Genomic DNA, 142985 nt, shown 5'->3' on the forward strand with positions numbered 1-142985 from the left:
GGTCTAGTGTGACATAAGTAAATAAGTCTGCCCACAAGTCTTTGATACATTTCCTTGTCCACGGCAATATCCTCCTCCGCACTTCCCAACTTTATATTTGGGTCAACTGGGTACTTGCTGGTCTGCAGGCTGTCTTACCTGTTTCTTTAAGCAAGTCTGTAATATACTTTTGTTGAGATATGAAGATTCCTTTCTTGGAATGAGCCACTTCAATTCCCAAAAAATATTTAAGTCTCCCTAATGTCTTGATCTCAAATTCCTTGGCAAGGCATTCACTTAACACTTGCTGCTCCTTTTTGTCATCCCCACTTACTATAATATCATCTACATACACCAATAAAATTGTTACCCCCCCTGAAACTAAATGTTTGATAAATAATGTATGATCCCCTTGGCTCTGTTTGTAGCCCAGACCTGTCATAACTTTGGTGAACCTTCCAAACCACGCTCTTGGGGATTGTTTCAGCCCATATAGAGCCTTTCTTAACTTACAAACAGTTCCAGCAACCACCTGTCCATTGTAACCAGGGGGCAACTCCATGTATATTTCTTCTTCAAGGTCTCCATGTAAAAAAGCATTCTTCACATCAAACTGCTGCAGGTCCCAATCATGATTTGCTGCTAATGACAATATTACTCTGACCGTGTTCATCTTAGCAACCGGGGAAAAAGTCTCCAAGTAATCAATTCCATAGGTTTGAGTGAAGCCTTTGGCCACTAATCTTGCCTTGTAACGTTCAATGGTCCCATCAGCCCTGTACTTTACTGTATATACCCACTTGCATCCTACTGGTTTTTTTCCAGTGGGTAGGGTGACAAGTTCCCAGGTCCTATTCTTGCTTAACGCCTCCATTTCCACATCCATGGCTTGTTTCCATTTCCTGTCGGATAATGCTTCAGATACAGAGGAAGGTGTGTGTGTGGAGTTGAGGTTTGTGAGGAAGGTTTTATGGGTAGGTGAGAATTTATCAAAGGATAAGAAATTTGATAGTGGGTAAAGTGGTTGTTGGGTGCATGTTCTAGTTCCCTTTCTAAGGGCAATGGGTAGGTCTAGATTTTGGTCCACCTGCGCTTCTAAATTATCAAAATTTTCAGAAACAAACTCATTAGAATCATTGAAGTTTATAGGATTCAAAAGTGTTACCTCATGCAGTGATGATGGGCTGGACTCTTGGACATTGCCAGATTCTAGAATGGCCTTTTCTCTCCTTGAATATACCAGATTTTTCCCAAATTTCCCACCATTAGGTGCAGGTTCAGGTGTAGGTTCTGGTGCAGGTCTTGCTGTTGGTTCTACTGTTGTTTCAAGTGCAGGTCCTGCTGTTGATTCAAGTGCAGGTCCGGCTGTTGGTTCAATTTCAGGGACAGCAGTGCCATTTGTCTCAATTTCTGGACCAAATGCCATATTTGGAAGCATGAGAGTCTCATCTTCCTCTCTTCCATTCTCCCCCTAAAGATGAGGCTGCTTGAAGTAGCTCTCTCGTTCGTTGAAGGTAACATCTCTTGACACATAGAATTTTTTTGATTGGGGTTGAAAACATTTGTATCCCTTTTGTGTGGTAGAGTACCCTAAGAACACACATTTGACAGCCCTGGGGTCCAATTTTCTCCTTTCATTACTATGAACATGTACAAAGGATACACACCCAAATATTCTAGGTTTGAGTTTATTAGTGGGATCCAAGTGTGGGTAGAATGAGGTTAGGACTTCCATGGGACTTTTTGAGTCTAAGATTTTAGTGGGTAACCTATTGATTAGATAGGTGGTAGTAAGAAGGGCTTCCCCCCAAAATCTCTTAGGGACATGGTTTTGAAAAAGTAGAGCTCTAGTTTGATCTAATAGGTGCCCATTTTTTCTTTCTGGAATCCCATTCTGTTGGGGTGTGTTCACACATGAGGACTCATGGATTATCCCTTCCTTTTGGCAAAAGGAATTTAGTTCAAGGTTAAAATAATCCTTGGCATTATCAGACCTAATTCTTTTGATACCGACCCCAAATTGATTTTTAATCATTGAGACAAACTGGAAAAACACAGAGGTAACTTCAGATTTTTGTTTTAATAGAAAAACCCAAGTCACCCGGGTACAATCATCTATAAAGGTTAAAAACCATTTAGCACCTGAGATATTAGGAACGTGAGCAGGACCCCATACATCAGTGTGAACAAGAAAAAAAGGGAAAGGACTCACTTTATTGCTAATGGGAAAAGGTACACGCTTATGTTTAGCAAGCTCACACACATCGCAATGGAGACTCTCCACATTTAAATTTTTAAACAAGAAAGGAAAAAGCACTTTTACAACTCGAAATGAAGGGTGTCCTAGCCGACAATGGTATAGTTGAACTTTCTCTTTGTTGGTCATGGTGGATTTAGATATGAGAGAGCGGCTCTTGGTAGGCAGATTAGGATCTTCCATGAAGTATAGGCCATTCCATTCTCTAGCATGTCCAATCGTCCTCCCCGAGTTCTTGTCCTGCAGTATACAAGAGTTGTTATGAAAACCAGCATTACATGAGAGATCTTTTGTGAGTTTTTGTATAGAAATCAGATTGGTGGACAATTTAGGGACATGAAGGACATTTTTTAATGTTATGGATGGGTTTATTTGGACCTCTCCTTGTCCTGCTGCAGTCATAAGGGTTCCATCTGCTGTGGAAATTTTCTTATTGCTAGGACATGGGGAATATGTGGAGAAATATTTGGGTAGAGGGGTCATATGGTCAGTGGCTCCAGAGTCTAATATCCAGTAATGTGTAAATGGTGTATCTGAAACATTAAATCCAAAAGAAAGTGGAAACTTACCAGAATATGTTAAGGAGCATGTACCTGTGGGCTTCTCCAATTTACTAAGGAAGGATCTTACCCGTTCTATCTCTTCATGATTCAGCTGGCCAGATCCTTCATTCTGTCCATGACTGATGTGTGCTTGCCCTTGCCCTCCTTTTTTGGGAGGGCCTCCTTTCGGCCCCCATTCCCGGCTTGGGGGTTTCCCATGTAATTTCCAGCACTTCTCCCTTGTGTGACGCGGCTTGTTACAGTGGGTACACCAGATATGCTCGTGTTTTTTCTCCATATCGGGAACCCCGCTTCTCCTTTGGTTAGTAACCATGATTGTTCCTTCTTCAGCTATCATTGCAGAGCTTTCAGTTATTGAGGTCTCCAGCATCAGTCCTCTCCTGCTTTCTTCACTCCGGATAATGGCTACCACTTCATTAAGCCCTGGGACTTTCTCTTTTCCCAAGATTTGGATTCGGACCTGGTCATATTCAGCATTCAGCCCTACCAAAAAATCATAGACTCTATCTTGTTCAATATACTCCTTAAGGATTGCCGAGTCTTCTGAACATTTTGCTTTTATAACTCGATAGTGGTCCAATTCCATCCATAGAGACTTGAGTTGATTAGCATATTCTGTAACGGATCTGTTTCCCTGTTTGGTAGCCACAGTTTTCACCTTTACATCATAAATTTGAGCAGCATCCTTGGCCTTAGAATATGTTTGTTCTACTGCCTCCCAAATTTCCTTTGCTGATTTAAGGAACATACAGGTATCACTAATTTCTGGGACCATTGAATTCCACAGCCACGCCATGATCATGGAGTCTTCTTCATCCCATGACTTGAACTTGGGATCTGTTTCAGCAGGTGCACTATCAGTCAGGTGACTGGCCTTTCCTTTTCCTTTCAAGATGGTCCTAATGAGTTGAGACCATTTGAGATAATTCTTCCCATTTAACCGATAAGCAGAATGAACATTCTGCAATTCTCCAGCAGGCTGGGGTCTGTCCCCAGTTTCCAGACTAGGATTCACGATCTCATCCATGACTAGGTGCGATCAAGGTAGAGAAGGCTGCGCTGCAATGAAGGCTGCGACAAAGGTTAAAAGTAGCGCAGCAATGAAGGCTGCAACTTAGGGTTTACACGGTCAGAGGCTCCCAAGGATCAGGAGCTCTGATACCATATCAAATTTAGAAGAAATAATATTCTTGTATATTCTGTTATGAGGTCACTGGACCTATATTTATATACATCAGCCTGCAGGCTATTTTAGGAAATATGGACATCTAGTTCTAAGGAAACAAATCCTTGTGATTATGGGATTGATCCTAAATAAATAAACCTAGTAATTAGCAAGATACAGCTGTTACAGAATTACTACAAATATAAACCTTCCTAAAATACACAAAGACAATCTTTGTTTTGACAGTTAATATAAAAGTCCTCCTCTCAAACTCTCGCTCTATTGATTTAGACTACGCTCCTAACTCGTAATGTACGCTCTCGCTGTCCCATCGGATTTAGAAACGCTCTTTGAAAACAACAAAATTAATAAAATGCCTTTTTCATGTAAATATTATTTGCTTAAAATCGCTTGTCTCAAACTCTCGCTCTATTGACTTAGATTATGCTAATATTCCCTAACATACGCTCTCGCTGTCCCTTCGAGTTTAAAAACACTTTTTGAAAATAAATAAATATCTAATTAGTTCTAATTTGCTCTCGCTGTTCTTAAACCTAATGTCTAGTGTCTACTATTCGGTTAAATATCTCAAACTCTCGCTCTGTTGATTTCTAACCTTAGTCAGTTTTAAAAGCTCAAACTTCCGCTCTGTTGATTTTATAAACTTTAATACATTCAATTAGACACTAAAACCAAAAAAGGTGATTTTTAATAAAATATTATTTAGGCCAATTTATTTCGGATCCCTTTGGTTAGATTAATTTACATATCGATATCTAGGTAATTTAGTCAGACATACTTTTTAAATTAAACATGCATAGACGATTTAGATTTATAATTTCAGGCATATTCATTGGCATACGATTAAGATCATGCAATAGTCAAAATATAAATAAAAGCTATAAATAAGAAACCTGAATAATAAAAAGCTGAATTAATCTTTTGATCTTCAAGTACTTTGAACTTCCACCACATGTCGGTTGGATCGTTCTTCAAATATTATTCAACAGAAAGTAAACCAAGAAAAATAAAAGAACTTGGGTCTAACGTAAGGTTAGATCAGTTAAAAGTTCACAACAATTTTCGATGTAGAAATTGCTGTGAGAAAAATGAAGGAAATGACAAATGTTGAAATTAAAGTTGCTGAAAGAAATTATGAAAAATAAAGAAACTAGGACTGCACTTTTGCTGCTAAAATTCCGAACCGTTTAATGAAGCTTCAGTCTTCTTTTTATAGTCCCATGTAGTAACCGACTTTTCTCTTCACGTTTTTCCGTTCCACTTTCTTCTCCTAAAATATAGCTTCATTTGACTTGGAACGTAACACAAAAACAGGGGACGTGGAATTGAATTTCCTTGAACTAGTCAAGAGACGGACATATCTTTTGGGTAGAGGGGTGGAGACGGGCATCTCTACTTAATGACGTGGCCTCCTTCGCTTTGAAAGTGTGAGACGGGCGTCTCACTTGCTTGAGATGTGGGCTTCAGCCATTGGGCCCTGGAGACGGGCATCTCCCTCTTGCGTGAGGTGGGAGCTTCAACTCCTTTGTGGGCTGGGCTTAAACTTGTAATTTGCTCCACTTCTTCAATACCCCTCTTTTGCTATTTATACACCCCTTCATTTCTTTGGACTTTTGGACGATTTCATCTCGGTTTCTTTCCTTTTCTTAATCAATCTTCGAATAACCTAGTCAATCTGAAACAATGAAAATACCAGGATAATACTAAAATTAAAATAGAATAATTAAAATAAAATACTACCATTATTTATGATAATTAAGTCAAATATACTATATAAATTCGTGTTATCAGTACCGCGACACGTATTTGTTATCATCCAACATCTTCAGCAGTTGTTGCATCTCACTTCTATCTCCCTTAATCGCCTTATTATTGCGATACCAGATGCTATACATTTTCCTTATATTTGATACGTTGTCGGGTTCCTTCCGTTTCAATGTGGCAAGTATATTTTTCGGTTGGACAAGATTCTAGGACATATCATTTATATGTCTTCTCTTCCGGTTTGAGCCGACATACACTATGATGTCCTTGTAATTTTTCCCACATGTCATGGTTATGCAAACCTCAATAACAGTAAATATCCACTTCTTGCTAGCCACTATGTAACCACAGATTTTAAATGGACACTCGCATTTTCTAGTACCCGTGTCGTCTCTTTTAAACTTCCTTAGAGGAGAATGATATTTCCCGCTTCTTTCGCACAACATTGTTACGAAAGTGTTTCTTCTTGCCGTACCATTATTCGAGCTTCCTATTACCGCACCAAAACCAAGGTTAGTTGCATTTCTACGAATCCATCTGAACATGCTTTTGCGATCATCCAACTCTTGCTTGTATTTATAGTCACTGCCGACATCGACCGCCTTTACGACTACCTCTTCAACCTTCGGTGAAACATCGTCTGAAGAAATTAATTCTCTTGAGATATTATTGGGGGTGATCCCCTACCTATTCGTAACCAATAACAAAAATACCACAAAATTACAAGACTGCTATAAAAAAACAACAGAGACACCTTCCGTAGATGCACATCCGGAACGTGTTCATCTTCAACACATTCCGTAGATGTACCTACAGAAGCAAAATAACTTCTTTTTTTTTTTTGTAGAAAATTCATGCATTATGTGGGGAATGCAATGGATAAAGATGACTATTTAGCTTAAATTGAGTATTCTCTTGCTCCCTTTGATTTTTGTTGCACCAAAAAGTTGGAGCTTTGGAGTGGAAAATGATATTGATGAAGTATGGTTTTTTAGGATGGTGAGAGTGAGTGTTAAAAGATGAAGTGTGACAATAAGAGAGTGATCATGCTGGTTCAAACTATATCAGATGCTTCTGTAGGTACATCTACGGAATATTTTGGCGCTAAGCCAATTCGTAGACGTACCCACAGAACAATTTCAGAATTGAATTTATATGTAGTTTTTGCCAACTTACACTAATTTAAAATGTTTTCGTAGATACACCTATAGAAAAAATCAATTTTTTTAAAAAAAAATATACTTCCGAATATAAATCTACGAAAACAAAGAACATAATTAAAATTTCGTCAAATATCTAAAAAAAATCAAAAGAGTGTAATGAGATATTCTAAAAAATTTATAACAGCCACATGGCTAGTTTACCGAATAAACCTATATAATTCAATAGAAATCGGAAGAAAAAAATGATATAATTTTCCCAACCCTAGGGTACATGCGTCATTTCCTACCATTCCTTTCCTACCGGTCACAAATTAAAGAAAGTTAAGTAAATAATTAATCAGAAGTACCACTGTGAAGTTGGTAAAAAGTTACTTTCCCATATATACCCTTTTAAAGTAAAGTATTACCCATAACATCCGAGGAATGCTTATTGAGCATCAAACTAGTACAAAACTCATTTTCGTGTAAACTCACACTCACACTCACTCCACTATGAGTGAGAGAGCAAACGAAACATTACATTACAACAAAATTGTAGAAAAACCCTTTGTTCATACATAAACCCTAAAATTTCCATTCCCCAAAACCAGTGTACAAATCGTTAGCAACAATGGGTCACGTAGGATCAAGCAAAGACGGTAGCATCGCGGGTCTAGACATGAACGATTTACTCGACGACAACAACGACATGGAAATGGACATTGACCTAGACGAAGATACATCCGAAATCCTCAACGAGCTAGGCGATGACTTGGTGAAATACTTCTGCAGAAAAGCTTCGGTAATGTTCTTCAACGAGTACGGTTTGATCAGTCACCAGATCAACTCGTTTAACCAGTTCGTCACTAGTGGACTTCAGAATACGTTCAATTCCTTCGGAGATCTCACTGTTACTCCGGGGTTTGATCCTTCTAAGAAAGGTGATACCGAGCATTATCGTTACGCTAGGGTTAAGTTTGGTACTGTGACTCTCGATCGACCGAAGTTTTGGTGTAGTGAAAATAATACTCAGGAGTTGAAGATGCTTCCTAGACATGCGCGTCTTCAGAGGATGACTTATGCTTCCAAAATGAGAGTCAATGTTCAAGTTCAGGTTAGAAGGTTTTTCCGTCATTTTATTAGGTTTTCGTTTCGTCAATGTGGTTAACTGTTCATGAAAATTTAGGGTTCGTTATTTGCTGCTCATGTGTTTATTGACCAGAAATGATTATTTAATTGTGTTTTTGAAACGTGTTTAAAAATGTGGAAGATGAAATGCGAGAGACATAGAGATTAGCTAAACTGTGTGTTAATTATACAGGTGTATATTCCGAAGAAGGTTCGGAGTGATAAATTCAAGACTGGAAAAGAGGAATACATTGATCAAGAGGTTATCATGGATGAGAGCAGGGAAATAACTATTGGTAGACTGCCTGTTATGGTCAAGTCTGACTTGTGCTGGATGAGTGAAGCTGAAAAAGGTGATTGTGAATTTGACCATGGAGGCTATTTTCTGATCAAGGGTGCTGAGAAGGTTGGCTATATTCGTGATTTGCTTACATTACATACATATCTGTCTTGTTTGTTACAGTTTTTGTACATTTTAGGGTTAAATATGTTTTTGGTCCTATAAAATTCTAGATTGGTTAAGTTGAATCCCTGCATAAATGTAGGTCTGTAAATTTCTTCTCGGACTAAAAGCACTCTTCTAGTAGAAAGATCAAAATAGAGACTGAAGTTGAGTAAAATTTATCTAGGGAATAAACTTAAAAATTGTAATTTTATGGGCATTACAAACATATCTAACCTTAAATTTTAATGCAGTGCATAAATGTTGTATTTGTATTATTGTGTTTTATTGTATGTATATTATATCTTCACAATGTATTTCTATGCTGCTGTTTGTAAATTGCTTTTGTTGCAGATTTTTATTGCACAGGAGCAAATATTTTTGAAAAGGCTCTGGGTGACAACTGCTCCGTATTGGGCAGTTGCATACAAGTCACAGATGAAGAGAAATAGGATGGTTGTTAAATTAGTGGAAAATTCCATTGTTGAAGGAATCAAAAGCGGGGATAAGTTGCTCACCGTATATTTTCTGTCTGTCGAGGTTCCTGTATGGATACTGTTTTTTGCTCTTGGGGTCACTTCTGATAAAGAGGTTGTTGATCTCATCGATTATGGATTGGGAGATGGAAGAATTGAAAACCTTCTCATTGCATCCATACGTGAGGCAGATGAGAAGTGTGGCGCATTCCGTAGGGGAAAGAATGCCATTCTTTTCCTAGAGGAACATATTAAAGGTGTCAAGTTTCCACCATCAGAATCTATTGACGAGTGCCTTGACATGTATGTCTTTCCTAACATTAAAGGATTGAAAAGGAAGGCACGGTATCTGGCATACATGGTGAAGGTTCTTTTACTGGCGTATAATGGCCGCCGAAAAACTGATAATAGGGATGATTTTCGAAATAAGAGGCTTGAGTTGGCTGGTGAGCTACTCGAACGTGAGATTAGAGTGCACTTTGCACACGCTCGGAAGCGACTGGCGAAGGTTCTGCAGAGAGACCTTTATGGAGATCGAGATGTTCGTCAAGTTGAGCACTATCTTGATGCTTCCATTATTACAAATGGTCTTCAAAGAGCATTTTCTACTGGAGCGTGGACACATCCTTTTAAAAGGATGGAAAGGATTTCTGGTGTGGTTGCTACGCTTGGCCGAACCAATCCCTTACAAACCATGGCTGAATTAAGAAGAACAAGGCAACAAGTGCAGTACACAGGAAAGGTTGGGGATGCTAGATACCCGTAAGTAATTTTTAACTGTCTATTTTAGTCTTTCTGTAGTTTGTGAGGTGGGGGAACTGTATCAACTTTAGTCTTTCTGTATTTTTTTGAGGTGTGTGAAGTGTGTCAATGGAATTGTTTCATCCTAGATGGCTTATGGTTAAATATCAGCATTACACTGAATCGTATAACTACTAATTTGTCAGCAACATAAACATGCCAAAGCCCCTTGGAATATTGCCATCAACAAGAAAACCAATACTAAATCAAACTACCTGACTGTCTGGTCTTTATAACTCCTGGTTCATTGATTAATACTTTATAGCGCTGCCTGTGTTGACTAGATTCCGTGTTTTTATGGTGACTATCTTGGCCTCTTCCATTTCATTTTCAGTATCAGCTTCTGTAGAATGCCTTTTTGAGGGGAGGGGACGTATATGTAATATTAGTAAGTTGTGTTGTGATTTAAATGGTTGGTTAAGAAGTCGTGTTGAAATCTGTAATCTCTTCTTTAGTCATCACTGGCATGAGTATAACTTTATTAGTATCAACTTTCCAACCGGGATTGATCTGTTCTCTGGCATTGTCATAGTAGCTTTAACTGTGTACTTGTTCTCTAGTTGAGTGATCAATGTGTGTAATATAATGAATATTTGATTTCTCTTCAAGTTTATAGTTCAAAACTTCAAATATGCTGTTTATATATGTTTGAACTATTGCTTTGTTTATTATAAAAATTTAAATGCTTTCATTACTTTAATGGAAGTTTTTGATTGCAGGCATCCTTCTCACTGGGGTAAGGTTTGTTTCCTCTCTACTCCTGATGGTGAAAATTGTGGACTTGTAAAAAATTTGTCTGTCACAGGAGTAGTAAGTACCAATGTAACTGAATCTATACTTCCTCACCTGTTTGATTGTGGGATGGAAGAACTTGTTGATGATACTACCACTGTTCTTGGAAAAAAAGACAAAGTCTTCCTAAATGGGGAATGGGTTGGAGTTTGTTCGAATTCCGCATCATTTGTGTCAGAGCTACGAAATCGAAGACGGAGAAAAGAGTTGCCTCCTCAGGTTCACTTCTATTCTCTCATTCTAAGTTGATTGTGCATATCTTCATTTTTCATATTTTATAGTACTTATTTTTCATTTAAGTCTTGGAGAGAACTCATATACGGTGGAAAAAGGTTGGTGTCATATGCTATTAATTTGAGGCTTAGTAGCTTAACATAAATCATTTATCCTTGCAGAGAAGATGATACATTAATTAACAAATAACATAGTTATGTATTTAAACATTTGGAATCTCGGTCTTTATTGGATATTAATTTTGCAGCTTGGTTTATTTCTAACATATGATTAAACGGTCAGCATGATTATATTATTTGTTTGAACTTTTCCTTCCTACGGTTAATATGCAACAAGTGCATCCACAATTTGAAAACAACTCACACAATACTAATACTGAGTATGTACTGGAGTAGAGGAGTGGATCCTGTTGATTTTGTCAGAAGCTTCCAAATTCCAATACCACTCTTTTCACATTTCTTCTTCCCGTGTTTTGTTTCCAATTCGGTTGACTTTGTAAGCTGTCTACTGTATCACTGTTTCCCTAATATTGTCCCTGGTTCATATATAAAATAATGTTGTAGTAATTGCAAAATTTGTGATTTGTTTCTATTGAGCCTAGTGCTAACTATTTCTATTTAGGTTGAAATCAAAAGAGATCAAATTCAAGAAGAAGTGCGCATATTAACTGATGCAGGAAGGATTCTCCGTCCACTCTTGGTTGTTAGTAATCTCCTCAAGATTAAAGAATCTAAGTCGGAGCATAAATCTTTCCAGTCCCTGTTGGATAATGGCATAATTGAGCTGATTGGTCCCGAAGAAGAAGAGGACTTCAAGACTGCTTGGGGTGTTCAATATTTATTTGGCAAAGAAGGAAAATCTTCTGTGAAGTACACTCACTGTGAGCTTGATATGTCGTTCTTATTGGGTCTAAGCTGTTCAATGGTTCCGTTTGCTAATCATGACCATGCTAGGAGAGTGTTGTACCAATCCCAAAAACATTCCTCGCAGGCTATTGGCTTTTCTACGACAAACCCAAATATAAGAGTCGATGCTTTGTCTCACCAGTTATTCTATCCTCAAAGACCACTATTTCGGACAATGGCTTCTGATTGTCTTGGAAAACCGGGATATCTAGGTCCAAGTAAAGTTCTTCCAAAGTCTGAATTCTATAATGGGCAGAATGCAATTGTAGCTGTTAATGTACATCTCGGTTATAATCAAGAAGATTCATTGGTGATGAACCGTGCTTCTTTGCAGCGTGGTATGTTCAGATCTGAGCACATCAGGAGTTACAAAGCTGAGATTGAAAATAAGGAATCTTCAGATAAGAGAAAAAAACCTGAAGACATAGTGAATTTTGGAAAGATACAGAGTAAAATCGGTCGAGTTGATAGCCTTGATGATGATGGCTTTCCATTTGTTGGTGCGAATTTGCAGAGCGGTGATATTATTATTGGGCGATGTGCTGATGCAGGGACTGACCACAGTATAAAGTTAAAACACACTGAAAGGGGTTATGTTCAAAAGGTTGTACTGTCCTCAAATGATGAGGGGAAGAATTTCGCTACTGTTTCGTTAAGACAGGTAACTTGTGAATCCAAAAACTGCTTGAATGATGGCCTTGTGGATGAATTTTAAGGGTTGCTGGATGCATAAGTGCAAGTTGAGATAGACATGCAAATAAATAAGTTTGTACATCTGAACATGAATGTTTTTTTTGTGTTCAACAACTGAAATCTTTTCTTTTACCGCAAAGTTGTATTTGTCACTAAGAAAAAATGTTTTTTATAATATTTGCAGGTTCGAAGTCCGGTTCTTGGAGATAAGTTCTCTAGTATGCATGGACAAAAGGGTGTTTTAGGATTTCTGGAGTCTCAAGAGAATTTTCCTTTCACAAAACAAGGTATTGTTCCTGATATTGTCATCAATCCGCATGCATTTCCCTCACGACAAACTCCTGGGCAACTCCTAGAGGCTGCTTTAGGAAAGGGTATCGCTTGTGTTGGTTCATTGAAAAATGCTACCCCTTTCTCCACTCCGTCTGTTGAAGCCATTACTGACCAGCTTCACAGGTAATGTTTCATCATGACTTTATTTACTTTAGTTGCGCTTTAGGTTTACTTGTGTTTCAATTTTTGCTCTTGTTTACTGTATGACTGATATTTCTTATTTACCAATAATGTCTTCATGGTTGTAGATCCTTTTCTTGCATTTGCTCCAGGCTCACATCAAATTTATCGTTCCAAAGTTTCACTTTTAAGTTGTCATGTTTTTCTGTTGCACTGAACCCTATTTTATGTTCTGTATCTGACAGAGCTGGCTTTTCAAGATGGGGAAACGAAAGAGTATACAATGGGAGGACTGGTGAGATGGTTCAATCACTAATATTTATGGGCCCAACATTTTACCAGCGACTACACCACATGTCTGAGGACAAAGTGAAGTTCAGGAACACCGGCCCAGTTCACCCGCTAACCCGACAGCCCGTTGCTGACAGGAAGCGATTTGGAGGTATCAAGTTTGGTGAAATGGAGCGTGATTGCCTGATCGCCCATGGTGCGTCTTCTAACTTGTATGAACGTCTCTTCACCCTGAGTGATTCGTCTCAGATACACATTTGTAGCAAATGCAAAAATGTTGCAAATGTGATCTTGCGGCCGGTATCTGGTGGGCGGAAAATACGAGGTCCCTATTGCCGATTCTGTGAATCAGCCGATGACATTGTGGTGGCCAGTGTTCCATATGGAGCAAAGTTACTGTCCCAGGAGCTGTTCAGCATGGGCATTAACCTCAAGTTTGACACCGAGATTTGCTAGATAACTACTATTTAACATGTCGCCTATCTTTTGAACTTGGTTTGTTAGACAACTACTATTTAACTTGACGCGTATCTAATGCTTGCCCTAGACTAGTCTTTTGAACTTGGTGTACATATCAGTTTGGTTCCTGGATGCTTCCTGGATATATCAGTTAGGAGCATTTCATGACAAGCATCTTGATTTTCTTGAGTGCCTTGCATTTCTTTTTGTTTGAACTTCAAAAATGAATGTTCATATCTGGAAGTTCTTCGCCCGAAAGTTCACAAATGATGAGCGGGTGGTTAGTTGTGATTACCACAAATTTTTTCTTGTTTTAAATTTATTATCTATTACTTCATTATAATATATGTTAAAGCTACTTTCATGACACTTGTTATAATTTTCCATGTCATAGTTCTTCTGCATCTCTAAAATTTCACCCATTGTTTTTCAAAGTCCCTATAGCACCCCACAATCATTTTTCCCATGCGTTGCAACTATCGTTTACCATATAATACATACCCTCAATTTGATTAATACCTTTTAAATTTTTATAATTCCATTGATTAATGTGTGTTTTCCAGTGATCAATGTCTGATGAATATTTGTTAAGACATCTTCATAACTTACTAAAAGATATAGATCAGAGAATATCAGAAAATTTAACATTATAAAATGGTAAACCAAACCCAATTTTTTTGCAATGTTATTTTTAAACTGAAGTCACTTTTAATTGGTCTATAAATTTGACCAATTATATAAATACGTTTACAACTATATCATAATTCATAAGAATACGGATAAGTTGAAATGGTTATGCGTTTAAAATTATTTCATTTGTGAATAATGGTAACCATTTAAAATTATTTCATTTGTGAATAATACAGTGAATTTTCCTACGTGAATATCATTTGTCTTTACCTTCACCATAAACCACTTCATTTTGCATGCATACTAATTATATTTAAAATTGAAATTAAAATTATAAAGAGTATTATTCATAAAAATTTGCAAATTATTAGCAAGTATAGTTGTTTATATTATCAGCAGTAGTCAATAAATAATAAACAGTAGTCAATTTTCTCCCCTTTCTTTAATCGTAACTTACAATGCTTTATTCAGTGTTTTCTCTATTTGTCAGATTTAATCTATTTGAAACTAGAAATATAGAATCTCTCCAGCTCTTGAATAGGAACAGCATAGGGAGAGTTCCAATCAGCATCAAAAATTTCCCTAAGTTGAGATACAATGGCAGTATTGTATGTCCCAAAGCTAACACCTGCGGTTGTATAGAAATAGTCCCATACAAGGTTGCTTGTCCCAATGTGTGCCCTTACATTGCTAACTACATATTTTCCATGATTCACTCTTGTAAAATCAGGGTATATGTTTCCTGTACTACTTCCATTCTGAAATGCAGGTCCAGTCTTGTTGAAACCCGGTACCACGTAATATTTGATCTCAACTTTACCAGAACATTTGTTGTATTTTGAAGAAGAGCATAGAGTGTTGGTGTAGTGTAGATACTTCAAGTAATCATCAGTGCTATTGATGAAGTGTGCCCAATACGCCACCAATATCTTTACCGTTGAATGTTTGGAAAACACAACCTGTTTGTTCGATTGAAAAATCGTAAAGAAACGTCGCGCTGGATAAGCATAAATTTTTATGCAATGTCTAGTTACCTCTGATATTGCAGACGATAGTGATGACCAGTAAACCGTTTGGTCTGTATATTGTGATTGGCCTAGCCAGTCCATGGTATTGATTCTAACCGTCTCTCTTGTTCCAACGGATTTAATTGTATCAATCCATGCCTGTTCATCACTCTGATAACTGCCAAATGATAGCTGCAAAACACCAACAATACTAAGATGAAAGATCCAAGAAAACTCACTTACGATGCCTAGACTTTTTAATGCATCTTACATAACAGATAATAAACATTACCTCTGGGGGAGCAAAGGAGAGATAGTTGACTTGGGGAAGTTTTGTTGAATAATTACTACCAGGAGTTTGAGTCGAGGCTTCAAACATATAAGGGTCGGCCAAAAGAGGATACCCTGATACATGATGAGTCTCCACATATCGAGGAAGAGGCGACCTGTGACACATAGTTAGATATGGTCATAAGCATCATAGTTTTATATCGAAGATCTGTCCGGTGTTCAACTAGTAGCAATCTCTTGAAGAGAAGCCAAACAAACTTATATATATCATAAGATTTGGATCTTAAACTTACTTGCACCTCTCTCTAGGTTTGATGAAATGTGACCAACAAGGAACCTTTCTTTCAACTTGCCATTGTTGATCCATCACTGTTTTCGTGTAAGCTGAAGAATTGAGAGATGCTAGTTTCCATAAATTGTTAAAGTAAACTTCAACCTTTTTAGCTATTCCATGACAACCAGTAAGATAAATTCCAACTTCCTTGACCTAAAGCAAACAAGTAATCAATAACGAGACAAGTATCAACGGATGAACACATAGTAAATTAGACCAGAAACTTATAAAAACAACTTATAACATGTTCAGAGTAATAATACATCATATAGATAAATAATCCGTAAAACAAACGTAACATAACATATAGCGCGATATGTAATCAAACTACCTGTGTTAGAGATTTCCAATCATTGTTTGCAGATCCAATATACACATCCCTATTATCAGATATCCAAACTTTGGCATGGACAATGCCAGAGCCCCACCAATCCTTCACTAGCAAAGTCACATTCTTAACATTTGGCCTTCCAAAAGCAAGATTGGATGGTTCTAAGTTAAATGTTGGATAAATCCCAGAATGAGACAGTAACCTAAATGAAACATACAACAAGAAATTAATGTATTCAGTGCCCACTATTCAATTCAAGTTCAGTAGTAACAAGTAAACATCAGTTAAACTAAGCAAAATTGAAACATACCTAATACTAACATTACGGTCTGCAGCATCATCCAATGCCTGATAAACTGCAGCACCTTGAGGAGCCCCAAATTCGCGCATCTGTTCTCGAGTGTAACCATAATCACCCGTGCGAGGATCGTCCGGTGAAGCTAATAATTGCCAATACTGAGCAATTACGTCGAGTCTACTAGTCGAGTTCGCAGCCAGCCACCGGAGCACATCTCCTATAATATGTCATACAAAATTTACTACAACTATTACTACGTACCATCAACTAATTACTAACAATAAAAAACGTACCGGTGGAGAGGACTCCGGGAACGTGGGAGAGATGAGGCATATCCGTAGGAATGGATTGGACCAGCCATGCTTTACAAGATGAGTTAGACTCACAAAGTTTGTTTAAAGTGAATAATGTTAAGAGAACAATTATCACAGTGAATCTCATGATTGATAAATGATAATTCTATAGTTTAGATTATTATGATAAGGCTAAAAATCAAATACATGATGATATAAGGCAAGTACTATTCTATTTGGCTTTAGTTCCATGAATGTGAAACTATACTAAATTTGGATCTCCAACTTTTGGAATCTACAGCTGGAAATATCCGTCATGCTTGGATCTAGTGCAGTCCACATACACTCCCAAAACAACAATTTATTTTACTTTTGGTAAAAACCTAAAACAATATTTTAATATACTCATATAAATAAATTGTGAGTATATTAAATGTGGTTCAATTAAATGTATACGGTCATTCAAGGTGATTTTATTCTAAATTATTATGTTTGGCCTTCCATAAAAATAAATCAATTTCGTTGGACTTGGTAGGAGAATTACAGTACTTGATGATAAAATTGACATTCAAATCATATTAGACGGACTAGTGGATCGAATATTGGTGGCAAAAAAAAAAAAAAAATCAATTAAATCATGTACGCACTTTTACATTAAAATCTAAGTTGAATTAATTTTCAGTGTTTTCTCAAAGCATTGTATCTTTGGATTTCATGTGGTGTGAATACAATAGATAATACCCGTCTGGTAAGGTTGAGTATAAGAGGGCTTTGGGTGTTGATATGTAAGAAGTGAATAAATTTACTCTATATGTCTTTTTATATTTATAAATGTTGTTGTCTATTAGAGGAGTTGACACCAGTTCGAATGCCTACAAACTCGGTTACAAACCTATGGGCTTTGACTCATTAGTGAAACAACTAGGGTGAGTCATCTCTTTAATGCAGCAGTTTGGGTCGGTCTCTAGCACCAAAGATTACATCAGTTAATGACTGAGAGAATTCAACACAAATGAGGTAGAGGCGAGCTTGTTCACATGCTTGCCATGTAATCCTGCCCCATTATGTCATTTAAAAGTTGGAGAGTAGGTGACCGAGTGTTTTTCCTTTTAATGGGCTTGTTTTATAATAGTTAGGATTGACCAAAAATATTTCAGTCCACAGTCCTTCAAACACAAGGTCGGTAATGGCGAAGTGATTAAGCGAAGACATTTCAACCTATAGTTCCTCAAACATAATGTCTGTAAGGGTAATCTAGTTAGGAGCTTGTTTGATGACGATGACTAACATGTGATTGTCACATGTACTTGGATTTGATTCGTGAGCTTTGTGGTGTTTCAAAAGGAGCTTATGGCATCTTGACGTGGGTTAATAATTAAACTTTGAGGTTAATGGTGCAATAAATATAGTGAAATGATTAAAAATTCCTTGGGAATGACACAATTATTTGGTTCGTTTGTTTGTATACACACTTGCTATTAGGACATGTTTCGTTCAGGAACCATACATGGATGTGGTTGAAGAACTAATGATCTTGAAACTGTAGTGTTTATCTATGTCACGATAGTGTGGGATAAACCTGCATGGTTACACTCTAATATTCAAGTTAGTTCAAGATTCAATATGAGTTTAGTGAAAAGTAGAGATCATAGAATGTACCTTACCTTGCTTTTTTCATGTGAAATGATTTTATACCTTGGGTCAAGTGCAAAGGGATTTGAGATGAATTAGACTTTAGTCACTTTGGCCTTTCGCCGACTCATAACAGTTTCACCCAATACTTGTCTGAGAGCTGAAGGAGTCGGGTAAAGCCTTAAGTGATGTTAGTCGGTCTCCAAGATGTTGTCTAGTGCAAGCCATACCTGAAACATTTGGAATCATATCAAAAAGTAGTGGGGAACAAACGCATTAAATACAATCTCTTCATTGAAAAATTTCATATCCTTCTTCTAACACGCGTGGTGGCGTGACTAAATAGGATAGGGCGTGGTTTATAGTGCACTCGAGTTTGCGTGTTTTTCCCAAGGAGGAATCTAGCCCTTAATCTCTTAACCCCTTCCCTTAACTGATCTTAATCATTCCCCTGCCTTCGTCTGTAAGTAGGAGGATTTAAGCGTTTTATTTTTTTGTAATCCTTGTTAGAACAGTTGCAGTTCTTCAATAAAATACTCTGCTTCCTCAATTTCACGCCTCACGTACCTCCATGAACTCATGCTTTTTCTCCAGCATTTCATGTTATCTAGTCAGGATCAATGATAGTTATGTTAACCTAGTGAATAATTCTGATAGTGATACTTCTTCTATTTCGAGAATGAGTATATCCCCTGATTCACATCTCCTGCCTATTGATCATGATCATCTAGAACCAGATATCACATCCTTATTTAATGATTATGATTCAAAAAGGGTTTATAGGGACCCCTAGAAGAAGAGGTTTCTTTATCCAAATCATTAAAAGCCCTTTTATCAAATGTAGACGAAGAAGTTAATCCTATTGAGGTCCATATGCCTCCTATCGTATTGTTTGGAGAGGATATTCGGGTTAATCAACTAATGAGAGAACGCACTGTTGATTTCATCAGACTCTACTTAAACCCACAGATCGGGAACCTATTGATGCTGAAGTGATAAGCCATTTGGTACACCAGGATAAAACCAACACGATATCTTAGACTTCCCATGGTGAAGATTCCAAGGTTGCCCACTTAGCTCAAAGAGGTGTATAGTTGATGGAGCTTATTGACGCAACAAAGTACGACCAGGTGAATGTAGAAATTGTCGGCACTTCTTCTGTTCTGAGCATGTGAGTTGTTATAGATGTCGTCATCATCATTGTTGGTGACCCCATAAATTACCGGCTCTTCCAGTGGGTCTAAAGAAGAGGATATGCAATTTTTTGACGATTGCGTGATCCCGCTCTATGAGTGTTTATTTATAAGAGTAGGCTACAGTTTCCTTTTTCTGACTTTGAAAAAGCAATCTTGAAGTACTTAAAAGTTGCCCCATCTTAACTCCACCCGAGATCACGGGCTTACATGAGGGTATTCTAATTGTACGCTGAATACATGACTCAAAAACCTTCTATTGGGATTTTCTTTGATCTATTCTATGTGACGCGTTCCTCTGAAGACAACTTTTGAGACTAAGGGCTCATTAGCTTCCATCAAAGCAATCCTTAGTTCGGCTCCCTCACTCCAGACTTGGGAAATTTCCTCGGGCGTTTTTTGCTGGTTAGGACCCTTATGCCCGAGGTTCATCTCACTTTTTGTTACTTTCCTATTGATTCTCCTTGCTTTTGTAATGGTTCATTCCTAAATAACTGGTTTTCCCTTCACTTCAACTGGGATTCCCAATCCTAACGTACCAAGCTGGGTCTCTTTCTTCTGATGAAATGGATATGAAGGATCAAATACGCTTTTGGTTCCACAAACTTGGTTACGAGGAAGGGTTTGGCCCCGACGAGGTGTTTCCTACCGATGTGAGAGAAAAAGGATCGACACTTTCACCATCATGAATGCAGTCAACCAGGAAGAGAGGAAAGAAATATTTGGTGAGGACGAAGTCGTCAATTTTTTTTGGCATGTATGATTGTATTCTTCAGATAATAGGGATAAGTTACAGATGCTTAAAAATATCTTACACATAAGCCCAGTTATAACCGAAAAGTCGTCAAATATGTGTTTTAATTACTATAATGACTTTTGTTAAAACATGATCAAACTCAATATAAAATACTTTGCACGTTGATAAAGAGATTAACCTGTCAAATTAAGTGAGTTATAGTGAAATAAGAGACAGGTTGAGTACTTGACAAGATTGAGGATAGTTTTCTGAATTTGATTGATTGGAGTTATGAATTGGATTGATGATCTGGTAACAAAAGAATAGGTGATGTTCATTTGTTATTGTTGCAGTTTGTTTTTCTATTTGAAATATGCAGTTGCAGGCAAGTTACTTGAGGACAATCAAGGGGTTGTGATGACACTTAGTCATTACATACATTTGGTAGAGAAATCAGAGCAAAATCAGTAAAAAATGAGTAAATACGAAGCATAAAAGCCACAGAAAGATGCAAAAATCACTAAGTATGAAGAAATATGGATTTGGTGAAAATTGGATAAAAAGGAGAAAAAATGTGAAAGTTACTAGAATAATAATGTGGAGCATCGCACACCATCGCGTACGTAACATAAAATCACACAGAGCATTGTGCGCCACCGCGCGTGTGATAAAAAGTATCTAAGCAGCATAGCAGACGCGATCGCTTCTGTAATGCGCATGATGGGTCCTTTTTTATGACTCGTTCTGAACCAATTTTACACTTTTAAAAGGGGAATTTCGAAAGCATTTGAAGCCGTTAGAGGCCAGTTCTTCAAGGATTTTGATATGCAATCTTCATCTTATTTCTTGGTATTTATTCGTATCAGTATGAGTAGCTAAACACTTATAGGTTAGGTTTTGTACGATGAACTTATTTTGAATATTTTGGGATGTTTAATTTTTCAGTGCATGAATAATTGAAGTTACATTTCTATTTAGTTGCCTCTTGTGCTTAATGCTTTTTATTTGAGATACCATATTATTCTAATTATGGGCGCATAGGGAATATTGATCATTAGTCTATGTGTTGGAACTAGGGAAATTATCGTACTTACGCTAATGGAATATGAATAGGAAACCTCTAGTGGTGGCATTTTAATTAACGTACTATTGCATTGCCTAATTACAATTACGCTGGTTGAATATGGATAAGAGACCTCTAGTAGAAATTAGTAAGCTATACACCAAGAGATTGAGTATTGTGGCTTTGTTAATTCGCCGTGGAAATATAATTTTTTTTACCATTCATGTAATGCAAAAAACATCAACAGGGAAAATAATATTATTTTTCGCAAACAAACTTGAAATTCCCCCTCATTTGTTACTTTCTAAACTTGCACAACTATCATTTGTTAAATAGCAGCCCATGTGGATACGATCTTATTTTATTACTACGATACTATCAGTACACTTTTCTAGAAGTCATCAGATGGGTAAGCCCATCACATACATATCCACTCAACCTATATGAGGTTAACTGATCACTAAGGATCATAAATGTTGAGTTATATTCAAAAACACTTGCCTTGATCATTGTCATTGATATTCACCATCATCGTATTTTCTTGGGTCAGAGACTTAAACTATTGTATACTTAAGACTATACCTCTTGCTTGGACAACTTCATTTAATACCCATTAAAGTTTCGAGCTCCAAAGCATACATGTAAACCACTAAGGTTTCACCTTTGGTACCCAAATTTTATTGTGTCCAGGTATGTTAGTTTTTCCAGAAGGTCTAGGGTTGTTACCTTTAGACCTTTTCAATTTGTCAAAATAGAAAGGTTGTAAATGGCCAAATTTCTCATAATGTGTGCATTTATAAACTGATTGATTATTTTCTTATGATTTAAACCTTTACTAAGTTTTTTATAACTTTTTCAAATCCTAGTCCATTCTTATTTAAGGAAGGCCTTTGACTTGATATGATCAAGTCAAGATTTTATTTCCCTTTGGTAAATTTACAAAGGGTTTCATGCAATTCAGTTACTTACTTTTTCAAACAGACATAAGTCTCACATGTTTCTTTTGAGTTTCTAATTTTAGTTATTTATAACTTAAATGATTTATTGCTTTCTTCAAGAAACCATAAATTCTCCTTAAGGTCTAATTTATTTGAGTCTCTTTTCTTATTCTCCGTTCATTCAATATTTCTCATAACTTCATGGTATGACTCATAAGTGTAACCCCCTATGATTTGTCCTATTTTATATCCCCGTTGTTCTTATAGATTGGAACTAAAGTGCTTCTTCTTCATTCATATGACATTTGCTTTGACTTTATAATTTCATTAAATAGTTTGGAGAGCCACTCAATATCCCTCTATCTCCATGAATTTTTCTTACTTCAATAGGTACATTGTATGGCATAACCGCCTTACTGTTACTCACCCTTTTAAACATTTCCTTTACTTCTTGTTTCTGAATATTATAGCTTTGACCCTCTTCTCTAATGTCTAGCCGACTGGAGTCTGGTGAGATATCATATCCTTCATTAAATAAGTTGTAGAAACATGTCTTCCACATATCTTTTATATCTTTTTACTGAACCATGCTTTGTCTTACTCATTTTTATCACACTTCACTTGATCCAAATTTTTTTTCTTTCTTTCTCTTCCCTTAACAAACCTATATATATAGATTTTCTCCCTCATTGGTTCTTAGATATTAGTATAATCCGTCAAAAGCTTGGGTTTTCGCTTCATTCTTGGTCTCATTCTTATCTTTCTTATAATTTTTCCAAGTTTTATCATTTTTACACCTAGACCATTCTTTAAAATAATCCTTTTTTACTCTAACTTTATCCTAAACATTTGCATTCCACCACCATGATTATTTTCCCTAGGTCCAAAACCTCTTGATTCCCCCGATGTCTCGTTAGCCACTTTTCTGATCTCTTGGGCCATCTTATTCCACATATTATTTTCATTTCCCTGTGGTTGTCCAAACTCTTCCGCCCAAATATTGTGTGTGAAACTTCCTTATTTTCACCCTTCAAATGTCACCACTTATTTCGTTACGCTCCGATGTGACTTCTTGTCATGGCTCATCTCTTGATTATTATATCCATTACCAATACTTTATTTTGAGTAGTCAAGTTCTCTTCCAAAATAATTTTAAAGTTCAAGAAAATTTTTCTAGCTGACTTCCTAATAAGAAATAAATCTATCCAAGAATATGTCACCTAACTTTTATATGCGATAATATGCTCATCTATTTTTCTAGACCAAGTATTTGTCATAGTAAGATCCAAAGCCAACAAAAACTCCAAGATTGATTCACCATTCACATTCATCTCCCCTAGACCATACCCCTTATGCACGCTCCCAAAACTTCTTGTTACGCTCCCTAAATGTCCATTTACATATCCTCCTAGAAAAAGCTTATCTCCTTGGGGTATATTCTTAAGCAGGTCTTCTAAATCCTCCCAAAATTTTACCTTAAGGTGTTATGCTGACACAACTTGAGATGCGTAAGCACTAATAACATGAAATGTGTCTTGTTTCATTACAAGTTTTAAAACTATGATTCGATATCCAACTTTTTTCACATCCACAGTATCATTCTTCTACTCCTTGTCCATAATAATCTCCACCCCCTTTCTCGATTTAACTTTTCCGGTGTATCAAAGCTTAAATCATAGATTGTCTAATTTTTTCGCTTTTGCACATGTCACTTAGTTTCTCGTAGGCACATACAATTGATCTCCCTCCTAATCATAGAGTCCACTATTTCCATAGTAAGCAAATGATCCAAAACAAATCATACTCTTATAAATTAACTTCTTTACTCACATCTGTTCACAAAAATGTGCGAACCCTACTTATGTTTCGATGCATCCAAGCAGAGATACAATAATCTTTGCTCTTTTCACGTTGTACTCGAGTTATAGAACATGTAGCTTACGAGCATCAACATAGCGTCCACATTATTTTGCAGTTGATCAATGTAATAGAGATTAGACTAAGTTTTATGTTGGTTGTCGACCGCCTAACACAACTCTCTCCTTTTATTCAGACTTAAAGTCGGATATGCATAACATAACTACCATAAACATAATTTTTAATTCAACTCTCGATGACCACAAGAATTAAAATTTTAATATATTTTAAAAATTTCACTTTAGAATGATTTTAGGTTGGATATATATATATATATATATATATATATATATATATATATATATATATATATATATATATATATATATATATATATATATATATATGAGGAGGGATATTCTTACTCCAAGAGTAAGTTATCAAGACTTACTCCTCATCATGACCATTGATTCTTTTCAATCTAATGGTTAAAATTAATAAGTAATTAAATATGGAAAGAGAAAAATAATACTCATTAATTTTAACCATTAGATTTAGAAGAATCAATAGTCATGATGAGGAGTAATTCTTGATAACTTACTCATGGAGTAAGAATATCACTCCTCTCTCTCTCTCTCTCTCTCTCTCTCTCTCTCTCTCTCTATATATATATATATATATATATATATATATATATATATATATATATATATATATATATATATATATATATATATATATATATATATATATATATATATATATATATATATATATATATATATATATATATATATATATATAGGAGGGTTATATTTACTCCAAGAGTAAGTGTTGAACACTTACTCCAAATATTAACCATTGATTTTCATTAATCTAACGATTTTAATTGATCATTTAATCTAATTATTTTTGGAAATATTTTTCTATATAAAACTTTAATTAAAGCCGTTGGATTAATGATAATCAATGGTTAAGATCTGAAGTAAGTGTTCAATATTTACTCTTGGAGTAAATATAACTCTCCTTTTATATATATATATATATATATATATATATATATATATATATATATATATATATATATATATATATATATATATATTTTGTTAACTCATACAAGTAAATTTATTTTTATGTAAAACTATTATTAATAAATAATATTTGAGTTTAATGAAAAATCCACTAAAATAATTTTACATTATTATCCAATAAAAATATATCATTATGTCATGTCTTACAAATAATTAAAAAATTTAATCTGACTTGACGAGATTCACGATGATTATTGATTAACAGTGTAAAATTAATTTTCATTGTTAGTGTATATCCTATTTTTTTTCATAATATTTAATAATATTTAATAATATTTAATGTTAAATTAGGAAAATACTTAGAATGACACGGCCATACCACCTAGATTTACACACAACCAATCACATTTTTTTTAATTAAATAATAAAACTAAAATTATCTCTCTCCTCCATTATCACAATTCACAACCACCCTCCATGTTAGCAATTAAAAACGAAATTAAATTTTAAATAAATTTAAATTCTCTCCCTTCTTATTGGTTGTTCCTAAATAGTATATGGATTTAGGATCGTGTTCATGCAAGAATTGCTCGTTAAATTAAACTCTACGGTTGTATTTTTATTTTTACAAAGCGGTAAGTAAAAAAAAAACATTTTAAGTAGCAAATTCTATAGCACATAATATGATACTCGGTCAGATTACATTTTTTTTATTTATGAAAATAGAATTACTAGTATATGCAGATATAAGTGAATACTTGACCAAAAAAAAATAAGTTAATAATACAAAAATGAAATGTGAGTCAAACTCAAATTTCATTAGGGCCAGATTAGATGATATAGTATACTTCATATTTACTTCAACAACACAACTATAATTAATGAGACATAAGAACAAAGGAATAGCCAAGAAAAGTAGAAAATCATGGAGAATAGATCAAACAACATCGTAGCTTCAAATTCAAGTATATATTGATAATGATAGCTGAACTGTGAGGACAATCATGATTTGGCCTAACAAAAAAACCTGGAATTGATTGACATATTAACTTACCAAACTAGAGAGATTGAGAATCAGGGGATTCGTATTTTCATTGAGGTATAACCACCCACCACCAAGTTTCCATCATTCACTAGTACGAACTATACCTCAAGATATAATTTAGTCTTTTGTTGTACCAAATCAATAAATTTGAGAGATAAACACAAATAATATGGACATTTTTTTATCAATGAAATTTTATATTTAATATTGCAATTATGCCTTCTAATAAATACTCTTAATTTATTGTTTTGTCAACTAATATTAATACTAGTTTGAATACACTAATAGTTAATCAGAATAATTTGATAAAATCATTATTCTCTTTTTTATTTATTTATTATTGTTTTAATCTATGTGAATTGTTCAATTGCGACAAATATTATGAGACGAGCGAGTTTATAATTGAAATAAAATAAAATATATATAAGTTGTATAAATATGTCATAATACTTATGGATGGCAAAACTGATGAGGCCTGCCGGGTCGGCCCTTTTGACCCGCCATTTTGAATGGGGTGGACTAAAGTTTTCGGCTCGGTACTTTAAGTTTGCCAGTTCCGTCTAGCCCGCTCAAAAAACAAGGCGAGGCGCGACAAATTTTGTCTGAGAACTTTTTGTTAATTTTTTTTTTAATTTTTTACTTAAAATTAAAACAATTTTAACTATAAAAACAACATTCTTGTCTTATGATTATGTTGATTGAATTGTATTTTAAATTATTATACATACGAATTGAGTTATAATTGTAACGTTCTTTCTATAACTTTCTAATACATGTGTTGATTGAAAAAACTTGAAATAAAAGAACAATTTTATGGCATGCATATTTATTAAGTTGTTAATACATTAGTTCACATGTTTTCTTTAGAAATAGATGTTGATTTTAGGAAAAGGAAGGATTTGATTAGTGTTTACGTGTGACAAATTTAGGATTTAACTATTAAGGAATCAATCAATATAAGAGTGTTTTTGATGTAAACAGTGAAAAAGTCAGGTGTTGATATTTTTTGCATTACTGTTTTATGCACTATGATGTATTATGCAGTATAATTATTATCATTGTTTGTCTTGTGTAAATTCTTAATTGGGTTCTTTTAGTAGTTGGTTTTTAAATAGGATTATGATGATATGTATTATTTATTTACTTATTTATTTTAATACGTTTTTTTATTGTGCTTATTTTTTTTTTTTTGTAATTGATCTTTATTTATTTTATTTTTGAAATGTTTGGACTTAAGACATGTTGAAGTTTTACTGTGCGTTGTTAAAAAAATATTTTATCGACCTCATAATTAAAAATGTTGTAAATTATGTAGTAAATCAAATTGTAAAATAAAAAAATTTTGGCGGGCCGGCCCGCCAATTTGCCAATTCGTTAGTAAACAAGACAGGTTTAACTTTTGAGCTCGGATACCTAAGTTAGCTCACACTGTCCCGCTTTTGTACGGGCTTAAACGGGGCAGACAACCCGCTTTACCACCCCTAATAATACTTAAAAAAGTTTTTTTTATTCTAATAAAAGAAAGTTGTTCAAATTTGAACCGCAACACTTCCATATAAATTATAAATATGTTTTTGGTCTTTATATACACCTCAAATTTTATTTTAAGTTTCTATTAAAAAATTGACATATTTTGATATCTAGAGATTTTTTATGTATTTAGTTTTACTCCTTACTATTATTTTTTAATTTTTAAAAATTATTTAATTATCATTTAACTTTTAAATTTTTAAATTTCATTTACATTGAGAAGAATTAAATATAATTTTTTTTAATTTCAAAAGACTATGATAAAAGTAATGAAAATCTCGACTTAGAAATCAAATTTTGAGTTCTTTTTTCAAGGAACTTTTTATAACGTTCTAAATATATCTTCAAAATAATTATTCAAAATGAAAATCTCGACTTAAACATTTCCCATTTTTGAATCAGACATTCAACCGTGTCCTTTATATGGGCATTTTCCCTTGTGTTGTGTTTATGTCTTTAGTGGAACTAGAAGCATTTTTACTTATCTACCCCAACGCAATATCAATCCTTTTTTTTTTTAGAATTCTACCACTTCTTTATGGAGCTCTGCATTGGCATACTCATGCAATATACACTTTTCAGAGTGTTTATGTTCATGTATTCCTTGTATATTGAGGGAGGAAACCTTCTCCTATCTTTCCCATACTTTTCTTTTTTTTTATTCTACATTTTTTTATTTATTTATCCTTACCATCATAGACTACTTGTTTTCCTTCAACCTTGTACTAGATGAAGTTATTTGCTCATCGAACAAATCATCAAAATCCTTAGGCTCTCTGATCCCTTTATTTTCTATGAACCTAGTAACCTTCTAGAATCCTTGGCAAGGAAGGTACATTTTCATCCCATAAAATACGTCCTTCACCATAAAGACCCATTTGTTGAACTCGTTGATGTAAAATTGTAATAATTTACCTATCTCTTTCCTTATGTCTCTCGGGTTGTCAACGAACAAGTACTATCTTCTAGAGATTGCAAAGTGGGATGTAAAGCACTTGAAAAGTTTGATTCATGGGTTGATATAACCATACCTCTATCCTTTAAACCATACCATCACCTATTTCTTTATTGTGGAGATAAACAACTTTCACTTGACAAGTCCTTTCATATTGCAGAATGTGAGGATGATGTCCATCGTCTCTATGTGGTCTTTTGGGTCGATAGTCCCATCATATGACATTTTCCCTAAATGCTTTATGAGATATTTGGGGACATCTTAGTCGTTGGTGCGGGAGGTGACCATATTTCTCTAAGGAAGTTCCTATTTTAATTACATTTAGGATGCAGAAGAATGACGACGATGAGACAAAAATTGTTTTATTTATGCCTCCAACTCTCATTCTTTCACGGGGTGAATGTGACCCTTTATGTCTTCCTTTGTAACACTTAGGTTGTTTATACGCTTTGGTGGGCAAACACTTTCTTGTGGATGATGATTCAGAGTTGGTCGGACCATATGTGTCAGATCAGAGCTTCGAGGATGTAAAATACCAAGAACGTGGTTGATGAAGACCTAAAGCTTTGACCTTAAAGATATGGAAAAGGCGTTATCTTAGGTGTGTTCCTTGGTATCATGGACGGGTTATGATTGTAGGTCTACCACCAATCGTGCCAGACAATTGTTTTGATCTTGGATAACCTAATATTGTTTTTGGATCGTTAGTAACATATCTGTAAGGATATTGTTGGATTCCTTGATGTTGATGAAAGGCACAAAATTGTAGTTCTCTATGTCCTCCAAGAGGGGAGGCCTTTGATTTGAACGGGTGCGTCTTCGGGGGAAAAGGAAGACATAATTACACCATTTTATTATAGGAGTACGTTCCTCCCGATTGCGTAAGCCAAAGTTTTAGTACTCGCCTAGGTTATGTTTTAAACACTAAAATTATGTTTTATAAACTATCAATTAATTTATAAATATTGATAATTTATTTACATCATTGCACATTTGTTTATAAAAATAGGACTTACATATATTTTTTCTCTATCTTTAATTATATGATTATATATATATATATATATATATATATATATATATATATATATATATATATATATATATATATATATATATATATATATATATATATATATATTTTTTCAAACTTGTACCTTTATTAGTCACTCCTTTACAAATTTACAAAAGTAAGCCCTTTATTATATTCGTAGAATAATAGATAATTTATATAAGCATCAATAAAAAAATGATTTATAATTTTTTTATTAGAAAAATCGGATATTCTATGTGTACAATTATAGAGATTAATCCATCAAATCGAGTAGAATCACGATCAATAATAAAACTTTTTTAACATGATCAAAGTTGAAATTGAATCTAGGATCTCTGAAGTCACATTTATACTTAGTGACTACAAACTAATTTTTACTTCACTTACAAGTTTATATTTTGTATTGATTATTTACTATATTATGTACAAATTTTCAAAACAATAAAAATACTAATAGAAAAATACAATTCTTTTAAAAAAAATATACACAATATAAAATTATTTTACACTCACAACCAATCAATGAAATATACTCAACCAAGTCATACTTAAATTTTAAAAATACTTTGCACTATATCTTTTTCCTATTTTATGACTATCTATAATGATATTTATATAAAGAAAGAAATTTATGGTCATTATATTTCCGACAACCATTTTTTTTTTATATTTATCAAATTTCAAGAATAAAAGTTATAATAATAATAATAATATAAATAATAATAATGGCAAAATATTTTATATATACTGTATGTTGATTTTGAGGTTCAGTTTATAAATTCAAAAAATTTCATAGTAATCCTTATATATTTAAAAATATTATTTTATTCTTTTTATTAATTAGACAAAATTAATTAATATAAAGAGTTAAAAAAGATATAAAATTTTTTAAAGTTAAAAACTAAAATAAACTCGGAAGTTAAAATACAGAAAAAAAAAATCTTACTTTCTTATCACATAAGAAAAAGTAAAATAAAACGCGTTTAACACATCAACCGGTTTTTTCCAAAACAATCAACCGGAAGCACTAACACGAAATGGTATATATATACTAGAAGTCAGTAACTGTACCACTTTGCAACCGGAGAAACTTAACCAACCAAATTCCTCTCATTCTGGTGGCGACACCGACACTACCTCCACCGCATCATTCATTTCTCACAACTCCACCACCGTTAAAGAACCATTCGAACGAGCTTCTAGATCTCGATCTCGAACGCCATGGCGTTTTTGAGATCTATCGTTTTTTCCGCAGTTTTTCTCTGTCTCGTTCACTCCGCTTTCTGTTTCTACCTTCCCGGTGTCGCTCCTCAGGACTTCGTTAAGGTATTGACTTAATAGTACTGTTTCGTTTTGAGATCTGTTTGATCTGTGTTTGAATCTGAGAAGTTAAATCTGTGTTGTGTTGGATTCGATTTGAGGTTATGTGATGTGATATGATTGACGCTAGGTTTTTGTAATTTGATTTGTTGACTATTGAAATAGGATATGTGAGTGTGTTTGAAATTAATTGAATCTTAATTTCAGTGGATCGATTCGAAGGAAATTGTTACTGATTTAACTTTTTGATGTATGGAGGATTATACGGTTTAGGTTTTGATTTCTATTATTCTTTTTTGTGTTTTATCACTTACTTAATTTGGTCGAAAACTGATTGTAGTGTCTGTTTGAATTGATGGATTGAGTGAAGGATCTTTTAGTAACATGTGTGAGGTTAGAAATAGTTGTTATTGTTTAAGGTGAAACTCGGTGGTGTAAAATTAAAAGGATCTAAATACGAAGGATATGTATGTATCAGATCAACTCGCATGGTTGAATTCTTGGATTATGAACTTAATGGTACTTGTGAACGATGATGAAATCAATTTAATATTTATGTAGCTCCTTTACGAGTACTGAAGCTATCCTAGGGAACTTTTGTTGCATAAACGTGTCATGAATGGTGTAAAATGTGATATTTCTGTTTGTCGTAATCTTGATCTGAGCATAATGAATTATTGTAGGTCTATTTCTTATGTGCTTAACTGACTTGTTCAATATTTATCTGGTGCAGGGAGAAGTTTTGGAAGTGAAAGTAAACAAACTAACATCAATAAAGACCCAGCTTCCATACTCTTATTATTCACTTCCTTATCCTGCACCCAAAAAAATACAAGATAGTGCAGAAAATCTTGGGGAAGTGCTTCGCGGTGATCGCATTGAGAATTCACTATATGTGGTCAGTTTTACATGTTAATTCTTGAATCTTTATCAGTTTACTTCTTAATGAAATATATATATATATATATATATATATATATATATATATATATATATATATATATATATATATATATATATATATATATATATATATATATATCTTAAAGAACGTTTAACCTCTGAATTGGTTAACCATGTTGGAAGGTAGTTAGTTAATGGGTAACCATTCATTAACTTGGTTAGCTACCCAAGCTTTTCCCCTTCTTCCAAGCAATATTTTAGCATTTTATAACTTTTTATAATTGGTAATCTCTCTGTTTATTGTTTGATGCCGATTTGGTAGTGTTTTTCAGTTTAAAATGCGCGAGCCACAAATGTGTAATATCGTGGGTAAAGTTAAACTTGATGCTAAAAATGCCAAGGAGTTCAAAGAGAAGATCAATGATGAGTATCGGGTGAACATGTATGTTATGCCGATATTTGGTATACTATTTTCTGCGAGTTTCTAGAATCATATTGATTGTTATATTTTATATTGGTTCTGCCATTCATTTGCAGGATCCTAGATAACCTTCCTCTAGTTGTTCCCATCAAAAGGAATGATCAGGATTCTACTGTCTATCAGCTTGGTTACCATGTTGGACTAAAAGGGCAGTATAGTGGGGTACGCATCTTGTTTTGTAGCACCATGGCTAATTTTACTGAATACGAAGTAGCTTCTTACTTTATCTAAATTTACAGAGCAAGGAGGAAAAATATTTTATCCACAATCATTTGGCATTTACCGTCAAGTATCATAGAGATGTGCAAACTGAATCTGCTAGAATTGTGGGCTTTGAGGTTAAGCCGTTCAGGTAATTATTTTTATGTTCTAATTGTTCTATCAAATTTTCCCTTTTTGTTTTCCACGTTTGTAGGGGCATGGGTTTTATGCACGGTGTTTCCCTTTTAATTGCTAATATTTTTTTAGTAGTTAGTGGTGATTTTTCAAATGGTCTATGTGCAGTGTTAAACACGAGATTGATGGTAAATGGGATGAGCAAAAGACTCGTTTGACAACATGTGACCCTCACACTAAGCACACAGTTATGAACAACAACTCTCCTCAAGAAGTTGAAGAGAACAAGGAAATTATCTTCACATATGATGTTGATTTCCAGGTGAGATTATGATCTGATATATCAGTGTAGCTGTACCTTGTGTTTTAGAATGGTTATTGGCATGCATAAGTTAGGCAGTCAGGCATTTGGTTTGACGGTCGAAGCTGGTCTGTGGCTTGGGTGACAAAATATTCAACACCCACTTGCTGGGCATTTTTTATAATTTTTGTTTTCTTATATCCAGATTTCTTTTCTTTTTATATACATCTGGAATCCTCATCATTATTGCCATCCTCCTTTTTTTTGTTATGATGAAATATGAATACTAGTTTTATATCTTAATATCTTCTTTTCCCTTTGGTTGCTACCTTCAGGAGAGTGATGTGAAGTGGGCTTCAAGATGGGATGCCTATCTGCTAATGAATGATGACCAAATCCACTGGTTCTCTATTGTTAACTCATTAATGATTGTTCTATTCCTTTCGGGCATGGTGGCAATGATAATGCTGCGGACACTATACCGTGACATTGCAAAGTATAACGAGCTTGAGACCCAAGAAGAAGCCCAAGAGGAGACTGGTTGGAAGCTTGTCCACGGGGATGTATTTAGGCCTCCTATCAACTCAGATCTGCTGTGTGTTTATGTTGGAACTGGTGTTCAGTTTTTTGGGATGATACTAGTAACCATGATATTTGCCATCCTGGGGTTCCTTTCTCCTTCAAACCGAGGTGGGCTCATGACAGCCATGCTTTTGGTTTGGGTTTTCATGGGAATATTTGCTGGTTATTCTTCAACTCGCTTGTACAAAATGTTCAAAGGATCAGAATGGAAGAAAATTGCCCTCAGGACAGCAACCTTGTTCCCTGCAATTGTCTCTGTCATTTTCTTTATACTAAACGGTCTCATATGGGGCCAAAAATCATCTGGAGCTGTGCCATTTGGTACAATGTTTGCTCTGATCTTCTTATGGTTTGGGATCTCCGTTCCACTTGTTTTCGTGGGTAGTTATATTGGTTTCAGAAAACCAGCAATTGAGAATCCCGTAAAGACCAACAAAATCCCAAGGCAGATCCCTGAGCAGGCCTGGTACATGAACCCAGCCTTCTCCGTTTTGATTGGAGGAATACTTCCTTTTGGAGCTGTTTTCATTGAACTTTTCTTTATCCTTACTTCAATCTGGTTGAATCAGTTCTACTACATCTTTGGGTTCCTCTTTTTGGTCTTCATCATCCTTGTTGTCACTTGCGCTGAAATAACCATTGTGCTCTGCTACTTCCAGTTGTGCAGTGAAGACTACTTGTGGTGGTGGCGTTCATACCTTACATCTGGTTCTTCTGCACTGTACCTCTTTCTTTATGCAACATTCTACTTCTTCACCAAGCTTGAAATCACAAAGTTGGTGTCTGCAATATTTTACTTTGGATACATGCTTATAGCTTCTTATGCGTTTTTTGTGGTAACTGGTACTATTGGATTCTATGCATGCTTTTGGTTCACAAGGCTCATCTACTCTTCAGTCAAAATTGATTAGTTATAACCGTCAATGGTTTGGGTTAATCTCCTATAGTTATTTTTAGAGGATGAAGTTTGTGTAAGGATTTCAAAATTCAAGTACTGTCATGATCTCGTGTAACCTATTATATACAATTTTGAATTATGAGGACATCTATTCTTTTGTTTCAGTGTCATTTTAATTGCAGTTTGTCTATATATTATATGGTATGTTTTTATTCTTCATGATTTCTCATAATTTAACCATAGTAGTTGTGTTGTTAGTTAATTGTGTTTGCAGTTTGACAAAAATATAATTTAATTATTCATGATTATATGTTATTTGTATATTCTCCAACATGATTATGTATGTTATTTGTACGTTGATCAAGTTTTATGCACATGCTGATATATAATGAAAGCAAGTTTCTTAGGGAGGGCAAAAGAACTCAGTTTTGACTATGCATGTGTTATACAATATCATACCCTATCTTCTCTTCCTCTACTTTGGGAGAGAATTGGGTGATGCATAACCACTCTTTTTGTGGCCCCGAGATGATGCATGAGGTGGTTTCTGGAATGTGATGGCAGAGAAAAATAGCACGAAACAGTATCACTTATGTTCGAGGGCTTGCGAGCAATTAAAGTTTTGTAATAGGAATAGAAAGCACGAAGGTTCATCATGGTAATCATGGGTTTTGCCACTTTTTATTAGATGGAGAGTGTGTCAATTGAATGTCGAAGGTGATGAAGAAAGAGCATGAAAGACTAATGTTTGAAAGTTGACTATAACGTGCAATTTGAAAATTTGGAGATTATATAAATTGAGAAATGAGAAATACTATTTGTAAAAAAACTGAGAAATAATATTTATAAAAGGTGTCCATTTGTAATTTTATAATAGTGTATTTTTGAAATCTATGCAAGTGTATGAGATTAAAAAATATAATGCGACGGATTAGAGTGGAACAAGTAAATCTATTGAAAAAAATTTAGAAATAATATTTGTACAAAGGTGTCTATTTGTAATTTTATAATTTTATATTAGTGTATTTTTGAAATTCATGCAAGTGTATGAAATTAAAAAATAAATAAATAGAAGAGAGATATAGACATTGGTATAAGGTTGTACAATTTTGACGTGTAAGTAACATTGGTTTTTAAAAAATTGTCTATAAAACACCTATCAGTTGCGCCAAACTTATAAGTAATTATTCAAAAATCTACAGGGAATTTTGATACAAACAAAAATTTTAGTCTATTGACTACTGACCGTAATTTTATGGATAAAAGATAAATAAGTAAGATGTCGCAGATTCGCATTCGTACTTCAATTGTTGGATGTCACATTTTAATGGGTGATTAAATTATTAAGAAATAATATTTATACACCGAGTGTCAAGAAAGTGTTCATTTGTAATTTTATAGCATATTAATGTATTTTTAAAATTCGTACAAGTGTATGTGATCGAAAAGTACAAAGCGATAAAAACATTGAGAGAGATAAAGATACCATTACAGTTGGTTGGTATCCGGTGTCTAAATTTTGATGTTCAAATAACATTGCTAAAAAAGTATAGTTCATAAAACACCTATCAAAATCGAGCCCAACTTATAAATAAACAAAACATTTTTTCTTTAATAAGAATTTTTTTGTCTAGTGCTTTATTGACTATTGATGGTAATTTCATCTATTAAAGATAAATAGTAGAATATCGTAGATTTGAAGTCTTATTTTAGTTCAAACTCACGCTTCAACTCTTGGTTATTTTGCAAAATTATCAATTGAATTGATTTGAATTGATTAAGAGGGGATTCAGTTATTTGTATGACAATAGTTATAGCTATGAGATTAAATTGTTTACTAACAAATATATAATTAAATTATTTAACATATAATTTAATTACTTTTTTACTAAAAGATACACGTGTTTGGTTGAACCGTGAAACTCTCCTACTTGAATTTGTAATGGCCGACTTGTTTTAAACATTTCTTAAAATATTTTTTTGGTTTTATAATGAGATATAATTTTGGTTACAAAATTAATTCTAAACATAAGTAGTAGTAGGGATGACGATCGATATGACATAGATATTCGTCTCAAACTCTCAAACTATCTGTCTTGTTAAATAAATATAATATAATATAAGTATTCACTCAATATTTAAAATGAGATTCTTTCAAATTTTGAAATATTCACGGATAACCATAGATCCTATTATTTAATTATAATTAACTAAATTCTTAATTTTCATTTAAAAAAAATAAAGAATAGTTTTTAATTTATCATGTTTTATTATTCTTTTACCAAACAATTACTCTAAATTCAAACAAAATAATAATAATACTGATAATAACAATTTTAAATTCTACATACACAAATATTTACGGATATGTTTACCGTAGAAATTAGTAAACAACGCTAATTTTTTATTATAGGTTATTTTGCAAGATCGACTACTGAATCTCAAGACACAATGCTTAAATTCTTCAAGTATTTACGAAAATGACCAATATCTGGCTGATTTCGACACGGTTCGAAATTCTTCTGTTTTTGGAAAGTAATTGCAAGACTATTTAAAGTGAAACTTTGATTGAAAAAAGAACTGGAAGCGAAATTAAGGCCATCTACAATGGTAAGCTTTTACCGTGTCGTACGTCAGCTGTAAGAAAAATTTAAAAATTGAACTCCGCCAGCTAAGCACATGTTATGATGTAAAGCAACGGTACTTTCTATTAAAATAATAATAGAACTAAAAGCTCTTTTTCTTTTTAATTTTTTTTTCAACGGTACTTTCTATTCAACGGCTCTTTTTCTTTTTAATTTTTTTTATAATTTATTTGGTTATAAATAGAAGCAAATGTTAGTCACTTTTATCTCATAAATTTATTCCTTACTCATAGTATTTTAATTTTTCTCTCACAATTTCTTCTTATTAGCCTTCAATTGATCATATATTTTACCAAATTTTTCATCTTCTTAGTTCAAATTATTATTGTTAAGGGCAAATGGACCCTAATCAATATAATTTTCAACAATCTATGTTCCATCTCATGCAAAATCAGCAAAATTCTAATCCGTAAAATTCTCAATTTCCCCCACCGCCAATAAACTCTATCGTATTTTTTCCGCCACCAAACAACCCAAATATTTATTTTAGACCACAGATAAATACTCATGGGGTGAATTTTTCTCATCATGAACCCGAAACACCAAATGGGTTTATGTCTGAACGCCAAGTTCCACAATTTTCAACTCAAGTTGGTATTGAAAATACTACAATTGAAAAAGAACAAAGGCGTTCTGTTAAAAAAAAACCTCGAGAGGTATTCACAAGGGAAGATGATACACTTCTTATGCAATCATGGCTCAATGTTTCAAAGGATCCAATTGTGGGAGTTGATCAAAAAGTTGATAGCTTTTGGTTAAGAATCACCGATAATTATAACCAATATCGTGGGCAGTCACGAGAAAAGCTACAAAGCCAATTAAAATCTCGATGGCATCGAATAAATGGTTGTGTTCAAAAATTTGTTGGGTGTTACAAACAAGTTGTTCATGGAAAAAAAAAGTGGGGCATTAGAGAAAGATATCTTAATCAATGCGCATGCTTTTTATGAACAAGATGAAGGTGCAGCATTCAATCTTTAGTATGCATGACGGCTTTTAAAAGATGAACCTAAATGGATGGGAGCATTCACCGAAAATTCTTCAAAGAGAACAAAGAATTCTGCTAGTGGTTCATACACGGCATCGCTAAACTCATAGACACCTTCAAGTTATGAGTTAAACTCATCATCTCCAATGGAGCGTCCAATGGGACAAAAGGCGGCAAAACGAAAAGGTAAGGCAAAGGAAAATGCAAATGCAACTGAACCTCCTTCTAGTGTTATTTCCGATACAAGGAATAAAAGAATGGAAGTAATGGAAAATCTAGCACGACTTAAGGAGGAAGAAAACAAATTAGTCAAGGAAAAGATGGAGTTTGAAGCAATGCAATTCATAATGTCAGACACTTCTAAGATGAATGATAGTCAACGTGAATTTCATGAAAAACGTTGTAATAACCTAAAAGAAAAATATGGATGGTAATAATATGCAATGTTCTAGTATTTATTATATTTAAATATTATGTAGTACTTGTTATGTATCAACGACTATTGTAATAAGATGCAATGTTCTAGTATTTTTTATATTTAAATATTATTCAAACTAGCCGTTATTCAAACTAGCCGTTATTCAAACTAACCGTTATTCAAACTAGTTGTTATTCAAACTAGTCGTTATTCAAACTAGCCTTATATATACTCTCATTCTTTTCACACTCTTCTATCATTTTTCTATCACACTTCTATCATCATTCTCTCACTCTTCTATCATTTTTCTATCACCATTCTCTCACTTCAATGGATTCAAACAATTCAAACAACCTCAACAAACTTTTTTGGGAGGTGATTGAAGAAGAACTTATGGACAACACAGGTGAAGAACTATTGTTGTCAATGCTCGAGAAGGAACGTCAATCTAGAAGTTCATCAAGGCGAAAAAGAAGATCAGTGATAGATCGGAATCGTGAAAAAGGGCATATACGGTTATTCAACGACTACTTATCAGAAAATCCAGTATACACGGATGCCCAATTTCGTAGAAGGTTCAGAATGCATAGGCATTTGTTTCTTCGAATTGTAGAAACCCTTGGAAATCATGATGTATATTTTCAAATGAGGGTCGATGCAACTGGTAAAATGGGTCTTTCACCATTGCAGAAGTGCACTTCTGCTATTCGTATGTTGGCATACGGATCTTCCGCTGACATTGTAGACGAATATCTTCGAATTGGTGAAAGCACTGCAATTGAGTGCTTAGAGAGATTCGTAAGGGGCGTGAATGAGGTATTTGGGGCTGAGTATTTGAGAAGGCCTAATAACAATGATGTTGAGCATCTTTTACAAATGGGGGAGTCACGTGGATTTCCAAGCATGCTAGGTTCCATTGATTGTATGCATTGGGAATGGAAGAACTGTCCTGTTGCATGGAAAGGACAATTTTGTCGAGGTGATCATGGTAAACCCACGATCATGCTTGAAGCAGTGGCATCACAAGACTTATGGATTTGGCATGCATTTTTTGGTATTGCAGGTTCAAACAATGACATTAATGTGCTAAACCAATCTAATGTGTTTAACGATATTTTGGAAGGACGTGCTGCTACTGTGCAATATACAATCAATGGGAATCCATATAATATGGGGTATTATTTAGCGGATGGTATATATCCCGAGTGGGCTACATTTGTCAAGACCATTTCAATGCCGCAAGGAGAAAAGAGAAAACTATTTGCACAACACCAAGAATCAGCTAGAAAGGATGTGGAACGTGCATTTGGAGTGCTTCAATCTCGATTTGCAATAGTACGTGGTCCAACGCGTGCTTGGCACATGGAAACCCTCAAGCATACCATATATGCTTGCATCATATTGCACAACATGATTGTCGAAGACGAACGACACACATATGGAGGTGATTTTGATTACTGTTACGATAATGCAGGTAACAACAACTCAACGACTGAAACATTTAGCGGTCCTCATCCGAATCTTGCAACAAGACTACAAAGAAGAGCAACTCTTCGTGAAAAACAAGTTCATCGCCAACTTCAAGGAGATCTAGTCGAACATATTTGGGAACGTTTTGGACATGAGGACGATGAAAATTAAATTTGAGTAATTATGTTATGTAATTTATTTTTATTGTTTTTAATTATATTTTTATTGTTTTTAATTATATGTCATGCATTTGAGATTAATTTAAATTATAATTTTAAATTTTATGTTTAATTTTATTTATTTTATATTAATTTAAATTTAAATAATTTAAATTATTTTAAATCAAATAAAATTTAGTATGAATAAAATATTATTATACAAAGTAAAATTGTGGGACCCAATATGAGTTCTTTAGAATTATACCGTTGGAGTGAAAATTGGAGTGAGTTGCTTCAAGATGATGTGGACTAATGGGTCCCACAAAGAACCAAACAATGGGTTGCACCATTGGAGATGCTCTAAGACAAAGTAAAAGAAGTCCATGACATGACATTAATTGACAACGAAGTGGTGATTCAAACATATATTGCACTCGCCATACTCATTTCGCTCTTCACTTGGGTACTCTGAGTTTTGCGTGAGTTTTGAGTAAGTATCTAATTACAAAGTTTTATTTATAATACAAATAAGTAATTGTTTTGTGGCAGACTCTTTCTCTATGTGAGCCACGTGTGTGTGTTAACTTCTCAACTAATTCTCCACGTTTACACGTTTTTGAACTTAGCTACAAACAGTCGCGACTCCACATTTGTTTCGTAGTAACTGTCCACTCTGTACACGCTACTATCATTGCTCCATTTTTTCTGTCGACATGATCACTTTTTCTTCATAAAAATATTCTAATTCCATCAAGCTATCGATCTCCTTTGCACATCCCCTTGTGTCGACTCTAAGTCGCCTTTGGAAACCACTTCCCATGTGCCACTTAGTTGGATTTTGCCTCTGTCAAAATCCCATCTAACAGTATCCATACTTAAGGTAGAATTAAGTCAGACCAACTAATAGGGATCTACGACATAGTCTACATTGGCTCAGGCCATGTCATGTTTTTTAAAATATAAAAGGCCTAAGTTTTTGTATAAGCCTAATTAATTAAAAAAGTTAAATCACATGCCATATAAAAATTCTTTTAAGCATATCTGACCGACCTATTTAAATAGATATAAATAATTTTATTATTATATTGTATTTTATACTTTGAATTAAAATATAAAAATAAATATTAGTTAACGGGAAGAAATTATGAAAATAAGATGAAAAAAATCTTATAAACAATCACAAAACTTATCCTACTGAATAAACTCAAATAAGTCAATACAAATATTTAGTCTCGTTGATCTTTTAATTTGTTAGTTTATTTAAACATTAGTTGAATGACTTATTTACAAATGTTCAAATAAAATAGATTTTTAAGTAAAATAATAGGTCAATTAAACCTTCAAAAAAGTCAGAGTTAGGCCAACAAAATAAGTGTACGTTACCCTACAAGGCAGGCTCAAACTTTAATTTTTTTTAGCAGATAGTCTCATACTTGCAAAATTTATCATCTTTATCCATATCCGTGAACAAATTAGTAATTAAATATATTATTAATTATATCCGTGGGTATCCTATAAATCATAAATTCGTATCAGTGATTTTTTTTTTTTCATCTCTAACTATTGTTACTCTAAAGATATTTATTAACAAACTGACAAACAAAAAAATTTATATATAGTTTTTAAGTTGTTAAGGAGATAAATTAACATTGTCTTTTTCATATCACCTAGTTAAATATTTGATTGAATTAACAATTTACTACGATTTTTCAAAGTCACTCCAATAGAAAACAACCACAAATAATTTTTTTATATACCAAATATCTTACGACTACAAAAATTACTACAATATTAAAAAACTACTACTTTCTTTATAAATTATTGTACTTTCATCCATCTTTTAGCTGAAATCAAATACGAAATCAAATCAGTTCGTTTAAAATAAATGTTCACCTATTTTTTAAAGTAAGAATGGAGGAGACTCCTTTATTAAAAAAAGAAAAGAAAAAGAAACATTCAAACAGAGTTTGCCGTTTTCACTTTCCAAATTTGATGTTAATTAAACAGTTGGCCGTTTCTACAGATTCTGCATCGATAAAGTTCAACCCCACTGACATGTTCATTATTACCATTTACCCCTTCAAGATTTCCTACCGTTATAATGGTACCGAATCGACACGCAACCCAGGAATCAATAACCACAATGGTACGAGGTCGACACGCAACCTAGGTATCAATAACCTCAAACGTTGTGCTGTCTTCCGTCTCTCAACGGCTAGTTTTTACCCTCTTCAATATCACCATATATAAATAACATACAATAGCTCAAGCTATCCCATCAATACAAGCCACCCCTCTCTGCATCTAAAGTAACAAAGCTAACCTCTTACACAACACATTCAGCTATCAGAAAAATCACCATGGTTGCTTCCTCAAGAACTGTTTCTTCTTCTTTAATGTTCATGTTCTTTCTCTTTGGCCTCTCTGCAGCTACAGAACTATTGGTTGGAGGCAAGGAAAATGCATGGAAGGTTCCATCTTCTGAAGCAGACTCACTCAATAAATGGGCTGGGAAATCTCGTTTCAACGTCGGTGATCATCTTGGTAATTTACTTTCTCATTATTCATTCAATTTCAAAACCTATTTTTTCTATCATAATTTTCATCACTGAGCTATGTTTATTTTACAGTATGGAAATATGATGGTGGGAAAGACTCAGTTTTGCAAGTAAACAAAGAAGATTATGCTAACTGCAACAGCTCAAACCCCATTCAAGAGTACCATGATGGGAACACTAAGGTGAAGCTAGACCGTCCTGGACCATTCTACTTCATCAGTGGAGCTAAGGGTCATTGTGAGAAGGGACAAAAGCTGGTTGTGGTGGTTATTACTCCAAGGAAAAGATACGGTCCAGTTTCCCCTGCACCTTCTCCAGCACCCTCTTCAGCAGAGTTAGAAGGAGGTCCAGCTGTTGCTCCAGCTCCAACTAGCAGTGCATCAGTTTTGCAAACTGGTTTTGTGACTGCTCTGGGACTATTAGCTACTATTTCTGTTGGTTTTCTCATGTGAATCACAGCATCTTATTAGTCCTTTTTTTTTCTCTCAAGAATCTTTTTATTTTGTAGCTATTCATTTTATTTATTTGTTCAGAACTTATAAATAAAAATCTGATATTGGATTCTAAATGTCTTCATCAAGATTCATTTTTTAGAATTTCATACAGTTCCGTACATGGATGAGGAATATGTTTAAGTTTTTTTACATTGACATCCAGAACTACACAAATTAAAGCAAAAACAAATACTGCACCTACATCACCAAAATCCAACCTAAAATGGTTGTCACATTTTAAATAGAAGTAGTCATCCCAGCATGGAAAGGAAGCAAAACCCTCAGCTCGAACAACAATGCTCCATAAAAACTGCTGACACTGCAAAAATAAAATTCCAAATTAGCTCGAACAATGCTCCATAAAAACTGCTGACACTGCAAAAATAAATTTCCAAATTAGCTCGAACAACAAGCATGTTGTTGCTAAATTACAACTCAATCACAATTCAAAATGTTCAATCAAACTTTTCTTTCCACATGCCGACACCATATTGTTTCACAGACCAATTTGAAGATCGTCTTATATTTCACGGACCAATTTCAAGAGACTTAAAAATGAATTACAAAACATTTTTCTCGGGTTTATATCCTTTAAAACTGACAGTTTTAGAGTATGTGCTCTCAACATAACATGGGTCCATTAATGCTACCATACAGAAAAATGTCATAAAAAAGTTTAGCTCGGAACTCAATTGTGGCTTATTTTACCTGAATGTGGTACAATTGTGGCTTATTCGTGATGATTAGTTCTATTTAAAAGTATTGATTAGTAGATCATTCTCATCTCTCTCATTCTTATTATCATCCAAAAAAAGCGTACGTATGGCAGCAAAACATGGTTCCATTAATGGTTATATCCTGTAACTGACACTGTTTTATTCTCTTTCAACATTTGGAGTATGTGCTCAAGTCCATAAGATGGGTCTACCCCAGCAATTTTTATCCCTCAACATTCTTCGGTCAATGATTTCATCTACATCAACATTAACGCTTTCATCCAGAAAAATATCATAAAATAGTTCATAACTCAATTGTGGCTCATTTAAGCTGAATGATGCACTTTAGATATGTATCTAGGAGTTCCGTCGGCGCATCAGCATCAGACTATAGTACAACACTTTTATTTTAAACAATTTTGGAGTTTCTGGATTCTATGGCTCTTATGCCTGTTATTTAATAACATTAAGCTGTAGAATTAGTAAAATATTTTTTTGAATCTAGTCACTTTAATCATCAAATGCAATACACAATCCTATCCAATGTCTATACGATCGTACGATAAAATACTACGAGTTTTAAGGTCTCAAGTATGCTGACTCATGCGAAGGGTTGTGGAGCTGTAGGATCAGGTTGGGTTCATCGACAAGATCTTAAAATGTAGGATTGATCATCCGCGGAAGATCAGGAGCCCAGTTCATAAAATGCCCTGTTGTTCCTTCTGTGTGAGCTTCCCTTGTTGACCTCCAGTGCTGCAACCTCCCTCTCTTCTCCGTAACATCCCTCTCTTCTCCGTAACATCCCTCTTACTATCCTCTTACTCTCTGGCCTCGGCATTTTATAAGAGTGGAAAGGAATGGGGGAAGGGGCGGAGCTGCATGCATTTGAAAAAAAACTGAAAGTGGAGAAATTTGGGGAGGTGTTTGTGTATATCTTATTCTTAGGTCATGTTATTTTTTTCATAGGAGAAATAAAATCGCCTTTTATATTTATTTTTAATCTTCTAAGTTAATTAATTAAGTAATTTATATACCTTAAAATAAAATAAATTGTATTGAATACCTTTTTCGATCATATTTTCCATTTTAAGTTTAGTTTAATGTTGTGATCATCTTACAATCCATGCTTCGATCCTATGGCCACCCCTCCCAATCCTAGATAAGATCTCAAATTTGAAAATATTGGGTCCACATATGTCAAATTGAGAAAACCGTGATGATCATTTGAGTTCTAAAATGCATAACAGGATCATAAACTATTATAAATTTGATAGGGCAAAAATTCTTGGTACTTAAAATTATAAATTCACGCTGCAGCTACTAGAACCAAAGAGCATTAAACTCATAAAGCAGATAACATTGTTATAAGAAAGAAACTCTACCAGAGTTCATGAAAATCAGGGCACGAGTAGTTTATCGTCATTATCTTCTGAAAAATTGTCAACATGATCGTCATCGTCTTCTGACATGTTGTCAATTCGAAGCGGTCCTTTAATACCCCCATTATTACTGCCGAGAAGCTCCCTGGATGCTTTCTCTAGAAACTCCTTGGCAACAGCTTGAACAGATGGCCTTTCAGAGGATTGATACTTTCTCTTTTGACCAGCCCGCTCCCCATGTTTCTTCTTCTGTCCCTCCCTTCTACTCAAGTTCCTCATTTTCTGCCTTTGCTCTGCAGAAAATAACCACTTCATTAAATACATGTAATCAAAATGGAAGACACTGGATGACCCTAAGAAGTAATAACCAAAATCATTACCCACCTGAGGTAAGGTCAGGCAGAGAGTGTTCGATGAAGCGTGTAGCTGCTTGATAATTCAATGTAGTAGAAGGTCGAAGAGGAGCTTCACAAACAAAAACAAAATTAAAAAAATTAATCGATTTAACCATACAATACAATAGTGTTATCTAATTAAAACTCAAGCACTACTATGCAGCACCGACCCCTCATATTGAAGGTATGTTCGTTACATTCAATTACTTCAATTTTAAAATTATTATCAATGTCTACATGTCATGTCAGTAACATATCCTATTGCTACGCATCATAGCTCGATGAAAATGCGCTTCCAATTCAAATAATCATCATGTTGTAAAATAAACATGAAGATTGAACAAAAGAGCATTCATTAATCAGAAAAGAAATACCTTTATTCAAATCTAACAGACGTTCAAGTTTGTCTTGGTATATATCTAATCTATCCTGAGAATTCAACAACAAAAACAGTGTAAGAAATTAGGGTTAAGTAAAAAACAGAATTAACAGAGTAAGAATAAAAACTCACAAGCTCTGATTTGACAGAGTGATTATCAGGTTGAACTCCAGTACACCTCAATTTCACTAAAAAAACGAGAAACACAAAATTAAGCAACAAAAGAACAAAACTTGAAATTGAAATTAAAATTATGCAATTGCAATCAGATGATGAAGATTAAGGGAAAACGGTAACACTTACAAGCGAGGAGAGTGGAAGTGATTTTGGAGAGGAGGAAGAGAGAGTGAGCACGTTGAAGAGGTGGAATTTGGGAGAGAATTTGAGGGTTCATGAGAGGTAAGAATTGTTCAAAATGTGAACGTAATTCGTGAAGGTTAGAGAGAGTGGTGGTGACGGAATCCATCACCGATTCGGGTACTGCAATGCTTTCGGTGTCTTGTTCAGTTGGTTTAACCATTTTGAGGTGAATTGATGGAAATGGAAGTAAGTAGCTTCGATACTGGTGACTGTGACGACGGCGGTGGAGGGTGGACGGTGGAGCAAGAAGTTGAAAGCTAGGGCTTCAAGTTAGCAATGATGAGGATTACTTGATATTTTTTATTTTATTTGATAATAAAATTAAATATTTGTTATTTATTTTAAACTATTTATTTCATTTTAACTATATATTATTATTATTATTATTATTATTATTATTATTATTATTATTAATTTTTTTTAGTCAAAAGTATCATTTAGAGGTTAATGGAATGATGCCCTTTTCAATTTGCATTCTTGCATGAGATATTTCTTTCTACACAGACACAGTTAAGAGTCGGAATAAATTGTGTTGAGTTAAGTTTTGTCAAACTTAAATTTGACTTATAATATATCATAAACTTATTTTTAAGCATGAGTCGAAAGATTTTATTAAATTGTTATCCTACTTAAAGTCTGTTTTATTTGATATATTTTATTTAAATATATGTAAATAAAGATTAGTATTTATTTAAACTAGAAAACTTAAAGATTAATGATAGTGAGATTATGTTTGGATTGATGGAACATAACGGAGCGGAGCAGAATGGAACATAACGGAACGGAGTAGAGCGGAGTGGAATGGAATAAAGATCTCACTTTATTGTTTGATTATTTTATTTAAAATTTCTCATTCCATCCAGGGCCGGTCCTTTGAATTTGGGTGCCTTGGGTGAATTAAAAGTGTGGTGCCCCTATAACTTTTTGACAATAAATACATAAGATTAAAGAAATAATTGGATAAAAAACACATTTTCTTTTGACATTCTACAAAAAAAGTAGAAAATATAGATCTTTGAATCAATGTTTATACTACACCAAAACATAAATCACTATAAAGAGCCTTATTATTCTTCTTCTTGATCCCGTCTTTTTTCCTATAAAACAATTGATCAAACTTTTTAAATTATTTAAATATCATCCTCTTAGCATTTTTTGTTGCAACATCGTTAATAATTTGTTCATAATCAAGGTTCCTCCAAAAAATATTTTCAATTGAAATCAACGCAAGACTATTTAATCTATCTTGTGACATAGTAGACCTCAAATGAGATTTTAAGAATTTTAATTTAGAATAAATTCTTTCAGCAGATGTGTAACGCCCCGAATTTAATTAATTATTTAATTAAATTAAATCAAGGATTTATTCGTTGGAATTAGTCGAAGTCGGGATTTATCGGTATTATTCTAAAGGCGTAATTGTATTAATATGTTGATTTGAGAAGTTAAGTTTATGGTCGGATTAATTAATCGGATTAGTCGGAGAAATACAATCGCGAGTTGGTATTAATTAAGTTATGGAGCAATTGTAGTTGTGGGATATTATTGGGAATAATATTTGTTATGTTATGTGATTATTCAATTATGTGTGTTATTTGGCTTAATTGAGTAATTAGAGGAATATTATGAATTGGGCCTAAGTGGAAGAAATATAACACAATGAGACTGGATTGTGGGTTAAGCCCAATTAAAAAAAAAGAAGGATAGTAAGAGAGTTAGGGTTTTAGAGACATAACTCTCATTTGAAAAAAGAAGAGAAAGAAGAGAAATTACATTCTTTTATTAAGTAGTGCCCCTATAATTTTGTTATTCAGTATTTAAAAAAAAAAATTATTAGCAAGTATTTTTGTAATAGAACATTCTCTTTTAATATATAAAGGGGTAAGAATTTTTTTTGGTGCCCCTAAAATTTTGGGGCCCTGGGCTCCCGCCCCGCGAGCCCGTGCTCAGGGCCACCCCTGATTCCATCACATACACCACAAATTAGATGGAATAAAAAAATGGGAATTGTATGGAATGAGATAGAATGGATTCCATCATGTTACATTCCATCTATTATTTGTAAATTCAAACTATGGAATCTCATTAATTACCATACCATATCATTCCATCTCATACCACCAATACAAACATAGCCTAAGAGTTTGTTTGAATCGGTTTATCTTGGCTTACTTAGTAACGTAAGTTTTATGAGCCAATTTATTTTGGGAAAATTTGTGGAAACAACTTAAGAATGGTTCATAAAATGTTCTCAACCTATTTCATTAGTTTTTTATGATAACTAAGCTTATATTTGTATTTTAATTCAAAGTGCAACTAACTATGCGATAAAACTTATATATAATTTTTTAGGTGCGGTTTTTACTATTTTCCAATAAAAATATGACAAGTGTACTTAAATAGTCATTTATAGACTAAAAACGGGAGGAAATTGTATATGTGTATGAGCAAATTATACACTAGTCAAACTCACGAGTCTACTCAGACTCGCAAAGGATACGTAGATCCGAATCTTTCTGACTCGTATGGGTCTATAAATTTTTTTAAAAATAACTTTCAAAAATCTGCCAGTGACACATATATGATGCACATATATACTTATAAACATGTAATGTCTTATATATATGACAAATATATATAATAGAATACCAATTAACATCAAATGTTAAATTTCATAATATATAACAATCTTCTTAACAAAAAACCTCAATAATAAAACAAACAAAATAACAAAGTGTGTGGCTAAAGACTTAAAGTACTAAGTCCTTCTTAATTGGATACTGCATAAAGGAAAAAAATCACAAAACAAATATATTAATGGCTTCAAAAATTCAAAGCTCCAGTGAAATCACCACCAAAAATGTCATCACCAACATCTTCATCAATATCTTGACTCTCATCACCAACATCTACATTATGAAACACCTTCTTCATAATTAATCAAATTTGGATTGCTTGAAGTTCCATTTCCACCTAATCAACATTGTCGTTGCCACCACTTTGCACAACATTAGTAACAACAACATTAACATTAGCTTCCACAACATTGTTAACTATGATATCATTTTGCTCAACATTAACTTTAGTTTGCATATTTTGTTCATTAGGATCTTAAGTTATCCATTCATCATGTGAATAAATATCTTCAAATGAAAAAATAATATTTTTTACTCTTCCTTTTCTACTTTTCAACTTCAAAATGTACATTACATAAATCAAGTTATTCATCTTTTTTTATGCAATCCATTTCTTCTCTTTGTATGAACCTACAAAGTAAATAATAATTCAACTCAACATATCTAAATAAATAAAAATCAAGTCTATAAACAAAAAAATTTGGCACATACCGAATGCTATATCAAGGGCGATTATAGTAATCTAGAGCAAAAAAATATAAAGACACTATGGAACTGACATCCGGAGTTCTTGACACATCGCAACAATAGCGAAATAGTCACCATGCCTCACTTGTGAAAGATCAGGCAACTTTGAAATATAGTGGAAGACACACTGAGAAATTCATGCCATTGAACACTCACCGGGATCATATATGGCATGAAGTCTTCAACACCCTTGATATTCCCCCTCCACCAACTCCCAAGTCTGCACTATGGGGTCTGACCCTGATAAATGGTGTGAGTATCATAAGGTGAAGGGTCACAACACATAGAATTGCTACTGACTAAGAAAGAGATCAAATGATTCATTCAAAAGAATCATTTAAATTAGCAAGTCTAGGCGGTCCCCACCAGCCAGGAGGCAGATCCAAGCCTCAAGGGCGAGATCCACGCAAAAACCCCATATCCAAGAAGTGAAAAGAGTAGGGAGAGGAGGACCAACCAGTCTGCCACACTCTCAGTAGCATAGTTAGAGGTTTGCTGGGGGGAGAATCTAGCTCCTCCTGCAGAAGATACGCCCCACAAGTTATGATTGTGGAAGATTCTTTCACCAACTCCAAACCAGGCTTAAGGAACACTTAATAACCTAAAATATCTTTCTCTGCTAAGGACGTCACTGAAATTCTTCCTCCCCATAATGACGATTGAGAGATCAAGCCAAAATTGATTAACCAGGAGAGTTCTGCAGATATCCTCTATTGGAACACATTTAAAAGGCTAGAATTAGATTGAGACAACCTTCGAGCATTTTATGGCTCATTAGTCGGCTTATTTGCCGAGCAGGGGTTGGTGGAGAGCTACATCATTGTAAAGAAAATATTTGGGTTAAATTAAATTGTGAAAAATGATAAAGGTCAAGTGCCTTGTGATCAACGTCATGTCCTAGTATAATATAATTATAAGTACGTCCACCTTCAACCTTTTGGGTTCTGCCATATCAACTTTGTATCAATGCATGAAGTACATGTTGCCTACAAATGTTATCAAGATAGCTTGACAATAAGTAAGGTGACAACAAGTGTAATCAATATTTCGCCACCAGACGTGCAGAAGGTGAACTTCATGGATATGAACCTCATAATAGATCCCAAAAAGGAAAGGTAGGTGCCCATTGAAGATCCAAAAGAGATTCGGGCTAAACCCCAAAAGCTCCATGCCATCAAGCAAGGCACCACCACAACAGGAACAAAAGAATATGCATTTCTCACCATACTTATGAAGAACAAAAATTAGTCAGGTAACAACAATAGGCATTTCTCATCATACTTATTGATTCAAACATTTTTATATATTGAAAGAATTATAGACACCTCTTTTAAAAAATATATTTTATTTTCATTATATTTTAGAAATAAATTCGCGTATCAATCTTCTTTCATATTTATTTTTTCATATAATTTTTATTTAACTATCCTATTTAATTTTTTATACAAAATAAATCATCTAAAACAAATAACAAATGAACGTACCACACCGGTACCCGTGCGAACGCACGGAGATCCCACTAGTTAATGTTTAAAACTCTTATTAAATGTTTTCATGTATTTTCAATTTCATTTTTAATATTAATATTTTAACTTAAAAATTTTAACAATTTATGCATTCATCTCTGTGGAGGGATTATGTTAATCATCTTTATACATATCATTTTAATTTTATATATTTGTAAAAGCAATATTTATATCATAAAAATATAATAATGATAATATTAACAAAAAATCTTTTTTTATTTAAAATGCAATATCAAATGCGGTTATTTTGAATATTTATTTAAGAAGAGAAAAAAAGCCAAGTTAGTGATAACGTGATAGTGCCACTTCCATCGTTCAAAGCTCTGTCAAAAATATCCAAACCCGAAACTTCAGCAAAATCTCCACTGTCTCTGACCGCGTCTTTCAATAACTATTAGCACCCCCAGATTTTCCCAGTTACACCTCAATCACAGTAACACAGGTTAATCACTTCCAATTTCTCCTTCAATGTCATTATTCTGAATTTCAATCCTTCATTTTCATACAAATTTTTTGCGTTTCTATGACTGTCTCACTTCTCTGTTCCTCAACAACCACGTGTTGTAACAGTATGCAATTTTGCTTTACTTTAACTGATACCAATTTCTATGTACTCACCAATCATGGGTTGTTCAGAGGTGGAACCAATTTCGTCAAAATGAAAACTTTTTCCAATGGGTCTTTGTTAAATTGGAAGAAAAATGGAAGAAAGCATGTGGGTCATCGTGCATTTAGGACTAGATGTACACATGAAAGTGATTTAGTTGTGGTAAAAGGTAAGAAGAACAAAACTAAAGTGTCTTCTGAAGAAGTTATGACAGTTTTGAAGTCTATTTCTGATCCAAATTCTGTTTTTTCATACTTTAAGTTAGTTTCGCAGTTGCCTAAATTTGTGCATACCACTGATGCTTGCAATTACATGCTTGAGTTTTTGAGAGAACATGGGAGGGTTGAGGATATGGTTTTTGTGTTTAATTTGATGCAAAAGCAAGTTATTTACAGGAGTTTGGATACTTACATGACTATTTTCAAGGCTCTTTCGATTAAAGGTGGAATTGGAAGAGCGAATTTTGCACTTTGTAAGATGAAGCAAGCTGGGTTTATCTTGAATGCGTATTCGTATAATGGTTTGATTTATATGCTGTTGCCTGGTTTTTGTAAAGAGGCGTTGATGGTTTACAGGAGAATGATCTCAGAAGGGATGAAGCCTAGCATGAAGACGTATTCGGCGTTGATGGTTGCGTTGGGGAGGAGAAGAGACACGGAGAATATTATGAAATTGTTGGAAGAAATGAAGAGGATAGGTTTGAGGCCGAATATATACACGTATACGATATGTATTAGAGCTCTTGGAAGGGCGGGGAGAATTGATGATGCGTGGGGGATTTTTAAGGAAATGGACGATGAAGGATGCGGGCCTGATGTTATCACGTATACGGTTCTTATTGATGCTCTTTGTGCCGCAGGGAAGCTTGACAAGGCTGAGGAGCTATATGTAAAGATGAGAGCGAGCGATCATAGTCCGGATCGGGTGACATACATTACATTGATGGACAAGTTTGGTAAAGTTGGGGACTTGGAAAAAGTGGAAAGATTCTGGAATGAGATGGAAGCTGATGATTATGCCCCTGATGTGGTCACCTACACTATACTTATCGAGGCTTTATGCAAATCTGGTGATGTTGATCGTGCATTCTCTATGTTAGATGTGATGACAAGGGAAGGAATTTTACCAAATCTTCATACTTACAACACATTGATATGTGGATTTTTGAAGGCTAGAAAATTAGACAAGGCAATAGAACTTTTTGAAAATATGGAATCTGTGGGTGTTAAACCAACTGCTTTTTCTTATGTTCTTTTCATTGATTATTATGGAAAATTAGGTGATCCTGGAAAAGCTCTCGACACATTTGAAAAGATGAAAGAGAGAGGCATTATGCCAAGCATAGCAGCGTGCAATGCATCGTTGTATACTCTTGCAGAGACAGGTCAGATCAAAGAGGCAGAAGATATATTCAACGAACTTCACAACTGTGGGCTTTCGCCGAATTCAGTAACCTATAATATGATGATGAAGTGCTATAGCAAAGCAGGGGAAGTAGACAAAGCCATAGATCTTTTGTCTGAGATGATAAGGAAAGGGTGTGAACCAGATGTTATGATAATTAATTCTTTAATCGACACACTTTACAAGGCTGGTCGTGTTGATGAAGCGTGGAAGATGTTCAGCAGGTTGAAGAGTTCGAGGCTAGCTCCTACAGTTGTGACGTACAACATTTTACTTACCGGTCTCGGTAGAGAGGGAAATATCAGAAATGCCCTTGAATTATTCAGTAGTATGACCGAGTCTGGATGCCCTCCAAACACGATAACTTTTAACTCGCTCTTGGACTGTCTTTCCAAGAATGATGCAGTTGATTTGGCGCTGAAGATGTTCTGTAGAATGACAACAATGAACTGTAAACCTGATGTTTTTTCATACAACTCTATCATCTATGGCTTGATAAGAGAAGGCAGAACCGATTACGCGTTTTGGTTTTTTCATCAGATGAAGAAATTTCTTTCCCCTGACTATGTAACTTTGTGCACGCTCCTTCCCGGAGTTGTGCGATGTGGAAGGATTGATGATTCGATCAAGATTGTAATGGAATTTGTACATCAAGAAGGTTTACAGACGAAGTCACAATTCTGGGAAGAACTAATGGAATGCATTTTAACCGAAGCGGAAATAGAGGATAGCATTTCATTTGCTGAAATTTTGGTTTGCAATTCTGTTTGCCAAGATGATCATGTAATGTTACCTCTAATTAGAGTTCTGTGTAAGCGGAAGAAGACCCTCTACGCTCAAAATGTATTCGATAAATTCACCAAAATATTGGGAATTCACCCAACCCTAGAATCGTATAATTGCTTGATGGATGGGCTTCTTAGATCTAGTTTCACTGAAAAAGCTCTAGAACTTTTCGAAGAGATGAAGAACGCAGGTTGTCACCCGAATCATTTCACTTACAACTTGTTGCTTGATGCTCATGGTAAATCTAAGAGTATCAATGAACTCTATGATCTATACAGCGAGATGCGTTGTAAGGGATGCGAGCCTAATGTGATAACTCATAATATTATCATCTCCGCGCTTGTGAAATCTAACAACTTGAATAAGGCTTTGGATTTATATTACGAACTCATGAGTGGTAATTTCTCTCCAACTCCTTCTACATATGGTCCTCTTATAGATGGTCTTTTAAAAGCTGGAAGATCTGAGCAAGCAATGAAGATTTTCGAGGAGATGTTAGATTATCAATGCATGCCCAACAGTGTTATTTACAATATTCTCATCAACGGATTTGGGAAATCGGGCGAAATCGATGTTGCTTGTGACTTGTTCAAAAAGATGGTTAAAGAAGGAATAAGGCCAGACTTGAAATCTTACAGCATTCTTGTAGAAAGTTTGTGCATAAGTGGTAGAGTTGACGAAGCTTTCCAGTACTTTCAGGAACTAAAGTTGACCGGTCTTGATCCTGATACAGTTTCGTACAATTTTATAATCAACGGGCTCGCAAAATCGCGTAGATTTGAAGAAGCACTTTCTCTTTTAAATGAAATGAAGAATAGAAGAGTTTCTCCTGATCTTTACACTTACAATGCGTTGATTTTACATCTTGGAATTGCTGGAAAGGTAGACCTGGCTGTAAAGATGTTTGAGGAACTTCAACTTGTGGGTCTAGAACCAAGTGTTTTCACGTATAATGCTCTCATCCGCGGTTATAGTTTGTCGGGAAATAAAGACCAAGCCTTCTCTGTCTTCAAGAAGATGATGGTTGTCGGGTGTAGCCCTAACGCAGGAACATATGCTCAATTGCCTAATAAATGTTGATTTTATTGCAAAGTATATATTTAACCATTTTGTTGTGTAAGTTTTTGATCTCAAAAGGGTGATATGAGGGTAATTATTGTAAATTTTTTACTAGATAATTTGTTATATTAACTTTTGATCATTGTTGTTTGTTCAAGGGATATACTTTGCTTTGTTTGCCTAAACAATTTCAATGGCATGTATCTAGCATGTGGTTTTATGCAAATTATGCACTTCAACCAACATTTCCTTGCTGATAAATGCTGACAATTGTATAATTTTTGAGGATCAACCCTGTCCATATGTCCGTAACACTGTCACTGGCTGAGTATTTTTATCATACCAAGTTTCATATAAAAAGGGCTTCTAAAAATTTACCGTAAAAAAATTAGCTTAATTGATAAAATATTATTTTAGAAAGAGATTATCTTGATTCAAAAAAAAAAAGGAGATTATCTTAAAATGCAAATGTTAAGAATTCTGTTTTGATTATTTTTTTATGTATAAATTCAATCGATATATAGTTCTTTATATCCAGTTTATGGCCCTAATATAACATAATATTGTTGCATAGATGCCAATAAACTGTGTTACAAAGTAGATATATGTTTAGGTAAATGAAAGGAACTTATAACAACAGTTTATAAGTTTTCTTGAGACACTCTTTCAAAATAATATCTGCTTTTATATACTGTTTTTACTCTTTTACTTCACTCTTCACTAACGACATAATAGGCACAAGCACAACAGTCAATCAGCTTTTTATTTGAATCCACATGGTAGATCAAGCAGAGCAGATTTATGGAGTAAAATATAGACACTAGAAAAATTCTGATATTATTATAGTTATCAAAATAACTACTGCATATAATGTCAGATAAAAGGGGAATGGACATGCAGAAAACAAAATATGCACTTGTGTACACTACTACTATACATTTGGGGTGAATATGTGTGTGCCTATTATATATGTAGAATGCATATTTGAACTGTGTGTCTATTAGGTATTATACAGAATGCATATTTGAACAGTTGCAACAGAATACAGTACTAAACTTCTTTCGGTTCAACTTGTGATTCAGCTTGTTCTTTTGATGAGGATTGGTCTTGTGCTGGTGCACTGAACTAAGCAGGTTTTTTGAACTGGACCAAGATCATAGTCATGTTATCACATCCTTCGCCACCAGCAGTTGATGGTGCCAAACACCGGTCAAACACTCTTTCGCACACAGCAGACAGTTTTGTTTCCTGAAAGATGATTATTGCGATAGATCATTCAAAGGTTACCGACCATACAAATTTTACTATAAATTCTAATGCATTAAGTGATATACTAGAGGTTCAGTAAAAGAAAATGGTTATTAAAGATTAGTGCAAGCTGTCCATGGCAAAGAAACGTGATATGTTACTGAGCACTAGCAGAATGATTTATTTATTCTCTCAAACAAAATAATGCTAGGGGAAATATCAGAATGATTGTCCATGAAAGTACCAGGCACTGCATTCAATATCATTGATAAGTATTAACAAATCTTTGAATAATTATGACAGCTATTATCAACAATAGGAAATAAATTAAAACTTAGATCTCACCGAACGCAGTTGTTCATGAACAAAATCTACCAATTGTTGACTTGACAAGCAGTCCCTGAAATAATCAGTTGAAATCGATGATTATTTTAAAACAGGAAGTATGAAGGGGCATGTGCAACCTAAACTATTTCAAAATCAAACCAAGTGATAACATTTTATTGAGCAAATTATTGATCTCTCAGATAGATCACGATACAATGTTCAGAATCAAATGGACATATGAAAGCATAAGAAGCGTACCATATGCCATCACAAGCTAGAACCATAAATTCATCTTCATCACAAAGTTCAACCTATAATAATAATATCAAAGCAAAAATAATATATCAATCATAAGTCATAACATATGAAATTATTATGGGTTATACCATAGAGAAAATGGGAAATGTGGCATATATGTGTATCACTGAGACTGTTAGTTGAATTGCATCAGTGACAAACTTACAGTGTTAATATCTGGATTGGCAGTTACAACTTGTTTTTCAGCAGGAAGAAATTTGTTCTGTTTAAATTCCATGTCACCTGCAGTAAATTGAAATTTATTAAAGAATGGCAACTTTATACCCAATCTCACCCCTCAAAAAAGTTAACAACAATCACATAGGTAAGTTACCAATAGCTCTTGTAAGGTTTAAACTGCCATTTACTCTTCCGGCATGAATAAAACCACCAGCTTTCGAAATTCTTTCCTTCTCAATCTCAAGATCAGGTTTGTGGTCTATAGACAAATTGTATGCCTGCAGAAAAGATCTGTAATTATACTATGTGTGTAATTATGCACGAGATCTATAACTTCGATAAAACTGAGAAATGTAGTCTGCTCGAGAGACAAACCACTTTCAATAACTAGAAAACATTCCCCAAACCAATTTGACTCATAAAATTAAGAGGTACACAATTTTTCCAATGTGCAGTACTCAGGCATATGAAAACAGCATTTTATATTTATCTGTATATGCATTTGTGTACTACTGTCTGTATACATCAATATTAAAGAACTTCCATCTAGAGTGTTACCTGTCCCTTCCGAGATATTACACAACGTGAATCACCAGCATTTGCGACAAGAAGTTGGTTGTTTCTAATAACTGCAACACAGGCTGTGCTTCCTGAAGTTGGTCCAGCAAAATCAGAATGAGGCCCCTGATTCCAGTAAATAAAGTTAAATCAGGAAGATGCATAGAATGTGTAACATAACATAATAGGCTCACATAAAACAAGCATGTCGGGAGAAACATAATACTATTATCCAAGAACATGATACTTCCTTGCTCTAATTTAAATTATCCAATTAATCTGTACTTACGAGTATTAAACTATCCTCGAATGTCGGACCTACCTCCTCACAAGCCCAATCATCAACTCTGCTAATACCATTGCTGCTTCGTGGAGACCAAATCAGCCCTTCTATCATCCCAGTAAACTTGTTTATCTTATCTCCCAAGATTGATAGCTCCCTCCATCCTCTCTGACCACGCATCATCTCATCCATTCTGCATAGTCATGAAAATACCAGTTTATAACTTTGTTCCTTTTCATATTTTAGTTTAGAAGGGGGAGACAGAGAACTACACACTAGGAACCAGAAGAACTTTTTCTGCTAATCAATTACAACAGGAGAGACAGAAGATATAATGTCATACATCATGTCTACTCAATAATGTAAGTTATGGAACAGAATAAATTGAAGACTATACAATGCAATACCATGATTAATAACTAACATGCGGGCTACAACTTGTCAATGAAAAAAGATACACTGTTTCTTCATACTCCTCCCATTTAGTTGATGCATGAAACATGACTAAGTAAATATAATTGAGACCATTATCAACGGTGTTTCTTTGTATGTTAAAGAAGAAATGATGTAGAGTAAGAAATACAAAACAAAAATTTTAGCTGATGGAAGGTCTTGAACAGTATAAAATCTCAAATTCGGGCATATAGAATACATGCAGAGGAACTTCCATTAAGCATATAGACAGACCCTGTTTTCATCTCACCTTAAAAATGATTCTTGAAGAGAGGTTCCAATATCTCCAACTAAGTATGCTTCACTTTTAAGCATCTGTTGGTGAAGAAACTTAGCACAAAACTTTGCAACCACCTTACCTGAAATTTTTAGTAGTAAGTAAAGCATACATAACAAAACTTTGACAACGAATTAGAAAATTTCTTTTGGATTTTCTCCTTAACCAAAATACAATTTTATAAAAAATAAAATGCATGATGGTTTAGACTTAATAACAATGATCCTCAGATTAGGATTTCTCATAATGACTCAACCCCAATTAAAACTTAATAGAAGAACCTATTGAATCATAATTGAAGTTAAAGATGCATGTTTGAAAAAGGCAACTGTATGCATTTATCACCAAGGAAAGATGACATTTGCAATTCGCAACAAAGTAGTAATAAACCTAACATTCTTCCATCAATCAAATTAGCCAAACATTTTCGAATCTTACCTCCATGACCGTCATAAACACCGAAAAACGAAGTAGACTCATCCAGATCAGTATACGCAGCATGCTAACAAAAGAAAAAAGAGTAAAAAATCATCAGCATATTAACAAACCAACCAAAATCAACTGAATGAATCACAACATACAAACAACATCACATTCATTCCCGAAATCGCAATTCACCGAATCAACCATTGCTTTTTTCAAACAATGAAACAAAAACAGTACCCTAAATCAACAAACACACTACAATCCTCAAGGTTAACATTTCTCAAGATTCATTAGCAAATGAAAGAAAAACGAAACAAATTAATAAAATTAGCAACTGACAGCATCTTCCATTGTTGCACGCCATCCTTGCATGGACGATAAACCATATCTAAGATTATCACTCTCTCCATCTTCAGAAAATTTCTCAGTTTTGGGAGTGCTGAGATATATCCCCATTTCTACAAGATAAAAACCATCATCAACTTTAGTTTCTGAAAACAGAAATTGAAGAAGCAAAACAATCATGCATACCTGAACAGAGAGAAATTGAAGATTGTTGCGAAATCAAGAAGACGGTGATTGATGACTGTTGAGAGACTGTAAACACAAGATTGTAATTCTTTCTTTCTTTTTTTCTCTCTCTTTGTTTGATTCTGTTGTTCTTATCTAGTTATTTATATGTATTATATTATTGATTCTCGTTCGGTTATTAATTAATCATGATTAATTTTTGATGATGATATCTTGAAGTGTATCGTGCGTACAGCTCTAGGAGATTAGATTAGATTTGATATGATTTTGTATTTTATTCGTGTAACGTGTGTTGGTAAAGTTAAATTCAGTTATTTTATATCATGTGATGTCACTTTGTGTGCAATCATAACTATTTTTACTCTAGAAATGGAAATATACCGATAAATTTAACCGTACTACATGCAGTTAGACTTTCTATATTGTATAACCGTTTCGTATGGGGTCAAATTCAAAAGTACTTGTTAGTATGGATTCGATTATAAATATTTACAACTATTTTTTATATGATCACAATATATTGTAAAAGGAGCTGAAAATCTCTTCAATTAAGATTTGGTAAGTGTTTAGAATTAGTTATATTTGATGATCAACTCAATATTTTTTTCCCCAATTTATTTAGAAAATCCCCATACATTATAAAGATTGCTTAATATTCTTACTCAGTATCGTATCAATGTAAAGAACATGGTGACAGTGGAACAGGGCATAGTGGCGGTGGGTGTTAGCTGATCAATATTTACTAGTAGTAGAAAGTAGGTGTTTATGGAAGTTGACCACAGGTGTTTGTGATGCTAATTGGTGTGTTAACGGTGAGTTAGAAATTTTTAAGATTAAATAAAAAGAATATGCTTAGCATTATATAAGTGTTATTACTCATGTACCAAATCTCTTAAAGTTTAAATAAAGACTTATAATTTCTGTGTGATTATTTTTTTTCAATTTGGTGATCTTTCAGACCCTCTTATAAATTAACAATGATATCATAGTCGATGATTTCTTTAAAGGAGAATCATCCCTTATATTGAGATTTTTGACAATGGTGAACAAGCGACATTTCATGTTGATGACATAACAACAATAAGGCAAGTGTGCGTGGTAAAAGAAATTTTTATTTGAAGGAGAATATTACTCGGACAAATGGATAGACTTGAGAAACACATTTCTAATGTGTAAGTGTGAATTTGAAGTTTTACCTTAAATTAAAAAAACATGTTAAACTATATATAATGAGATAACTAGTATTTTAATGTCTTAAGATTTTAAATAAAAATATGAGGTTAAATCATGTTTCTGTGAATAGATGGTATAAATTATAGTTGTAATCATACCATTGTCTTATGGCATAAGTTGATTCAATTTTTGAGATAAAACCATGTTGTTTTTAATGCACCAAATTCATTCCACATAAAGTCAATTTGATCTTTAAAATTGGATCATGTGATTTGAAGATCACACATTGATGTTTAAAAGGATGCTGCTACTCAGACACTTAACATGTATTAACACCATCATTATTTTGTTAGTTGGCATTGAAGATACTCAATAGTCATGTCAGCCTTGTTAGTTGGCAAAACATGGCCCGAATCTAAAAAAGGGATTTTGAAGAAGTTTACTCTTTAAGTAATAAGATCTTCATGCTCAATAGAAATTGGCCTTCACATCTTAGTCATAAGCAACCTAGTTAATCAAGTTAATTTAGGTCAAGTTAGTTGAAGTCTATTGAATAAGAGTATTCGCAGATTTTTTTCTCTCTCTATCTCTCTCCCCACAAGGTCCACAATGAAAGACCCAACAACAAACTTCATACAACAAGACGCATCACACGTGTAACGGACCTCACCTGACCTCACCTCAAATGAAGACACACAATTTCACATTTTCACCATTAGATCTAATCGGGTGGCAACTCGCTTTGCCATACTAGATCGTACGCGACACGAGTGTAACATCTATGACAACACGAGATTTCACATTTTTCAGCATTGGATCTAATCGCTCGGCAACTCATTTTTCCATACAGAAAGCTCACTCTATCGCATCAAATTCCATTCCATTCCATAAATCTATCGCATCAAAATTCCATTCCATTCCATAAATTTCAATCACTTGTTCTCAAATGAGATATGACAAAAGGATGCAAAAACACATCTATATTTCACTCCTCAATTTCATATCCCAGCACAAATTCAATAACTACAACAAAGACATAATTCTATATCTCTGAATACATAAACCCTAATCAATCACGCCAATGTTAATTTATTGAATGATTCAAACGATAAGTAAAACATTATTTCCCATTAGCACAATAAGCATTAAGTTAACACAAAACCCCTTTCTACAAATTCAAAGTTCTAATCATTATTAAAACAAAGGGGATTCAACAACAGATTCATACAAACACACTCCAGAACACAATAATTCATGACATATAGAGTTGAATCAATCAACAAGCGTTGCAACAACAGGGTACTTAGCGACGAACTTCGTTTCCCAATCATTGAGAACTCCGATCTCCTTCTCGGTGAGTCCATCCAGTGACGACGTGATGTCTTCTTCGTTTTTGCTCATCTTCGCCAGTGCTCTGCTCGCGTCTCTGCCGGCGAACATCGCGTAGGCTCCGCCGGGACCGTAGAACGATTTGCCGGTGGTGACATCGAACACACGACCCTTCACGGCGACGTATATCGGCTTCGATGGATCTGTGCCGTTGTATGCGCTCAGTTGCTGTGCTGTAATCTCCATTTTTTTCTCTAATCTCACACCGCACAGAGAAGTTGGTTTCGATATTGTTTCACCTTTTTATCGAGTTTCAATTTCAACCGCTAGTTCTTTTATCTTTTTATTCCTTCTTTACTTGCATCACCTACTTTTATTTTCTTTGCTTTTTGTCACCAGTTTATCATGTTCTTTAAAGAGTTATATTTTTTGTACATTAATATGTTTTTTTTACAAACAAATTGAATTAAGAGGAGTATTAGGCATATTTCAACCTAATTACACCAGAAACGCAAAAAAAATAAAATCAAAGTTATAAATTATGAAACATAGAGACACGGACACCGAGACACGACACAATATAAGCACTTCAACACTACTATCGACACTACTAATGTAAAAAACACAAGATACTGACATCGGTACATATATATAATAATATTTGAAATCATTTATTTATTTATTATCAAAAGAGTTAAAAATATTCTAATCAAATTTATAATTTTAAAAAAAAAATTTTCTTTTGAAAATAAAAAAAATTATTGTCTTTAATTTTTCATTGATAATATTGTTTCAATAACATGTTTAACTCTTTAAATTGTGCGAGATTTGTATTAAAGAATGTATAAAGTGTGTTGAAGTAAAGAAAAAAATAATTTTTAAAAAATATTTGTCTAAATTGTCCGACGCGTGTTGTAGGAGTATCAAACGGGTGTCAGACACTGATTTAAAGAGTGTCGAAGCTAAGAAAATAAATCATTTATTTGAGGACACTTGTCTGACATTTCCGACACTTCTCTGACTTTTCTAATACGTGTCGTATGAGTGTCATACAAGTGTTGGACAACGACGAGTGTTCGACACTCTGACACGCTACTCCTAAAGGTATTCGTGCTTCATAGGTTATAAACAAAAGATCTAGAAAATTACACCAGTCAACTCAAAGAATATTATTACAACTCCTATGACAAAGCAAATCACTCTCAAGATCTAAACTTCACCAAATACAATAACTCCTTAAGACTATTTACAACGGGGTGTTGAAAAAATTATTCAATAGTTGAATAGGTGCAATGGGGTGTTGAATAAAGAGTTGAAAGTGATGTGGATTAATATGTGTTGAAAACATTCAACATGTTAAATGAGAAAGTGTGGACCCACATATATTACTTTGCAAAATTTTATTGGTTGTTGTGATTGTTTAAAATGGTGAGATTGGGTGTTGAATTTTATTAAACAAAATCATTGTAGTGAGTAAAAATTAAATGAGTGTTGAATTATTATGTGGAAGAAAGAGAAGATGATGTGGAGAATAAAAAGTGAAAAAAGAGGGTATTGAATATACAAACCATTGTACATAGCCTAATATCAACAAACGCCCATGCAAAGAGAATTCTATTCCTACTAAACTAAATAAACCAATACACCCAAGACCAAACAGACCAACACAATCTCCACAATGCTGCAAAATTGAAACCGACCATAAAGTGAGCAAATTGCTCAATCAGATTATAGACCATAATAACCTCACCACATCTCAACCTAGAACATACATGAAACCAAACATTATGACTAATCTCGCAATTGAAAAAAAGATGAACTATGTCGTCTTCCTCTTTGAAACACACCAGACAAACCAAATTCTCCACTCCATTGATGATGTTTCTTTTTTCAATTCGAATTTGGTCTATAACTTATTGGTTAACAATCTCCACACAAAAATCTAAATTTTGCTAGGTAATTTCGAATCCCGCAAAGCCTTCAGAACCAACAACTTTTCTTCCTCCAAAATAACTTTCATTTGCTCTAAATTCACCAACACATCGTAGTTGTTCTTGATGGAAAAGACCGGGCCGAATTTCCACTAAACAAAATCATCACACACAAATTGATTAGGCCTGATATCCTTTCAACTGCTTGTACTCTACTTCTGCCTCCATGCTAAGAGCACTTACATTCACTTGTAAGTCTTAGCATCATTATTCCCAAACCAATACCCTGCATCTTGAATCAAAATATATGGATTCTCAACAAAACAGAAAAGTTGTTTGAACTGAAGAGCCAACGAATTTTGGCTTACAGTTTAATTTAATTTTGTTGGTACTTTCAAATATTACATTTTGATCCAAATTCCATTTAAAATTTTGAGACTAAAACATAATTTGAGGGATGAGGAGGTCATTTTTTAGGTTTTGAGTCATAAGTTAGTTTTTATAGGAGATTGATTGGAGTTTTTAAAACCAAAAACTCTAATTGAACAACTATCTTGGTTGACTTGTATAGAATTTCATCACATGATTTTGCTTTTATCATCGAACATGTTTCGGTGTGCCTCTAAGGTGCATACCTAGTATGATCCATTTTGGGATAGTGACTTGGGAGTGACATGTTTCATTGTGGGAATAGGCTTGACCTAGTCAGATACAGTTCCCCCTAAATTTTTAATTGAGGTAGTTAGATGACAACTTGAGGTTCAAGTTGTTTACTCTAGTTAGTGATCAAATGCAATCTTAAATCAAGAACTAAAATGATGTAGTTGGAGCTTGTGGGTTGTATTAGTGATTGACGTAGACAAATTTTTCATCATAAATGGATTCAAAGTGTCATACTCACTTACACACAGACTTTGATATTCACCTTTTCAATCGAATTTAGCCCTATCTATTGCTTTCAGATCCATTATGAGTTTGTTGATGAATTAACATTATGTGTTGTAACTGGCTTTCCTTAGTAGAGATCACCCATGTTTGGCTTGTTTCAATTATGAATATGAACATCTTTAGGTCTGGATATCAACTTAGGACTTGGAGGTTACAATTGTGCTAATGACCTCAAAACTGTGAAGGAGTTATGATACCTCAATTTTGAGTTGTCCTTTGGATTGACTTTGTCTGACATGTTAGTCCCTGTTAACATGAAATTTTTGACTCATCGAATTAGCCAAGATTTTTGAATCAAGCATATTCGTAAAGAATGAGATAGAAACACATGCAAAACACATGTAGCTAAAACATGTTTTAGACACCAAGACTACAAGTAGCCGACATGAAACAAATTGATTATCGATACTGGCAGTTGGAAGACCCGAAGATGTTTTTCGATAGAAACAGTCAGAAGATTTAAGGACAGTTGTCGGACATTGGTAGAAGTTTTCAACAGTTCAAGAACTAAATGCACGTGGAAGCAAAATATAGGATAAAAGGCCATGTAATTGTGTACGTGTCAAATGCTTGAGAGTTGACTGTTGTCGACGGTTGTAGATGTACTTATTATATAAATAAAACTCGTCTATGAGATGATGGTTCACATTTTCATTCTACTTTCTTTAGAATTCACACATCCAAGTCATATAGATTCATAATTTGTGAGAAATGTACGAACTTGTGTTCCACTTTTGATTTATGTATTTTCATTCGATTGGCTTACTAGTTTTCGCATTTACTTTATCCTTTTATGAGATTTTGTAGTTTACTTCTTGAAATTCTTATACAATTGTTCCACATTCAAACGCTAATTTATCAAGTACAAATGCTTTTTCTCAAATCGTTATGCACAAATTGTCCTTAGGATTTTTTTCGAGTTTCATCCTTTAAATGAACGAAAACTTGTGAATTGCTTACTAAAAATAGAAGTAAACAAATTGGCACGCATAGTGGGACCCTTTTATGCACAAAATTTAAACTTTTGCAGAAAAATGTTTGTGCTTTATTCTTTGTTTTTGTTCTTCATACATGCAATGTTTTCAATGTCTGTGTATTTATGCGTCTGAGAAGTGGTAAAATTCTTAAAATGGAATGCCCAAAAAATTCTTCCCTTCCCCAGAACGATGCTCCAAATATAGAAGAATAATCAATTGAAGCGGCAATTAGTGGTGTAGGTATTTCAAAGTGCGTTGGAGTAAATGCTCCTGTTATAAGTCAAATGTAAGTTTCGACGACATTGCCCGAAGTGGTGGTTCCCCCACCACAAATAAATATGAGGAAATTATCTAGAAAATGGTCTTTTTCATGCTAAGTGAATAATATTTTATCACTAAGATATCTTTAGTTTAAGTTAAATGTGCCTTTTGCAAGACTGCAATACAAAGAATTGAAATATCTAGCCAAAGGATGAAATGCCGATGAATAAGGGCGCCAAAAGGAATTAATTAAGCCTGAATACATGCCAAGGCCCAAAAATGATCAAGGATGATGAAAACATGCTAAATTATCTATTCCCTTAATTGTCTAATCAATTAGAGGCTGTTTGAAATTCAAATTTCAAATTTCACTCCTCATAATTGATTAAACCTAAGGAATAATTGATTATAACCTCTGTAAGTTTGCGCCACCAATAACCAATCATTAGGGTTTCTCGCATTGAATGATCTAATAGATTATTAGGGAAAATAATTTATTAGAGACACCCTATAAAAAGGTACCTCACCGTCACTCTTCTTCCATCCTATATTTGCTTTCTTCTTCTTCTTCTTCTTCTTGCTTGTGTTTTCTCTGCGTGTGTGCAAAATATCTTGCAATATTCATCATCATCATGGCTCCAAAAAATATATGCAAATCTGAAAGCTCTTCTTTTAAAGCATACTTCTCAAGTTTTTTTCATATAAAAAGTAAAAGGATCATTTCAACAAATATTATGTAAGAAGATAAATTCTTCATTCCTACCATTTGGACGAAAAAGATTTTTTTTGAAGATGGTAAGTTTTTAAAGTTATTCGATGAAGCTTTGCTAAGGAGTTTCATTTGTGAAATCCTAGAAAATAAGTTTGCAATTTTTGTGAGAATGTTATATTACAACCTCAATTATGTTGGTGGATTTCTCACCAGTGAAGTAAAGAAGCAACCGATCAAATTATCTCTTGAAGAGTTTGCTGAGATTTACAACCTTCCTTATACCAGTTCAAACTACAAAGCTAATGAAGATGCAAGTGATAATTTTTCTTATATCCCTGCTACTATCTCCTTCTTAGAAAGTACAAACTATGATATTCTTTCTCCTTCCAAGATGGAAAAAGTGCTTTTAGACATATGTCTCACTCAATATATGGTAACACATATTCTTGTCCCAATGAAACACAACTTTGGGCAACTAACTAGAACTGATGTTGTTGTGGTATAGTTACTTGCTAATAAAGTATAAACAAATTGGACAAATGTATGATTCATTTTATGATGGATATCAAGAAACAGAATATGTGGCTACCATAAGGTGAGCTGATAACAAAAATCTTTGAGTACGCTAGGTTCAACCTTGAGGATAAAGAGTTCGAAAAAGATTACATCGGGATAGGAAGTAATTAAATAGGTCTAATGAGAATAATAATTACAAAAAGAGTGTTATCTCACAACCCTCCCAAGGAAAAATAAGGGTCCTCAAGTCAACAAGCCCCACCTCAATAAAGAGAGCCTTCAATTTTAGAAGAGTTCGGTTATGAGATCCCAAAAGATACTCCTACTGAAGCTTTTCTTAACACTATCATCAAAAAGTAAAAGAAAAAGAATAGAAATATAAACATTATAGCTTATCTGCTCCGCTGCCTCTTCGAGTATTCAGTGATCATGATGAGGATTTTGAGTAGCCTTGCCCTTCCTTATTTTTTGTTTTTATGCTTTTTCCATTTTTCCGCTTATTGTATTGGAATTCTTCTTTTTAAATTAATGAAGTTTTTTGTTTATTAAATGCTTGTGCCTTTTTTCTTCTTATATTGTGATCTATGTGCTTGAATATCTTCCATATATGTTTATCATTTTCCCGCATTTTTTATAATGCCAATGGGGGATATGTATACTCTTAGGGGGAGTAAGGTATACTCTCTATATCTGTTAGGAAGAGTTTAACCACTCTAATATGTTAATGTTGTTTTCTTATTTATCCACCTCCCTTAGAGATGCGTTTCCATCATAAAAAAGGGGGAGAATGTGGATTTGTATGCTTGTAGGTATAAACACTGTAGTTAATAGTTAATCTTTATGGTTTTGATTATGACAACATTATAAGGTGAAGTATTCATCTGATGTGATGAACAAGTTATTGTGATTGGGTATCAATATGTCAAATCCTATCTATAAAGGACAACACCTAATGTCAAGTGATGTTTGATGGAATCAATGATGATCTCGGTAATTCAATCTATATGATAATGATATCTAACAAGAAAGTCATATCAAGACTCATCAGATATAATAAGTCAAGTCCTAAATGAAGTGTTGAATCCATGGTGAATCTAGGAAATGATCTTGGATCTTCAGATTTGTGGAAGAGAGAAAGTGTGAAAACTCATATTGTCTGTGTCGAGTGATTTGTGTCTATAAAGGCATAAAATAAGCTCTTAAATTACTAAGGAAAATTACATACACACACACACACATTTGAATAATCGAGAAACCTATCTTACTTTGTTGAAATTACCAAAAAACTTTTTTGTGATTAACTAATGGATTAGAGACTCATTCTAATAAGTTAAGAGGTTTTTATATGGCATAATCGATTATCCCATTAGGGTTAATCAGTTATCACTTTTGTAACACTTATAATCGATTAGAGGAAGCCAAATCGATTATGATGGTGCCATTCAAAAACTTCATTTTTAGCTTATCTAATTGATTAGACCTAACAACTAATCGATTAGCAACATTAAAAAACCCATGGATTATTTTCATTTTGAACCATACTTTTTCCTATAAATAGAGAGATTGTTTCTAATTTTATTCACACTAGAAAACATATTTTGAATACTCTCTCTCTCTCTCTCTCCCCTTCATTTTGGCTTAGTGTTTTGAGAGTGAAATTTACCTATGAGGTGTTTGGTTATGATGTTAGCGAATTTTTGTAATATCTATTATGAAATTTTATTGTTTTGTTATGAGCTAAACCAAGTTATAAAAGTTCTTTTTTGGTCTATGAGGTTTTCTGTTAAAATCTTCATTTGGTCTGTGAGCTTAGACTGTTAGAAAAGCTCTAGTTTGGTTTGCGAAATTGTATGTTAAAATTTTCATTTGGTATGTGACCTCCGCGTGTTATAACAACTTTGACAGCCTTTAACCACTATGGATTGTCATATATTGTAATTTTATCAAGTACAAAGATCGTGTTAAAAAAGATGATTACGTAATTGAGCATGTGTCGTCATCTAATCAACTGGGAAACATTTTTACTAAACCTCTTTCTAAGGAAAATTTCTCTCTCATAAGAAATGAATTAGAAATATTAAATAAATCATGCATGAATTAATATTTTCTAGATGCCTCTTCTATGCGTTTTACATGATCTATGTGCTTGCTTTGTATTATCTTCCACCTTTTTTATAATGGCAATAGGGGAGAAGTATACTCTCAGGAGGAATATGGTATACTCTATATTCATAAGGGGGAGTTTAACCACTCAAATCTTTCATCTATGTTTTTCCATTTGTTCCACCTACCAGAGGGACGCGATGTCATCATAAAAAAGAAGATAAAATGTGAATCTATGTGCTTGCAAGTACATCTATCTTCAGATGATCACATTGATTTTGATGATGATAACACCTAATGTCAAATGACGTTCGATGGAGTCCTTGAGAATCTCAGGTTAGAAAACTTTAACGATGATGTCTATCAAAGAAGATATATCAAGTCTCATCTGTTATAAGTGTTGATGAATCAAAAAAAGGATCTTGAAGCTTCAAGGTTATGAAAGAGAAGAAGTGTGAAAGCTCTTCTGATCCTTGTACGAGTGATAAATATATTTTAAAAATATAAGAGTAACTCCTAAGATATCAAAGAAACTCACACACTCACACGTGCGCACATACACAAATGTTTTTGAAGTCTCTCTCATTCTATAAAATCACCTGGAAGTGTTATATGCATGTATTTCAAATTCTCCGGTTCCTAAAGGGTTTTTCAAATTCCTTTTAAAATAAAGATAAGGACATGTAAGGAAAATATGTAGATGTAGGTGACGTCTAAGACACCACTGGACGAGGTACTAATGGGAAAACTACCTCAAAAGGATAAGAAGGCACAGCCTTTCCAACACCACTATGAACAACTAGACAATCCCTCTCAATCCCCCCAAAAACTCTTGACCAATTAAAAAAAGGTTATCAAGATCCCGCACCCTTAAAAATCTGCCACACCTCCACACTCGACAACCTCCCCATCTTCCCCATTTTCCACACACATGATTTGAACTAAACTTAATCTACACCACATCAAACAAATCGCAAAATTAACATGTATATTTTTGTTATAGAAACATTTGATGCCATCACATCTAAATGACAAATAGTTTATTTATTTTGTAATTAACTAATCAATCACGCTTTATATGATCCATAGAAAAATATATTTTTAATATTAATAAAAGTTAACTCATTTTAACTGGCTCAGTTGGCAAATGAGCTTTCTCCAAAAAGGGACGGAACCGGCTAGTACCCGGGTTCGATCCCGGCTGGAGTCAACGCCCTGGGGCCACGGTGCCGTCGCCTCCGAACCCGGGTCCGGATTAGTCACGTGGGGCCCCTTTCCCCCGCGGATGCCGGTCGGTTAACACAAAAAAAAAAGTTAACTCATTTTATGCGAAAACTTATCGTCATATTTTTAATATTAAAATAAATAATAAATAATATTAATAATTATTATTATGTTTTAAACTTTTAATAATAAGAAAAAAAATCATGCTTTGAAATATGAATTAGACAAAAATGGAAGGGAAAATATTTCATGAACATATTTTGTTTACACCCATGCAACTAGGGCTGGAAATGAGTCGAGTCGAACTCGCCTCAGCTCAGTTCGACTCGTTAAGAATTGGTCGAGTTCGAGTTCGAGTTCTAATTCATGACGAACTTTTTTTTTCGGCTCAAACTCGACTCGTTAAGAATTGGCCGAGTTTGAATTCGAGTTCGAGTTTATCTCCAACTTTTTTTTCAGGTCAAACTCAATTTGTTAGAAGTTCACAAATATCTCGATTCAACTCGGTAGGTTTATCTTGTTAGGTTCAACTCGCTTATTTCACGGACTTAAAAATAATTTTTTAAAGTCTATTTTATATATATATATATATATATATATATATATATATATATATATATATATATATATATATATATATATATATATATATATATATATATATATATATATATATATATATATATATATATATATATATATATATATATATATATATATATATATATATATATATATATATATATATATATATATAGGGGACGACTCAAGTGAGAACACTTGGTTATTATGAGAAATGAGAACAATGAATCACGACCATTAAATTTTGATTTTGTTGATTTTAATGGACAGGATTAGTTTCTCTTTCTATGTTGATTTAAAATAAATACTAAGGATCATAGAAAGAGAAATCAATCCAGTCCATTAAAATCAATAAAATCAAAATTTAATGGTCGTGATTCATTGTTCTCATTTCTCATAATAACCAAGTGTTCTCACTTGAGTCGTCCCCTATATATATATATATATATATATATATATATATATATATATATATATATATATATATATATATATATATATATATATATATTTGACTTTTTAAATTAATATTTTTTAAATAAAAGTTATAAGATTGGAATTTATACGATTTCATTTTATTTGTATAATTATTTGTAGAAATATTTTGCTCACTAGAGAATATAAATTATCAATTAAATCGTAAGATTAAAATAAAATATGATACTAAGATTTAGAGCAAATATTTAAACCCACTCTTAAATATAATACAATTTATCTCATATATAATCGAGTTGACTCATGAACCTAACGAGTCGAACTATGTATATTTCAAGCTCAGCTCATTTAGTTAACAAACTTAGTTTTTAGCTCATACTCAGCTCATTTGGTTCATGAACCTAGTTCAACGATTTAATTTTCGAATCGAATTTCGAACTATTTTCGAGTTAGTTTGGTTCATTGTCAGCCCTACATGCAACACTTGATTAACTACATGTAAAAATATGATTAATTCAGTTAAATAAATAATAAATTTTATTTATAGTTAATAGTGTAGTTAATTCAATTATATATGTTAATCATATTCAAAGATGTGAATTGATTATATACTCGTATTGTGAATTGATTATTATATGTTAAATTGAATTAATCAAAAAGGTCTATACATGATTGACAGGTGTATGAAAAAAAAATATTTTATCAACTTTATTAAAAATAATTTTTATCACTATTAACCGAGAGAATCTAGACGACATAATCCAAGTATTATGAGGGGACAAAAGCGAATTTTACTAACTAAGGAAGTGTTGTGTATTTAACCTTTAATTATTTTATGAAAGTTTTATTTATTTTGAAATATTAGTATTATAAAATACAATTAGAAGTCATAGTTAATCTATTATTATAAGCACCTCCTAAAAAAAAATTTGAACAGCAGAAACAAATTATAACATTTTTTATTTGTATAAAAAGCAGTCTTAAAGAATAAAAGACAAAAGAAAACAAATAAAATTCAAAGTACATGTATTATATAGTATATTATATTATTTAGTACTATTATACATTGTCAAAATGTAACCAAAAATATATTTTGTCACTGCCAAAAAAACATTTTATCTTTTTCTTTTTGACCATAATATTTTATTTTATTAAAACATTTGTCAATGCTTGAAAACTTGTCATAAATTTCTCACATTAATCACAAAAATTTACACCATTTTGTCCCAAAATAAATGAGTATAAAAAGCATAGGTCATTTCACACAACACAACTACAAGCATTTCAAATTCATTAGCCATTCAAATCAGAAAAAAAAAATGACCCACTCACTATCAGCTACTATACTCTTTGCCCTTCTCATATTTACTACAGGTACTTGTCTATCATTGTTTTTTATTCTTAATATTTAGATTCCTCTAATTAAGTCATTGTTTTTTTATTCTTAACATTTATATTCCTCAAATAATGTTTGCAGGAATATGGAAGGCACAAACATGTGAACTAACAACGATTGGAGGTGGTTGTCCTGATCTTGCAAAATGCATGCAAACATGTCTACCATGTTATAAGGGCATAGGTCAAATCAAATACTATTGTCGCTCTGGAGGTTTTCCTATATTACTACCTACATGTGTTTGTGTAATGACCAAAGGTGCTCCCTGTCAAGTACCTGGCTGCCCTAAACCTCCTACAGCTGCCTTACCAGCCAACTTCAATCAAACTCAAATGAATATTACAGCTTAGATAATGCATGTATTTCTTCTTATATAGTATGAATAATTTCAATAAATTATATAATTATATATTGCTCTTAATTTATTTCTTCACTAATCATGGTAGAGTGTAATATCTTAACATTTTAAAAGAGACAAAAGCGTGTGAGATGTTTAGATGGATGAATTTAAATGGTAAAACTTAATATATGAAAATTACACATAAGAAATGTACAAGTAACTGTGTCGTGCTGCGGTTCCATTACAAGAAAAAGTGTGATTTGCTGTGACAAAAACAATAGTTAATTTGTAGCTAATCTCTATCAAACAGAATTAATTGGAGATTGTTATGGATTAGCTACAATATATGCCGTCGCATTGGCTAATTATCATGGCCAAAATTTTCTAGCTAAACCACAAAATGTTTGTTTTGAGTTATGTTTCCCCAACTATACAGTTACAATATCGCCACCAAAATTTCATAGTAAATCTCAAGCTAAAATTTATAGCAAATTTTTGTAATTATTTAGTCAAAATTTATTAGACTTAATTTTTTAAATAATTGATTTTAATTAAAACTAAATAGGCCTAACTAAAAAAATCGCAAAAAATATTATAATAGTATCAATCAAGTTTTTTTTTTTAACGTTATAGTATCAATCAAGTTAAAACTTAATTTTGATGTCAAAACACAGAATATGTAAGAAAACTAAAGGATTCTTGTATATTTGATGAAATGTGCCAATTCTAGAGAGCTTAAAGAAATAAGCCAAAAATTTAGATTATTTTATAAATGTAAGCATAAAGTCAAGTCGAAATGGATTATGCTCATACTGCCTAATTCTTTTCTTTTCCCGTAATGCTTTCGACCGTTCGGTTTATGAGACAAACCACTTTGAACAGGGTGAGACTTGCTTGAACCAGAAAGTTCATTTGTAGCAGGAGCAGGACCTCTAGGCAATTTTGAAGAAATCTATTTTACCACTTTGACCAATTGGAAAGTTGTTCTGCAAACAAATCGATAGCATGATATCCACCTTTGGAGTTGGACCTGCATATTTCAAAACACAGTTAACTACGACGTATAAATATACTTCAGAAATAAAAGAGTGTCTATAGGTGTCTAATATGTATCTGACACTGATACTTCTCGATACATATCCAAGAAGCATCAAATAATAATTTCAATTATTTACAAAAATACTTTCATTGATGCATCTTTGAGAATTCATATCAAATAAAAAGACACAATTGTCATCCATGTGATTTATATATGATGTGATCGTAGTTATCAGAATAATTGAAAATTACAGTCGCCTGTGGGTAGGTTTGCTAAAAATACAACCAATGCAGACAATGTAGCTTTAAGAATTTCATCGAATGCATTTGTCCCAACAGTTGTACTCGGATTCTATATCAACATCTTTGAAGAATCATGATAGACAACCTTTGGCGAAGTATTAGAAATGTTTGCAATAGATCCCTTATCTGCATTGACAGTGTATCATTAATTGCATAATAAGAAATATTGAGAAACCGAATGCGAGAATGAGTATAACACTTGTAAGGGTCGTGCCATTATGAATAATAGACTTCTCGACTTTCTCATTGAGTTTTTTGGCAAGCCACTAAAAAAGTAGAAATTAAAACGAATTACTAAATAGATGAATGTAAGATGTTTTTACCAAAGAGCATAACACCATGCAAGTAAACCAATAATGCAGGAGTATTCTTGAATGAGCCCACATATGATATAGTATGCAACGCAGCTTAAAGACACCAGCCTCAGCCAAACAACATTCTTACACATACTTCAATCATGTCATGTGATTACGCATCTCAATAAAATTAAAGACGTAAAAGTTTAAAAATCTAACCTTATAAAATGAAGTGAAGAACAATGTCAGGTTCTATATAAAAGCCTAAACAGAGGGGAAAATGTGGTCAGACAAATACTAAGCAATTAATTAAGAAAAATTAAGCATCTTGCTTCAGTAAAAACCCACTTGTTCTTCACTAGATCCATGTGCATATGCCTCAGGTATATTTTGTGGTAAGCAGGAGTATGCTCTCCATTACAAAAAATCACTCCAAAATTCACATTAGTTAAACTGAATCTTCACAAAAACACATAGGATAGAAACATTGTTGTTGCAACTCAACTAATTATCTCAGTTAACACTCTCTTACCCCTTTCACTACAAAAATTCACTCCAAAATTCACATTACCCTCATCAAGATGAAACATTGTTGCTGCAACTCAATTCATTCAAAACAGCAGTGGTATGGTGAGGGACCCCAAGCCATGGATTTTGAGATACACTAGAGTTGGTAGATACATTACTAAATGAACCAAGAAGACAGAAACACTAGATTTGGTTCCAATTTCATTACAATATAAATCAATATACAATTTTTTTTAATTATAAACAGTATATAGTGATCTATAAGTCAGTAATCTCTATAATGCAAGTTATATTCTATTGTTAAATCAACAACATTGATGAAATCAGAAAACATTATCATTTAAAATTAAAAGAAAATGAAGATAACAAGCTAAAAATGACCATCAAATATCTAGTACTAGTATAATGACAAGACCTAACGAAAGACCTAACCAATGAATGTAATGTAATCTAATGACGACGTTGACGTTTCGACATTATTCCATAAGGAAAATCTATGATTAAAGATGACTATCTCCTCAATTTACAATTATGGATAGTAACTTTCTTAAACTTTCTTTAAGTATGAATTAAAAGTGCAGCATGATCTGCAAGTATTACATCCATATAACGCGCGGTTTGGACGAACTCCAACAGATTTAGGAGCTTCATTACCAAAAAAATTCAATTAAAACACTCTCCGGAGGAAATCTTTCAAAATTTGTACTACTCGGTTCCCACCTCTCAAACATTATCATTATGAAATCTATGGCTTATAGAAATACAAAGCTATTGAATACCCAACACTAATCTTGTCATTTGAGAGAGATATTTTTTGCAGGAAAATAATTATATAACTGTTCTGGGCCGACCTAATCGATCTAATTAGACCAACCCAACCTTCGGCCCAAGGCGCTTTGAACCACGCATGGCGACCTCCTCCAGACCGCTCCGGGCAGACGCTTTGGACAACCGACCACGAGGCACACTCGTGTCCGGCAAACAACCAGCCCTCGCGTCACCAAAATCTCCGCCTCAGAAGACGGAGCCAATTTCGCATAAGGGCACCCTATAAATAGCCCTTTCATAACAGAGGGCAAGGTAATCTTTTCCACCCCCAAATTTTTTCACTTTGTTGTACCTTGTGGAATACCTACTTACTTTGGCATCGGAGTGCCTTGCAGGTACAACCCTTTTTTCCCATCAATCATCCCGAACTTCAATCCTTCATTGTTGCTGGCCATCTGATCCGCTTGGTAAGATCAGTGGCGCCGTCTGTGGGAACCCTAGCTCCCCCGTTCCTTTTTCTTGCACCTTCTTGATCCATTCTTACCTCCTGCAAGAACCTAGGAACCAAAGCTTTAATCAAATCATTACTCATGCCCGGAAATAACGAAGATCCCTCTTCATTAGACACTGCGATACTCAAGAAAAACGACATCTCTGTCGTTCTCCCTTCCAGAAACACCGTCCCTCGAGACGGTGTCACGGCGTCCCCTTCTCCAAAAAATCTCCAAGATGATCCATTTCATCATCTCGAAAATACCAGCGGGAAGGACAACCCCGAAGAAATTCCATGCAACCCTTTCCTCTCCAAAGGTCAGACTCCCCAGGACCATACCATGAACGCTGTTCTGGCCGCCCCTGCCCAGACCATGAACGCTGTTCTGGCTGCCCTTGCCTAGACCAACGCGCTCATACAACAACAAAACGACAGGATCAGGGCACTCGAGCAAAAACGCCAATCTAAGACTCCCCCGGGTCACAAGCATCGCTCTCAGCGTGACGTGATTCCTAAAAAATGCCCTCGATCTCCCTCCCCCAGGGAGAACGCTGGTCCATCCTCCAAGAAAGGGTCAAGCGACCACCACTACCGACACCAGTCACAATCTCCTCGACCGAAAAGAGATCCCGATCACCCCCGATGGGGCACAACGATAACCGAACGCGACACAGGCGGAGTCGGAGCCGCTCTTCCACTCCTTCCGCCAGCGACGACGAAGAGGAGCGCAGAGGCCCTTTGTCCCACTCGATCTTAGAAACACCCCTACCGGCCGGTCTTGAGAAACCCCGCCGCTGGGTACGTACGACGGGACCACCGATCCGGACGAACACATAGAGAACATCGACGCCCTTCTTGACTACAGAGGAGTGTCCGGTGCCATAAAATTCCGTTTGTTCCCTACAACCCTGTGAAAAGGAGCCATGACCTGGTATAAAAGTTTGCCCGATGAGTCCATCACTTCATGGAGGGTGCTCGGGAAACTTTTTTCCAGACACTTCACGGCCTCCCGAAGACACCCTAAGTCAGAAGCCTCCTTGGAAGCCATAATCCAAGGAAAAGACTAGTCCCTATGGGGTTACATAGAAAGATTCAATAAGGAAGCCGTGCAAGTATCCACCACTGCCCATATGAAGAAATTCTTGCTCGAGCGAAGCCTCCGACCATGCTCAGACTTCGTCAAAGCCGTCGGGATCGAAACACCGGCCACTCTAGACGAGTTCTTCCTCAAAGCCCAGGCGTACATACAATATGAGGAAAAAGAGGCCGCTCACGCGGTACGCAATTCCAGACAGGAAGAAAGCAGTAAGAATGATCGCCAAGATGATTCCCGTCGGGGAACGGACAAAAAGAAAGACGACGAGGGTCGGGATCCCAAAGACTACAAAGCTCCAGCCGGAAAGTTCCGAGGATACACCCCGCTCAACGCCTCAAGGGAACGCATCTTAAACGAATGCGCGAACGCCGAATTCCAGACGGGCAAGGTCCGCTTCCCTAAAACCATGCCTGTGCGACCGAACGTGGATAAATCAAAGTTCTGCCGATTCCATAAAGGCCACGGGCACAACACCGAGGACTGCATCCACTTGAAGGATGCCATAGAGATATTAATCGGGGAGGGACACTTGAAGCAATACGCGAAAAAGCAGGAGGCCGCCAAATAAGCCAAACCAATCACCAAGGAAAAACCGGCGGAGGACACGCCCGCCATGCAAGTGGCCATGAGCATCACTCGGCCGAAAGACTTTTACCTCCCTGACTGGGCCAAATCAGCGACCGCCACCTCTTCTCACAACGGATGGGAGATGTTCCCCTCCGCCATGGTCATATCGGGCGGGGATTCAGCAAGCTCACTGTGGGATCCGTGAAACGAAAATTCGACGAGCTACTCTCAGCAAGTTCGAGCAAAGCCGCTGCTCTCGACCAAGGCAGCCCATCCTCTATATCCTTCTACAAAGAAGAATTGCCCGGTGGAGCACCCAATGCCACCATTCCCCTCCTCATCCGAGCTCGGATGGCCAACTTTGACGTCCGATGTAACACCCCATAATTTCAGTTTATTAATTTAATTTGGATTTAAATTAAATAATTGGAATTTTAGTATTTTTATTTGGAATTATTTGGAAAATGGTGAAATATTGACATTTGGGCCTAGAGTGGTGATTAGCAGAAGAGGGGGTGTTGACTAAGCAAGCCCATTATAATATTTTATTTTATTTTTCATAAAATAAGGAATTTGGGGAAAAGAGGAAGGAGAAGCAGGAACTGAGTCTGAAGAAAGGAGAACACGTGAAAGTGAGAAGAGCCAAAGGGGAAGAGAACCTTCGAAGTTCGACTCTGAGGTAAGGGGGGATTCTTCGGGTTAGTATTCCTTATGTGATTGTAGGTAGTATGATTGATTAGGATTGTTGTCTAGTTCAATCGTACGTGTCGGGTTTGGGAATTTTGTTAGGTTTTGATAATCTTGTATGAATTGGCATGATTTTGTTGATACTTGTGATATATGATGTTAATACATGTCAATAACTTGTTTGAAATGTGTAATTGTGTGAAAAACAATGATATTTGTGTGTATGTTCGTATGTACCTGAAATTGGGGTATTGGGATATGGTAAATGCTGTCAAAATGGTGATTTTTGCTGTGCAGGTACGTAGGAACCGGTTCCCATGTGGGACGAACCGGTTCCCCCTTGTAAAAACAGAGAAATATGGGTTCTGGGTAGCTGGGAACCGGTTCCCACGTAGGGACAACCCGGTTCCCCATAGTAAAAACCAGAGACGAGACTTTGAAGCTGCCAGGAACCGGTTCCCACGTAGGGACAACCCCGTTCCTGCAGCACTTTTTCTAAAAATGTTTTATCTTTGAAAACTCATAACTTTTGATCCGAGTATCCGATTTATGTGCCGTTTTGGGCGTTGCGAAGCTAATGAGATGCTTTATCTGATGAATCGATAAAATGGACAATAGCCAACTTTACTTTTAAACTCGATTTAATTATTAATGAATTGAAAGATAGTATATGTATATGTGCTTATATATATGACTATTGATGCATGTTCTGTATTGGTGATGAGATTGTGATATTCATTGGGTGATGTTGGTTTATAACATGTTGTAAATGAATACATATTTTGTGATTATGTTGTTGGGTTGTTTTGATAATTGGTTACATTGTGTGCAATTATGTTAGATGTAACGATGTATGAACGTGGTGATGATTGATGAATTATGAATGTTAATATACTGTTAATATTAACATGTGAACTGTGGTGAATGTATGTGTGATATGTTTGTATGAATGCTAAGAATATATACATGCTTATTGGTGATGATTTGGTGATGATAATGAGACGATGTGTTACATCGGATTGGTGATGTTGTAAGCATGTTATATGTTGCATTCATTGGCATACATTTTTGGTGATGGATCCCGGTGATGAAAGTGGATCAAAATGGTGAGCATGATTCCCAGTGTGTGGAATCGGTGCTGAATATTTTGGTGAGCATGATTCCCAGTGTGTGGAATCGGTGCTGGATATTTTGGTGAGCATGATTCCCAGTGTGTGGAATCGGTGCTGGATATTTGGTGAGCATGATTCCCTGTGTGTGGAATCGGTGCTGGTTAAACTGTATCTCAGTGATGAGGATATCAGTTGGATGGGTATATCCCATGTATGGTACCACATGCATAGTGTCAGTTTAATCATATGCATTGGTTATAACATGATTGGATGGAATTCAGTGTTATGCCTTGGTGTGTTTATATGATTGATGTATTAAGAATATGTTGTTAATATAACTTGATCATTGGTATAATTGATGAGTTGTGGGCCGATGGCCAATATTGTTGGATTGATGTTTACTTGTTGTAATAATTCTGATTATATGTATGATTGAGTGGATGATAATTACTATGAGATTTTATTGCTTATGATTGCATAATGCTTATTAATTCGAATGAAACTCACCCTTACTTTGATGATTTCAGATTAAGGATGTAGCGGCGTCTTGATTGGGTGAAGATAGCTTATAGGCTAGCCCTTAGTCCGTGTCGAGTCATGCTCTGAATGTAACACTGGGGAACGCTAGTTTAGAGACGAGTTATTATGTCGGTCTTTGTTGTTTATAATTGTATTAGAGAACTTGCATGAATGATGATGATTATGCAATGTTATGAATTATAATCCGCTGTGTTGAACATGAATTGTATTTATGTTAAATGGTTCCTCGTGTGGCATGACAAATGACTATAGTATTTTATGTTAAAGAAGTTGTGACATCCTTGTATTTCATGTTTACTCTAAATTTTTATTATATTTTCCGCGGGGGTTTTAGAAGGGTGTTACATCCGACGCATATTGGTTGATCAAGGAAGTTCGGTTGACATCATGTACTCCCAACTGTTCAAAACGCTGCAGCTTAACGACAGCCACCTCACCCCCTACGTAGGATCGAACCTACAAGGTTTCAACGGCACAGTAACTAAACCGTGGGGCTTCGTCGAGCTCATAGTTTCAATTTGATCGGCGGAAACCGCGAGGGCCGTTAAGGTCCAATTTCTGGTCATCGACTGCCCGTCGATATACCAATGCATCCTCGGACGCCCGACCCTGGCCGAGTTGATCGCGGTCCCCTCAACTGTGCACCTCAGGCTTAAATACTACACGACCAAAGGACAAGTCGCAACACTGAACGGCGACATTGAAGCGGCCAGGAGATGCTTCAAAGCCTCCGCCAAAGGCTTGAGTACGATAAAGACACCTGCTCAAGACAAAACAGCGACCAACGCTATCTCTGAGACCAACCGATCAATGCCACGCATCAACACAGTCGACCTCGACAACCGTTTCTTGGGAGAACCCGAGCAGAGCACGAACGCAGGTACATCAGAAGGGATCCTCCGGCCAATTCCAGACGGAGACTTCGAACTCGTGGCCCTAGGAGAAGATCCGACTAAGGGAGTCAAGATCGGAGCAGACCTACCGGACCTGGCCAAAAGACAACTCAAAGCTTGCCTCCGCGAAAACGCCGACATATTCGCTTGGAGCGCCGCCGAGATGCACGGGCTCGATCCAGAAGTGGCTTGCCATCACCTGACTATCGACCCCGCTTGCAAGGCTGTCGCTCAGAGAAGAAGAAAACAATCACCAGAGAAAACGGCTGCGGTCGAACTAGCTGTAAAAGACCCCCTAGAGGCCAAATTTATATCTGAGGCCAAGTACACCACTTGGCTCTCCAATGTTGTACTTGTTAAAAAATCAAATGGAAAATGGCGCATGTGCACTGACTACACCGATCTTAATAGGGCTTGCCCAAAAGATGCTTACCCTCTGCCTAATATAGATAAACTAGTCGATAATTCCGCCGGTTTTAAATTACTTTCATTTATGGACACATACTCCGGGTACAATCAAATACCCATGGCTAAAACTGACAAGAAATACACGGCCTTCATGACCGAATCAAGCAACTACTATCACTGCCCTTCGGTCTGAAAAATGCCGGCGCGACATACCAGCGCATGATGAACAAAGTGTTCCAAGCGGAAATAGGCGACATGCTCGAAGTCTATATGGACGATATGATCGTCAAATCCCAAAAGGAAACCGATCATGCCGCCCATCTCAAAAAGGTTTTCGAGCAAGCCCGAACGTGCAAGATGAGGTTCAACCCTAAGAAATGTACGTTCGGCGTGCGGGCAGGAAAATTCCTCGGTTTTTACCTAACGGAAAGAGGAATCGAAGCTAACCCGGATAAATGCAGGGATTTTTCGGATTTGCCCACCCCGAGCTCGAAAAAGTCAATCCAAACCCTAAACGACATGCTCACGTCACTATCCAGGTTTGTGGCAAATCCGCCCAACATGCCCTTCCCTTGTTTAAACTCTTGCGCAAGGAAACCGCCTTCGAATGGACGGAAGAGTGTGAGCGCGCCCTCTCCCATCTCAAGCAAGCCCTCTCCAGCCCACCGGTCTTATCCCGGCCTGAGGCCGGAGAAATCTTATACCTCTATCTCGCCGTATCCACCGAGGCCGTCAGCGCGACCTTAATACGAGAAACCCCGGAAGGCCAAAAATCCATTTACTTCACAAGCAAAGCACTCCAAGGCCACGAGGTCAGATACCAGCAAATTGAAAAAGTAGGAATCGCATTAATAACCGCGGCCCGAAGACTCAGGCACTATTTCCTAGCCCATACCATAGTCGTGCGAACCGAGCAACCCGTGAAACAACTACTAGCACGTCCAGATATGGCCGGGAGGATGCTCCGCTGGTCACTAGAACTCGCAGAGTTCGACATCAAGTACGAAGGGAGAAAAGCCCTTAAGGCACAGGTCTTGGCAGATTTTGTGGCTGAAATGGCCTTCCCCGAAACAACAAACAACAACGCCCGGAGATGGACCTCATACGTAGACGGGGCGTCAAGCTCAATTGGCAGCGGAGCAGGGATCATTCTAGAAAACAGGGAAGTAACCCTCATAGAAGTATCCCTCTCGCTCTCGTTCCCAACATCCAACAACCAAGCCGAGTATGAGGCCCTGCTTGCCAGACTGCGCCTCGCAAACGACTTAGAAGCCGAGGAGGTTGAGGTATTCACCGATTCTCAATTGGTCGCATCCCATATCTCAGGCGAATATCAGGTCAAAAGCGAAGCCCTCGCCGAATATCTGGCCCTCGTACGAGAAAGACTAATCTGATTCAGAAGCGCCAAAGTAAAACACATCCCAAGAGAACACAACTCCCGGACAGACGTCCTATCAAAACTAGCTAGTACGAGGAAGAAAGGGGGCAACTAATCTGTAATCCAGGAAATATTGCCAAAACCCAGTACTGAATCTCCATCCACACTAACACTCGTAAATGCGATAAGGGATGCGTCCTGCTGGATGACCCCTGTATATAATTACCTAACTAGCGACCTCCTGCCCGCCGATCCCAAAGAGGCCTCCGTAATCCGAAGGAGAGCCTGCTCGTACGTCTTGATCGAAAATCGCCTCTACCGACGGGGATTTTCCATACCCCTCCTCAAATGCATAGATGAGTGCACAGTTCCCCACATACTCCGAGAGATACACGAGGGAATCAACTCGCAACATTTAGGAGGGAGATCTCTCGCCCGGAAAGCCCTCCGAGCCAGATACTATTGGCCCACGATGCAAGACGACGCCAAGGAATACGTAAAAAAATGTGACAAGTGCCAGCGTTTCGGGGACATGCACCTTGCACCCCCCAACGAACTCAAGTCTTTGTCATCTCCATGGCCGTTCGCGTGGTGGGGCATGGACCTCCTCGGCCCGTTCGTAACCGGGAGAAATCAGAACAAGTATCTAATAGTCGCGGTCGACTATTTCACTAAGTGGATCGAGGCCGAACCATTAGCCAAAATCACCTCCTTAAACGTACTTCGCTTCTACAAAAGAAACATCCTCGCCCGGTTTGGGGTACCCTTGGCCATCATCACCGACAATGGCACCCAGTTCACCGACGGGCGTTTTCAAGAATTCGTCACGAAATTAGGAACCAAACAACATTTCGCATCAGTCGAGCATCCCCAAACAAACGGACAAGCGGAGGCCGCTAACCGAGTAATATTAAGGGGCCTCAAAAGAAGACTGGATGAAATAAAAAGGGGATGGGTCGACGAGCTACACAGCGTCCTCTGGGCCTACCGCACCACCCCACACTCCACCACCGGGGAAACCCCCTTGCGAATGACATACGGGACAGAGGCTGTGATCCCCGTCGAGATACATGTACCCTCAAGACGCACCGAAGAGCCCCTCGAAACAGAGGGCAACATCGAGGCAATTAGAGAAGAGCTCGACCTGGTCGAAGAAATCCGAACCGGAGCGGCTCTACGCGAAACCTTGCTTAAGCAAAAAATCGCCCTAAGGCATGACCCAAAAGTCATTAAAGGGGAATTCAAAGTAGACAGCCTAGTGCTCAAAAGAAACCACAAAGATTCCCGAGAAGGCAAATTGGCTGCAAATTGGGAAGGCCCCTATCGTGTCCGAGCAAGGACACAAAACGGGGCACTCTACCTAGAGGATTTGCAAGGAGAAGAACTCGCTCGACCTTGGAACGCTGAAAAACTTAAACAATACTACAGCTAAAAACACAGGTGCGGCCTGGTACATGCCGAGAACCTCTAACTGAAACAAAACGACAGAAGCCCGCTCTCTTAATCGAGCAGACTCCTTGTCCTTCGGGGAACCCGAATACCGAGCATCCCTGTCGTAAACACGTACCACGATGGCAGAACGCCCCGCTCGCGAGGGGACCTTTCACGCCATGAGCCCCGGAACTCAACACAACGAAATCCGAGACTCACCATATGCCAGGCACATGTCCCCGGCAATCGACCACAGTTCCACACACTTGGCGATCAATACATTATAAGTCGAGCAAACCTTCCAAACATGCAAAATAAACACACAAAACACAGCAATGGTACTTTATTGATCATTCATGAAGATTACAAAACAAACATCAAATGAAAAGAAAACACTTCACTCCTCTCGACGGGCAAATTCCTCCGAATAAAGATACTGATACCAATCTTCATCCCACTCGGTCTCGGAGCCATCAGCTTCAACCACAACCCTCACGCCAGATAACCGAGCTCGAACGTCCGGGTCCCGGGACCCTTGAGAACGAGAAGCAGAGCTGGTCGAAACCTGCTTCTTCTCCTTCTTCTCCTTCACCTTCTTCACTCCGCGAGAGCTCGAGGTTGAAGAAACCTTTTCTCCCTTAGCACCATCCATTCCTGCGTAAAAATGAAAAAGGAAGGCCAACGGTAGCCCTTGGGAAGTAAACAAGCTATTAATGAACTTTGGGAACTAGCGAAACGCCACCCAAGAAATCAGAACGCATGCACACAAACTTCAAAAAGAACAAAGGTGTTAAAAACTAAGTACTTTTAATTAAATCGGGCTAAATGCCCGGAAATGTGCCCAACTACGGTCACGAAGACCGAGCCGGTAATATGCTTACAAAATCAGAACGGGGGGCATTCCCCCCGGAACAGCAATACAAAACAAAAGGCTCACAGGCCCAACACTTAAACACTTAAACATAAAAAACCTTCAAGCACCTTCCTCCATCTGAACTTCCTCGGTTTCCTGAGTCGCTGGTCTGTCCCCGAAGACCGGAGAAACAATCTGGTCGCCCTCCACACGATGGTACGGCCTGGTGCCCTCGGTCACCAACTCCACCCCAGGATTCCTCAACTTAAGCTGGGCCACTGTGGAATTGTAGGTGTCCTCGGCAGCAGCGACACAATCACCCCCCAAAACTCTGATATACTGGATCAAATCCGCCCGGGTCAAGAGAACCCTTTCCTCCTCCGTCTCATCCTCAGCAGGAGCTTGAGATCGGCGAAGAGAAGCCTCCTTCACCGAGGAAGACAACATCACTCCATACAGGGTATGGGAGAGCAAGGTGTACTGACTCTGCACGTCCGCCAGGGCATCCTCCTTCGCTTTCAGCTGAGCCGTCACGGTCGCCAGCTCCTCACCCTGCTCCCTCAGCGACTAGTCTCGTTCCGCCAGAGCAGATGTCTTCACCTTAACATCCTCCTCGAGCATCCTCACTGCTTCCGCAGATAATGGCGCCGAACGAGCATAAAGGGTAGCCAGCTCAAGCACCCGAACCACAGCCGAAGCGTCCTGCACCAAGAATCTTTGCCGGACGGAGGGCTCCAAGCCTTCAATGTGAAGAGATTCAGCCCGAGGAATGGTCAGAGAGGGTCCTCCTTCAAAGAACCGGGGCTGGAGGAAGCATGAAGGGAGGGTAAAGATATCACCGGCCTCTTCCTGAGTCATATCCACAGCCTCGACCCTCTGCCGTTTGTGACGAACCAGCGCGTCCGGATCCGGCTGCTGACGAAGAGGGGAAGGAAGCACCGTGACCAGCCTCAGGGATTCACCCTGGTCAGAAGTTGGCGTCGGGGAACCAACAGCAGCTGGGGGGGAAGAGGAAGTGCCCGAACCCGTCGCCGGAGACCTCTGCACCATAGCCAACCTAGGACCTGCATTCTTCTTAACAATCCCCTTGGCCTTGCTCGCCTGTCTGAGCATCCGTTCGTGACGTGCCCGATCCATCGACTCTGCAAAAAGAATCAAAATAAAAACGTGAGGATCAGTCCGTCATAAGACCACTACCAAGAGCTACAACGACAAAATAACAAAGTTAAAATAACAAAACAAAGGGGAGAGGGGCAGATACCCAGATAGGCAAATGCGCCCTCATCAGTCCCACTAGCTAGAAGTTCCTTTATAGTGATCACGCTCGGCTCCCTAATGATCTCCCCATCTTCATCTACAACGGGCCTCCCTGAGCGGTCCACCTTGGCGACCGCAGAAAGGCCCTGCACGAAGTTCTGAAGGAGAGCATAATCCCCCCGAGCATCCTCATCCAAATCAGAAAGTTTTGTAATGTACTGGTCTGTGCCATACTCAAAGTGATCCCGAGACCAAAAAAATCTAAACTTATGTCTCCGAGTAGTGACTGGCTCCCCAATATCGTTAAGTACTGGACGACCATTGACATCCACCGTCGGAACCCTAGCAAAGAAACTATCTCGGGCCTCCCGAGACTGAGGACGGATGAGGAAGAAGCGGGGCTTATAACCCTTCAGGGAATCCGAGTAAGATTTGAAGATCTTCTTAGACTGCTTCAAGGACACCCATCCAAAGCGACCGTCCCTCACCGTGCGCTGCACGCAAAATATATAAAAGAACAAAGGGATGGTCGCCCCTATCTTCAAGTGAGAGCAAACCAACTCGAACGGCCGGATGAAAGCGATCGAATTAGGATGAAGTTGCGCAGGGTCCACCTCCAAGTGGTTAAGAACGGCTATCTGAAACTCTGAAAAAGGCACACGGAACCTCATCTCCCGGAAGACTACCTCGTACATGGGGAGCAGATCGGGGGTATATGCGTCACAGATACGATCCCGTTCAGCCGGGATAAGAACCGACCACCCATTTTTGGAGGTATCCCCAGAAGGGTCCACATAACCCCCGATCTCCGTGAAGATGTCCGAGTATCCTCCAGAAAATAACTCTCAACGTCAAGCGCTTCCTGGACCACCCAGGCCGACAGGGGCACCTCCTGCCGAGCCGGAGGAGTGGAGGACGACGAACCAGAGGCTGACGGGCGTCCCACTTCGGTCATATTTCACCTGAAACACAAGGGAGAATATTAAATTCGACAGTTAAATCAAATCCACCCTTCCACCACCGTTCAGAGTGAAAGGGCGCACCAACGGTCCAAAGACCGAACAGCCCGCGACCTTACCCCTATCCCAAAAAACAGAATCCGAGCAAAAGGAAAACACACACTACGCCATGACGGCCTACTCTCCTAGAAAAAACAATAAAAACTCAGTCAGGGTTGATCAATCATCCCAAACTGCCATCAAAAGGCTAAACGTTATCCTCAGGGAAAAATCAACCATACTCCGCCGTAAGCGACAGAAAAATCCTCCATCTCCGCCACCTATCGACAGTTTCATCCTATACCTTCGTCACAAATCATCCCTAAAACCTATCCTAAACACATGCAATTGATTCCTAACAAACATCGAAGCATGGAAAGCCATAAAACAATGCCAAAAACGAACTTACATGTAAGGTTTTTCGCGGATGAAGTGAAGAACAAGAAGGAGATCACCACAGCAAAACTCACGGTCTGCGGCAGAGAAGAGAAAACGGAGTAGATGAATTTGAAAATTTTGGGGAAAATGGCAAACCCTGGTATTTATAGGCTGTTAAAGATGTCACATGCGCCACACGTGCAACACTGAAACGGCATGGCCATCATTAACCCTAATGGCCAAGGTATAGGGTAGCCATCATTTCGCATTAAATACGACGTGCCCCCCCAACTAACTTCTCCAAAACGTTACGCTTCCTAACTCCCGGCCTGACCCTTCCTCTCCTCGGAAGTCTCAGGCCTATCCCCCTCGGATGCCCTGAGCGCGCGTCCCCGGCAAGTCCCCCGGATCAACTTCCTCTAAGTCGTCACTCCCACGAGCAGAAGAAACGACTTGGGGGGCTCCTATTCTGGGCCGACCCAATCGATCTAATTGGGCCAACCCAACCTTCGGCCCAAGGCGCTTTGAACCACGCATGGCGACCTCCTCCAGACCGCTCCGGGCAGACGCTTTGGACAACCGACCACGAGGCACACTCGTGCCCGGCAAACAACCAGCCCTCGTGTCACCAAAATCTCCGCTCCAAAAGACGGAGCCAATTTCGCATAAGGGCACCCTATAAATAGCCCTCTCATAACAGAGGGCAAGGTAATCTTTTCCACCCCCAAATTTTCTCACTTTGTTGTACCTTGTGAAATACCTACTTACTTTGGCATCGGAGTGCCTTGCAGGTACAACCCTTTTTTCCCATCAAGACTAAGAGCAATGTATGGAATGTTAAAATCCATTATTAAATATACCTTATTTCTAGTCAATTGGCAAGTGTATGTACAAGGATGCCTACGATGTCAACGTCATCCTAAACAATTCAAGAACTTCCTGCAAATAAAAAAAGAAAAACATAACCAAGAAAAATGTCAAATGTATATAAAATTCAATGACATTACATAAATGAAAGAAAACATATCTTATTATAATATGTATTATAAGAAGAAGTGGTGCATATCTTATCAATTTATTTATACTAATTTAGCAAATTACAAACTCTTATTTCACTAAAAATTAGTATAAGCCATATAAAAAACTATATCAGTTTATAATGAGAATGAGAAGTAACTTAATTCAGCAAAAATCTGCTCAAATCAACATCTATATCATAGTTCAAGCTCCTCCTTCTCCTTTTTCATTGTGAAATACAAGCACTAGTTTGTCCTATGAAACATCAAAACACAAATACAATAATAATAGAAGTTAGATATGAGAATAAGAAAGGTAGAGTTCAAAACCCCAATGCAGTAACAAGATTGAAGACACTAATTACTCTAGAATAGGAAATTGAACCAAATTTCGTAAATGTAGCAACCTGATTTTGTCAGGTTTCTTAAATTCGTGAGAACGATGTCGATCGCAGACAAAGAACGATGTTGATCGAAAACGGAGAACGATGTTGATCGGAAAACGGAGAACGATGTTGATCAGAAAAGGAGAACGATGTTGATCATAGACGAAGAACGGTGTTGATCGGAAACGAAAATTGATGTGTATCATACATACTGAGAGACAATGATGATGAACGAGACTCTAGCAATCCTGTAAATAATAAAGAAAAAATATGTAGTTAATAATATATTATATTATTAATTTGTTTATGTTTATAATTATAATATCTTATTAATATATGTTATTGAAATACTCTATATAACAATAATACTAGAAATTAATGAGCGAAAGAAAAACGGATAATAATGTTAAATAAACAAAGTAATTGTAATCTGTGAAAAAAAAAGTAATTGTAATAAATATAATATATGCAACTGCTTTAATAAGTTATTACTAGAAGTAAGAAAAAATTAATAAAGTAATTGTAATAATTAATATAATATATGCAACTGTTTTAATAACTTACTTGCAGGATACCCGTGCTATCGCACGGGGTCGTTTGGGTTTAATATTACGAGGATAAGATCTATCTTATAAAGTTATTCCGTATATATTTAAACAATACACATATTAATTGGATGACTATCGGAATAAAAATTAAACATGTAGTATGTTAAATAATAATTAACGATGTAAGAGCTAATAATACATCCAAATTTTAGCTCTTTAACTAAAACAATAATTACACGTCGCAATATGTCATTTGTCAGTTTTTAAATTTGTTTTACGGATCATAAACATTCACATAATCACAAATATAAACAAAAAAAAATGTAGCAACCTTTATGCATTGATTAAAGTAATATAACAACACTATACTTATTTAATCCAATATAAAAATACTTAGAACCCGTTTATAAAAACACTTATTTGATCCAACGCTGGGTAAAATAATTTTATAAAAATAATTAGTAGATTTTTCTTGTTTATTAAAATATTTGTAACTTGTTTCCGTTTATAAAAATAATTGTATCACCAATATACTTTTTCGCATTTATAAAAATATTTTTAACTTATTCACGTTTATAAATATAATTGTATCAATAGTAGACTTTTCCCGTTTATAAAGTTATTTGCAATTTATTTTCGTTTATAAAAATAATTGTATCAACAATAGTCTTTTTTGGTTTATAAAAAAATTGTATCAACAATAAACTATTTTTGTTTATAAAAATATTTGTAGCTTATTCCCGTTTATAAAAATATTTATATCAATAATAGACTTATTTTCGTTTATAAAAATATATGTAACTTGAAATATATATTTTGTTTAAAAAAGATTAAAATAAACTAAAATACTTTGTTGATTTATATATTATAATTCATATTTTGCAAAAAAATATGCGCGCACGCACACACATTTTTCAGATATAGAAGAAACAATTATCTCTCTTCCTATGTAGTTTTCCATAGTTTAATCTAACACTTAAATTAAGTGGTGGTGAGGGATTTAACTTAACCCTCGCCCTAGAAGTCACCTATTTTAGTTAGATTATAGTTATTATTAATCCTAGCATTAAATTTAAGAAAAGCAAATGTAATAATAAAAATACCAAAATAAGATTAGTTCTTTTTTTTCAAAGTGTCAAAAATACAAAATTTAGTGATTGATTAAATCTAAAATGTGTTTCACGCAAGGAGATAGAAACACTATTCTCTTGGCTAGCAAAAGGATAGCCTTTCATTGCCGTCATGTTCTTACAAATGGCATATGCAGCTATGAACATCAGGATCAAAATATCAATGGAACGTAGCATGCACAGTTACGTCTTCGTTTTCTATCGATATGCCAATGCTTTCATGGTAATTACGTCATTCGCATGTCTGTATGAAAGGTAATCAATTCTTTTGTCTCTATCTTTTGTTTTTTTTAATATAAATTTATTTTAATAATAAATTTATTAAAATCCCCTCCCCACGAACTCTTGAGAATCCAAGCATCTTTCTCAAAACCAAATGGGAGAACGTCATATCTAAGCCGTCATTATAATATATGTTTGGACAAGAGACAACGCTCGTAAATGTCGCCAGTTTTTAGTTATTGATAGCAATTTTATCAAATAAAGCATAAGTTAGAAATTTTTTATTCAATTTATATAAAAGTAATGAAAGATGATCGGATAAATATATCACATATTTAAAATTCTTTTGTCAAAAACATTTAATTGTCTAATAGATGGCCATTTTTTGCTATTTGACCTTTATACGTGGCAAGCATACTAAAATAAAAAATGAAAGCTGCAATTTTTGTTTTGTCACGTAAGAATGGTCTTTTTCTCGCATTGCTCCAAAATGAAGTAGATATTCCATTGCAATGGTTGCCAACTCATCAATACAACCAATGTCACATGCTCTATATCCCTCTTGATACACTGTAAAAATTTTAAACCATTAATTCTTAATTGTATATATCTTGATGAACAACACATAAAATTGAAGACATGAAAATATAGTAACATTACAAGTATCTATAAAATTAACCAAAAATCAATATTCTATAAATTATTATAATTAACTAATGGTATAATGAGAAATTGAAAACTCTATTATAATATTTAAAACTACGTTCAATTCTATTATAAAAATATATATAATTTTTAAAGAATATTAAATTACTAATTTTTTTAAATATTAATCAAATAATAATAATAATAATCTCAACAATGGAAAATAGATGAACTCCTTCCAAAACTCTCGTCGTGCTAAAATCCCTACAGGAACCACAAACATATCCTAATAACAAAAATTAAATTAATGATACAAAATTTCAATTATTATGATAAAAAACGATTTAATTATACGATATACCTAATTTTTAACATGGGTGACAACTCCTTTGTCATGTCAATCAAAATCTTCCGGAAAATTATTGGTAGGAAGGATTAAAGCGTTACGAGTGTGAGGCCAAAAGCGGAAACTTTCCTTAGAGCCGAGAAGCTACCCACAGTTTCCATTAGGTCAGAGTACTTTGTCACTTTGTGATCAGCATAAGGATGCTTTTGGTTTAGTTTGGAAGGAGCTTGTGGCATTGCAATTTGCAATGAAGCCATCTTATCCTAATTGATATTATATCTTTGTCTAAAAAATTAAAATAAATTAAAATAATTTATTGATTTATATATTATAATTCATATTTTGCAAAAAAATGTGCGCGCATGCACACACATTTTTCATATATAGAAGAAACAATTATCTCTCATCCTATGTAGTTTTCCATAGTTCAATCTAACACTTAAATTAAGTGGTGGGTGAGGGATTTAACTTAACCCCACCCTAGAAGTCACCTATTTTAGTTAGATTATGGTTTTTAATAATCTTAGCATTAGATTTAAGAAAAGAAAATGTAATAATAAAAATATCAAAATAAGATTAGTTCTTTTTTTTTTGAAGTGTGAAAAATACAAAATTTAGTGCATTGGTTAAATCTAAAATGTGTTTCAGGCAAGGAGATGGACAATGGGGAAACACTATCCTCCTGACTAGCAAAAGGATAGCCATTCACTGCTGTCATGTTCTTACAAATGGCATATGCGGCTATGAACATCATGATTAAAATATCCATGGACCATGGCATACACAGTTACGTCTTCGTTTTCTATCGATATGCCACTGCTTTCACGGTAATTACGCCATTCGCATTTCTGTATGAAAGGTGATCAATTCTTTTGTCTCTATCTTTTTTTATTAATATAAATTTATTTTAAATAATATAATATTAATTTTCTAATTGAAATATATAATGAGAGAAGCCTTACATTTTAACCACAGAAAAGTCAGAAGAATCCTTCCTCTTCCAAATCCCCTCCCCACACGAACTCTTGAGAATCCAAGCATATTTCTCAAAACCAATTGGGAGAACGTCATATCTAAGCCGTCATTATAATATATATGTCGCCAATTTTTAGTCATTGATAGCAATTTTACCAAATAAAGCATAAGTTAGAAAATTTTCATTCAATTTATATAAAAGTAATGAAAGATGATCAGATAAATATATGACATAATTAAAATTCTTTTGTCAAAAACATGCCTAATAGATGGTCATTTTTAGCTATTTGACCTTCATATGTGGCAACCATACTAAAATAAAAAATGAAAGCTACAATTTTGGTTTTGTCAAGTAAGGATGGTCTTTTTCTCGCATTGCTCCAAAATGGAATAGATATTCAATTGCATTTGTGGCCAACTCATCAATACAACCAATGTCACATGCTCTATATCCCTCTTGATACCCTGTAAAAATTTTAAACCATTAAGTCTTAATTGTATATATCTTCATGAACAACACATAAAATTGAAAACATGAAAATATAGTAACATTACAAGTATCTATAAATATAAAGTTAACCAAAAATCAATATTCTATAAATTAGTATAAATAACTAATGATATAATGAGAAATTGAAAACCCAATTATAATATTTAAAACTACGTTCAATTCATTTATAAAAATATATATAATTTTTAAAGAATATTTAATAACTATTTTTTTAAATATTATTCAAATAATAATAATAATCTTAACAATGGAAAATAGATGAACTCATTCCAAAACTCTCGTCGTCCTAAAATGCCAACAGGAACCACAAACATATCCCTAATAACAAAAATTAAATTAACGATATAAAATTTCAATTATTATGATAAAAACGATTTAATTATACGAGATACCTAATTTTTAACATGGGTGACAACTCCTTTGTCATGTCAATCAAAATCTTTCGAAAAATTGTTGGTAGGAAGGATTAAAGCGTTACGAGTGTGAGGCCAAAAGCGGAAACTTTCCTTAGAGCAGACATGCTACCCACGGTTTCCATTTGGTCAGAGTACTTTGTCACTTTGTGATCAGCATAAGGATGCTTTTGGTTTAGTTTGGAAGGAGCTTGTGGCATTGCAATTTGCAATGAAGCCATCTTATTCTAATTGATATTATATCTTTGTCTAAAAATTTTAAATTTCTAAATAGTTATAACTTGAATTATATATTTTCTTTAAGAAAGATTAAAATAAATTAAAATAATTTGTTGATTTATATATTATAATTCATATTTTGCAAAAAAAAGTGCGCGCATGCACACACATTTTTCATATATAGAAGAAACAATTATCTCTCTTCCTATGTAGTTTTCCATAGTTTAATCTAACACTTAAATTAAGTGGTGGGTGAGGAATTTAACTTAACCCTCACCTTAGAAGTCACCTATTTTAGTTAGATTATGGTTTTTATTAATCTTAGCATTAGATTTAAGAAAAGTAAATGGAATAATAAAAATACCAAAATAAGATTAGTACTTTTTTCAAAGTGTCAAAAATACACAATTTAGTGCATTGATTAAATCTAAAATGTGTTTAAGGCAAGGAGATGGACAATGGGGAAACACTATCCTCCTGGCTAGCAAAATAGCCATTTATTGCTCTCATTGTCTTACCAATGGCATATGCAGCTATGAACATCATGATCAAAATATCCATGGACCGTGGCATGCACAGTTACGTCTTCGTTTTCTATCGATGTGCCACTGCTTTCATGATAATTACGCCATTCACATTTCTGTATGAAAGGTAATTAATTCTTTTGTCTCTATCTTTTGTTTTTTAATATAAATTTATTTTAAATAATATAATATTAATTGTCTAATTGAAATATATAATGAGAGAAGCCTTACATTTTAACCACGACAAAGTCAGAAGAATCCTTCCTCTTTCAAACCCCCTCCCCAGAAACTCTTGAGAATCCAAGCATCTTTCTCAAAACCAATTGGAAGAACGTCATATCTAAGCCGTCATTATAGTATATGTCGCCAATTTTTTAATTAATTAATTTTATTTAATTAGTTTTATTTAAATAATACAAAATAAAATAGAAACCTTAAATTTCTTTTTTAATTAATTAATTTTATTTAAATAATTTAGTTTTACTTTAGAATTAATTTAGATTGTCTACTTTATAAAAAAATTAAAATATAATTTTATACCTATGTAAATACACCAATTTGTACATGGATCAAACTTTCTTTCACAAAATCAAAACATTTTCTTATTATTTATAAAATAAAAACAGTTAACCAATGCAAAGCTTCATCTTTATTGAGTAATAATAATATTTTGAAAAGTTAATTGTTTAGAGCGCTCCCATAATGGCCTTTAGTTGATTTGTATTTATAATTTATAACTAGGTTAATTTTCATTGGGGATGGTTTTATTTTAAATAGGATAGTTATTTATAAATTATTGTATATTAAACTCCCTCCGTTTCTTTTTATGTTTCGTTTTAAATGAATTTGTTTTCCTATTTAAATGTCGTTTTATAATTTAATGTAATGATTTGTCAATTATATCCTTATTTTCTCAATAACTCCACCTCACATTTTTCAATTAGTTATTGGAAAAAGAGAGTGTATAATTGAATTTATTTGGAAAGAGAAAAATAAATAAGGGTATAATAGGAAAAATAACTCTAACAATCCACCATCTTGGTTGAAGAGCTTTATACTAAAATGACACTTAAAAAGAAACGGAGGGAGTAGTTCCTTAGTTCACAATGAATCCTACAAACAATACACGGCCATCTTCCTCAAAAATGTCAAATTTTGACATTGAGAGCGGTTGACTTCTTCATGAGTGTGAGGACGCTACAAGAGTTTCAACTGCAATCGATCAACATTTGAGCAGTTTACTTGCAGTCAACCTCTTGGTGTGACGTGGACTCTTCTTAGTCGTTTCTGTTCAGCGGAGCTTAAAGAATCGCATATAATGTGATCCTAAAGAAGATGTTATGAAGAAGCTCATAAAATATGAGATATTCTCATAGTTAAAAGGAAAGAAACTTTCAAAACACCTTTCAGGGAGCTCGTTTATAGGTTTCTCACCATGCTTTCCTTAGCGACATTTCTTTTGGCGGCTGTATTCATGATGCTCTCCTTTATGGAGATCGCGCAGATCAAATTATGAATGTTCTCTAGTGGAAGTTTTTTTTTGTGTGTAAGCAAGTATATAATATAGTAGAGAACTAAAGGTTCTCAAAACCTGTTTACACAAGAACGGGAAAATCCCGCCAAAAGAGAAATTACAAATCAATTAGAATTACGAAAGGTATAACAAATGATCTTTGTTAAATTCGTAAAAACTACAAATGGAATGTGTAATTTCTCCTATAAAACTCCATTTCCAAACCAAAGATTTTATATCCCATACCGTATTATTCACATTCCAACCTTCATCTCTAAAGCATGAATTTTATGTTCTTTATTGATAGTCTAGCATGTATTTTATATGGTTATGAGATTTTGGTTATTATTTTAGTGTTGAAACTCTGATTTAATGTGTATTTTCTTATTTATAAGTTAAGAATGTTTGTAATTTTATTTTTTCTCTAAGTTACTTTTTAGCACCAAGTTACTTTTTAGCAGAGTCGTCTCAAACTTTTGAGAGGCCCTGTGTAAGAAGTTGAAGTTATCTACAATTAAATCATGGAATTTTTTTAAGGGGCCCTATTTGTAGCACCAAGTTACTTTTTAGCAGAGTCGTCTCAAACTTTTGAAAGGCCTTGTGTAAGAAGTTGAAGTTATCTACAATTAAATCATGAAATTTTTTTAAGGGGCCCTATTTAAATGTAAATTAGCAGTGAAATATATAATCGGAGGCCCTTTTTGTCATAACTTAAACATGAAAAAGTGTGAGGCCCTGTGCTGTAGGTCACCTTGCACGCTCTCAAAGACGGCCCTGCTTTTTAGTATATTTAAATATACTTTGACGTGAGATGTAATTTTTGTTTTTGCTTAATAGTAATTTTGACGTGAGATGCAAAAAAATTCTGCTTAGTAATTTTGTAGTGCTATAGTAACTTTGACGTGAAATGCAAAAAATTTATTTTCTATTTTACAATATACTAACTAACAATTTTCATAAATTAATACCGCACAACATAAACAAAAAATTCCTTGCAATTCATAGTAGGAATTCAAGATTGAAATTTAAAATATTACTATCTTCACTTTCAAGAAGATAAATGAATTGGTAAATCCAATGCTGTCAATATGAACACCCAGATGGATGCATTAACCACATTGAACTACATAGATTAACATGTCTTGTAGCCCTGCGTTGCCAGTTAGGGAGAACAAAAAAATAGCCCTAAAACTTTCTCGTAAGAAATGTTATGGTTAACATGGTTCTATAAAAAAAGATATAATATAAGGTCCACTTGTGAAATTAAATTGAGAAAAACATTACATCAATAATGTTAAGGGCTGTTTGTTTAGCTTATTTTAAGACAGTGGCAGAACCAAGAATTTTATGTAGTCTGGGCAAAAAATTTAACTGCACGTTACATGTGACAATATATAAATAGTCATAAAGTGTGCTACATAAGAGAGATGAAATTTAACCTGCGATTAGTGTGCTAAATAAAATTAAGAGGTAAATGCCCTCTCCGAGACTTCTTTGCGGTAAATGTTCGAATAATATCAACATCTTTAAGTGACTTGAATATCTCCTGCCCGGTGTAACATATCATCAAGTCATTGAACCACACATCGTTGATCTTGTTGCGCAAATTAGACTTGATAATCTTCATTGCTGAAAAAGCTCTTTCAACAGATGTTGTCGACACCGGCAATATCAAAGCCAACTCAATGAGCTTGTGGACTAATGGAAATACCAAATGTTTCTCAACTTGAACCATCTTCATAGCCAAACTTTGAACATCTTCACAAGAAGTAAAGGAAGCATGCCTTTTCACTTGATGTGCATAAGTCTCAAGTTGCTCCCTTATTGTTCCACGGTCATCATCAGAAAAATCTGCATGATAAATATTAACAAGACGGGCAAGCTTATCAATATCAAACTTGGAAAAAGAGTTCTTAGGGTCAAGACATGAGAAGCAATCCAGCACAACGTTACTTCCTTCACTAAATCGGTGATTCATCTCCACACATATTTTGTCGATAGCAACATAAAAAATCTTTGCATCGTAATGGTGAAGATTAGTGACAGTCCTCCCTTCTCTTCTTGAACGACCCCGAACCGGTATTTCTTCATCCATATTTGGCACTAGAATACTTTGAGTAAAACAAAATTCTTGGACATCAATAAACAAATCATCCCAACCACACTCTCTCAATGTAGCCAACCGAACTTTAACATCATCAACTAATTCCATAGCAAGCACAATATTAAGATCTTTTGTTTGCAAGATTTTTGAAAGTTCATTTGTGATACCAAACAACTTTAACATAAGCTTCAAAATGAAATAAAACTTAAAGCTCTCCATTTTTCTATCAAACCCACCGCTTGAGATTGTCCACGTCCATCTTCATCAACAATACTAAGCACCTCTAACACGGAGGACCACATCTGATCCAATCGAATCAAGGTAGTATAATATGAGTCCCATCTAGTATCCCCGGGTCTAGCGAGACTAGATGATTGGTGCAAGCCCTTTCCTTGAGATATCTCACCACTCGCAAGTCTATTCAAAATATCTTGGTGTTGTGCCTCCTTCAAAGCATCCTTTCTCTTGCAAGATGCACTTGTTGTGGTTACAATCAAGGAGATGTACTCAAAGAAATCATGAATAGATGAGCAACTATTAGTAACGGACACAACCATCAATTGTAAACGGTGAGCATAACAATGGACATAGAAAGCATAAGGGTTTTCATCTAGAATCTTTCTTTGCAAACCATTAAACTTACCTCTCATATTTGAAGCCCCGTCATATCCTTGCCCTCGTATCCTTGAAATAGATAACGTGTGACGATCGAGAATACCATAAGTTGCATCCTTCCACTCATTGTATTCAATCCATGTATAATTCTTATACCATGCTTTACAAAATGCTCTTGAAGACTTTCCAAATTAAGTACGAGTAAATCTTGCTAAATCTGGTTGCGTTGGACCCTTCAATATATATGCCCTCCTCACTTGGTCTTGAATATCCGGAGCATACTCATGAATTTGTTTCCTACATCCTGGATCACACACAATCTCATTTGGATTAAACTCATTGACCACATTAGGGGGGCATTTCTTCTACTTCAGCTTCCGGTTGCTTAACATTCACTTTCTCAATACTTGTTCTAGGAACCAAAAACCTCCTCATCTCTGAAATTTAATAATTCAATGAAAAAAAACTTTTAAATAAACAATTTGTAACACACAAATTGACAAGACCAAATAATTAAATTAAATAAATAAATTGTAACAACAAAGTTATTTTATTTAATTATTATAGTATTTTTGGAGTAATTCTTTCTATTAGTAATATTTTGACAAAGTTAAACATGAAAGTGGTAGAGTGGCTCAATTAAAATTATTAACATATACTATAAAATGCTGGTCACGTTTGAATTATTGTATATTATTCTCCTTTGTTTGGAAGTTGCAATCTATAAAAACTAAAGTATGTGTACAAAATATTTCCACAATCATATTTCATAGCACATAGAAACCATAATTACTAATCTTTGAATATCTGAAACATGCATTGCCAAAAGGCATCTGATCCCTTTTTAAGTTTTGCAATCTGATCCCCTATAAAAACTAACCTATATAATATATAATATAATATAATAATAATATGTTGTTATAATAAAAAGAAAAGTTATCTTTGGAATGATATAGCCCTTCTAAAGTGCTTGTGGAATCTGAGTTTAAAGGCAGATAACATTTGGATCAAGTGGGTGCATGCTCATTACCTAAAACAGAAGAATCTTATGGAGATTGACATGAGAAGTAGTTACTCTTGGGTGTTTAAGAAAATTCTGCGGTTAAGAGAACTAATACCGAGCCTGCAACCTTTATGGAATAACATGATTCAAAAGAAAAAGTTTTGTATGCAGCTTCTGTATACTAGGATGTTGGGTACGGATAGAGTGCCTTGGAGATACGTTTTACAGAACAATAGTGCAAGACCTAGAGCCATTACCACCACGTGGATGGCTTGCCATGGTAGATTGGGCACGAAGGATAGACTGAACAAGATTGGCTTGATAACAGACCGGGTTTGTAGCCTTTGTAATATGTGTGATGAGTCACTTGATCACCTCATGTTTGGCTGTAGCATTACAAAGGATATTTGGAAATTTGTCCTCCACTGGCTTGGCATTCAACATGATCCACAACCATGGTCTACTGAGATTTGTTGGATTACTAATATGATTGGGAAGAAAGGTTGGAGATTTAAGGTCCTGAAGGTAGCTGTGGCCGAAACCATCTATGGTGTTTGGCAATATAGAAATGACATCATTTTTAGAGGAAATACTTATAGAAGCACATGTATAGATATTGGAGATAGAATCATAGAGAAAGTGATATATAGAGGGTGGTACTCCCCCAAACTAAGAAAACATATAGCTTCTTTAATGTGTTAGCTAGGTAGTGTTGTTGGTATTTTGGATGGTTGGATCTTTGATCACCTATGTAATTAGATAGTTTTTTGAATTAATAAAATATCCTTGATTCAAAAAAAAAAAGAAAAGTTAAGAGAAGTAAAGTACTTGTACCTTACTTATAAACTATCTCAACTTACCACCATTCCACTTTACAATTGATGTTAACTATTTCATTCACATTTATTATCTAGTTTATTATTTCTAAAAAACATTAAAAAAAAATCATCTTCATCAGAACAACATCCGGTCTGCACCCATCCAACCACATCTTCTCATACTCTCGTTATCTCCACACTCATCCTTCACTAGTTCTCTCAACTTCCAAAATGGATCTAGCATAATCATGTAATGAATAGATATACAGAGACGGTGTTTGTTTGGAATAGCTTAATCATGTAATGAATAGATCTTGAGTTTGTTACGATTTACGTTTTGCAATTGTATAGTGATAACACGAAATTATATAGTATATTTGATTTGATTTACATAAATAATGTTTTTATTTTCTTTTAATTATCTCATTTCATTTTAGTATTATGCCGGTATTTTTATTGTTTCAGATATTTAGGATATTCGAAGACTAGTTGAGGAAAGGAAAGAAATCGAGAAGAAATCGTTCAAAAAGCCAAAGAAATGGAAGGGAGGTTATATAACAAGAGGGAGGTGAAGAAGAAAAGAAATAAGTTAAAAGGCCGAGCCCACCTCACAAGTGGAGGCGCCCGCCTCCAAGGCCACTAGGGCCCACATCTCCACCACCCAAAAGATGAGACGCCCGTTTCAAGGCCACGTCTCCATTTGAGACGCCCATCTCCATCTTGTTGAGACGCCCGTCTCCGTCTCCATCTCCTATATTTTTGCTGCACGTTCCAGACTCCCACGTCTCTTATATTTTTGCTGCACGTTGCAATCAACCAACCAAGTCCACTCACCCCATGATTTTCTCAACTTCTCCAACCATGATCTCCACTACCTCTCACATGATAACTTCCAACAATTATCACTATATAAAGAGAGGAGTATTCATGTAAAAAATGTTGTCAAGATCGCGATCCAGATCGTGGAATCGCACGATTTTGCGATCTCAATCACCTCCACCGATCTGGATCATAAGCAAGATCGTTTTTAGCTCTGATTTGCAAATCTGAGAGTAGAATCGTGCAAATCCAGAAAATATTGGGATTAGTTAACGGGTCAAGTGCGACCCGGTTTACAACCTGTATGCTATAAATACATAAATACCTAATTTTTTCAATAGCTCTGAATCCGAACCGGTGGGCTTCTGCAAATTCGGCGACATAGACTTCAATATTCTCAAATTTTGCTGTTGGAGAAGAAGAAGTAAGCAAGCTCGTTTATGGTTTTTGTGCTCTGCTTTTCGTTTTTGTTTGTGTGTGTTCATCTTCTCCAGAATATACGTTACTATTTTATTATTGAATATTGTTTGGTTTTTATCTCTTGAAAGTTCATGTGAGTGTATTCATTATTCAATGTACTATTATCTTTTCAAAATAATATATAATAATGGTCAATTGAAATTATTTTTTTTTTGACAGAAATGGTCAATTGAAATAGGAGCTAGGAAACGTCACCGTCACCGTATTCATTCAATGTATTATCGGTAGGAAGCATCACAGCTCACGCCTCCCAGGCTTTATTGGCTTGTTCCAAATTTATTTGTATTATAATATATTCTAATATATGATATTTTTTAAAATAATAGACTTTATAATATTATATATTTTCAGAGTATGTGTCGTGTGTAACTGCAGAGTATATTTTCAGATTTTATAATATTCTAATAAATGATATGTTTTTAAAATAATAGACTTTATAATATTATATAATAATACAAATTTTCTTCTTCACGTGACAGTGCTTTAATTTTTTTAATTATTTTTATTTCTCAAATATTCATACAGAATATTTTTTCAATTCAATATGTTAATTATATTATAAATATATTATAAACACAAATGAATATAGGTTTAAAGAAGAGTTATTTATTTTTTTTAATTAGTTTATTTATCTGTGGTTTTTATAAAAATTGTTTTTTAAATTTACTTATTTATTTATATATATTTGTAAGATATTCTTTTACATTCTTTCTTTTATTTTTTTATTACTACATGTTTTAATTTTCAAAAAATATTTGTATTATTAATTATTTTTATATAAAAGTTATTTGCTTTAATTTTTTTGTTAATGGAACAGATGACTGGTGGTAGTAGTAGTATGTCGGTTCCTCCAACAAATTCAAGTGTTAAAAATGTGAGAAAAAGTTAAGTCGCAAAAAATGCTCCCGGTCAGAGACAAGATGTGGGATGGCAACATGGCACTCCCGTAAACGATGGATCAAGAAAGATCAAGTGCAACTATTGTCATGAAGAGTATAGCGGCGGTGTTTTTCGATTTAAGCATCATTTAGCTGGGACAAATAGTAATGTTGAACCCTGCCTATCTGTTCCTGATGAAGTTCGCAAAGAAATGTTTACCATTGTTCATAAATTGGAAACCCAACTCATCAAGAAGAGAACTCTATGTGAAGATGTAGTAGAGGTTGATGTGGAAGATGGTAAGAGAAAAAAAGCTGAATCTTCAAGTATTGCAAATATTTTCAAGAGGGGGATAACTTCTCAATCAACTATCAACGATGCTTTTAAGAAAAATAGGATACTGACCTACAAGTTGCAACTTATTTTTACAACAATGCTATCTCCTTTAACGTTGTAAAAGATGAAGAATTTATAAAGATGTGTGAAATGATTGCCCGATATGGTAAAGGATATAAGCCACCATCTTATCATGACATTCGAGGTAAACATTTAAAGACAAAAGTTGAGTCAATAAACGGCATATTGGTGGAGCATAAAGCTGCTTGGAAAAAATTTGGATGTACAATAATGAGTGATGGATGGACTGACCAAAAGAGGAGGACTATCATAAAATTTTTAGTCAATAGTCCTATGGGAACTTTCTTTTTAAAATCAATTGATGCATTTGGAATTTCAAAGACAGTTGATAAAGTTTTCAAAATTCTGGATGACATCGTTGAGGAAGTGGGGGTAGAAAATGTTGTTCAAATTGTAACAGATAATGCTGCAAACTATAAGTTGGTTGGGCAAATGTTGATGGACAAGAGGAAGATGCTTTATTGGACACCTTGTGCAGCTCATTGCATTGATCTAATGTTAGAGGATTTTGAGAGCAAAATACCTATGCATAAGGAGATTATTGCTTCGGGTAAAAAGATCACAACTTACATTTATGCTAGGACGGGTCTTATAACTTTGTTGCATCATTATACTGCAAGAGGTGAGTTGATAAGACCTGGTGTCACTCGCTTTGCAACATCATATTTGTGTTTGGGTTGCTTGAATGATAAGAAAGGAGAATTGTATAGGATGTTCACTTCTAAGGAATGGAAGGATAGTAAATTTGCCAAGACAAAAGATGGGAAATTAGTTGAAAATATAGTCACAAACAGGGACTTTTGGAAGAATTTGGTTATTTGCCTTAAGGGTGCTTTTCCATTACTTAAAGTCTTGCGTATGGTGGATTCTGATGAGAAGCCAGCCATGGGCTATATCTATGAAGCAATGGATCATGCAAAAGAGAAAATTCAAACTAGCTACAATAATAAGAGAAAAAGGTACAATTTTATAAAATATCTTAGATTTATTTATTTCATATAAATAATATATAAGTATTTATTTATGAACTAATTTAATCTTTTCTTTCTCAAGCTACCAACCTTTATGGAAGATTATAGATGACAGATGGGACAAACAGTTGCATAGGGCTTTGCATGCTGCGGGTTACTATCTTAATCCAATGTTGCATTACAAACCTAATTTCAAAGCAGATAATGAAGTTAAACAGGGGATGTATGCATGTTTAGAAAGGATGATGGGAGGAGACATGGATATGGTGAATAAAATTGATGGTCAGCTTGAGGATTTTAAGAGTAAAAAAGGGTTCTTTGGGAGTGAAATAGCTCAACATGGACTAGAAAACAAGACACCGACTCAATGGTGGGAATATTAAGGTGATGCACGCCTGGAACTGCAAAACTTTGCTATTCGTGTGTTAAGTTTGACCTGCAGTTCTTCTGGCTGTGAGAGAAACTGGAGTGCTTTTGAGATGGTATGTTTTCAAATTATCATATATATTTTTTATAGCTACTATATCTTATGCATTTTAATTTAATATTTCCCATTTTAAGGTTCATACGAAGAAAAGAAACCGGTTGAAACAAAAGACTATGAACGATCTTGTGTATGTGATGGTAAATACAAGATTGACCAAGAATAAGGCTGAAAGGAAAAAGCGAGATCTAACAATCGATGATTTCCAAGATGATGATGATTGGTGGTGTGTTGCTGAGGAAGAAAATGCAGGTGGTAATCATGTAAATGTGGCTGATTTAGACGAAGATTTGATGCAAAGTACTGGTGTTAAATCAACTGCACATGTAGATGAATTTGATGTCTTTGAAACTATAGAAAGTGACAATGAAGAAGAAAATTCAGACGAAGGTGATGGAGAAGATGATGATGATGATGATGATGATGATGATAATGGTGGAGGAGATGATGAGATTAGTGAAGATGAAGGAGATGACATTATGGGGGATAATCCAAATTATCAGCGTATTTATGATTTGTACTAGCCTCTATAATTTGAGTATTTTATTTTATGGACTTTGTTATTTTAGGTTTAAGATTTGAGACTTTTAATTTTATGTTTTCAATTTAGACTTTATGGGTTTATATTTAATATTCAAACTTATGCACTATTAAATATATAATATAAAACATTTTAAGTATTATTTTTTGGTAAAATCTTATGATTTTGGTTACAATCTTATATTTTATGATCTTGTTATCATCTCTCGATCTTATAAATTAAATTGTGTAAGATCTTTTGATCTTAATTACGATTTTATATTTTACGATCTTAATGTCCCCTCCCGATCTTATGTTAGATCTCGATTCTGACAACATTGCATGTAAAAGGGGTGGGACCATTTTTAGTCCCAACCATAGTTTCTCTTGTCTTGTTTTCCTATTTCTGATTCTAGCAATATTTTCCAGCATTCAAGTTTATGTTATTATTTCCTTCTTCTTTTCATAGTTTTAGGCAGATATTTATTTTCTCATAATAGTTTCTACACCGGAAATTATTGTGTAATTTTTACTGGATCTAACCTTACGTTAGATCATAGTATTTTAATTCCTTGTTTTCATTATTTGATCGAAGAATTTTAAGAACAGATCCAACTGGCTTGTGGTGGAGTGTTCTCTATTTCAAGTTTAAGAATTAATTCAAGTTATATTTTCAGGTTTTTATTTCTATCATTTATTTTATTTATAGTTTTATGTTTCTCGTTTATAAATTATTGAATATGCCTAAATATATGAATTATTGTTGTTTATGCATGTTTAATTTAAACGGTATGTCTCGCTAAATTAATCAGATATCGATATGTAAATTAATCTAACCGAAGGGATCCGAAATAAATTGGCTTAAATAATATTTCATCGAAAATCACCTTTTTCTAGTTTTAGTGTCTAATTGAATTTATTAAAAGTTTATAAATCAACAGAGCGGAAGTTTGAGATTTTAAAACTGGACTAAGGTTATAAATCAACAGAGCGAGAGTTTGAGATATTTAACCAGATAGTAGATATTGGACATTAGTTTTAAGGACACCGAGAGCGTATTAAAACTAATTAGATATTTATTTATTTTCGAAAAGTGTTTTTAAACTCGGCGGACAGCGAGAGCGTACGTTAGGGAATATTAGCATAATCTAAGTCAATAGAGCGAGAGTTTGAGACAAGGGTTTCTAAGTAAATAATATTTACGTGAAAAAGGCATTTTATTAATTCTGTTGTTTCAAAAAGCATTTCTAAATCTGATGGGACAACGAGAGCGTACATTAAGAGTTAGGATCGTAGTCTTAATCAATAGAGCGAGAGTTTGAGAGGGGGACTTTTAAACGACATATTTAATAAAGATTTTTGGTTTGATAAAGAATCTGGCCAATGGAACTTTAGATCACCTAATTTAGACGAATTACATACCGATATCCGCGCATTTATGTTTTATCTAGATTTAATATTTTAGTTTCCCTTTTTAAACAATTCAAATATCATTAGCATTAGCTTTACATAGTAACCTTAGATAACGGTAGATCGATTTATTGTCCCTGTGGATTCGATATCTTTTAAAACTACACGACACGAATGTGCACTTGCAGTCTCACGATTAATAGACACGTAAAGTCGCGATCAAGTTTTTGGCGCCGTTGCCGGAGACTATTTAAGTCGATATCGTAACTCTTTTAGTTACGCAGTAGAGACTAAGGCACTCTTTCATAAATTACAATGTATCACCCAAACTTTTTCTATAACCCCCAACCCCAGTATTTCGAGGAATCACAGGAATCTCACAAATCCGACCTCGAAATACTATTTGAGAATTTCAGTGGGTCACTAACTCATTCTCACCCAAACTACCTCTGCAACTACCAATCTCAACATTTTGAGGAACCACAAGAATCCTATAATTCTAACCTCGAAGCATTAATAGTGGATTTCAAAAATGCAACACAAACTTATCATCAACCAAATTTCCTCTACGAGCACCACACCCAACATTTTGAGGAATCGCAAGATTATCATAAATCCAACCTCGAAATCTTAATGGAGGAATTCATTGAAGCACAAACTCTCTCTAGACTAGAATCTATGATGACGAAGCACTTTGAGGAAACACAAAATGCAACGCTAACTCTCTTTGAAGAACCTCAAGAATCCCATGATTTTAACTTCGAAACATCAATGGAGGATTCTGACGAGACGCTAACTCACGCTAGATTAGAAGCCATGATGGAGCACTTTGTAGAGACACAAACCGTCCAAAACCAAGAGTTTATCAAACAAAGTCTTCAAAACAATGAAACCCTCATGCAACTGACCACTATGGTTGAGTCCCTCGCGACTCACAACATGGCATTAGAGACTCAAATCTCCCAACTTGAACAAAACCCTCTGGGACCCTTACTTGAGGAGTATATGGATGCAAACAATAGTGAAGAACAAATCAAAATTCCTAAGGAGAGGGATAATGAGATTGAGGAGAGTGATAATGTGGTTGAGAAGAGTTCTAGTGAGAAAAGAGTGGAGATTGAGAAAAATCCACCAACACCAACTGAAAGGGAGGTTGTAAAAGAGGTAGAGAAGGAAGAACCTATTGTTGTTCCTCCTCACTATACCCCACTGATTCCTTTTCTGCAAAGTCTTGTGGAAGCTAAGGTAGAATCCCAATCCAAAACGTGTGTCGAGGTATTGGAAAATATCCACACTAATGCACCCTTGTTTGAAGTCTTGCATAAAAAGAGAAATTTAGAGGAGCATGAAACTAAGGAGACCATCGGTGTTAAGAGGGTAAGGTTAACCTTTGAGGTGGTGGATGAAATCACTAAGCCCAAACTTGAAAATCTAATACTTAGGATAGATCCAGAACCACCACCACAAATTCAAAAGAATGAACCACCCCACAAAAGAAAGAAAAGAAAAGGTGAGGGATATGTGAGATGGCTCGATAAGTGGCCATGGAAAATGAGGATTACTAAAAATTCAACGGAGGAGTCGTTCTCGAGAGAACCACCTTGAGTGCTTGCACTCTTAAGCCGTCGAGCTATCAAAGTTAAACAAAGCGCTGCGTGGGAGGCAGCCCACGAGCTTTCATTTTAATATTTTATTTTTATTATTTGAACTTGCAGAAAATAAAGATATGGATCGCTTGTCACGTCTCTACCATATCTAGGTGAAAAATCTATAGATGATCATCTCAAAAATGAGCCGGTGCCCACGCACATTTCAACAAATGTTGCTGCTGGTGGTGACACCGTTGATGAGCATGATAGGAGAAGGTATTTCTTCCAAACGCAGAGCGGATTTGGTCATGATAGCCCGCCAATAGTATCCATACAGGTTTTATCTTTCCTTTATCCACCTTATATGAAAACATTGAGGATAATGTTTGGTTTAAGTGTGGAGGAGGAAGCTTTACTGCTTTCTAAGTAGCTTTATATTACCGTCAATTTCCCCTTCAAATAAACATTTATGTAACGTTAAGTCTTATATGCAAAAAATTTCGTGTTTATTCAAATTCTTATATTTTCTTGAGCCATAACAAAATTATCAAGTGATTAGATGCATGGCTCTACACGTTCGAAAGTATGAGGTTACTTATTTATAAGACATGTTAGAAACTTGAGTGAAATTGAGACAATATTATTACCGTCTCGACACTCTAAAACCCCGAGTATGCATCACCGATTTGATTACCTATTATACCAAAACCATAAACTTTAGTTTTAAAGTAACCTGAGTAGGTTATCTAGCAGTCGGCACCGTCTAAAACACAAACTACGTAGAGAGTCGATGAATATAAGTGAATGATCCTCATAAAAAAATATATAAAAATCTTTATGCTTTACTGTTATTGGGAATGTACCAACTAAGTTAGGCGACCCTTACCCGGTCATTTAACCCAACGGTTATGGAACCTAAGATATTTGATAAAAGAAACCCATTGTTGGTTGGTTCAGAATTTATCTGGTACCGAACTTGCTAGGGAGAACTACGGTTTGATCCCCCGCAAATTGCAATACGAGCATAAAAGAAGTATACCACGTAATTGTGCCAGAACTCCATGCTTAAGGATCATAATCACTAACCGGCTGCTCTACTATGTGCGTGAAAAGATAATAGGCTTAATGTGATTGCGCGCGAATGCAACGGGTAAAACAAAGCGACAAGAATAAGGTTAAGCTATAATGGCATGATTCAGATTGGTATGCATATGGGGAGTTCTCTAGTGTCATTACTGTCCTTTTAGTGTTAAGATTAACCTCATAGGGTTCTAACAAAAACACTCTGTAGCCAAGTACAACTCGAGCGATGTAATGAGCATGTATTTAATTTTTATTGTCCAACTGTTTTATCTTATTGATTGCTTGAGGACAAGCAATGGTTTAAGTGTGGGGGAGTTTGATAACACGAAATTATATAGTATATTTGATTTGATTTACATAAATAATATTTTTATTTTCTTTTAATTATCTCATTTTATTTTAGTATTATGCCGGTATTTTTATTGTTTCAAATATTTAGGATATTCGAAGACTAGTTGAGGAAAGGAAAGAAATAGAGAAGAAATCGTTCAAAAAGCCAAAGAAATGGAAGGGAGGTTATATAGCAAGAGGGAGGTGAAGAAGAAAAGAAATAAATTAAAAGGCCGAGCCCACCTCACAAGTGGAGGCGCCCGCCTCCAAGGCCATGAGGGCCCACGTCTCCACCACTCAAAAGGTGAGACGCCCGTCTCAAGGTCCCGACTCCCGTCTTCATTTGAGACGCCCGTCTCCGTCTCCATCTCCTATATTTTTGCTGCACGTTGCAATCAACCAACCAAGTCCACTCACCCCATGATTTTCTCAACTTCTCCAACCATGATCTCCCCTACCTAGCTCTCACATGATAACTTCCAACGATTATCACTATATAAAGAGAGGAGTATTCGTGTAAAAGGGTTGGGACCATTTTTAGTCCCAGCCATAGTTTCTCTTGTCTTATTTTCCTATTTCTGATTCCAGCAATATTTTCCAGCATTCAAATTTATGTTATTATTTCCTTCTTATTTTCATAGCTTTAGGCAGATATTTATTTTCTCACAATAGTTTCTACACCGGGAACTATTGTGTAATTTTTATTGGATCTAACCTTACGTTAGATCATAGTATTTTAATTCCTTATTTTCATTATTTAATCAAAGAATTTTAAGAACAGATCCAACTGGCTTGTGGTGAAGTGTTCTCTATTTCAAGTTCAAGAATTAATTCAAGTTATATTTTCAGGTTTTTATTTCTATCATTTATTTAATTTATAGTTTTATGTTTCTCGTTTATAAATTATTGAATATGCCTAAATATATGAATTATTATTGTTTATGCATGTTTAATTTAAACGGTATGTCTCGCTAAATTAATCAGATATCGATATGTAAATTAATCTAATCGAAGGGATCCGAAATAAATGGGCTTTATTAATATTTCATCGAAAATCACCTTTTTCTAGTTTTAGTGTCTAATTGAATTTATTAAAAGTTTATAAATCAACAGAGCGGAAGTTTGAGATTTTAAAACTGGACTAAGGTTAAAAATCAACAGAGTGAGAGTTTGAGATATTTAACCTGATAGTAGACACTAGACATTAGTTTTAAGAACAACGAGAGCGTATTAAAACTGATTAGATATTTATTTATTTTCAAAAAGTGTTTTTAAACTCGGCGGGACAGTGAGAGCGTACGTTAGGGAATATTAGCATAATCTAAGTCAATAGAGCGAGAGTTTGAGACAAGGGTTTTTAAGTAAATAATGTTTACGTGAAAAAGGCATTTTATTAAATCTGTTGTTTTCAAAAAGCATTTCTAAATCTGATGGGACAGCGAGAGCGTACATTAAGAGTTAGGATCGTAGTCTTAATCCATAGAGCGAGAGTTTGAGAGGAGGACTTTTAAACGACATATTTAATAAAGATTTTTGGTTTGATAAATAATCTGGCCAATGGAATTTCGGATCACCTAAGTTAGACGAATTACATACCGATATCTGCGCATTTATATTTTTTCTAGAATTAAGATTTTATTTTCCCTTTTTAAACAATTCAAATACCATTAGCCTTAGCTTTACATAGTAACCTTAGATAACGGTAGATCGATTTATAGTCCCTGTGGATTCGATATCTTTTAGTCTCACGATTAATAGACACGTAAAGTCGCGATCATATAGCATTGTATAATGATCTTTTGTGAATTAAATTGGGGAAAAGGAAGAATGATTTTGGACAAAGAGTTATGAAAGGGTTATGATTTTGTTACGATTCTGGAAGGATTATGAAAGGGTAACGATTTTGTTACGATTTCTTGAAGGGTAACAATTTTGTTACGTTATCAGATGAATGATTTTGTTGGATTTGGGAAGAAAGGGTTATGAAAATTCTGGGCAAATCTATCTTGATGAAAGACACAATTTTATTTACTCATTGCGTAAGACATATAATCAAGTGGAAGTGGTGTAGTAGTTTGATATATAGTCAAGCAACCAAGTGAGCTTGTGCTCGAATGCTGGCTGCAAAAAAAAATAGAAATTTTCTGGGTATTTAATGACCTCACATTCCACGCGTATGACCAAGTGCCACGTCAGATGCCACCCAAGCAAAAGTTGACGCCGTTTCAAAAAATTGGACGGAAAGGACTAACGTGGACCTCTTAAAACAATTAAGAGACCACTTTGACACTTTTTTAAGATAAGGGACCAGAATGTACTCTGGGGTATATTAAGGGACCAAAAAGGGTATTTTGCCCCATATATATATATATATGAACATTTTTAAAAATAACATTTTCAATACTTAAGTGTGAGCAAAATTGTTTAAAAAGTAAATTGAAATTATTTGTTGATTTATATATTATAATTCAGTTTTTGCGAAAAATGTGCGCGCATGCACACACGCACGAATACATACACACATACTTTTGATTGAGTTTGATTTTCATGAGGTTGGATTTAAATACACAAAATCTAAAGTTATGTTTTTCTCCAGTTGCATATTTTTTTACAAACTTTAATTTGAAGTTGTAGAAATGGTACAAGTGATCTTCCATGGTAAAGTTGTTGTCTATTAACGTTAAGGAAGTCTCTATAGAACTGATTTGTGTGATAGGGAAAAGAGCAAAGAGGATCACGGTGGATTGGTAGAGAGGTGAAGAAGAGAAAATAAATTCAAAAATATGGTGAAGTGGGACGTTAGCTTATCGGGGATTAGGGCAGAATGAGTTCCAGCACGATTGTGTACTGGTCATAACGACAATCTCTCCTCTATAGTGGTTTTGATGGTAGTTTGAAGAGAGGCTAAGAGAAGACAAGTAAGAAAAAAATGATGATTTGAAGTATAAGAAAATATGTAGTAAAATAGGAATAATAGTTGTGTATTTATTTCATGTGATTTGCCTTACATATATACATGAATTATATAAACTAAAAATGGATACAAGAATATATGCATTGAAAACCTAGTCTATATTTGACCTAAAATAAAAACCTATTAATATAATTGATAACAATTTCCACATGAAGAGATACAATTGATGAGTTTTGTCTGCTGTATTTTTGGTATTCATTAATTGTATAATATATTCCTAACACCCCCCTCAAGTTGGAGGTGGGATTGAAATCTCAAGAACACCCAACTTGCCGAGTAGTCGCTTATAAGAATCGCCTCCAAGGGGTTTAGTAAAAATGTCAGCTAGTTGGTCAAAAGACCGGAGGTATGAAGGAATGATAAGAAAATATTGTTCATGAAATTGAACATCGCGAGAGACATATATTTGATGAGTTTTCATGTCATATATGTGATATCCTTTTTGATTAAAAGGGTAACCAACAAAATACCAGGTTTAGACCGCTCATCCAATTTATGTTGAATGTTCATATTTTTAGCAAAACATACACATCCAAACACACGAAGTGATGAGTATGAAGGGGGAGAACCAAGTAAAATTTGATGAGGAGATTTATATTTTAGGACAGGAGTAGGGAGTTTGTTTATAAGGTATGCTGGAGTAAGAACACATTCACCCCAAAAAGAAAGAGGTAAGTTCTCTTGAAAGCGCAACGCTCTTGCAACATCAAGAAGGTGTCGATGTTTTCGTTCCACTACTCCATTTTGTTGAGGAGTTGCAACGCAACTACGTTGATGAATGATGCCATGATCATGAAACCATGTTTGCATCTGTATGGACAAAATTTATTAATTGTTCTCGGAACGAATGGTTGGGAGTTGGGGAAGATAGATGTCCCCATTACCAGAGTTGATTTGATTGATTTTAGTGTTAAATTGACAATTTATTTGAGTAGAAAATGAACTAACATAGTTAATGTTTCAGATTTATGTTGCATTAGATACAACCAAGTACATCGTGAATAGTCATCGACAATTGTTAGAAAATAACGTGATCCATTATTGGATGGTATAGAGAATGGACCCCAAATGTTAACATGAATTAATTCAAAGCAATGAGATGAATAAGTAGTTCTTAAGGAAAAAGGTAAACGTGGTTGTTTCGTACGCAGAAAGATTTCACAAATAAAGTCTTTATTTGTATTAATATTTGGAGAATTTTTAACAATGAAATTAAAACGAGACATCGATGGATGACCTAGGCGTGAATTCCATAGGTCAAACTTATTACAATGCTTAGAACTAAAAGGAGAGCTTGATGGATGACTAAGGCAATATTGATCATTGTCATGCTTATTTGATATTGATGCATCATTTAGATAGAAGAGCCCATTTTGAGCTTTACCCTGACCAATCAACTTCTTCGTTGCCCGGTCCTGATAAATGCAACTAGAAAATGAGAAAATTGCGTCATAATTTATTGATTTTGTTAATTGTGAGATAGATAATAGGTTATATTTGAAAGTCAGAATGTGAAAACATTCGTAAGTTTAAGTGATGGTGAACAATCAATAGTGCCTATGTGTTTCACAAGCGCTTGAGAACCATCAGGCAATTGATAAGAGATACGAGTATGAATGGGAGAATATGAAGAAAATAAAGAAAGAGATGTGCATATGTGGTTTGAAGCACCATAATCAATAATCCATGAAAAAGGAATACAAGTAAAGGTTATACCTGCCAAGTTCACTGATGGTCCCACAGTCTCTTCTTTAGTTAAGAGAAATAAGAGTTTTTGATATTGTGCGCTTGAAAGTTGATTAGCGGAAGAGGATGATGATGATTATGATTTCTTTTGTGGCTTATTTGGAAAACCATGAATCTGATAGCAAGCTGCAATAGTGTGACCATGCTTATTGCAGTGTTCACAGTAAGCACGTTGGCATTTTCCTTGAGTGCGATATGGAACTTTAGAGGTATGGAGTGTAGCTGATTCTTCAGCAGGGAGAGGGCGAAAATTGATCTCTTGGTGTTTTTCTTCCTGATGAACTAGATTATAGATTATAGAAGAATATGACTGCGAACATCCAAAAAAACAGTCATGAACTCCTTGAAGGAATTCCATGGCACGATCTTGATTTTGCTGATCAAGAATACTTTTAGCATTACCACATATACAAGGATTGACAGAAGCAATAGAATTGAGTTCATCCCAAAGAGATTTGAGTTGAGTGAAATAAAGAGAGACAAACATGCCTTCTGTTTTGAGGGCGGAAATTGAATGTTTCAGTAGATATATTTTAGGAGCATTTGATTGAGAGAATAAATCTTTTAGATCGGACTAGATTTGTGCTGCAGTTTCAGCGTACAAAATGCTGAGACGAATCTCGCTTGAAACCGAGTTAAGAATCCAACTTGCAACAAGATCTTTGCAACGTTGCCATTTAGGAATGTCTTTTTTCTTCTTCGGACTGGTAAGTGGCTCTTCAACAAAACCTAACTTATTTTTAGCACGAAGTGCCATTGTTACTGCACGACTCCATGAACCATAGTTATCACCAATAAGTAAAGGGGTAACAAGGACAATTGAAGAATTATCTGAATGGTGAATAACATAAGGATCTGTGTTTGGCTTTGTTGTGGAGTGATCAGTGATGGGCGGATTTTCAGGCATCGTGACAGATGAAAACAAGGGTGTTGATGAAGAAGAAAAAAATAAAGCGAGAGATATTAACCAGAAAAATATTGATACCATATAAAAAATATGTTGTAAAGTAGGAATAATTGTTGTGTACATTTCATGTGATATACACAAATTATATAAACTAAAAATGGATACAAGGATATATGCATTGAAACATAATAAAAACCTATTAATATAATTAATAACAAGTTTGATATGAAGAGATACAATTGACGAGCTTTGTCTGGTGTATTTTTAGTATTCATTAATTGTATAAATTAAATATTTTAGTACGAAAGAAATTGAAGAAGAAATGTAAGAATGTATGCATGTTATTATTTTAAAATAAAATATTTAATTTATTTTAAATTTAATTTTTTATTTAATTGGGATTTCATAGTGGTATTATTTCCTTTCTTTGACGCTGAATCGGAGCAACATATTTTCTTTGATTGTAACTTTGCATTGAAGCTTTGGACTTGGCTCTCTTCCATGCTCAACCTCTCTTTCACGATTCTTGGATGGGATGATATCTGGAGGACTTTAGACAAAGACGGCCCTGTCCAATGCAGAGTGATTACGCTTACGGCTGTCTTTTCGTTACTGCACATGATTTGGTTCGCCCGCAATAAGGCCAGGTTTTATGATCTTATTCTCACGACTTGTTCTTGTATTTCGGTGATTAAAAATTCTGTGCTAGTTGCTGGTAATCATGTCTCTACATTAAGAGATTTAAGGTGACAATTCGGCCGCCGAGAGCTCCGAATATTAAGGAGGTCTTATGGCAGCCCCCGCCGTTGAATTGGGTTAAATTAAACTGTGATGGTGCTTCTCGTTCTCCTTCGGAACTTTCGGCTTGCGGCGGTCTTGCTAGAGACAATGGTGGGTGTTTTCTAGGAGCTTTTGCTTCTTTTTTGGGTATGTCTAATTCTCTCACTGCTGAACTCTCGGGTGCTATACAAGCAATTGAGTTCGCCCATGAGAAGAATTGGAAGAATGTTTGGTTGGAATCGGACTCCATGTCGGTGGTTCTTGCTTTTAAACCTCCGTATAGGGTCCCGTGGGCTATTAGATCCAGATGGTTAAACTGTATTTATTTAGTTTCTAATTGGAATTTTATTGTTTCTCACATATATAGAGAAGGGAACAGTTGTGCTGATACCCTCGCTAACATAGATTTAGATTTAATTGGTACTACTCATTATTCTTCTTTTTTTAAGGGTAGATTTTGTAAAGAATAGGCTTGGTTGCCCTTTCTTTAGGTTCTCTTCTGGTTGAGAGGGTTTTGGTTTAGTCCCCTCTTTTTGTACCACTTTTTCCTGTTATTATATATCAGCCTTATTTAAAAAAAAAATCTCCTTTCTTGTTTTCACATTTTTTTTATCAATAATATTTTCCTCTAATACTTGTTTGCAAACGTGGGAAGAGAAGCAGTGGGCCAATCAAAAACCGTGTGTTCTTTCTTTTTCTTTTCAATATCTTCTGCCGCGAAATCGTTTCTCTTTGACGGCAACAACCATATCGATCACAACATCGCTAATAATTGAAGGTTCAATCTCCATGGCTGGGTCTACTTGTGCTTCTTCTTGTTGCGCCTCTGCGCTCATTCCTAAATCAACGACTCGAATTTCATCGCTCCTTAACGGCAATGCAAGTTTCGTCAATAACCGAATTTCTCGCTTTCGCGTTAGGGTTTCCATGGTTGACTCTTCCTCTTCCTCCTCCGATTTTACCAAACGCATGGAGCAAGCCTGGTTAATCTCTCAGGTTCCTATTCCAACCTCCAATACCAATTTTATCATCACCAAATTAAATTGTAATTGTGTGATATTTTTGTCCTTTTTTTGAAATTTGATTTACCATAACTGTTCATTTTTATTTCAAATATTCGGTTTCTGTTAAATAGTTTAGGAACAGTTACTACTGTTATATAGGTTGCATGTGGTGTAAGTCTGATTTTTGAATTCAATCTAAAAACAATTTCAAGTTCTGTTTTATACAGTATCGTTTTGTGATCATTAAGTTGTTTTGGTCATGCTTACGTCTTGAATGGAATCAAATCAAATATAAACCTTGCAACGTTTATTGCATTTGAACCAATTACATATGAAAAATGATTTTAAATAGTCTACTATCCACGTTTATTGCATTTGAGGATGTTGCGTTGGATGTGTGTAAAGACTAGATAGAATAAGATTAGAGATGACAATATTAGAGAGACTGTCGCGTAGCATGTATAGTAGAAAAGATGGCGGAAAATAGATTTAGGTGGCTTGGGAATGTAGAGAGAAAACCTGTAGATTCTATGTTAAGCAGAGTAGATTAGATGGAGAGAAGTTAAACAACTAGCTAGAGGTAGAGGAAGACCTAGAAAAACTATTAGAGAAGTTATTAAGAAAGATCTCGAGATTAAAAATTTGGATAGAACATTATGGCGGAAGTTGATCATGTAGCCGACCCACTTAGTAGGATAAAGCTTGGTTGTTGTTGTATTATCCTTGCTCTCTTTGGATAAATAGCTTAATTAAATGTTTATTATATAAGTTTCTTATGTATAACCTAATCTTATAACAAAAGATAACATAAAGTTAAGTTATATATAAGCTATAAGTTGTTTGCATATACTATGCTAAGGGAAATAAGTTGAAAAGAACTTATGGATATATCATAAACTATTTCTATAAGCTCTTTCAAATAGTCTCACAAGTGTTTATTCAAGTAGATATGTTCAATCAAGTCATTCTAAACAGACCATTTATTCTTGTAATTGGCAACATATTCATTGAAGTTTTTTTTTTAATAAGAATTAAGAACATATTACTATTAACTGATGCTGGGACAAACGAAAGAAGCTACATATGATCAAATTTTAAAATTTATCGCTTTATTACTCACGCTCTATAACTATAGCTATAGCTTTAAAATTAGATACATTTTGATATTTATCTTTTGGCTCTTGATTTCTCCTGTCTATGCTTGCAGCAACCAAGACCAGTTGTGTGTTCATCTTGCAACTCAAAAGGGCATATTGAATGCAAATGGTGTGGAGGTACTGGTTTTTTGGTTCTTGGTGACCACATGCTTTGTGAAGTTCCATCCAGAAACACTAGTTGTATTATTTGCACTGGAGAGGTACATTTAGGAGGAATGATTAATCTGATTTCAGTTTACCTATACAACTGCCCTAACTTGTAGTGTTATTCAGTGCACTTTCAGCATAGAACAGTTTGCAAGAGACTTATTCTGTTGTTAATTTGTTGTTATTCACTCTTTAGGGATCAATGTGCTGCTCAAATTGTCAAGGAACAGGCTTTCGTGCAAAGTGGTTGGAAGAGCCTCCTACATCCTAGATGAAATAATACTACTGAAATGGTCGATATATGTTTCAAGTTGGGAGGATTGAAGTTGTAGTACGCCACTTGCTGCATCCGTCTCACTTTTCAGTATACGCTTTTTATGTTGTATTTTTCTCTGTATAATAACATGTACAAGTGTAATTGTTTTCCCAAATGAGACAGTATGCTTGAAACCACAAATGTAGGTTTCAGTTTCAAACATGTAAATGCCAAGCTTCCTATAAGAACACAGTATATGAAAGTTGTTTCATTTTGTAAGGAACAGTTCAGCTAAGTAGTTAAAAAATTATATTGATTTTATATATAATGTAATTTTATGCACTAATGATGTTCTTTAATTCTTTTATCTTTCTAACATTGTCAGTGTATTATTTTATTCATAATCTCTTTGGTAAAAAAAAGAAATACAGAAAACATCTTTAAATTTTTTTTCTTCTTCTATTCCCTGTTTGGAATAACATAGATGGATAAAACACCACATGTCATCCAACCATTATACAAACTGTAAATTGCTCACAATCTCCTATGTATCCTAATAAAGTTTGTTGTATTCATTGCAATAGCTGTTGAACAAGCATATACTCCAACTGAGCACAGGGATGCAGATGCCAACAAGAGGACTTTCCATTGTCTCCCAGATACCAGAATTGCCAAAGCAGCTAATGCAACAGCCACAGCTGAGAGGACATTTTTCCAAGTTTGAAAAGCTTTGACGGCAGTGCTACATCCTTTGCAATGTATTACATGTCTGAAATATCTATTTGCTAAGTTTGGAGCATGCATTGTTCCAATGCCTCCCTTTGCAGGCGAGGAAGCTGATAGTCCAGCAACAAGTCCAGCAGGTGCATGTTCAACCACAGCAGGCTCTTTAGGCAAGGAAATAGTGCTGTGACCGAAATGATATGGCATGCCGTGCCCCACTTTATCCATCCACTTTCGGTATTCGGCAACCCATGTGTCTGATGATTTTAAATTGAGGTATAGCTCATTTGTTGGAACCTTCTCTTTCAAAAGAATTTCATTTTGAGATGATAAGAATCCCATGTCTTGCTCCAAAATCTTACTTGCATTCTGATGAATGTACCATTCCGGAAACAGCTTTAATAATGGAGATCTTTTTGTTGCTCCAAACCTCACTATCAACATAGATTTCCCTTGCCCTGTTGGTCTACAAAGGAACAAACCACTGTAGTGGTTTATTTCACCATTTTTATCAACGATTTCCCCGTTATTTTGTAGAACACAAGGAGCCTCAAACCGTAAGAAGTTAGGCTTAGAACCACTTTTCTCTCGTCTCCACCAACCTGCAAAACCTCTATCAGTCCGTTCAGTCACCTCAAAACCTAGAGGCTGTGCATCTTCTCTTTTTGCAGACTGAGCTGTTCTATCATGCGAGATTGGAATATGAGCAGGATCCATCAAGTTTTCCAGCAGAATAGAATGGTCATATGGGAGTTCATGAGTTGTTGAAATATCTTGAAACCCTGGCCTAGCAAAGTTCTCAAACCAAGGTATTTTACTTACATTTGGAGGTGTCTTTAGAGACATCCAAACCCAAATAACACCTTGAGAGTCCCTCAGCTCATATGTTTTAACACAGGCGGATTTGGGAATTTTGGCATCAGCTGGAAGCTATTGAAATCAAAGAAAACAATCACTTATTTGCATCAATGTGGTTACATAGTAATTAGCTTGTAAGCAACATAAAGGTTAGGTGAGAAAGCTACCTGAGGTATCTTGACACATTTTCCCTCGCCTTCGAATTGCCATCCATGATATAGGCATTCAAGCCTTCCGTCAATCAACTGGCCTTCAGATAGTTTTGCGAGCCTGAATCATACAAAAGATAAGGTCTAGAAACAAGCATTTTGAAAAGAATAAAATAATTAGAAGTGAGATAAACTATGACCAACCTGTGAGGACATCGATCTTCATAGCATTGAAACTTATCATTACCATCTCTAAACAAAACAACGTTCTTATCATACACTTTGAGACCCAATGGTGCATCATGTGGTACATTCTTAGTTAGGTACAAAGGGTACCATTCCTCTGTCCAATCATAATCTGCAACCTCTCTCTCACCCCTGCGTTCTTGCTCACTGGAAGGTCCTACTAAAAGTCTCTCATCTTCTTCCCCGTCAAGTAAAGTTGACGCAGCTTTGATATCTGCCGCAGCGGCAACATACCCTGCTTGTTTCCTTCTTGATGACACTGCTTTGTTGAAATTGAAATTGGAAGAAGATGGGTTGGTCCAAAGGAGTGTTTTTATGGATTGTGGAGGTGAAACATGCAAAGAAATATGGGTTTTTGTGGGGAGAAGAAATGAATTCACCAACGCCATGGAGGGAAATCAAAGAGGTAACACTAGAAACTGATCGAGGGAGAAAAAAAAAAAAAGTAGAATCAAAAGAGACTTTCAGGTGGGTGTGTGGTTACAAAAGTCGTGTTCCAGTCATAGCCACATAATACTTATGATTTTACCTACAAAATGAAATTTTGACATACATGGTAGGAATCCAATTCACATGCAGAAAAATTGTAAACTATACTAACAATGTGTAGAAAGAAATATTTTTTATCTTACAAACGAGCTTTATAAGAATGAGTAGCGTTTAATAAAAAAAACTTAGGGTAATATCATAAATTATAGACTATTATAGATGACGCCACTACTATTTATGTTACACAACAAATTCAAAAATGGGATGGTTGAATGTTTGTAAGCGGAAGAATAGAGGCAGCCTAAGGGTGAAAATGTTTAGTAAATTGTGTTACCAGGTAGGCGCTGAGTCTTCAAAATGTGTTAATGCATATGTCCGATAATTATAGGGATTGAATTTTAAATTTTAGAGTTTTTTAAGTTTGGTTTAAAAAAAATCCTCTATCAATTAAGGTTAATCCATATAGGCTGCGGATAAGGTTAATCCATATAGGTTGCGGATAGTTAGTTAGGTCTGTATAATTGTAAATTTAAAAATATTATATAAAAGAGTAACTTATGGTAAACACCCTCTCTTTTATAGATAATCAAGGAAAGCGTATTTACTTCTTATAGCAAGAAGAATATTATGAGGCAAAATAATGACTCACGAGTAGGGGTAGAAATAGGCTAGGCTAGACTAGACTTTATAAGGCTTGGGTCTGGCCTACGATAAACACGAAAGGTCTGAGCCTGACATGTGGCCTATAATAGGCTCTTTTTTTGCCTGACCTGACCTTTTTAAAAGCTTGACCTGAAAGCCTATTTTTCATTATGGTTTCAATTAATCCATATTATTTAAGAAACCTTCTAAGTCGTCCTATATATGCATATATAGGCCGACCTATTTAGCCTTTGTTCTAATATATATGCATATATAGACTTGCCTATTTAGCCTTTTTCTAATATACATACAAATTTAGGCCGATCTATTTAGCCTATTTTTAATATAAATGAAAATATAGGCCGACCTATAAGGCTTCATAAACTTTTTTAATAGCCTAAGCATGGCTTATTTTATTAAATAGGCTTTTAAAAAAGCCTAAGCCCGACCTTTTTGTTAAATAAGTCTGGCCTAGCCTGGCCTTATATGGGCTAGGCCATAGGCCCCTGTAGGCCGGCCTACCTATTCCCACCCCTACTCACGAGTGACCTCGATGTTATAACGATACTTGAAAAAACTTGAGTATTATAACATTGTCGTCACTCCATATTCTAGGAGCCTAAGGCCACGCGGAGGAAATTAACTTTGAAACATTTCGGCTATAAAGCAAGCATTTAATACGCATATTCTCGAGATCACCTACTCCCATTCAACGTGTCTTCAACCTCGACTCCAAGATAGATACTTGCTCGGATGCATTGAGGAGGCTAGGAAGGTCGGTCTCAAACTTTTCATCATAATCCTAGCTTCATAAATGATGGCAAGGACTCGGGGGAAAATATTATGTGTCATTCAAATGGTCCAACAAGATCGACCCAACTCTAACAGTCTAATCCAAAGTACTCTCGCAAAGGAGAGTGAATAGGTAGATCCTCTCTAAAAGACAACACACCAAATTTGGTTTGTGTGCCCATCATCAGTCGTTGGATCTAACTAGATGATATCATGCACCTCATAATGGGCCAAACAGTAATGGTTTTAAGTGTTCATCGTATGTTGGAATGCTAACCTTACAAATATTATAGCCTTATAGGTACTCCCTTGCTCCACCATATTGGAAGTTTGCACTACCATATCAGAAGAGTTATATGTGTTCATATCACCGATTTTCTAGAAATATTATCCTAATAAAAACTACGATTTGTTTTTGCAAATGTGGGAAGAGAAGTACTGGGCCAAGCGAAAAGTGTGTGTTCTTATCAATATTTTTTTCGGCGAAATTGTTTCTCTTTAACCTAAACAACCATCGTTGACAGCATTGTTGATTATTGAAGGTTGAAAACGACACAGACACCCCCTCTAGTTTTAAGTGACAATAAAAAAAATTATAGGTATACATGACATTTACCTATGATTTTTTTGCTAGTCAATAAAAAAAATTGTTGGAGTATGTAGACTTAGAGAAAATTAGTGCATATTTTAAAATTAGAGGGAATGTCAATGTCATTTTAGCAAAATCCCAAAAAGGTGAGTGTAATTTTCCCAATAGCCTGTTAACACTTATTATTGTAATATAGTTTTCATGTGGTGTAAGTTTGATTTGTGAATTCAATCTAGAAACAATTTCAGGTTCTATTTTGTGATCATTAATTCGTTTAAAATATTAGGGATATCTTTTTATTTATGGTCATATTTTCATTTTGAATGGAGTCAAATAAAATATAAACCATGGACATTTTATTGTAGTAAAATGAATTAGATATAAACAATGATACATAATAATCTACCATTCTTTATTATTTAAGTGTTTAATTATGTTCCACTGGAATCTGAAATAATGGATACGAAGGTGTAAAGTAGATCGGTGCAGTGATGAGTGCTCCCCGATGCAGCAAAACTACCGGTGTGAATCGGTGGATATTTCCATATTTGTAAACCGGTTCAGTTTATTGGGTTTTCCCATTCACACTCTTTCGGTCTTTCTCTTTCTCACTTCTAACATTCTCCCAGCCTCACAAGAAAATTGAAAAAATTCCTAAAACCCTAATCCCAAATCCAACGAGAAATCGGTGAAATCTTTCTGCAAATTCAATGAAATCGTCCAAATCACAATTATGAGTTTGTTAAAATAGCTCTAAAATCGAAGAAATCATTTTTTAAATCAACAAAATCGTCCTTCAACAACACCTTCAAAGCTCTCTTCAGTGTTTAAGGTAATCAAATTTCTACACTCCAATTTCTTTCATGCAAATCAAAAAGGCAATTTTTAGATAAGGTAATTTGTGAAAATGCTTTATATGTTTTCACAAGAAAATTTCCTTTCTTAATTATAAAAATACTATATTCTGCTTTGGTTTTTCTAGCTCTGCTAATAGGTGAAGATAAAAGAAAATTTCCATCTTAGTTATGACTAGGTGTGAGATTTATTAAAAGAATTTAAAAAGATACATATGCAGGCTCTGCTAGATTATTTTCTGTTACAGATTGTTTCGGTCTGGTATTGGTGGCTGTTAAGGTTTTTATTCTGCAGAAATTATTACCTGGCAGTGATGTAGTTTTAGTACTAAGAATTTGATTGTAATTACAATGTCTATTTGTATTAGTTTTGGTGGGAGTACAAGAGGGATGTGTGGCGGTACGTTTTGTTTTGGATTGTAACTTTATGACACTGCTTGTGAATGGTTATTTCATTAAGACTAGAATCATAATCCAGAAAAAAGACAATAATTAGTGGTAATTTTTTTATTGGGATCAGAATTTGTACCTCTTGTGTGAGTTCCTAGAACTTTTTAAAATAAAAAGGATGGTTTAAAAAAATAAAACCATTTTTGATATAAAACTGGTTTTAATATTGGTTTTTCTAAAAACTGATTTTAAAACTGGTTTTAAAACTGATTTTTTAAAAGAAAATAAAAACTGGTTTTGAGAGAACCGGTTTAAAACCGTTTTTTTTTTTGTTAAAACTGGTTTTTGTGAAAAAACGGTTTAAAACCGAACCAATCCATATATAAACCGGTTTTAAAAAAAGAAACCGGTTTTAATAAAATAGTTTTAAGATCCAAACCAAACTATAAATATGATTCAATTTGGTTTGGTTATTGATCCATGCACACCCTAAGCAAAACATAGTGAACTTACAAGGTTAGCAATTTTTAATCCCAAGATTAAATTTGTGATATTTTATTATTTCAATTAGAATTAATTTAGAGTATCCTGAATGGATCAATTATTATTATACGCTATCTTCTTCATTCTTCTCCCTCAACCATAGCTTCGCCGTTGCCGTCGCCATCTCTCCTCCCATCTCCGGCCATTGGACCTCCATTAAAGAAACAAATTCCATTTTCATGATCTCGTCACTTGGTCTTTCATCTGAATCATAGGGTGAGTGCTTTACTTTCATAAAATTCTGTTTTTAAGTTTTGAAAATTGAAAAGAATCAATTTTGTTGAAACCATAACTTGTTCATCGATTGTTATTATCAAATTGGATTTTTCTATGTTTTGGTATGGGGACAGATAGGAGTTAAAATTGGCATCAATTCAGTTTATACATTAGCAACAGTTCGGTGTTAGTGTTATCGAACTTGTGAACTGGTTCAAAGAACCACTCTGGTTAGGTTAGGGATGAACCAGAACCGGTTTGGATTTGTTGAACTGTAAACCAATGTGGTAGTAGTGAGTTAAATCGATATAGGATAACATTTGATATATTGTTGTATATGCAGAACACCAGCCTCTAGAACAAGATAAATTTTCCCCTGAACCATTATTCTCGGCATCATTGTGTTCCTACTAAATCAGCTTAAGATGACTTCTCAAGACATTCTTGTATTCATGGAACTTGCAATACAGCAGGTAACATTCTTAAGACCACTTTGTATTTGCCAATCATTTCTGCATGATGCATCTAGTTGGGCTGTGTTTTCATGGGTGATAAACTCAACTGATGTTCGTTTCATAAATTAACAATATAATGTAGTGGGTTATGGGGTTTCTTTAATTTGTGATATTCCTAACTATTAAATTTAAAATAATGGAAGGTGTATTGTGAATGGAAAAACTGCATGGCATGTTTTTGCTAAGTATTGAATTTGCATTGCATTTATGGACCATGTAGTCTGGGTTCTAGTGTGTGTTTTCATGCCTTTTATTTGGTAGAATTGAATTTCATTTATTCCATGTGACAGGCAAAGTTAGCTATGGATGCCCTTGAAGTACCTGTCGGGTAAGCTACCTTTGCAATTTCAAAATGCTTGAATGCCACCGGAATTAAAACTTGTCATTGATTGATGTTGTTGTTAATATTAGAAAGTGTTAGATAGTGTAATGGCCAGTATCAACATTGATACTTGATGCTAGATGTTTGTATCAAGTCATGTAAATGCATTCTATATGGTAACTCAGCTTGAAATTAGATGGTTGATACCAGTAATCATTTTGGGATGTAGACTGAAGTAGTATTTTTCGTGGAAACTGAGGTGTTTGCTAGGAATGCCCTGTTTCTTTCGTCCTGTTGTTCTACTTGTGGTTATCATTGAATGGATTTGCATGCAAAACATCTAGATTAATTTGTTTGATAATTACAGTATATTGATTTATCCTTTAACATGATATTACTTTGAAAACAATTTGCATTCAACATTTACTTGTACCTTTGGGTGTTTATCCTCATTTGTTTGATGTGAAACCGGTTAAACTGAATTTGATCAATGACTACTATATTCATGTAAACTTTAATATCTGTTGACAGCTGTGTAATTGTGGAGGATGACAAGGTTATAGCCTTAGGAAGGAATCGAACTACCGAGACACGAAATGTAATCTGATCAGGGTCACTTTTCTGTTGTTATATATGGTCATCTTCATATTTGGAAGCACCTCCGTTGATAATCAATATGCTTTACTTTTGAATTTTATACATTTCTACCTTGGAAGCTAGCTCTTGTAAAATTTGGATTCTGGAAGTTTAGTGTTCTAAGATATAGAGACATTAATATTACTAAATAATTTATTGTTATTATTACTAAATCAATATTTTACAGGCTACAAGACATGCAGAAATGGAAGCTATAGACCTTCTTCTAGAACAGTGGCAGAAAAACGGACTTTCGATGACTGAAGTTGCTAAAAAATTCTCAAACTGCAGTCTTTATGTTACTTGTGAACCATGCATAATGTGCGCATCTGCTTTATCAAATTTAGGTATGCTCCTTCAAATCATCAATTGTTTAAGTATCCGGTCCTTATGCTATCCTTTCTAATTCAATAATTTATCAGGTATAAAGGAAGTGTTTTATGGCTGTTCAAATGATAAATTTGGAGGTTGTGGATCAATACTATCATTGGATTTAAGTGATACCGTGTCACCTAATAAGTATGCATCTTAACTAAACTACATTTGAGCTTCTCCATATAGCTCTCCCCTACATCCTTTATTGTTAAAAAATTGGTAATTCTTAAATTTCTTCTCATTAACATTGTATTTCCACCTTGAAGGGGTTTCAAATGTGCTGGAGGTATAATGGCAACAGAAGCTGTCCTTCTCTTTCGAACATTCTACGAGCAAGGAAATCCTAAAGGTAAGAAAATTCTTTTCACTATTTTTTCTAGCTGGCAGAACCTTCCAAAGCTTTAAGATACTTTTGCGATGCATTCTATATAAGATCGTTGGAGTAACACTGTAACATGATTACGATGTGGTCTAGAAGCTTGAGTTTTGATTTCGAAGAGATTGGGGATGAGGACACAAGGGACGAGTTCATTTATTTTTAGTTTTATACTTTCAATTTCAATTTAATGTTTTCATTTCATTGCAGCTCCAAAACCCCACAGGCCGCTAGCACTTCAGGCAACAACTTGAATTTGTTGACATTTTGTTTATTTGGTTTGAGCAGCCTCCTTCCTATTTATGAATGGTTAGGTATAAATCCCAGAAAGCCTTGTGTAAATTATTGTTTGCCACACCTAATAATGTGATTTGTGCTTCTTTTCCGGCGTCTTCTGTTCAGTAACTGTTGCCAACAGATGCGCCGGCACAAGCCATTGTTGGGTTGGGAATCAATCACGTGTTTTGTATCAAAACACGTGATTGATTGAATTAAATACTTTAATTTTAAAAGAATATTTATCGGTTAAGATTCAAATTAATTTTAAGGACTTGATGTGTTAGTATATGATACTGTGAGATCAGTTTGTTATTTCTAGTTTATGTTAATTATGAGTTATAGTTTGTATATGATATGTTAATTATCAGTTTGGTAGTGGACTCTGTTTTTGGAGCAAGGATGTTGCAAAGAGTGCACAGCTAATACAGACAAACTATGGATTAGAATTTTAGAGTGGTACAATATTAGGGATTGGGTAGTTGTAAAAAAAAAAAGATTGAGAATCTTGGACTTGTATATTTATCTTTTCTCCCATTTTGGTAAACTTTAACCACAATTGCAAATTATGCACTAGTTTCTTCAATGATGAAACCATAGAATAGCATTGACAGAAAAACTATAGTTCAGATAGCTATTTATGGTTGAAATTTCAACAATGCTATAGTTAGTGCTTCTGTCACTTTGTCGATTGTTGATATGTGTATGCTTGGATCTGTTAATTATAAGCAGTAATATGACTAGTTATAATGCTGTGAACAATATAATTATGAAATAATATAATAGATTTTAACATATTTTGTTCCATTTCTTAATTTTTTTTTTTTGAAGCGTTAGCCCTCTGGTTTATTATTACTACACAATTTAATCTTTTTTATTTTTGGAGTTTTAGTCCTTATATTTATAAAATTATGCCATTTTCAATCAGTATTTAATGGTCACACTCATTAGAAAAAAATTATGTTTTGAATTTGTTTTTTGGAATATGTTTTATAGAAAGATATTGAAACAATTTCAATTGATTATTGTTTACGGAATAAATAAGAGATGAAGTAAGTTAAATATAATTTGCATTTTATTTTAGAAAAAAAAATACATTTTAAAAATAAAATATTTAAAATAAAAAAAATTGATAAAAGAAAGTCACATGGATGACTTTACAATTTTAAAAATGCCACAATTAAAACCTTTCCCATGCCAAGTCATCAAAAAAGCTGATGTGTCATGTTTTTTCTGATTTATTCATTTTAATTAAATGCCACATGTGTTAATATATATTTGAAAGGACTCTTTTATCCTCACATGTAACACTAACCCCACTAACCAGAAAAACCATTCAGTTTCCTCCTCCCCCCTTATCTTCATCGTGCAAAACCACATCAAGAATCCATCACCTCAATTTGCACATAATTTTGTTCGGATCTTGAATAGTGGCATCATATATTTATGAGAATCGACTTCTGATTCCCGCCAATTTTCACGATTAGGTCTTATTTGATCTAAAATTCAGATTGTTGTAACTAAATGCTAAGATAAAGAAGAAAATCTCTATTGCCACTTTCGATTTATGTTGTTGATGAAGTATGTGGAAAATGACGACGTAAAGAGGAGCTTATGCAGCAAAATTTCCTTCATCGACATAACATAACAAGAAATGACAGATGACAAAACGAGATCAAAGATTTCAAAATCACGAAAAGATCGACGACATCCTTGACGCGTCATTCTCGAAAGTTATAGCCTCTACCATAATAGAAACCCAAGCGGGAATGGAAATTTTGGGGATTCGATACACTTTAAATCTTCATGGACGTAGAACTACAATTGCACAGCTTGGGACGACACAACCCCCACCCCACTGCCAGACATATGTCAATCTCATTGTTCATCAGTGCGAGATTATAGATTTGTTTAGGCCGGTTAGGGAACAGACTGATAGAAGGATAGTAAATGTGTGCTTAATCTCTATCCCCTCAAGGAATACATCTTCGATGCTAGATGAAGGTTATGATTGACGATGCTAGACACGACATCACTCATCCACCAATGAAAAACTCATTACAATGAGTACAAAATGAGGCGCCTTATCTTAAGAACAAAGCAGTGATGGTTCTCACACCTAAAGAAAATAATACCTCATAGCTGCAAAGGCTCTGACTTAAGGTCGATCAGAACATTGGCGTTAGAAGAACAAACGTCAAGATCGGGCACGTTCCAAGAAGGTTTTTGGAGAGGACAACTTAGTCAGCTTCAACCACCAAGAAAAATGGAACCCGGCAATAAGGTAAGGATAATTCACATGCCTAGGATAAGATAAATGTTTCTAGGCCAGGCTTTGACATCAGGCCAATATTTCTCGATTTAGAAATCAACCCTCTGATCGAGATCATAGAAGCAAATTCTTAATATAGAAGTCCACCATCGTCACATGCTTAAATGGGGCTAGTCATTTTTGGTTATTGATCTTTAATCATCATATGTATTTTAGCAAAGAAGGTGCCAACTTTTAAAGGAATCAAAATAACCATAAAAGTGATTTAAAGGTCATTCGATGTCAACCCCGTTTGTAAGGATAACATGTCACATGACTATCCACATAGGGTTAGCCAAAAGTGATCTTGGGAACGGGGCGCATCATCAAAAGACCCAGACCAAGAATCTACCCAAAGTCAGAGGGTCCAAATGGTATTCAAGCTAAATATTTTAAAAAGCACTCCCTCCGATCCTATTTATAAGAGACAAGTTACATTTTAGATTCATTCAGCAGTCAATGTATCTGGTCTAATAGTAGACCAAATACATTGATTATTCAACGAATCTAAAAAGTAATGTGTCTCTTATAAATATGAACGAAGGGAGTAACTCGCATATCGAGTCATTTAATTATCTTCTAATATATAAATATTTGATATGAATAACATTATATTCTTTGTCAAAATAGAGTTAGTTACCTCATCAAAAGCAAGGCCAATGAAATAAAGCATATTAAGTCACAGATGGTGCACCCCCTCTCTTAGGAGCTAGCCACTCAAAGAGCGTAGGCGGTGAAACATAGAGATGCCAACCTTAAACTAGGTTATGGAAGAGAAGGGGACTAACTCTTAGCCAGGAACGGTTCCCAACGACATTGAAGAATTGCACCAGCTCCCAACGAATGGAATATGTAATGAAGAAACGCCAAAGAATAAAGTTAGTTCTCAACGAATGGGATGGGTAACGATGAAACATCAAAGAATTAAGCCATCTCCCAATGAATGGGACATGTAATGACAAAACTCCAAATATCATGCTAGTTCCCTAAAAATATGACGGTTGAGCCAATATGTAGCAAGTTGTTCCAAATACCAACAGAGAGAAAATGTGAAGCAAAATCATCTAGGAAGATGTCAAAGCCGGAAGAAATTAGATCAATTGGGAAAAGAAAAAAGCTCAAGAACATCAAACAACTAAAACAATTAAACCAATAATGTAAAAGAAATTTAGCGTCCATATCATGGCGTACCAGAAATCGCCTCATGATATTAAGGACCCTATCCTTACTCTATGTTTATGGGTACAACAACTCCTATCATAACTTTAGGCAGTTGGCAAGTTAATCAATCATGTTTCCAATTTTTATTATTTTTTATGTTTTAGTTTTTATGTTTTAAATTTCAATGTTTTATGTTTCAAGTTCTCTAGTTATATGACAGTTAAATTTCATGTTTGTCTTAGTTTTAATTTATTTCTTTTGTGTTAAAAAATAAAATAATAAAGAAAAATAACCAACTTAATCTCTAAAATAGCTGACTTTCTAATAACTTAGGAGACTATTAAATGGATTGCTGACAATATTGGAAACAAGGTCTTGATAAAAAAATCAACACACCTGCTTATGACTTTTTGATAAACCCTGTCGCGCCAGAAGTAATCAGGAAAGTAATTACCCTTTTAAGAAGTTTGAACTGTTTTAAAATATGGAATAAGATTCTTTGTAGGATTTAGTTTAGGAGAGGAAAACACTATTTCTTAAGGCTAGTGTAACAGCTCAGGCCCCTCGCAAGGCGCTCTCGGCACTATTACCTCACAAACTTCTCTACCCCCTTCCTAATAGATTTTTTTTGCCTTTCGTGGGAATCGAACCCTGTACCCAGGATATAGGGTTCGATTCCCACTAAAGGCAAAAACTTTACTAGAGATGGGGGTAAATAAGATCGTGAGGTAATAGTGCTGAGAACGCCTTGCGAGGGGCCCGGGCTGTTACAATTAGCACAAGGATACACTACATTTACAAATAAACACACAAAGTGTGTAAACTGAAGGAAAGATGACAATGAGCATTATAAATAAAGTTCATGTGTCTGAAACTGGTGAAACGGTGGATGCCTTCATCATAGTAACATGTTAGATTCATTCCAAATGAGATATTGTCGGGTGAAAAAGTGGAGCATATAGCAAAACTTATTATGAAAATTAACAATAATGCAAGTGGAAGCCTTATGTTCAAAATGAGCTAAAAATCCAAAAGAAAGATAGTTAATCCCCCTTCTGAAATTGAAAGAATGTAATCGTGGACCATAGGATAGGATAATCAAACTAGGATCTAGGCTGACTATATTAACTGAAGACTTCTAGCTTGACAGGCAGCTTTAAGAATCACTCACATACGCACTAACAGGACTAAATTGTAAAAAGTCTAAGTTATGCCAATTTTTGGATGTGGTCCTCTTAGACTGATTATGAGTTGAGAAGCTAGGGTAATGGATGAATGGAAGCAAAATATATTCTTTCTAATATCATCTGTTGCATCACCCGAGGACAGGTAATGATTCAAGTTTACATGTGTGATAACTCACTATTTGTGAGGTATTATAGAACTTAACACTTGATTTTATCTTTTTAATTTAGTAACATACTACTTTAATTTAGTGAATTTTGTTGTTTTTAAGTAATTTATAAAGAGCACAATAGGTGCTATCATTTGTGAGTCTTTATGTGTTTGTTACTTATATCGAGATGACTTCTGATAAGTCTTAGAATGACAATTCTAGAACACCACCTTAACCCCAACTTTGAGATGTGATTAGGATGCAGTGAAGGATACAAAAAATGGATGTTCATAAATTTAGGGCATAATTGGCATAAACCATTGATATGGAGTGCATTTGAGTTAAAAAGTGAAAGAGATAAGATCAAGGCGCTAGAAAACAAAAGTCTGCAAAATTGTACAACCGCTACATCGCCCAGTTGTCTCCCTACAACGCCTGACTGGTGCAAGGCACCACCTCTATTTCCCTATGCCACTAGCCTGCCACAAGATGTTTTGTCACCCATATGTTGTTTGTACCTTCTCGGCAATAGTACAAAAAAGAGAATTAGAGGGTAACTGAATGATTCTTTTTGGCTACAAATCATGAATATCCAAAAGCCCGTGAGATACGCCCATTGATGATCAGCAATGGGATAATCTCATATGTAAAAGAACTGTATCCTCTGAAAATGCTAGTGACATGAGGTCACAAGAAGAAGAGGTTGGAGGACAAGGGAAGAGATGGAAAGAAAATATCCAAAATAAAGTTGATGATATTCCTATCGCTCAAAAAATGAAGAGGATCCTTAGTAATACTCATAAACAAACAAATGATGGTGAGGAAGAAACGAAAATTGATTAGGAACCTATTGTTAAAAGGACTCTTTCCACAAAGAACAAGAATAAGAATAATGAAAAGGATGGACTTGTTAAAGAAACTAGGATAACAACAAATAAACTTTGAGCAAAAAGGATTAAGGATGAAAGTATTCCTGCTGAGAAGAAGAGTCTTAAGAGAAAACTGATGTCATCTAGTGACTTTGAGTATGATACTGGAGGAGATGTCTTGGACATCGGGCCCTCAGTCAAGAAAAATATTGGTGGAAAAAAATTCATATTAATGTTCCTGATGTTCCTCTTGAACACGTATCCTTTCATACTTAAGAGAATGTTAAAAAAATGGAAATTTGTTTGTTAGAGAAGGATTACCATTGAAAGGGGGATAAGTAAGGATGATTTTGGGGTCATGAAGTTATGAAATTACTCAAGGAATTTGGTTTAATAAAATTTGTATAAGATATTTGACCATGCTATGAAAAGCCGGTTATGGAGTTCATTGTCAATCTCTCTCTTGAGTGAAATGAGGAAGGAAGTGATGAATTCAAGAAAGTGTATGTCTGATGGTGTTGTATGAAGTTCTCTCTTGAAGTCATCAATGATTATCTAGCTAGAAGCAAGTTGACTGAAATTGATGAAATTCCCTTCTTGGACAAAATTGCTCAAGCCATCACTGCATATAAAATCAAGGAATGTAAATATTTTACGTTGATGATTAAAGTTTTATTCACTTTAGAGCTTTTCTTTTGTCTTCGCTTTATCACTATCATTATTTATAAATTATTATAACTTCGGGGTTTTCTCTTTTTTACCTTGCAAAATTTGTCTGTTTAAGTCAGACCACCTGAATTCATCGGCCACAACGGAATATTTATTTTGGGTGTTAAAACCCTAATTGCTTGCTTTACGAAGGAAACAATGCATTTTATTGTAATGAAGTGACAAAGGTGCCTCTAAATTTTTCTTGCTTTTGTGATTTGCGTCTTAGCGCATCGAGTGATGTTAGTTACCATTTTTTGTTGCTATATTTGCTCATTGTATTTAGTGTTTGTTGTAGCAGTATATTGATTTGTATATCAAGTTTGGCGATTTGTTTGTGTTTATTATGGTGAGGCCAAGGATCGCCAAAATAAGCGTGATATATTCGTATTTTTGCATTGCACTCTGCGTTACAGAGGACCGTTCCCCAGCCAAGGATAAGATCCTCATCCTAGCCCCTAAGAAATATGCACATATACAAATGGATAAGAAACCCTAAAATATGCACATATAAAATACCAATTAATATATACATAAAATATGTGCATAAATTTCGGAGCTTTACGACAGATCCACCATCGCGAAACCACATGTCGCCGTAAAATCACTGAAAATGCCAGATCCGCTGTCGTATCCCTATTCTGATTGGTACCCCGTTTATCGTTTTTGAAATGTTTGATTCCTTTGAAGAAGAAGAAGAAATTCAGAGTGAAGAAATGAAGAGGGAAAAATAGGATTTCAAAATCAAAGGCAGCAAAAGAGATAAAAAAGAAGAAGAGGAAAAGATGGAAGAGAGAAAAATGAAGAAAGAAGAAGAGGAAGAGAGAGAGAGAGAGAGAGAGAGAGAGAGAGAGAGAGAGAGAGAGAGAGAGAGAGAGAGAGAGAGAGAGAGAGAGAGAGAGAGAGAGAGAGAGAGAGAGAGAGAGATATGATGTTGGGAAGAGAGAGATGGCGTGAACTTCCATATTTTGGGTAAAGGAAAAGTTTGAAATTTAAAAAAGTTATTGATTGGATTTTGAATAAACTAGTAAAAGACATTATTTGCCCAAAAAAATATTAATTTAGACTAAGATAACCAAAGGGTATTATGGTGAATTACAAAACAATAAATTTTTATATATTATAGATATAGATATTAAATGTGAGATATCTATTATATAAAAAAATTCATAGTTGTTGAAAATCCAATTTTACCCCTCTGCCTCAACAAAGCTCCATGTGGATGTCTTTTGAGCTCCTACTACTTCTATCATATGCTAGCTTTAATTCTTTCTTTTGGTTCTACATGCCACCTTTTACTTTTTGAACTTCTAACTAAAGATGCTTTTTGGTTTTTTCATCAAATAAATTTTTTATTATTTTCTTTCGATCATCACTTCTTTTGCTTTTTGAGCTTCTAACTAAAACTACTTTTTGGTTTTTTCATCAAATAAATTTTTATTATTTCCTTTCTCTCATCACTTCTCAGACCATTTAATGTCTCTGTTGTATTTCACATCATCACTTTTTTGGGTGGTATCACACGCTTCTTCTACATATACTTTTGGCCTGCTGCTAATTGATGCTTTTGTTCATATTTAATTTTTTTTCTATTATTTAATTCTGATACTTTCAAATCTATAATGTGTTGATGCATACCATTATTTTTTATTCTACTATTTTTGAGTTGATGATCATATTTATTTTAATAGTTTATAATTGATGATAATAATCAATAATGATCATATTTGTTTTATTCTATCATGAGAAAATATTTTTATATATGAAATCAATAAATTATTTGATTTTTTTTTTTGCATTATTTACAACTTATGGATTATTTTTCTAATCTTCAAATTATTTTTCTAATAGATTTTTTTAAGCGATGCTATTTTTATATATGAGAGAAAAAAAATACTATTTATTCAAATATTTTTGTAAATGATACCTAAACAAAATAAATATTCATATACCGGAAAAATTTATTATTAGTTTAAATATTTTTATATTCGAAAAATGGTATTTATAATCCAAATATTTTTTATTAAAAAATAGTATATGGGGAGAATTCTTTTATTGATCTAAATTTACTACTACAATTTGAAAATGTAATATATAATACTTTTTAGAAGACTGTATCATTTGTAATTCTATTCCAACCAAAAAAAAATGTTACATAACATCTTTAAATCAAAAATATTTTTATTAAATCAAAATATTAAATATTAACGGGAACATGAAGTAACATATCAAAATATTAAAATTAACGGGGAACATAAAATTACTGTTTAAAATATTGAATATTAACGGAAATATGAAGTTACTAATTAAAATATTAATACGAACATGAAATTACTGATCACAATATTGAATATTAACGGGAACCTAAAGTTACTGATTAAAATATTGAATATTAACAGGAACATGAATTTACTAATCAAAATAGTGAATATTAACGGGAACATGAAGTTACTGATCACAATATTGAATATTAATGGGAACATGAAGTTACTGATCACAATATTGAATATTAACGGAAACCTGATGTTACTGATTAAAATATTGAATATTAATCAGTAAGATGAATTTATTGATAACAATATTGAATATTAACGGGAACCTGAACTTACTGATTAAAATATTGAATATTAACGGGAACATGCAGTTACTGATGAAAATAATGAATATTAACGGGAACCTGAAGTTACTGATCACAATATTAAATATTAACGGGAACATGAAATTACTGATCACAATATTGAATATTAACGGCAACCTGAAGTTACTTATCACAATATTTAAGATTAACATGAAGTTACTGATCAAAATATTGAATATTAACGGAAATATGATGTTACTGATCACAATATTGAATATTAACGGGAACCTGAAGTTATTGATCACAGTATTTTTTTTAATAAGATTGAATATCACCAAAAAAACTGTTACAATGAAGAGGGAGGACAATAACCAAAACCCCCTCAAGGAGAAATGAATCTAAAGAAAGGCAAACCAAGCCTATTCTTTTCAAAATCTGCCCGCAAAAAACTAGGAATGCTACTATAATTAGTGTAATCAGTAATAGTTAGACCTATATTAGCCAGAGAATCCGCACAACTATTTCCTTCTCGGAAAATATGAGACGCCACAAAAGAAATACTTTCCGTAATATTAACACAGTTGACCCATCTTGTACGAAGTTGCCAAAGCACAAAGAAAGGAGGGAAAAAAGCACACACCATAACTAAAGAATCATATTCAATCCAAATCTTTCTCCAACCCCTCTCATGGGAGAACTCAATAGTTAACATAGCTCAAGTGAATTTGGCAATGAGAGTGTTAGAATCACCAATAAAATTAGCAAAGGCTCCTAGTAGGAACCTACCATCATAGTCTCTAGCAGTACCTCCACAAGCAGAAGGACCCATATTGCCTAGAGAAGCACCATCACAATTGATTTTTATCCAATCCCATGGGGGAGGTTTCCATATGACTTCCACTATCTTAGGAGAGGAAGGAGGTTGGATATTGACCTTAAACTTCTTAAACACCTCAAATTCATGAATATTGATGAAGGAAGGAATTTTAAAAATATTACCGGCTAGACTACAAACGGAGACAATACTCGCGATCGAAGAAGCAGGAGAAATGCTACGATCTTTAAATCTCACACTATTGCGTGCTAGCCAAATAGCATTAAACAAATGGATAATAGCCACGTTAAGAAGAAAATCACAATATTTAATATTAATATGAATATGAATTACTGGTCAAAATATTGAATGTTAACGGAAACATGAAGTTACTGATCAAGATGTTAATTATTTTTAATATATATATTTTTTATTAAAAAATATACATTTAAAATAAATGCGCGTCCAATAGCAGAATCTGTCCGAACCATAATTAGTTTAGAGTGTCCTCACTATCTTCTTAAGGTTTTAGGTGGACAAGTGGTATGTCTCTCACAAGTTAACAATGGTATCCCTCCCAAAAGAAAAATTGTAGAAATCTATTTGTTTCATACTTTATCATATTTAAATTCAGAGAAATGATAATTTTACATTAAGTATTTACACCATATTTCTATACGATTTTATCTTTTAAATATTTAATAATTATATATTTTTTTTGACACACACCAACACCGGTACATATGCTGTATTATTATAGTGAAAGTGTAACATGCCTGATTTTTTGTGTAAAGATAGTAGCCCTCTTAAACTTAAAACTTCACCATGTGTGTGTACAAGAAACATAGCAGCCCTCTTAAATTTAAAACTTCACCATGTGTGTGTAAAAGATTTAATACATAGTAGTAGTGTTTTAAAAACCGGACCGGCCATCAAAACGGTGAGGGTACTGGGTCACCGGTTCATCGGTCGAACCACTGGGTCACTGGTCGAACCGCATGACCAAACCGGATTAAACATGTCATTATAATAAAACTATATAGGTATAAAACCGGTCGAACTGGATCATTCAATCTCTAAAAAAATTATAACTAGCTCTTAAAAGCTGATCCATTAACAGCATAATCTATAAATAAGGCTCTTAAAAATCACAAATTCAGAAGTTGTGCATTAGGTGCTGAAAATACTAATAATCCATATAGTTTAAGGCTCTTAAAAAGCACAAATATAGTTTGCTCAGCACTTAAAAATCACAAATTTAGTTCAAATTTAAACATAAGTATTACACATAACAAAGTAGTACATATTACAAAGTCTAATTGCAACATAAACTAATTGAGTACTTTAGAACCAAAGCGGGTTGGAGCAGGACGGAGTATTTCTCTTCCACCTGTATTTTGTCTCATCAAATACAATGCAAAACAATGATTATATATGTATTTGGTAATTTTTGAAGCATGTGACACTTCCTCACTTACTTCATCCAATTTCCCCATGTCTTGCAACATCAAATTAATACAGTGTGCTGCGCAAGGAGACCAAAACAACTTAGGAAACTCCTTTTCCAACAACTTTCCAGCAGCAACATAATTTGCAGCATTATCTGTAACAATTTGAACAACATTTTTCGGTCCAACATACAACACTACTTCCTTGAAAAGCTTAAACAATTATTCTGCAGTTTTAGAAGCACCTGAGGCATCAACAGACTTTATGAAAACAATTCCTTTGGGGCAATAAACTAAAAAGTTGATAAGAGTTCTCCTACAACGATCAGTCCACTCATCTGCCATAAGAGTACAACATGTATCCTTCCAAATAGAACGATATCGCTCTATCTGTATCTTCACGTCATCAACCCACTTATTTAACAAATTACCACGAAGAGCATGCATGGTAGGAACTTTATATCCAGCACCCATACAACAAAGAGCATCAACTGCATGTTGAAAATACGGTGAATTTGCAGCATTGAAAGGAATAGATGCATCAATAAACCACTTGGCAATAGCAAGATCACACTTTTCTATCACTTCTTTACTTTGCATCACACTTTTAAAGTGGGCTGAGCTCCCGGAGTTGTTCTTGGTAAAAAATAAGTACCAATACGAGCGTCATTCTTTTTAGATGCGCCAATTTGCAATTTACCTCCCTCCGCAATAAATGACTCACTTTCAGCCACATCTGAAGCTTTTCTTTTCTTGCTCCGCACATTGAAATATTGTTTCATCTGGAAACGAATTTCAGCAGACACTTTCTTACAAATTTCAACATTTCCTACTATTCCAGCCAAGTGTTGCTTTATCCTATGAATTCCATAAAGCAAATATGAAAACATATCAACTCAAGCTAATAATAATAGTGCCCTAGCATTATAAAACTTGAAAAATAAAAACCACTCTTATTTGTTCTGCACGTGCAAGCCACTGCCTCACTTAACAGCAGACAGCACTCAAATAATTATACCGACCATACATTGTTTGACCAACATGCAACATGAAGAAATCGTTTCCCACTGCGATCAGATTGATTCACAGTAGTTGTTTAAAGTAAAACAAAGATGGTTACCAAATTTTTTCTATGTCTTTCTTCAATCAAGAAACACACAAATTGAATAAAACTACTACAAGATTGACATTGAATAAAACTACTACTGTACTACAAACGCACAGATTTTCAATTTCAATTTAAAATAACCCTAATTTTTTAACACATATGATAATCAACAATGGGAAAACATACGGTGGTGCGGCAAGATTGATGATGGATGCGCGGTGGAGGGGAAGAAAGCGGACGCGGTGGAGATTTTTGCAGACGGTTGTTGTTGTTGTTCTTCGTATGGTTGCTGTGTGGCTTATCTCTGCAGATTGAAACAAAGATAGGGGTATGCGTGTGGCTGTGTGGCTGTGTGCTGGAAATAAAATATTTTTTTTAAATTTAAAAAACTCAAAACAACACCGTTTTGAGTAAAAGAAAATTAAAAAAAATAAAAACAATTGAACCACCGATCCGCACAAACCACCGATTTTCCCGGTTGACACCGGTTCGCACCGGTTTTCTCCGGTTCGACGACACGGGCGATCCTCCAAGCGAATCTGGCCGGTTCCCGGTCCGACCGGCCGGTCCGGTTTTTACAACACTGCTTCAAACACGTTGTAGACGACTTTTTCTTCGTTAAATCTCAGTATCAATTCTTTCAGTGCCACATCGATGAAAACTTTGAAGGTAGAGAAAAAGATAAGGGGGTTTGAATGGGTTTTCAAAACTTTGCCCTTTTAGAAATATATTCGTTTAAGATAAACATTAGCGTATGCAATAAAGAGAAAGATGACACATTCATTTATCCAGGTTCCTCTTAGAAAATGTTAGTCCTATCCACCCGCCAAGGTGATTTTGCGTTAGAAAATGACTTAATCCACTAATCATAGAAATGATTAAAATTGCACAGACCAACTGCCTGTGACTAACAACCAAACATTGATCAATTCTGTTAGTGATCCCTTAAGAATTCGGACCCAACTGGTCCCCCTAAGAGATATAACGATTAACGAATCCTTTAAAAATTTCGACCCAACTTTCCCCCTAAAGAAGATTTCCCACGATGACAATCAGTCACCGTCTTCTTGAGTATCCAGACTAAGACTAGTCGCTTAAGGAACAATCAATAGAAATTGATTAACAATTTGTGTTTACAAGAGTGCTTCTCAAAAGCATATTATACAGATGCTTAAGTACAAACAACACAAAAGAGTTGAGCAAGATATGAGCAACAACTCATTGCTTTTACAAAATTCTACAAAAATGGGTTGTTGTCAGAAAATGAGAAGACTATTGGGAAGTTTTGATCTTCTCTAACTAAGGTAGAGGAATCCCGAACAAAGGCGGAGAAAGAGTTAACTAATGCGAAAAATTCCCCGAAAGCAGCTGGATGCGTAGAAGGATATTATAGGGGCGAAGCTGGTTGCTCTCATAATCAAACTTTTTGTTATATTGATTAATAGTTGTTATTTTTGTTGCCGATCTTCAACGTTAGCAATGTTATGTTCTTATGAATATTTTGTGATTTTGCTTTTACAATCAACATTGCTTTCTTCCTTCGCCTGATTTTGATTTGCGGCTTATCTGCATGGGCGAGTGATTTTGAATGCAAATGGTGGTTTTTTGTGACTACATGCTTTGTGAAGTTCCATCTAGAAACATTAGTTGTATTATTTTCACTGAATTTAAGCATAGAACAATTTGCAAGAGAGACTTATTCTGTTGTTAGTTTGTTGTTATTCACTCTTGAGGTATCAATGTGCCGCTCAAATTGTCAAGGATTCGGACTTTCATGCAATGTGGTTGCAAGAGCCTCCAACATCCTAGATGAAATAATAATACGGAAATGGTGACATATGTTTCAAGCTGGGAGGAA

At 34.8% G+C, this 142985-nt stretch overlaps 16 protein-coding genes, 1 long non-coding RNA gene and 1 pseudogene across 23 annotated transcripts in view; 10 read left to right on the forward strand and 8 right to left on the reverse strand.

The window, feature by feature from the left end:
- The first annotated feature begins 7343 nt into the window (after nt 1-7343).
- LOC131660690 (DNA-directed RNA polymerases IV and V subunit 2-like) lies at nt 7344-13667 on the forward strand. The gene is made up of 7 exons (XM_058929982.1): nt 7344-8005; nt 8213-8425; nt 8816-9699; nt 10458-10749; nt 11386-12330; nt 12547-12818; nt 13061-13667. Exons 1-7 carry the CDS (start codon nt 7523-7525, stop codon nt 13560-13562), a joined length of 3591 nt encoding a protein of 1196 aa, XP_058785965.1. The 5' UTR covers nt 7344-7522; the 3' UTR covers nt 13563-13667.
- A 903-nt stretch (nt 13668-14570) lies between these two features.
- LOC131655182 (uncharacterized) lies at nt 14571-17029 on the reverse strand. Its single transcript, XM_058925080.1, has 7 exons — nt 16750-17029; nt 16469-16673; nt 16159-16360; nt 15787-15980; nt 15495-15648; nt 15230-15394; nt 14571-15154 (listed from the first exon to the last, which is right to left on the reverse strand). Exons 1-7 carry the CDS (start codon nt 16895-16897, stop codon nt 14693-14695), a joined length of 1530 nt encoding a protein of 509 aa, XP_058781063.1. The 5' UTR covers nt 16898-17029; the 3' UTR covers nt 14571-14692.
- A 13766-nt stretch (nt 17030-30795) lies between these two features.
- On the forward strand, nt 30796-34771 carry LOC131660691 (transmembrane 9 superfamily member 8-like). Its single transcript, XM_058929983.1, has 7 exons — nt 30796-31112; nt 31840-32004; nt 32342-32451; nt 32547-32652; nt 32730-32842; nt 32995-33148; nt 33463-34771. Exons 1-7 carry the CDS (start codon nt 31008-31010, stop codon nt 34618-34620), a joined length of 1911 nt encoding a protein of 636 aa, XP_058785966.1. The 5' UTR covers nt 30796-31007; the 3' UTR covers nt 34621-34771.
- A 4217-nt stretch (nt 34772-38988) lies between these two features.
- Nucleotides 38989-40299, forward strand: LOC131657728 (uncharacterized). Its single transcript, XM_058927094.1, has one exon. It carries the CDS (start codon nt 38989-38991, stop codon nt 40297-40299), a length of 1311 nt encoding a protein of 436 aa, XP_058783077.1.
- A 2170-nt stretch (nt 40300-42469) lies between these two features.
- Nucleotides 42470-43412, forward strand: LOC131660693 (early nodulin-like protein 14). The gene is made up of 2 exons (XM_058929986.1): nt 42470-42830; nt 42917-43412. Exons 1-2 carry the CDS (start codon nt 42647-42649, stop codon nt 43294-43296), a joined length of 564 nt encoding a protein of 187 aa, XP_058785969.1. The 5' UTR covers nt 42470-42646; the 3' UTR covers nt 43297-43412.
- A 1-nt stretch (nt 43413) lies between these two features.
- On the reverse strand, nt 43414-46849 carry LOC131660692 (uncharacterized). 2 transcript variants are annotated; one of them, XM_058929984.1, is made up of 6 exons: nt 46511-46849; nt 46340-46395; nt 46203-46257; nt 45818-45898; nt 45437-45726; nt 43414-43657 (listed from the first exon to the last, which is right to left on the reverse strand). In XM_058929984.1, exons 1-5 carry the CDS (start codon nt 46725-46727, stop codon nt 45452-45454), a joined length of 684 nt encoding a protein of 227 aa, XP_058785967.1. In that variant the 5' UTR covers nt 46728-46849; the 3' UTR covers nt 43414-43657; nt 45437-45451. The 2 variants fall into 2 exon arrangements, with proteins under 2 accessions (XP_058785967.1, XP_058785968.1); XM_058929985.1 differs by having other exon boundaries at nt 43414-43713.
- Nucleotides 46850-51774: 4925 nt separating this feature from the next.
- Nucleotides 51775-55664, forward strand: LOC131660694 (pentatricopeptide repeat-containing protein At4g31850, chloroplastic-like). The gene has a single exon (XM_058929987.1). The coding sequence runs from the start codon at nt 52000-52002 to the stop codon at nt 55351-55353; it is 3354 nt and encodes a 1117-aa protein (XP_058785970.1). The 5' UTR covers nt 51775-51999; the 3' UTR covers nt 55354-55664.
- A 482-nt stretch (nt 55665-56146) lies between these two features.
- LOC131660695 (probable protein phosphatase 2C 60) lies at nt 56147-60071 on the reverse strand. 2 transcript variants are annotated; one of them, XM_058929989.1, is made up of 11 exons: nt 59913-60071; nt 59721-59839; nt 59394-59457; nt 58929-59037; nt 58265-58418; nt 57943-58068; nt 57539-57662; nt 57371-57447; nt 57166-57218; nt 56926-56980; nt 56147-56580 (listed from the first exon to the last, which is right to left on the reverse strand). In XM_058929989.1, exons 2-11 carry the CDS (start codon nt 59835-59837, stop codon nt 56458-56460), a joined length of 1002 nt encoding a protein of 333 aa, XP_058785972.1. In that variant the 5' UTR covers nt 59838-59839; nt 59913-60071; the 3' UTR covers nt 56147-56457. The 2 variants fall into 2 exon arrangements, with proteins under 2 accessions (XP_058785972.1, XP_058785971.1); XM_058929988.1 differs by having other exon boundaries at nt 58232-58418.
- Nucleotides 60072-62194: 2123 nt separating this feature from the next.
- On the reverse strand, nt 62195-62754 carry LOC131655183 (probable steroid-binding protein 3). Its single transcript, XM_058925081.1, has one exon. The coding sequence runs from the start codon at nt 62658-62660 to the stop codon at nt 62358-62360; it is 303 nt and encodes a 100-aa protein (XP_058781064.1). The 5' UTR covers nt 62661-62754; the 3' UTR covers nt 62195-62357.
- A 10591-nt stretch (nt 62755-73345) lies between these two features.
- Nucleotides 73346-73920, forward strand: LOC131655184 (uncharacterized). Its single transcript, XM_058925082.1, has 2 exons — nt 73346-73477; nt 73581-73920. Exons 1-2 carry the CDS (start codon nt 73423-73425, stop codon nt 73847-73849), a joined length of 324 nt encoding a protein of 107 aa, XP_058781065.1. The 5' UTR covers nt 73346-73422; the 3' UTR covers nt 73850-73920.
- A 5580-nt stretch (nt 73921-79500) lies between these two features.
- Nucleotides 79501-81543, forward strand: LOC131655185 (uncharacterized). Its single transcript, XR_009299676.1, has 2 exons — nt 79501-79607; nt 81255-81543. It is a non-coding gene; the product is annotated as an uncharacterized LOC131655185 (long non-coding RNA).
- A 12936-nt stretch (nt 81544-94479) lies between these two features.
- On the reverse strand, nt 94480-99523 carry LOC131657730 (uncharacterized). The gene is made up of 3 exons (XM_058927095.1): nt 99023-99523; nt 94687-94692; nt 94480-94596 (listed from the first exon to the last, which is right to left on the reverse strand). Exons 1-3 carry the CDS (start codon nt 99521-99523, stop codon nt 94480-94482), a joined length of 624 nt encoding a protein of 207 aa, XP_058783078.1.
- Nucleotides 99524-99603: 80 nt separating this feature from the next.
- Nucleotides 99604-100065, reverse strand: LOC131657731 (uncharacterized). Its single transcript, XM_058927096.1, has one exon. The coding sequence runs from the start codon at nt 100063-100065 to the stop codon at nt 99604-99606; it is 462 nt and encodes a 153-aa protein (XP_058783079.1).
- A 3893-nt stretch (nt 100066-103958) lies between these two features.
- LOC131657732 (uncharacterized) lies at nt 103959-106425 on the forward strand (annotated as a pseudogene).
- Nucleotides 106426-117870: 11445 nt separating this feature from the next.
- On the forward strand, nt 117871-120126 carry LOC131660697 (protein PHOTOSYSTEM I ASSEMBLY 2, chloroplastic-like). The gene is made up of 3 exons (XM_058929991.1): nt 117871-118235; nt 119451-119600; nt 119744-120126. The coding sequence occupies exons 1-3, from the start codon at nt 118029-118031 to the stop codon at nt 119816-119818; spliced, it is 432 nt and encodes a 143-aa protein (XP_058785974.1). The 5' UTR covers nt 117871-118028; the 3' UTR covers nt 119819-120126.
- A 59-nt stretch (nt 120127-120185) lies between these two features.
- Nucleotides 120186-122368, reverse strand: LOC131660696 (protein TIC 55, chloroplastic-like). Its single transcript, XM_058929990.1, has 3 exons — nt 121738-122368; nt 121552-121654; nt 120186-121456 (listed from the first exon to the last, which is right to left on the reverse strand). The coding sequence occupies exons 1-3, from the start codon at nt 122166-122168 to the stop codon at nt 120338-120340; spliced, it is 1653 nt and encodes a 550-aa protein (XP_058785973.1). The 5' UTR covers nt 122169-122368; the 3' UTR covers nt 120186-120337.
- A 2303-nt stretch (nt 122369-124671) lies between these two features.
- LOC131660698 (tRNA-specific adenosine deaminase TAD2-like) lies at nt 124672-130206 on the forward strand. Of its 5 annotated transcripts, XR_009301016.1 has the most exons (9): nt 124675-126294; nt 126638-126767; nt 127100-127137; nt 127663-127729; nt 127955-128114; nt 128190-128286; nt 128409-128491; nt 128729-128832; nt 129166-130206. XR_009301016.1 is itself a non-coding variant. In XM_058929992.1 (8 exons), exons 3-8 carry the CDS (start codon nt 126720-126722, stop codon nt 128545-128547), a joined length of 549 nt encoding a protein of 182 aa, XP_058785975.1. In that variant the 5' UTR covers nt 124674-125123; nt 126182-126294; nt 126638-126719; the 3' UTR covers nt 128548-128721. The 5 variants fall into 5 exon arrangements, 4 of the variants coding, with proteins under 4 accessions (XP_058785976.1, XP_058785977.1, XP_058785975.1 ...); XM_058929992.1 differs by lacking the exons at nt 128729-128832; nt 129166-130206 and having other exon boundaries at nt 124674-125123; nt 126182-126294; nt 128409-128721; XM_058929995.1 differs by having other exon boundaries at nt 124676-126294; nt 128729-130205.
- Nucleotides 130207-142966: 12760 nt separating this feature from the next.
- LOC131660699 (protein TIC 55, chloroplastic-like) overlaps nt 142967-142985 on the reverse strand; it is a 3690-nt gene continuing 3671 nt past the window's right edge. Inside the window, exon 3 of the mRNA XM_058929996.1 lies at nt 142967-142985. This exon is cut by the window's right edge and continues 1296 nt beyond it. The gene's annotated coding sequence lies outside the window, so the exon portion shown is untranslated.

This window comes from Vicia villosa, linkage group LG3 (genome assembly GCF_029867415.1).
Source record: "Vicia villosa cultivar HV-30 ecotype Madison, WI linkage group LG3, Vvil1.0, whole genome shotgun sequence".
NCBI lineage: Eukaryota > Viridiplantae > Streptophyta > Magnoliopsida > Fabales > Fabaceae > Vicia > Vicia villosa.

What these genes read in the sequence shown, in the direction of transcription:
- LOC131660690 (XM_058929982.1), top strand. Translation starts at nt 7,523, where the DNA reads ATGGGTCACGTAGGATCAAGCAAAGACGGTAGCATCGCGGGTCTAGAC. An exon ending in GAGTCAATGTTCAAGTTCAG is followed by an intron (nt 8,006 to 8,212) that starts GTTAGAAGGTTT and finishes TTAATTATACAG; the next exon opens with GTGTATATTCCGAAGAAGGT. An exon ending in CTACTGTTTCGTTAAGACAG is followed by an intron (nt 12,331 to 12,546) that starts GTAACTTGTGAA and finishes TAATATTTGCAG; the next exon opens with GTTCGAAGTCCGGTTCTTGG.
- LOC131655182 (XM_058925080.1), bottom strand. Translation starts at nt 16,897, where the DNA reads ATGAGATTCACTGTGATAATTGTTCTCTTAACATTATTCACTTTAAAC. An exon ending in ATTGGAAATCTCTAACACAG is followed by an intron (nt 15,981 to 16,158) that starts GTAGTTTGATTA and finishes TGTTTGCTTTAG; the next exon opens with GTCAAGGAAGTTGGAATTTA. An exon ending in AAACCTAGAGAGAGGTGCAA is followed by an intron (nt 15,649 to 15,786) that starts GTAAGTTTAAGA and finishes TATGTGTCACAG; the next exon opens with GTCGCCTCTTCCTCGATATG.
- LOC131660691 (XM_058929983.1), top strand. Translation starts at nt 31,008, where the DNA reads ATGGCGTTTTTGAGATCTATCGTTTTTTCCGCAGTTTTTCTCTGTCTC. An exon ending in GATGAGTATCGGGTGAACAT is followed by an intron (nt 32,452 to 32,546) that starts GTATGTTATGCC and finishes ATTCATTTGCAG; the next exon opens with GATCCTAGATAACCTTCCTC. An exon ending in TAAAAGGGCAGTATAGTGGG is followed by an intron (nt 32,653 to 32,729) that starts GTACGCATCTTG and finishes CTAAATTTACAG; the next exon opens with AGCAAGGAGGAAAAATATTT.
- LOC131657728 (XM_058927094.1), top strand. Translation starts at nt 38,989, where the DNA reads ATGGATTCAAACAATTCAAACAACCTCAACAAACTTTTTTGGGAGGTG.
- LOC131660693 (XM_058929986.1), top strand. Translation starts at nt 42,647, where the DNA reads ATGGTTGCTTCCTCAAGAACTGTTTCTTCTTCTTTAATGTTCATGTTC. An exon ending in CAACGTCGGTGATCATCTTG is followed by an intron (nt 42,831 to 42,916) that starts GTAATTTACTTT and finishes TTTATTTTACAG; the next exon opens with TATGGAAATATGATGGTGGG.
- LOC131660692 (XM_058929984.1), bottom strand. Translation starts at nt 46,727, where the DNA reads ATGGTTAAACCAACTGAACAAGACACCGAAAGCATTGCAGTACCCGAA. An exon ending in CACTTCCACTCTCCTCGCTT is followed by an intron (nt 46,396 to 46,510) that starts GTAAGTGTTACC and finishes TCGTTTTTTTAG; the next exon opens with TGAAATTGAGGTGTACTGGA. An exon ending in TCTGTTAGATTTGAATAAAG is followed by an intron (nt 45,899 to 46,202) that starts GTATTTCTTTTC and finishes TTGTTTGTGAAG; the next exon opens with CTCCTCTTCGACCTTCTACT.
- LOC131660694 (XM_058929987.1), top strand. Translation starts at nt 52,000, where the DNA reads ATGACTGTCTCACTTCTCTGTTCCTCAACAACCACGTGTTGTAACAGT.
- LOC131660695 (XM_058929988.1), bottom strand. Translation starts at nt 59,837, where the DNA reads ATGGGGATATATCTCAGCACTCCCAAAACTGAGAAATTTTCTGAAGAT. An exon ending in TGTTTATGACGGTCATGGAG is followed by an intron (nt 59,038 to 59,393) that starts GTAAGATTCGAA and finishes TAAAAATTTCAG; the next exon opens with GTAAGGTGGTTGCAAAGTTT. An exon ending in CTAGCTTGTGATGGCATATG is followed by an intron (nt 56,981 to 57,165) that starts GTACGCTTCTTA and finishes TGATTATTTCAG; the next exon opens with GGACTGCTTGTCAAGTCAAC.
- LOC131655183 (XM_058925081.1), bottom strand. Translation starts at nt 62,660, where the DNA reads ATGGAGATTACAGCACAGCAACTGAGCGCATACAACGGCACAGATCCA.
- LOC131655184 (XM_058925082.1), top strand. Translation starts at nt 73,423, where the DNA reads ATGACCCACTCACTATCAGCTACTATACTCTTTGCCCTTCTCATATTT. An exon ending in CCTTCTCATATTTACTACAG is followed by an intron (nt 73,478 to 73,580) that starts GTACTTGTCTAT and finishes TAATGTTTGCAG; the next exon opens with GAATATGGAAGGCACAAACA.
- LOC131657730 (XM_058927095.1), bottom strand. Translation starts at nt 99,523, where the DNA reads ATGGAATTAGTTGATGATGTTAAAGTTCGGTTGGCTACATTGAGAGAG.
- LOC131657731 (XM_058927096.1), bottom strand. Translation starts at nt 100,065, where the DNA reads ATGAGAGGTAAGTTTAATGGTTTGCAAAGAAAGATTCTAGATGAAAAC.
- LOC131660697 (XM_058929991.1), top strand. Translation starts at nt 118,029, where the DNA reads ATGGCTGGGTCTACTTGTGCTTCTTCTTGTTGCGCCTCTGCGCTCATT. An exon ending in AAGCCTGGTTAATCTCTCAG is followed by an intron (nt 118,236 to 119,450) that starts GTTCCTATTCCA and finishes CTATGCTTGCAG; the next exon opens with CAACCAAGACCAGTTGTGTG. An exon ending in GTATTATTTGCACTGGAGAG is followed by an intron (nt 119,601 to 119,743) that starts GTACATTTAGGA and finishes TTCACTCTTTAG; the next exon opens with GGATCAATGTGCTGCTCAAA.
- LOC131660696 (XM_058929990.1), bottom strand. Translation starts at nt 122,168, where the DNA reads ATGGCGTTGGTGAATTCATTTCTTCTCCCCACAAAAACCCATATTTCT. An exon ending in GAAGATCGATGTCCTCACAG is followed by an intron (nt 121,655 to 121,737) that starts GTTGGTCATAGT and finishes TGTATGATTCAG; the next exon opens with GCTCGCAAAACTATCTGAAG. An exon ending in AATGTGTCAAGATACCTCAG is followed by an intron (nt 121,457 to 121,551) that starts GTAGCTTTCTCA and finishes TGATTTCAATAG; the next exon opens with CTTCCAGCTGATGCCAAAAT.
- LOC131660698 (XM_058929993.1), top strand. Translation starts at nt 126,720, where the DNA reads ATGACTTCTCAAGACATTCTTGTATTCATGGAACTTGCAATACAGCAG. An exon ending in GAACTACCGAGACACGAAAT is followed by an intron (nt 127,730 to 127,954) that starts GTAATCTGATCA and finishes AATATTTTACAG; the next exon opens with GCTACAAGACATGCAGAAAT. An exon ending in ATCTGCTTTATCAAATTTAG is followed by an intron (nt 128,115 to 128,189) that starts GTATGCTCCTTC and finishes ATAATTTATCAG; the next exon opens with GTATAAAGGAAGTGTTTTAT.